Raw genomic sequence first — 124,250 nt, forward strand, 5'->3', positions numbered from 1 at the left:
ACGCGATCAAAGGCTTTCGCCTGATCTAGCGCTGCTACCATTAAAGGCAGTCCTCTATCTTCAACCCAAGCGATGGAGTCCCTGATTAACTGTAGGTTCCATCTAATAGAGCGGCCCTCTACCCCGCACGTCTGATCCTCATGAATGACGTAGGGAAGGGCTGTGCGCAACCGGTCTGCTAAAACCTTTGCAAGTAGCTTGTAATCTACGCACAGCATGGTCAACGGCCGCCAGTTGCCAAGGTCTGTTACTTCCCCCTTCTTATATAAAAGTGACAGCACACCAACAGCCATTGATCCCCCCGGGACCCCGTCTCAAGGATGGCCTTCAAGACTTCGAGGACCACTGGTCCAAGTATACCCCAAAACTTGAGATAAAACTCAGCCGGCAGCCCATCCATCCCAGGCACCTTCCCTTTTCCCATCCTCCTAAGAGCGCTCTCAACCTCATCTAGTGAAATCTGGGCCCCCATCACTTCTCTAATGTCCTCCGGCAACCGCCTGGACAAGTGTTCTAAAAACACATTTCCCTGCTCTACTTCTATTTCCCTTTCCTTAAATAAACCTTGGAAATGATCAGTTGTCACCCTGACCATATCCTCTGGTTCTCTAACTATACTACCATTTTCTTCCCTAACGCCATGCATTACCTTCCTACTCTGTCTGGCCCTAACCGACTTAAAGAACATAGCGGAACAAGTCTCATTGTGTTCTAGAAAGCCACTATGCGCACGCTCCAGGAAAGCTCGAGCCTTCCGCTCCTGCAACTCCCTGAGCTGCGCCTTTAGGGTAGCGGATCTCTCCCAGTCAAACGACCCGCCGAGGTTGCCTGCCTCGTACTCGAGTTCAATTAACCTTTGGATACGATCCACCTCCCTCCTCTCCTCCCTTTTTTTCCTCTTGCAATACCCTATTTTAAAAGCCCTAATCCTCACCTTAACTAATTCCCACCACTCTAACACCCCCTCGCACATGGACCGGAGGCCTTCAAGCCTCCAAAAGAAACCATAAAACCCGTCATCAAAAGCCTGCTCCTCCAGCACATCCCGATCTAACTTCCAGTACCCCCTACCAAAGAGGCAGACTGGCGACCCCACCTGCAGGAGCACCCAGTCTTGATCCGAAAAGAAAACAGGCAACAGCCGCCCAGACAACTTACCCAAAGACCTGGGTACAAAAATATAGTCGAGCCTCCGCTCAACCCCCCTGGAGTTGCGCCAAGTAGGACCGGCCATTTTCGGAGTAGTGTGCAGACCACCATCAACCAGACCATGGCAAGCCATTAGCCTGGTAATGGCGCCTGCACTGCTATCCCCCGCTATTCCTAAATCTGTATTAAAATCCCCCCTATCACTAATTTCCTATTTGTGACACACAGGGGCGTCAGACAGTCCACCATCTCCCTCCTGTCTGCCACCACCTGTGGCCCATACACCACCACTAATCTAAATTTACAATCCCTTATCGTGACATCCACCCCTATAACCCTCCCCTGCATTACCACAAAAGAATCCTCCACTTTTACCTCCCTGTGCCCACACAAAATCCCTACCCCCGATGAGTGCACCCCCCCAATACCCCAAACCGACTCCCCCTTGTCCCACTCCCTCTTAAACCTACTAAACATCCCCTCCATCCCTCAGGTGAACCTCCTGTAAAAAACAAAAATCAAACCCCACACCCGCCAAATAACTAAAAACCGCCCTCTTAACAAAATCCCTTAAACCCCTTACATTTAAACTAACAAAAGTAAAATTAGACCCCATGAAATAATACAATTAAAACATGTAATACACTCAATCTAAACCCAGACAGAAAAAAACAAAAACAGGAGACTCACCCGATGCTCCCCTGCTCCATATCTACCGGTGAAAACACCATCCGTACTCCCGACATCCCCCCCACTTCCTCCATCTCACCAACCCAGGATGCAGGAATAGTGTTTGGCTCCGGGGTGCCCTGCACCCTGGGTCTACCCCCACAATCCTCCCCCTCCCCAGTGGTGCAGCTGGTTTGGAAAAAAATAAAATTAAAATAAATAAAAATAAAAATAAAAAATAAAAATCGGGGAGGCTGAGTCCCCAAACAAAAAAAACTCCCCACCTCCTCCTGTACCCAGTCCTGAGTCTTGTTAGGTGTGTCCCCACCCAACAGAAGTTGAGGGCCTGGGGAAACCAGCAGCAACCCAGAGGTTTCTCCAACCCCCATCACTCTCTTGGCCAACCACTCCCTCTCACTGTCGGCCAATCGCACCCTCCTCTTCATTCTCTTCTTTGGTGATGGCGGCAGTGGAGAGATACCACCCTCCCCCCCGCCAGCTCCTCCACCATACCCCTCATCTCTTCCACCAGGGCACTTTCCCCCAGTCCACTTGCTCTTCCACCGTCTCCTTCTCCAACACTCCTCCCTCGCTTTCTTCTCTCTCATGCTCCTCCACTCGGTTGCCTTCTTCCGCCGCTTTTCCTGGTTCTCCCACTCCCGTGCCTTCCGTTTCCTTCTCTCTTCCATCCGCCGCTTCTTGCTCCTCCTCCTTCCTTGCGGCCTTCCCCTCTGGACCTGTACTCTGGTCATGAGGCGTGCTTCCTTCCCCTCCTCTTCTTCCCCCATCCCCCGCTCCTGCTCTCCCCCCATCCGCAGACACATATGACCTCTGACGAGCCGGGCACCCCCGCCACAGGTGTGCTGACGATCCACACCCGTGGCACGCCTTAGGCTTGTCACAATCCCTCGCCTCGTGTTCCTCAGATCCACAAAATCTGCATTTTCTTGTGCTGCACGAGGCGAAAATGTGGCCGTAGGCCATACAGCGCCTGCAAAATGGGGGCTGACGTGCATAAAACAACGTCCCCCTGTCAGCCCCTAGGGAGAACATAGCAGGAGGATGGAGGTAGCCACCATGTCCCTTTGGGTCCTCCCTGAGGAGGGCCTGGAAGCCTCTCCTCCCATTCCAAAACCCAAGGGAGTCTTTGAGGTGCCTTGCTGAGGAGACGTTATCCATGTATCTCCCCAGAAAGGCCCTCACCTCTTCGTCCTTAACGTATGGGTTGTAAATGTTGACAGTTACAACCCTAAAGTTGTTCTTCACCAGGCTTGTTATTTCATAGTGGCTCATCGGCCTCTCACCTCCCACTGCTCTTGCCCTTCTCAGGATATCATCGTGTTTCTCCTCTGTATATAGTGCCACGTCGTATGCTCCCTCCAACGAGTTGCCTTGGAAACAAAACACGTCCTTCACCGTCAGCTTTAGAATCCCCATAAATATTATCCTTCCAAAAGTTTCCCGTCCTAAAGGCTTCAACTCCTTTTCCTTCCAAGCAAACCGAATCGTGTTGGCCAGCCCAATCCCAGGGACCGACCGTGTTGGTGGCTTTTGCACCATCTCCACAAGGAGAATGGCGCACCCGGCTCACGTTCTCTTCTCTTCCAAAACAAGGAAAAAAGAAAAACCAAAGTGACTGAGCCTATCTTTTTTTTTATTTTATTTTTTATAAAAAATAATTTATTATCTTCAATACCATTCATTCTTTACAACTCATAATTTTCATACATACTCAAATAATGGTATTTTAATTTAACTAATTTAACTAAACATAAACCCCAAACAAAACCTCAGGGGAGCATCTTCCCTCCCGTCACCCTACAAAATACCTTTCCCTATCTCCCCATCCCTAATCTATCCCCTTACAAATCTAAATGACACCCAGCCCTAAACCCCCCTTCCACCTCTCCCGAGCAGCATGCTGCCCCCACTTCCTCTCCTCCCTCTTCATCCTCCCCCTCAAATCTCCTTCCACCCTCCTCACTATCCCTTCCACCCCCCAATCTCTCCCTGTCTTCACCATGTTCTGCCTGGCTTCCCACAGCCCCCTTTTAAAGAGACTCATGAGAAGCCAGAGCAGAAACCTGTCCCTATCCGTCCCTCTCGCTCTCCCTACACCTCTCTCTAACCTGGCCCACGTCAATACAAAATCCCCCCTTACCAAACCTAACAACACCCGTGCCCTAGACCATACTACTCCGGCAAAGGCACAGTCCCAAAAGACATGGCGCACAGTCTCCTCCCTGCCACAAGAGGATCTTGGACAGGTGGGGGATTGCACCAAACTATACCGGTACATGATGGAACGTACCGGCAAGCACCTATGGAGGCTCAACCAATTCAGGTCCTTGAGCCTGTTGTCCAGACCCCGCGTCTGCACTCCCTCCCAGACCACTTCCGAGATGCCCACTACAGGCACCGGACTCCCTGCCTTTCTGGCCTCCTCGTACAGGTGCCTGTGATTTAAACCTACTCGGGCAACTTCAACCTCAGGGTGCGCACGCAGCCACTTGGCCGCATGACCAAAGTGCCACGGCAGCTGTTCTGCCCGAGGACCCGTGTTAGACCACACCATTATGCTTCTCGCCTGATATGAGAAGAACACCCGCAGGAGGTAACCGGATGGGTGTATCACTGGATGAGCAAGCTCCGTTAACAAGAAAGAAACAAAAATTGTGTCCAGCTTGAGGGGGAAAATGTGGTACCCCCCTACCTCCCTCCCCGATGGGACAGATCATGCGCGCCCTGGCGACCCACTCGCACCTGCCACTCCACATGAACTGAAACACAAGCCTCACTAGAGGCCTCCTCAGACAAGCCGGCAATGGGTAGATGTACGCCAAATACAAAAGAGACGGCAACACATCCACCTTTAGGACCAGGACTTTGCCCATAAAAGACAAATACCTAGCCTTCCACATTGCTAGCTTCCTCTGTACCACTGCGATACGCATGTTCCAGTTCAGCGTCGCTGAGCCGGAGGTCTCAAAATGGACCCCGAGAATCCTCAGGGCCCCCTCACAGAGAGATAACCCCCCGGGCACATCCGTTCTACCGCGCCATCTACCGAAAAACTTGACGGAAGACTTTGCATGGTTCAGAACCGCTCCCGACGCTCGGGTGAAATCCCCAAAGATGGCAAGGGACCTTGTCAGGCACGAGTCCTTGCACAGCAGCAAGGAAGTGTCGTCGGCGTACTGCGTCATCTTAACACGCAGCCCACCACTTCCAGGGATCAACAAGCCTTCCACCCCTGTGTCTGCCCTAATGGCAGCCCCCAGAGGCTCCATGTACAGAACGAAGAGGAGAGCCGAGAGTGGGCACCCCTGCCTGACCCCAGACGAGAGGTCAAAAACGTCACCCAAGTGACTATTTACACTAACTCGGCACCCCGCTCCGACATATAATGTACGAATCCATCCTATGAACTTCTCCCCAAATCCTAATCGACCTAACACTCTGAATAAAAAGGATCTATTCACGCTATCAAAGGCTTTCGCCTGATCTAGCGCTGCTACCATTAAAGGCAGTCCTCTATCTTCAACCCAAGCGATGGAGTCCCTGATTAACTGTAGGTTCCATCTAATAGAGCGGCCCTCTACCCCGCACGTCTGATCCTCATGAACGACGTAGGGAAGGGCTGTGCGCAACCGGTCTGCTAAAACCTTTGCAAGTAGCTTGTAATCTACGCACAGCATGGTCAATGGCCGCCAGTTGCCAAGGTCTGTTACTTCCCCCTTCTTATATAAAAGTGACAGCACACCAACAGCCATTGATCCCCCCGGGACCCCCGTCTCAAGGATGGCCTTCAAGACTTCGAGGACCACTGGTCCAAGTATACCCCAAAACTTGAGATAAAACTCAGCCGGCAGCCCATCCATCCCAGGCACCTTCCCTTTTCCCATCCTCCTAAGAGCACTCTCAACCTCTTCTAGTGAAATCTGGGCCTCCATCACTTCTCTAATGTCCTCCGGCAACCGCCTGGACAAGTGTTCTAAAAACACATTTCCCTGCTCTACATCTATTTCCCTTTCCTTAAATAAACCTTGGAAATGATCAGTTGTCACCCTGACCATATCCTCTGGTTCTCTAACTATACTACCATTTTCTTCCCTAATGCCATGCATTACCTTCCTACTCTGTCTGGCCCTAACCGACTTAAAGAACATAGCGGAACAAGTCTCATTGTGTTCTAGAAAGCCACTATGCGCACGCTCCAGGAAAGCTCGAGCCTTCCGCTCCTGCAACTCCCTGAGCTGCGCCTTTAGGGTAGCTGATCTCTCCCAGTCAAACGACCCGCCGAGGTTGCCTGCCTCATACTCGAGTTCAATTAACCTTTGGATACGATCCACCTCCCTCCTCTCCTCCCTTTTTTTCCTCTTGCAATACCCTATTATAAAAGCCCTAATCCTCACCGTAACTAATTCCCACCACTCTAACACCCCCTCGCACATGGACCGGAGGCCTTCAAGCCTCCAAAAGAAATCATAAAACCTGTCAACAAAAGCCTGCTCCTCCAGCACATCCCGATCTAACTTCCAGTACCCCCTACCAAAGAGGCAGACTGGAGACCCCACCTGCAGGAGCACCCCGTCGTGATCCGAAAAGAAAACAGGCAACAGCCGCCCAGACAACTTACCCAAAGACCTGGGTACAAAAATATAGTCGAGCCTCCGCTCAACCCCCCTGGAGTTGCGCCATGTAGGACCGGCCATTTTCGGAGTAGTGTGCAGACCACCATCAACCAGACCATGGCAAGCCATTAGCCTGGTAATGGCGCCTGCACTGCTATCCCCCCCTATTCCTAAATCTGTATTAAAATCCCCCCCTATCACTAATTTCCTATTTGTGACACACAGGGGCGTCAGACAGTCCACCATCTCCCTCCTGTCTGCCACCACCTGTGGCCCATACACCACCACTAATCTAAATTTACAATCCCTTATCGTGACATCCACCCCTATAACCCTCCCCTGCATTACCACAAAAGAATCCTCCACTTTTACCTCCCTGTGCCCACACAAAATCCCTACCCCCGATGAGTGCACCCCCCCAATACCCCAAACCGACTCCCCCTTGTCCCACTCCCTCTTAAACCTACTAACATCCCCTCCATCCCTCAGGTGAACCTCCTGTAAAAAACAAAAATCAAACCCCACACCCTCCAAATAACTAAAAACCGCCCTCCTCTTAACAAAATCCCTTAAACCCCTTACATTTAAAGTAACAAAAGTAAAATTAGACCCCATGAAAGAATCAAATAAAATCATGTAATACACTCAAATTCTAAACCCAGACAGAAAAAAACAAAAACAGGAGACTCACCCGATGCTCCCCTGCTCCATATCTACCGGTGCTCCCCTGCTCCATATCTACCGGTGAAAACACCATCCGTACTCCCGACATCCCCCCCACTTCCTCCATCTCACCAACCCAGGATGCAGGAATAGTGTTTGGCTCCGGGGTGCCCTGCACCCTGGGTCTACCCCCACAATCCTCCCCCTCCCCAGTGCTGCAGCTGGATTGGAAAAAAATCGGGGAGGCTGAGTCCCCAAACAAAAAACTCCCCACCTCCTCCTGTACCCAGTCCTGAGTCTTGTTAGGTGTGTCCCCACCCAACAGAAGTTGAGGGCCTGGGGAAACCAGCAGCAACCCAGAGGTTTCTCCCACCCCCATCACTCTCTTGGCCATCCCCTCCCTCTCACTGTCGGCCAATCGCACCCTCCTCTTCATTCTCTTCTTTGGTGATGGCGGTAGTGGAGAGATACCACCCTCCCCCCCCACCAGCTCCTCCACCATACCCCTCATCTCTTCCACCAGGGCACTTTCCCCCCAGTCCACTTGCTCTTCCACCGTCTCCTTCTCCAACACTCCTCCCTCGCTTTCTTCTCTCTCATGCTCCTCCACTCGGTTGCCTTCTTCTGCCGCTTTTCCTGGTTCTCCTACTCCCGTGCCTTCCGTTTCCTTCTCTCTTCCATCCGCCGCTTCTTGCTCCTCCTCCTTCCTTGCGGCCTTCCCCTCTGGACCTGTACTCTGGTCATGAGGCTTGCTTCCTTCCCCCCCTCTTCTTCCCCCATCCCCCGCTCCTGCTCCCCCCCCAGCCGCAGACGCATATGACCTCTGACGAGCCGGGCACCCCCGCCACAGGTGTGCTGACGAGCCACACCCGTGGCACGCCTTAGGCTTGTCACAATCCTTCGCCTCGTGTTCCTCAGATCCACAAAATCTGCATTTTCTTGTGCTGCACGAGGCGAATATGTGGCCGTAGGCCATACAGCGCCTGCAAAATGGGGGCTGACGTGTATAAAACAACGTCCCCCTGTCAGCCCCTAGGGAGAACATAGCAGGAGGATGGAGGTAGCCACCATGTCCCTTTGGGTCCTCTCTGAGGAGGGCCTGGAAGCCTCTCCTCCCATTCCAAAACCCAAGGGAGTCTTTGAGGTGCCTTGCTGAGGAGACGTTATCCATGTATCTCCCCAGAAAGGCCCTCACCTCTTCATCCTTAACGTATGGGTTGTAAATGTTGACAGTTACAACCCTAAAGTTATTCTTCGCCAGGCTTGTTATTTCATAGTGGCTCATCGGCCTCTCGCCTCCCACTGCTCTTGCCCTTCTCAGGATATCATCGTGTTTCTCCTCTGTATATAGTGCCACATCGTATGCTCCCTCCAACGAGTTGCCTTGGAAACAAAACACGTCCTTCACCGTCAGCTTTAGAATCCCCATCAATATTATCCTTCCAAAAGTTTCCCGTCCTAAAGGCTCCAACTCCTTTTCCTTCCAAGCAAAACGAATCGTGTTGGCCAGCCCAATCCCAGGGACCGACCGTGTTGATGTATTTAGCACCATCTCCGCAAGGAGAATGGCGCTCGTTCTCTTCTCTTCCAAAACAATGAAAAAAGAAAATCCAAAGTGACTGAGCCTAATCTGGTGCAAACAAACACAAAGACAGGAACAATCACCCACGAAACACTCAAAGAATATGGCTGCCTAAATATGGTTCCCAATCAGAGACAACGATAAACACCTGCCTTTGATTGAGAACCACTTCAGGCAACCATAGACTTTTCTAGATAACCCCACTATACCACAATCCCAATACCTACAAAAAAAACAAGACAAAACACACCACATAATTAACCCATGTCACACCCTGGCCTGACCAAAATTATAAAGAAAACACAAAAATACTAAGACCAGGGCGTGACAATAACCAAGAATTTACAACTTTCAGATGAGACTGAATTAAGATGACGATTAATATTGACGTAAAATATGACTAGGACTTTAAGAGTTTAAGAGTATGACTAGGACATGAAAACCTGTTGTTGAGAGTCAGGAATCTTTGACAACACTATTGTCTGCCTCAAAACACTCGAGTACATGCCCGAAGCACATGACACACTGCACAGTCATGCTTGAGGTTGAGGAATTGGTTTCTTTGTAAAGTCTTCATGCAGCAACCTCTCAATGAAGGACACCATAATATTTGCACACAAGCTTGTTTTCAAGTACCCATTGCTGCGACGATAGGACAGTTCACTGAACTCACTGCTCCAAAGGGGAACTCTAAGCTGCAGATAATGACCTTGAGAAAAATTTACTTAAAACATGATATTTCCATGACCATTTCAAGGACAGCTTTTTTCCATCTACGTAACATTGCAAAAATCAGAAACTTTCTATCCAAAAATGATGCAGAAAAATTAATCCATGCTTTTGTCACTTCTAGGTTAGACTACTGCAATGCTCTACTTTCCGGCTACCCGGATAAAGCACTAAATAAACTTCAGTTGGTGCTAAATACGGCTGCTAGAATCCTGACTAGAACCAAAAAATTTGATCATATTACTCCAGTGCTAGCCTCTCTACACTGGCTTCTTGTCAAAGCAAGGGCTGATTTCAAGGTTTTACTGCTAACCTACAAAGCATTACATGGGCTTGCTCCTACCTATCTCTCTGATTTGGTCCTGCCGTACATACCTACACGTACGCTACGGTCACAAGACGCAGGCCTCCTAATTGTCCCTAGAATTTCTAAGCAAACAGCTGGAGGCAGGGCTTTCTCCTATAGAGCTCCATTTTTATGGAACGGTCTGCCTACCCATGTCAGAGACGCAAACTCGGTCTCAACCTTTAAGTCTTTACTGAAGACTCATCTCTTCAGTGGGTCATATGATTGAGTGTAGTCTGGCCCAGGAGTGGGAAGGTGAACGGAAAGGCTCTGGAGCAACGAACCGCCCTTGCTGTCTCTGCCTGGCCGGTTCCCCTCTTTCCACTGGGATTCTCTGCCTCTAACCCTATTACAGGGGCTGAGTCACTGGCTTACTGGGGCTCTCTCATGCCGTCCCTGGAAGGGGTGCGTCACCTGAGTGGGTTGATTCACTGATGTGGTCATCCTGTCTGGGTTGGCGCCCCCCCTTGGGTTGTGCCATGGCGGAGATCTTTGTGGGCTATACTCGGCCCTGTCTCAGGATGGTAAGTTGGTGGTTGAAGATATCCCTCTAGTGGTGTGGGGGCTGTGCTTTGGCAAAGTGGGTGGGGTTATATCCTTCCTGTTTGGCCCTGTCCAGGGGGTGTCCTCGGATGGGTCCACAGTGTCTCCTGACCCCTCCTGTCTCAGCCTCCAGTATTTATGCTGCAGTAGTTTATGTGTCGGGGGGCTAGGGTCAGTTTGTTATATCTGGAGTACCACTCCTGTCCTATTCGGTGTCCTGTGTGAATCTAAGTGTGCGTTCTCTATTTCTCTCCTTCTCTCTTTCTCTCTCTCGGAGGACCTGAGCCCTAGGACCATGCCCCAGGATTACCTGACATGATGACTCCTTGCTGTCCCCAGTCCACCTGGCCGTGCTGCTGCTCCAGTTTCAACTGTTCTGCCTTATTATTAATCGAACATGCTGATCATTTATGAACATTTGAACATCTTGGCCATGTTCTGTTATAATCTCCACCCGGCACAGCCAGAAGAGGACTGGCCACCCCACACAGCCTGTTTCCTCTCTAGGTTTCTTCCTAGGTTTTGGCCTTTCTAGGGAGTTTTTCCTAGCCACCGTGCTTCTACACCTGCATTGCTTGCTGTTTGGGGTTTTAGGCTGGATTTCTGTACAGCACTTTGAGATATCAGCTGATGTACGAAGGGCTATATAAATACATTTGATTTGATTTGATGATATAACAGAGGGATATTATAATCATATCCTATTGTATTATTTTTTAACTCACATCACATTTTTATAATTGTTACTTTAGGCTTTGAATAGATCATCTCAGACCTGTGAGCAGAGGATTTTCCCCCACATGACACAGCAAGAAAGTAGCAGAGGAGAATTAAACACAGAATACTAATTGTTCTAATTACCAAATAAAACCAGAAATCTGTCTCATAAATCTTTATCATGAAACATGAACTTCAGATAAGAGTTTGGTAGAGTTAAAGCTGTTATTAAACATGAAAGGAAACAGTCACATTTGGTTAAACTGTTCTTCTATCAATCTACTGCATTCCAAACACTGTAAGATAAAACGTGTAGTCCACAATAGCCTAATAAAAGAACACTGCAGTTCACACACAGCCAACAACCAAACTAACTTAGGCTGTCTGGTCTATTTCCCTCTCTACAGTGTAGCCTACTCTAGCTAGTCTGTCAGCAGTTTAATAGTGTCAGTTTGACTGTCAGTAGAGTGTAGGTTTATGTTATTGCTACTTTCTCAGGTCACTGCCACACAAGTAAGAAGAGATAGTACCAGTGTCTGAGTTTGTGTCAAAGAAAGTGCACAATTAAGTGGCAACATATAGACTAGGCCATTACTGCTGTCAGAACACGGACATAGTAATAAAGTTGATCAACAACTGACCAGTAACTAAAAGCTGAGGAAATGCAAATCCCGCGAGAATAGGCTGTCTCAGCTTTCTGTAAGTGAAGAATTTGATTGATGTTATCAATCGCGGAAAATGAATATCACAGTTTCTAAACCCAGACACACAACATCGCGAGACTCCCGAGAAAATTACCACGCAGACTAGGCCGGAGTTTGAGAAGTCAATGAGAGAACTGAAACGTTCTTCCTTATTTGTTAATTTTCTAAATCTAAAGGCACAACCTAGATTCGAGTCAATATCTTAAGTAGTTTAACATATTATTACCTGAACTTCGTGAAAGTGTCGAACTGACACATTTACATTTTCGTCAAAAACAGCTTTATATCCAAGGTGTGCCTTTGAATTTACGGCATGCACATGCGCAGTTTGGCGCGAGAAGAGCGTTAGACCCGATTTCTGCGCATGAGTTTAGCTAGCAAATGTCGCCATGACATCCCTACCAGCGTGATCGGTATTTCTGTTGGAGAAGTAGTTTCTGCCAATCTTCCAACTGTAGGTTACTGTCTTTTTGGGGGATATGCCACACTCATCCTAATCGGTACTAGGAAACTCGGAAATGTCCGACTTGCTGATTCGTTGAACGCAACACGTCTATAACTACAACTACATTGAACAAAAATATGAATGCAACATTTAAAGTGTTGGTCCCATGTTTAATTAGCTGAAATAAAAAAATACCAGAAAACGTCAAGGCCGGATCGGTAGGATAGTCAGTTTTACGAGGGTATGTTTAGCAGCATGAGTGAAGGATGCTTTGTTGCGAAATAGGAAGCCAATTCTAGATTTAATTTTGGTTTGGAGATGCTTAATGTGAGTATGGAAAGAGCGTTTACAGTCTAACCAGACACCTAGGTATTTGTAGTTGTCCACGTATTCTAAGTCAGAACCGTCCAGAGTAGTGATGCTAGACGGGCAGGCAGGTGCGGGTAGCGATCGGTTGAGGAGCATGCATTTAGTTTTACTTGCATTTAAGAGCAGTTGGAGGCCATGGAAGAAGTGTTGTATGGCATTGAAGCTCGTCTGGAGGTTTGTTAACACAGTGTCCAAAGAAGGGCCAGAAGTATACCGAATGGTGTCGTCTGCGTATAGGTGGATCAGAGAATCACCAGCAGCAAGAGCGACATCATTGATGTATACAGAGAAAAGAGTTGGCCTTAGAATTGAACCCTGTGGCACCCCCATAGAGACTGCCAGAGGTCCGGACAACAGGCCCTCCGATTTGACACACTGAACTCTATCTGAGAAGTAGTTGGTGAACCAGGCGAGGCAGTCATTTGAGAAACCAAGGCTGTTGAGTCTGCCGATAAGAATGCTGTGATTGACAGAGTCAAAGGCCGTGGCCATGTCGATGAAGACGGCTGCACAGTATTGTCTGTGTCTTTAGTTCAGATTATTTGTTTTAAAAAGCCGATGTGATCTATAGGCTTAGAGAGCTTCATAAGCCATTTACAACATTGGTGAGAATCACAACATAGGGTACAACATCAATTCTAGCTCTTAAATGCATATTTCGGTATTTTGGCAGAGTCAAATGAACTCGTGGATACCATTTTTATGCCTCTGTGTTCAGAATAAAGGAAGTTAAGAGGTAGTTTCGCACGCCAATGCTAACTAGCGTAACTAGTGTAAATCTATGGGTATCTGCTAACATGCAGTAGCCTATATTTGATGTACAATTTTCAATTGCAGTACTATTTAGTCTGCAGTTATTATTGTGTTACCAATAATATTTAGATGTTAATAGTGTCTTCTGTTACAATTATTGTGTCTCATCTTTGAACTTTTTTTTTATGATTTATTTTTTGACTGTCTTTTTTTGTTGCCATTTATGAATGTGTAATTCAAGTTGTTTCTATGGACAAAAGTAGTAAAGGCCAAATTCAATATCAAAATCTTAATCAACTAGCAAAATGATCCATGGTATCAGCGGCTTAGACTTTAAGAAATAAAGCACAGGCCTAATGATTTTGAACAATGATTTGACAAGCAATGTATTCTACTGCTGGAGTTCAATGACACTGCCCCCTAACAATATTTTTAATGAAGCGCACAGGGGAAAAAACAGGCCTGTCAGAGCCTGAAGACCCACTGTGTAAAATGATATAGAGCTACAGATAACTGCCAAAATAAAGGAAACACCGCCAACATAAAGTGTCTTAATAGGGCTTTGGGGCACCACGAGCCAGAACAGCTTCAATGCACCCTGACATAGATTCTACAAGTGTCTGGAACTCTATTGGAGTGATGCAACCAATTCTTCCACGAGAAAGTCGATAATTTGGAGTTTTGTTGATGATGGTAGAAAATGCTGTCTCATGCGTCACTCCATAATCTCCCATAAGTGTTCAATTGGGTTGAGATCTATTGACTGTGACAGCCATGGCATATGGTTTACATAGTTTTCATGCTCATCAAACCGTTCAGTGACCACTCGTGCCCTGTGGATAGGGGCATTGTCATCCTGTGGGGTCATAGCTATGGTAGACAAAATAATGACGTGCCCAACATTTTTATTCATGACCCTAAGCAGGTTGAAAGTGTTAAGTTCCTCTGCGTACACATCACAGACAAGCTCAAATGGTCCACCCACACAGACAGTGTGGTGAAGAAGGCACAACAGCGCCTCTTCAACCTCAGGAGGCTGAAAAAATTGGACTTGTCACCAAAAACCCTGACACACCTTTACAGGTGCACAATCGAGAGCATCCTGTCAGGCTGTATCACCGCCTGGTACGGCAACTGCACCACCCTCAACCGCAAGGCTCTCCAGAGGGTGGTGCGGTCTGCAAAACGCATCACAGAGGGCAAACTACCTGCCCTCCAAGACATCTATAGTACCCAATGTCACAGGAAGGCCAAAAAGATAATCTAGGACAACAACCACCCAAGCCACTGCCTGTTCACCGCTACCATCCAGAAGGCGAGGTCAGTACAGGTGCATCAAAGCTGGGACCGAGAGACAGCTAAACAGCAATCACTAACTTATTGAGGCTGCTGCATACATACAGACTCATATCACTGGCCACATTAGTAAATGGATCACTAGTCACTTTAAACGATGCCACTTTAATAATGTTTACTTATCTTACATTACTCATCTCATATGTACATACTGTACCTTATACCATCTACTGCACCATGCCTGTGCCGCTCATCCATATATTTATATGTACATATTCTTATTCCTCTCTTTAGATTTGTGTGTATTAGGTAGTTGTTGGGGAATTGTTAGATATTACTGCACTGTCAGAACCAGAAGCACAAGCATTTCGCTACACTCGCATTAACATCTGCTAACCATGTGTATGTGACCAATATGATTTGATTTGATTTGATGGTGCAATGTTAAATGCTTAATTAACTCCGGTACCACACCTATGTGGAAGTACCTGCTTTCAATATACTTTAAATACTTAATTTACTCAAATATTTCCATTATTTTGGTAGTTGCCTGTACATTCTGTTTATAATCTCCCTATAATGTACTGTACATGGGCAGAAACATGATCTATCAATCCTAGGAATTATACAGAAGAAGGAAGGGATGAGAGTGTGCCTTGATAATGGGCAGGAGAATTGGAGAGGGTGAAGCAGGCTGTGTTTTGCTGTCTATCCTTTAGGCAGCAGAATTGGAGAGGGTGGAGCAGGCTGTGTTTTGCTGTCTATCCTTTAGACAGGAATGACACACAACTTTACTGTATTGTTTGTGTTAGCCTCCTGCAAGTGCACACACACACATTTGATTTATTTGACCTTTATTTAACTAGACAAGTCAGTTAAGAACAAATTCTTATTTACAATGACGGCCTCCACCGGCCAAACCCGGACGACGCTGGGCCAATTGTGTGCCCCCCTATGGGACTCCCAATCACGGCCGGTTGTGATACATCCTGGAATCGAACCAGGGTCTGTAATGACGCCTCTAGCACTGAGATGCAGTGCCTTAGACCGCTACGCCACTCAGGAGCCCCGAAAAAAAACACACACACACACACACACACAGTGTGGTCTCATACTGCTAATTTGAGTGGGACATTATTATTTTATAACAACCATATTGAAGGCTTTAACTGCTGGTGTGGCGCCTTTGTAATTTGAACAATACATATACTATATTTATTCACTCCCATAATCAAACTGTCAAGCTGTCTGCCAGCTTGAGCTGGACTGGTGAGAACATCAGATATGGACTGACCCTGCGGCCATGTTTGGTGATGACATCATCCTTGTAATACACAGTGTTCTTATCCTGAGGTGACAGGTCAAACAGTGCTGCATATGGAGAACACAGAACACATATTTGCTATGTCTTTTGATCTGGCAATAACAACACAATAGAAAACACCAATGGAATGATTTTGAAATCCTGTGTTTATTGAGGATGTCAAGAAACAAAAGAACCCCAAATAGGTATTCATGTCACACTCAGACAAACAGGTTCCCTTTTGGTCCTCCATTCTATAGACATTCTATAGAGTTTGGCTCTAATTCTACTTCACAGCATCTTGAATGGCATTGCCTGAATAGAGTTCTGATGCATTATCATACTAACACAAAAGCCTTACTGGCATGAGTCATGTTTCTACATCAGCAGTCTAAGTCTGTCCTTTGCGCAGATTCTCTTTCTGAAATTCAAGACTTCCTCCAGCTATATAAAATACTTCATCATTTTTAACAGCTGACTGACTCCTATGGTTGCAGGATGGCAACCACTCTAATGATGTGGCTGTGCACCACCATCACAAACACCCTACCTCCCTCCTCCACTATCAAACATTTCATGACAAGAAAACAGATTACGTTATATCACGATAGTAAAATATGCCAAGCATGTTGAGAGTTGTACAGGTATGTCTAAAAAAAAGGTGTTTAGGATTGAGGAATAGAGGAATTTTGGACGCTTCTGTATGGATACGTATATCTCCTGTATGCCTAGTCTGATGGTAAAGTTACACAACTGCAGTTTAGAAACTACTGCAGTCCACTGATGGGTAAACACAACTCTACAGTATGATATGCACCGAGGCAGTCCCAGGCGCCTCACAAGATGATAGATATTTTCATTTGTAGGCCTACTAATGTAGCTGCAAGACTACATATGTTAATAATGAGCTTACATGACTGACAATTACATGCCAAACATTGATGGCGATCATGAATGGTGTCACCTGTTTTAGCAACTACTTTACTTTATTACATTTACTTTTACAGGGACAGTGGACATTAATCAACATTACTACTGTATAAATGTGCCAGTTTTAGCCAGCCGGCTCATTTTCAACTGCAGTCCCTGGGCCAAGTACCATGTAACAACAGACTGTAATACAACATGATGTCATACACTTTGATTGTAGCTGTTGATTGTTTAACCTCTCAGAATAATGTTACGGTCAATGTCACTATTCGTACATTATTTACGTACATTATTTAAGGGCATGTCATGTCATAATGGTTTATATGTTTGGTATTACTTCAAAATATGGTGCGTCTCTAAGCAACATTTGATTGATGGGTTATAATGGTGCGTAATGATGAGAGGTACAGTATGTGAGGTAAGGTTAGTTATAGGAGCGAGATATGACAACCCCAGCTTGGGGACAGAGCTACAGATTCAGAGATCAGATTCTGTCAGTTCATCTACAGCCCACTCCCACTACCCTCCACATCATCCACAACGACCGAGCGTTTCCGCATCACAATGTTGCCGTTGCTCCTCCGCGCCTGCAGGGGCAGTGTGACAGACTTGGTCTTGGGCTGCTTGTGGCAGGGGGCACGGTACTGAGGCAAGCCACTCTTGGTGGTGTCCAGCTCCTCTGGGTCTTCCTCCAGGACCCTGAGGGCAGAGATCACCTCCCTGTCCGAGGGGCTGAGGGTCAGGCATCCACAGGGACGTCCACCATTACCATTGCTAATACCCTCACCCCCCTCCCGTTCCTCCTCCTCATCCTCCACCGTCATGAAGGCGTCCCCCCACAGGCTCTCACACAGGTCCCGGCCATGCTGGTACATCTGTGGTAGCAAAGAGGAAATCATTGGAGGTGTAGTTTGACATTAGATTCAATATGACCCTTATCTTCTCTGTGTGTTGCAAATTATACCTCTGATTAAGGCACTCATTTTAATTGGGACTATTGATTACACAAAGATGTACCTTTTCTGAAAAAACAAAGCATTTGCCAGGCAGCAGCTGCCACTCCCATCTCTCTCTCACCCATCCATTGGTGCCCTCATCATACAGAGAAAGGCTTTTGGAGACATGGGGGACCAGCACACAAGGTCATGCTTCTTCTGTCATCTAAAAGCCAGCTGATTGAGGGAAATAAATATGTTTTCCCCTTCACTTTAATCCAAATTCAGGTTTTAGGGCCAAAAAAAACAACATAATGAAGTCTAAGCCTACATTTCTCAGAAAAGCTTGATATTGGAAAAGCTTATTAGTAGAATGGTAGACACCGTGGGCCTACACATTTACAGATGTAGGATCTTAATTTGATCACTCTTTTTTTGCTGAGAATTTTCTTGCACCGCAAGCGGTGGGGGCTGTGCTTTGGCAGAGTGGGTGTTTTTTTTCTCCTTCCTGTTTGGCCCTGTCTGGGGGTATCATCGGATGGGGCCACAGTGTCTCCTGACCCCTCCTGTCTCAGCCTCCAGTATTTATGCTGCAGTAGTTTATGTGTCGGGGGGCTAGGGTCAGTTTGTTATATCTGGAGTACTTCTCCTGTCTTATCCGGTGTCCTGTGTGAATTTAAGTATGCTCTCTCTAATTCTCTCTCTCTGAGGATCTGAGCCCTCGGACCATGCCTCAGGACTACCTGGCATGTTGACTCCTTGCTGTCCCCAGTCCACCTGGCCGTGCTGCTGCTCCAGTTTCAACTGTTCTGCCTGCGGCTATGGAACCCTGACCTGTTCACCGGACGTGCTACCTGTCCCAGACCTGCTGTGTTCAACTCTCTGGAGACAGCAGGAGCGGTAGAGATACTCTTAATGATCGGCTATGAAAAGCAAACTGACATTTACTCCTGAGGTGCTGACTTGCTGCACCCTCGACAACTACTGTGATTATAGACCTGCTGTTTTCAACTCTCTGGAGACAGCAGGAGCGGTAGAGATACTCTTAATGATCGGCTATGAAAAGCAATCTGACATTTACTCCTGAGGTGCTGACTTGCTGCACCCTCGACAACTACTGTGAACATTTCAACATCTTGGCCATGTTCTATTATAATCTCCACCCGGCACAGCCAGAAGAGGACTGGCCACCCCTTATAGCCTGGTTCCTCTCTAGGTTTCTTCCTAGGTTTTGGCCTTTCTAGGGAGTTTTTCCTAGCCACTGTGCTTCTACACCTGCATTGCTTGCTGTTTGGGGTTTTAGGCTGGGTTTCTGTACAACACTTTGAGATATCAGCTGATGTAAGAAGGGCTATATAAATAAATTGGATTTGATTTGAATGCAGATGAGCTTTCTTATTTAAATGAACTGATAACCCAATCTAACACACAATTATATTAACAGTATTACACTTTTCATGTAGCCTACTTTTGGCCAGATCATAGCTTAACCACAGCTCCAGCTACATTATGGACTAGGCATTTAAATTATTTTGCTGAATGTTTATTTTGCTGTGACATTATAGGTCAAATTAAGATCCTATATCTGTAAGCTCTGATTCTCTGGAGAGTGAGTCATCACCACTTTGTAAGAAGTGCTACCGTTACAACTTTCCTTGCTCCTCCCTCCCCCCTCTCCTCTCTCCTCCCCCTCTCCTCCCTCCTCTCTCCTCTCTCCTCCCTCCCCCTCTCCTCTCCCCCTCTCTCCTCCTTCCCCCCTCTTCTCTCTCCTCTCTCCTCCCTCCCCCCTCTCCTCTCTCCTCTCCCCCTCTCTCCTCTCTCCTCCCTCCCCCTCTCCTCTCTCCTCCCTCCCCCATATCCTCTCCCCCTCTCTCCTCTCTCCTCCCTCCCCCTCTCTCCTCCCTCCCCATCTCCTCTGCCCCTCTCTCTCTCCTCCCTCCCTCCCTCCCTCCCTCCCTCCCTCCCTCCCTCCCTCCCTCCCTCCCTCCCTCCCTCCCTCCCTCCCTCCCTCCCTCCCTCCCTCCCTCCCTCCCTCCCTCCCTCCCCCTATCCTATCTCCTCCCTCCCTCCCTCCTCTCCTCTCACCCCTCTCCTCTCCCCCTCTCTCCTCCCTCCCCTCTCTCATTCTGTCTGTCTGAGGGATAAGGAGTGAATGAGTCACTCAGAACATTTAGGAAGCACTGCTATATTGACTGTGTTAGAAGGACAGCGCTGTTGCTGTGCAGCAGATAGCTAGCTGGTCTTATTACTAGCCTCCTCTCCTGGAGTGGCCATGGTCATGTGCCCAACCCTAGTGCCCAACCCTAGTGCCTAACCCTAGTGCCTAACCCTAACCTTACATTTGTTTTCATGAAGTTTTACAATATATACAATATTTTTACTTTGCTGTTGGCTGGATCTAGAGGAAATCGCTCAGTTCTGCCTTAAGGAGAAGATTCATGTCAATAAACATCAACCTGCTGTTATCGCAACACAGGCTTGCCAGTCTGTGTGCATGTTAGTGCAGAGTCACTGCCCACTTCAGAACCAGTGTTTGAGTGGAGAGCGTGAAGAGAGTGTTGGTTTCCTTGTTGATGATGTTAAGAAGCCACAGAACATTGCTGTGGCCAGTGAGGCGATGGAGAGGAGCCAGCAGAGCTTACAGACGTTGAGGGAGAAAGCCAGAGAGGATCCTGGGAGAAGGGCCAGGGGGACGTTTTGATGGTTTGTACGTGTGTGTGCAGTATTGTGTGTGCATGTACAAATGTTTTTGTGTGTGTCTAGCTTATGTGTGAATGCAGTATGTGCATGTGTTTGTGTGTGTGTGTAGCCTATATGTGAGTGCAGTAGCCAACATGCAAGTGTGTGTGTTTCCGTGTATTTATTTGCATCCTGCCTGTGCTGTGTACAGTGGCCCTGAGGCAGACTGAAGCATTGTCAGCTCGATTAGAGAGGACATGTGAATGGGTGAGGTGCAGTTATATTCCCAATTCCTTTGTCTGATGAGGAACCAAACTGAACATTCCAGTCTAACCTACAAACTGTTTACCTCAAACCTGTTTACTATCTTTGTTAAAATAATTGTTTTTTGAACAGCTCAAGATCATTAAAAGAGCCGTCATTAAAATGCCTGGACACAAATTGCTTCCAACCTCATTTGAGTTCCATTCAGTCAGTTGCTCTTAAGCAAAGAGTCAAACTAATGAATAGCATAAATCTGTGAAAATATTGTTATTGTGTAAACAATATTTCTATTAGATGTGAGTTGTTTTGTTCAAACATTCTGACTCCTCCTTTTGGGGTCTTTTGGAGGTCTCCGTATAGCAGGACCCTCATATTCAGAACAGATTAACTTTAATTGAATGGCCTCACAATAATTATGTTTTTATTTGGTATATTTGTGGTTCCCTGACCTGCCTCTTCCACATAAACATACACACACTCCTGTCACCTCTCATCATCACATCCAACCACTGATTATGTGTGTGTGTGTGTGTGTGTGTGTGTGTCAGAGGGGGATGGTGTGTGGAGCTTAAGGAGGACGGGCTCAGTGTAATGACTGGAATGGAATCAATGAAACCATTATTTTTTTGTGTGTTTGATGTGTTTGGTACCATTCCATTCATTCCAATACAGCCATTACAATGAGCACGTCCCCTTACATCTCCTCCCATCAGCCTCTGGTGTGCGTGCATGTTTGTGTGTGACTGGGAGGTTCACAGTTGGTCCCAGCTGTACACAAGCCCTGGGTCACTCTGCCTCTTTTTATATCCTCCTCTGTTCAGTGGAGCAGTACAGAGCAGAGCCCAGGGGCGGACTGTCCATCTGGCATTCTGAACAAATGCCAGATTGGCTGGATCATTTTTTATCACATTGGGCCTGTCTAACTTGATTTTTTTGCGCAAAATAATCATTATCTGGCTAATAATGGGGGCCTTGAGGAAAGAAATGGGCTGGTGTGGGGGCCTCAATTTTTTTTTTAAATGGGCCCGTGTGGGGCCCTCAAGGAAAGAAATTGGCAGGTTTGTTAGAAATGCCAGGGCCAATTTCTGGTCCCAGTCCGCCCCTGGCAGAGCCCCTCCTTTATTCCACTGAGCCAGGCTTTGTGTCCTTAACCCCTCACTGACCACTGAGACCAGCAGTACCAGTACAACTAACACTGACTCAGCTATACTACCATGATTCTTTGCTATGCCAGGTGTCCCTGAATGCCATGTTTCTCTATCTTCCTACAGCTCTATCATAAGAGACACAGCTGGAGAAAGAGACTAGGACGGTTCTTAACTTCCTCAAAGAAACGAATCGTTGAGTCTAAATATCTCTTTTTGAATACAAAATACATATATATTTATAGCAAGGTTAAAACACAGCTCAACACAGCATTACAGCCAACTCAACATGGCTCCCTCCCATGATACTGGCTGCTGCCCATCCAATCAACAGCCTACCTGTTGATACGGCACACAGTTCCCAGTGCAGTTCTGTCCTCTTGGGTCTCTGGCCCAGTTACGAGCACATGTCATGTCCATCCTGCAGGCCTCATACCTGAAGAAAAATGTTTTGTTACAATGACCAGATGACAGATCAACATTTGATACTGCTGGATGATGTGACTAGCGCAGAGCCTTCAGTACAGTTTACATTGGGGACCCTAGATTATTGTAGTGAGCTCACCAGTCACGGCAGAAGCTGTGGCACAGTGGCACGGCCTGCATGGAGGACTGGAGGTGAGAGTGTGGCCAGCGGGCTGCATCAGGGGAACAACGGTAGAAACAGGTCACACGCTTCAGGAAGTCCTCACACCTGGTCATAGAGATGGATGAGAGAGAGAGAGAGAGAGAGAGAGAGAGAGAGAGAGAGAGAGAGAGGGGGTAGACCACAGCACATAACTCTCTCTTTGCTCCAGCAGTGCAATGGTGTTGTCTTTGTTGGCTATTGGCTTTGATGTGATAGATTGAAAATATTGGTTATATCAGCTAGTCATGATCAAAGGCCGCTGTAAATTGCAGACTTACTTCGGGCTCAGTTTCCCACACTTGTCCCAGGGGCTGTTCTTCTCACTGGTCATGGGATTAAGATCCTGGATGTCATCCTCTGAACAACATGCATCTGATGAGAGAACAGATATGGATAGGATATGACCATGGGGAGACACCTCATCTCATAGGAGGATTGAGGATTTAGACTTCCAACAGCAGTTTTCTCTCTTTATCATGGTTTGACGATGCATGTTGTTGTCTTTAAAAAGCACAGTGCTCTCACTCACTCTCAGCATAGATTGTGCACTCTTTCAGGTGAGGTTCCTGGCTGGGCGTGGTCTTCTGTCTACCGTCCTGTAGACACGCCCCCTCCAAACACAAAATGCGACCAATCAGGGTAGCCGCTAAATATGCACAGACCAATGGCAGGGAGTTTGACGTGATAGCCATTTCTTCAACCTGCGATACGTTCAGCTAGCCGGCTATAATCAGGACCTTGGACAGCGGAGCGGGAGACAAGCGGGTTCAGTGAACCATATAATATGAAGACCAGTTTTTAAAATAATGTGACATTTGAATGTTTCCCTATTGCCTATAGCACTAAAGAGAATGTTTCCCTAAAAAAGGAGTAAGATCAACCACCACTGATCAAAGACTGTCTAGTCTGTCCATAACATAGTTTGAATTCAATGACGTGCCGTGGAGCATCTAGCCTAATTAAGGAGGTTCAAGGATTGGTGTGATGTATGACACAGCCTGTGAAATATTAAGCTATAGCCTATCTAGCCATTGGATAACGCTAGGCATGCATAACAAAACCTGATTAAATCCTAAATATAGTATTTTCTTATGAACTTCCATTTAACTATTTTATAGAACATGAGTTACAGACATGTTTATCACATTTCAGAGTTTACAAATCGCGTTGTTAGATGTATAACAATGTAGGCTACTTATTGTAGGTCGTCTGTATGTAGGCTATCAGCTACAAACCTACAAATGACTGACTTTCTTTCAGTAAAACGATGACCATACCTGACAAACTCAACTATCAACTAATAATTTCACAACAAAATAATTAAGATTTGAACAAATGCAAAGATAGGCTACTGTAAAACCATGTTTGATTAGCTTTAAACAAATTAACGGGAATGGCAAGATTTAACACCACAACATCCCAACTGCGTAGTTTGCAATCTGTGTCCATTTGTTTATTTTCCACTATCGACAAAAATACTTTACGCCTCGCCTGCCTTAGCCTACCTGTCGGTGGGAGAAACCGTTTTCCTTTTAATTCTGCTTGGTCTTGTGCGACGTGTCTCCTCAGCTTTGGAATCGTCGTCGAATCAGCACCACTCTACGCAGCTCTTCCTCCGGGCTGAATGCTTGTTATGATCACTTCTTCACAGGGGCAGCACGACAGTTTCTCACTGGTTTAACTGAAGGATATCTAAGCCCCTGGCCACCTCCCCCACCTCCTCCTCCTCTGACCTCCCGCTTGCTGGTAATCCATATCACACACACACACACACACACACACACACACACACACACACACACACACACACACACACACACACACACACACACACACACACACACACACACACACACACACACACACACTAATTTCTATCATATACATTAGAAAGATATGTGTGGAGGTATTCCCATCCAGTATTGTACCATGTAATATGATTTGTCCTGAGCATATCATGTCCAGATAGTGTCATTCTGTATCAAACGTACTGTCATTCTGTATCAAGCACCAGTTACTGAAAAACACCAGGATATGGTTGTCATTGGATTCATCAAATTGATTGGTTCCTATATGAACATGTTGGCTCGGCGTTGTCCTTGGTATAAGTGCATCCTCCACAAGTGCTGAGTCACCTGTCCTCCCCTCCTCCCACAAACCCAGAGCTCAGGGCTTTGTGTGAAGGGGAGGTGAAGGATGAGATTTGATACTGTATGATATGCTGAGAGCATTGGAATACATCTCCCTTCTGACAACCATTGCCCCACAAATAACTTCAATCTGCCACTTGCAGCAAAATCCGCACTCCATTTATTTTTGCAATGAGGCATACATTTGTTTCAATGTTTTGATGTTTGGGCCTGTGTGACCTACTGTATGTTGGTGAAAATAAAGATCCGAACAGACACTTTGCCCAGTCTCATCCTGTCCTGTACTCTTGTCCTGTAATCTCTCACCCCCTCAGACCCGGGGTGCCAACTAATCCCTGCCCCAGACTCCCTGTGTCGTCACTAGCCTTTTGGCCTCTTCACAGCAGATGGAGTTCCTTGTGGCCTAGATACGATTGCCTAAAACCAAGACCCTGAAATGATGTAACAATAAGATATGACAATGAGATATGACAATAAGATATGGGAGTAAGATAATGACATTCTGATCCATTGACATTATTGGGTTTGGTAGCATTGGTGTGCAATACCTTGAGTCTTATATAAGTCCATTGTACAGTATTGAGTTCAAGTGTATTCATAGAAGAAAAGGATGGAGCTTAATGGAGCAATAACACATAGTAGACCTATAGAATGCCTAGATTCATATCATCCTATAGGAGGAGGATTCTACACATTTGCCTCACATGGGCCCAAATTCACCAGACAGTTTCATAATCAGGGGATGAGGTGGCGAGAGGCAGACAGAAACCATTTCCATTTGGCTATTAGAAGGCGAATAATGATATCCTTTGTGTGGGAGCTATTCAGGGACCAATGAAATGGGGGACAGAGATTTGCATTGCTGTGAACTGTTGTTTTTAATTAACCGCGAGGTTGCCGGGAACCAGTCCTAGAGTTGGCAAACAGTGTAGTGATCCTTGTTGTCTCGCTAATTGCAAGACATTCTTTGCTTTGATCCACTGACCCATTTCTTAGGCTTTTGTTTTCTGATCGGTTTAAGAGTGGTGGACAAGTAAAGGGGAAGACAACTCAAAATACTAATCTCATAGTCCCCCTTTTGAATTTCCAAACAAATAAAAAATATTAGTGTAGTCTGTGTTGCTTTGCAGAGGCTGTGTAGTGTGATTATGTAAGCTAAGAGAGGCTACACACAACCTGACCTCTCACGCAATGACAAGTGAAATACAGACGGATTGGAATTCCAGGCCAACAGAATGTGGCCTGAGTATTACTTCCTCAAGACTGGACCCTAGAAATAATCTGAAAAATATTCTGTGAAATTACAGAATATTGATAGCGTTACATACTTTATATGATAAAAAAAAGAAACTCTTTATATACAGTGCCTTCGGAAAGTATTCAGACTCCTTGACTTTCTACACATTTTTGTAGGTTACAGCCTTATTAAAAATAATATGTAGTTGGTTTTTTTACTCTTCAATCTACACACAATACCCCATAATGACAAGACAACAACAGGTATAAAACGGAAATCAAATTTACATAAGTATTCAGACCCTTCACTCAGTCTTCTTGGGTATGACGCTTCTTGGGTATGACGCTTGGCACACCTGTATTTGGCTGAGTTTCTCCCATTCTCCTCTGCAGATCCTCTCAAGCTCTGTCAGGTTGGATGGGGAGCGTTGCTGCACAGCTATTTTCAGTTCCCTCCAGAGATGTTCAATTGGGTTCAAGTCCGGGCTCTGGCTGGGCCACTCAAGGACATTCAGAGACTTGTCCCGAAGCAACTCTTGGCGTGTGCTTAGGGTCAATGTCCTGTTGAAAGTTGAAGCTTTGCCCCAGTCTGTGGTCTTGAGTGCTCTGGTGCAGGTTTTCATCAAGGATCTCTCTGTACTTTGCTCCGTTCATCTTTGCCTCGATCCTGACTAGTCTCCCAGTCCCTGCCGCTGAAAAACATCCCCACAGCTGCCACCATCATGCTTCACCGTAGGGATGGTGCCAGGTTTCCTCCAGAAGTGACACTTGGCATTCAGGCCAAAGAGTTCAATCTTGGTTTTGCCAAACTCCAAGCGGGCTGTCATGTGCCTTTTACTGAGGAGTGGCTTCCATATGGCCATTCTACCACAAAGGCCTGATTGGTGGAGTGCTGCAGAGATGGTTGTCCTTCTGAAAGGTTCTCCCATCTCCACAGACGAACTCTAGAGCTCTATCAGAGTGACCATCGGGTTCTTTGACACCTTCCTGACTAAGGCTCTTTTCCCCCGATTACTCAGTTTGGCCAGGCAGCCAGCTCTAGGCAGAGTCTTGGTGTTTCCAAACTTCTTTCATTTAAGAATGATGGAGGCCACTGTGTTCTTGGGGACCTTCAATGCTGCAGAAATGTTCTGGAACCCTTCCTCAGATCTGTGCCTCAACATAATCCTGTCCCGGAGCTCTACGGACAATTCCTTCGACCTCATGGCTTGGTTTTTGCGTTGACATGCACAGTAATCTGTGGGACCTTATATAGACAGGTGTGTGCCTTTCCAAATCATGTCCAATCAATTGAATTTACAACAGGTGAACCTCCAATCAAGTTGTAGAAATGTCTCAAGGATGATCAATGGAAACAGGATGCACCTAAGCTCAATTTGGAGTCTCATAGTAAAGGGTCTGAATAGTTCTGTAAATACGTTTTTTCCCCCGTCTTTATAATACATTTGCAAAAAAAATGAAAACTTGTTTTCGCTTTGTCATGATTGTGTATTGTGTGTAGATTGTGGAGGATTTAAAAATATATATATCATTTAGGCTGTAAATAAAGGTCACAACAACCTGGGTGCTTTAATGTCACCATGTTTCATTAAGGTGTGTTGGGTGTGATGAAAATAAAGAGTATGTGTGTGTGTCCGTTTGTAGAGCATGGCGCATTGGTTTGAAGCACAACTGAAGCATAATCTAATGGCAAGACTCCCACCCTGTGGTTGTACTATGTTATTACACTTTGTAGGGTTATTCTCAGCCCGATGACCTCAAAAACACCTGAGGTCCATCAGGGGGGGTTCAGTATAACGTTGAAATGCATTGCTGTGTTAGTGCTCCCCACTAATTGGGAAGAGGCGCCCCGGGGTGCAATGCTCCATCCCCTCCTCTGGAAGTGGGTGTCGGAGGCAACGACGGATTGTGAGATGTTATCAATGTCTGCTCTCGGTAGTGGCTGAAATTTTGTGGAGTGTCTGGACTGAAACGCTTTCTTAGAGGCTTACCAGAAACGCTTTCTTAGAGGCCTACCGGATTAGTAGCTCACCTGGCTGTCTTGTAGACAGACACCTGTTCAGGACGGATGTGCTTCTAATGCGGCGTTAACGTCATGTCGGACTGATCGGAGAAATTACTTCAAATTCGGAGGACCGACTTGGAGCGTTGACGTGCTCGAGGCTCGGAAGGTACGCAAGAACCATTCTCACGATTGACAGCAGAAATCGTGTTGACAGCAGACACCATGTTTGTTGCCATTTTCAGTGGTGCATGATGTTGGAAAGATCGCAGTCCAGACATCATACCATCATGTACGTGCATTTTTCCCAGTAGGAAGGATATATTTAGAGTCCCCGACATGATTTGAACGCGCATTATTTTATGTCAGATGGCGTCACTCCTATGCAACGCTTGCCCCTCAACCGATATCCTGCTGCGTTCAAGACAACTCAGAACTCGGAAACTTAGAAATGTCCGACTTGGAAACACGTTGTGGAAAGATGAGCTCAGAGTTTCCCAATTGGAAAGTATCAGAAAAAAATCTACCAATATCAAGCTCTGCGCAAAAAAACAGACCCACATTTTAATTCAGAAGTTCAGAGTTTCCGGGTTGTCTTGAAAGTACCATTTGTGCAGGTGAACTCAACACTCTATCTGATGTAAGACTATGCTTCTAACCTTCTTGTCGTATTCAAGACAAGTTGCCTCGGAACTTGGAAACTCCCTACATTTCTGACTTGGAAACTCGTAGAAAGGTGAGGTTCGAGTTTCCCTATTGGAAAGTGTCCGAATCAACCAATAGGAAGTGCAACACAAAAAAAATGTACTCATATTATAAATATGAGTTTCTGAGTTGTCCTGAACTTGGCATCTGTTTCAGTGCTCTAATATATGCAGTGTTTTGTTTACATGTCATGATATGTAAAATCTTCCAAATTAGCTAAGCACCCTGACCTGCTGCGTTGACAGGATTGGTGACAGATAAGCCCATGTCTGGACATGTACAATTGCCATCGGCTCCTTAGCAAAGGATCGAAAGGTTGTAACTGCATTAGAGAGTCCTGCCAAAGAGGTGCTATCCATTCATCTATTTTCTGAACAAAAGTCCCACCCAACATTATACTGCCTCTACTCCAGTACCTAAATCAGGAACCGTAGACAGCACCACAGCCTTCCGAAAGAGCCTGTGACCTAACAACAACAGGTCAGGCCAACCTAGCTCTGTTTACCCCCCCCACTCCATGGGGCCAAGGCCTATACTAACTTACCTCCCATTCTTTTCTTAATGGGATTGCCTATATACTGTGTCTCTAAACAACCAACAGGGATATTATTGGACTCTGTCTACAACAGAGCATATCATATGGTTACATGGATGAAGTTTGTTTTCAATAAAACAATGTATCTGTACAAATGAGAGTGGGGGAGCAAGGCTTTTTCATTGTCTTTTTCATCTTCTTTTGGCATCCATCCAGCCTATGACTTGGCCGGAGGAGGCGGTAGACATTTTACGCTTTCCAAGAGTATCTTTTTTCATTTCCTTTCCGTGACAGACAGGCTCAGAGAAAGAGGGAGTGATGAACAGAGAGAAATAATCAATGAGTAATAATCAGATCTGATTTCGACAGAAGTGCACTGACACACACACACACACACACACACACACACACACACACACACACACACACACACACACACACACACACTCTCTCTCTCTCTCTCTCTCTCTCTCTCTCTCTTTATTTTCATCACTCCCAACACACCTTAATGCCTACAGAATCTTGGTAACATTTATGCACCCACAGGGTTGTGACTGTTATTTGAGAGTATAGCTCCAGAGTGTCTGTCTGTGTGTACACACAGGGAAGATACACTGAGTGTACAAAACATTAGGAACACCTGCTCTTTCCATGATATAGACTGACCAGGTGAATCCAAGTGAAAGCTATGATCATTTATTTATGTCACCACTTCAATCATTGTAGATGAAGGGGAGGAGACAGGTTAAATAATATTTTTTGGAGCCAATTGAGACATGGATTGTGTATGTGTGCTATTCAGAGGGTAAAGAGTCAAGACAAAATATTTAAGTGGCTTTGAACGGGGTATGGTAGTAGGTGCCAGGCGCAACGGTTTGAGTGTGTCAAGAACTGCAAAGCTGCTGGGTTTTTCACGCTCAACAGTTTGACGTGTATCAAGAATGGTCCACCACCCAAAGGACATCCAGCCATCTTGTCACAATTGTGGGAAGCATTGGAGTCAACATGAGCCAGCATCCCTGTGTAATGTTTTCGACACCTTGTAGAGTCCATGCCCCAACAAATTCAGGCTGTGGGGGTGTAACTCAACATTTGGAAGGTGTTCCTAATGTTTTGTACACTCAACGTAGCTTGCATGAGACAGTATGCAGACAGATTCATGTTTGTATTACGAGCAGTCTCTGCACTCAATCTCGTCTCCTGTAGATGGATTGGAGGGGAGCGTCCTCTCGTAAGGCCCTGTTTGTCCCATAACTCTACCTTTACATTGAAACCTCAGAGAGAACAGATCAATACGCCACACTGACCTCCCCCTCTCTGCCATCTCTGGAGTGCGACCAGCCGTATGCATGCTGATCACACTTTGTTTTGGCATTCATCATCATTCACTGTTGTAGACGAGGGGCAGGCTGTAACCACTGTTAATGAAATGAGTGGAACCGGAAAAAAACTGAGAAAGACTTGTTTGGATGGAACACCCCTGTGACCTATGTTCAGTGGGTCAGTGGGGCATTATCACTTCTAAGCCTGTTACTGCAGCAGGGTACTGTTTTTCTCACGCCGTCACACGCTCTCAAACAGATTCACACACTGACCCTCTGCTTCTATTTAATAGGCTTAGTTGGACAGGAACAGAGTGTGAGTGTAAAGTCTGCATGTATGTGTGTGAGTGTGACAGCAGGTGTCCAGGGAGACCATAACTCCAGCTGTCTCTGTGGTCATCAAATCAACAGGGAAGTAGTACATCCTATATACATGCTGTGTATGACATCTATTCTGATCGCCATGTTTCACTCACAGTGCCTGCAGAGCCACTTGGCAACAGTGCTAAACATTGTTTTCTACTCCACAGTGACACACACACACTCACACACAAACATTGCACTAAGACTTTAATCTATCTCAGTTTGCTCTCTGAAAACACTTTCTTCTAATGATGTTTGCTGTGTCTGTCTTTGTTGTTGCCTGTTATCTCTGGTATATTGTGTACTGCCTTCTGCCTGAGCTAAGTAACTATGAATTATACATGAAAAGGAGGTTCTCTTTAGAAGTTGGCTTAAAAGAGTGACAGAAAAACCTCTCTCATAAGGAAAGTTGTTTCTTTTTTTAACCAGAATGTCCCATAAATAAAGATTGTAAGACCCCAACGTGACCAGGGCAAATCCTGCCTTGAAATCCCCTGTCAGTCAGGAACAAGGACTAATTTACCTGGATCTCTAATACAGTTATCTGGCACATATGGGTTTACGGTTACCGTCTGCAGTTATCTCTGTTACAGTAAAAAGAGTCTGATCCAGGAGAATACCTAGCTACCCAAAAGAAAGGAGCCATGGTCATTAGGCCAGGCAGGCTGTTCCCTCAGTCCCTGGCTGGTTGGTTGTGAGCCATTTGAGATGTGTGTGTGTGCGCCTGTGTCTGTGTGTGTGTGTTTGACCAATCATCTTAGAGTGGCTGCCCCTAACAGTGGGTGATGACTGTGGTGCTGATCAGAGCTTACAGTAATGGCATCCTGCTGGGCTCATCCATTGGTTTAGCAGAGGGGACTCACCTCCTGACTCAGACACAGACACGCTGACCACACGGATTACCCACCATGCCTTCTGTCATCATCTAGTAATGACATCATCTGGTTAGTGCTTGGGTGGGGGATCTTCTTAATGCTTGGGTGGGGGGGACATGTGCGTGAGAGAGAGAGAAAGAGAGAGAAAGATAGAGAAAGAAAGAGAAAGAGAGAAAGACAGACAGACAGACAGAGAATAGATAGGATACTTTTTACTGTGACTTTGATTTGTTAGTGACTCTATGATGGGGCAGTGTGTCACCTGCAATTGTATGATACAAAGCAGGCCAATCCAGATCTGACTGTACCACCATGAACAATAACTGAAAGACTGCCTGAAGACTGGTTTACATTAAACTGCTTGATCCTTTTATTGCCTCATGGATTTCCTATGCAAAATATATTGTCAGTCACTTCTCACTGGGAGAAGGCCAGCATGGGTCCACTCAGTGCTGTTAAAATAGGTGCGACAACTTTGCTGCACTGTCACATGTCACCACTTGGTGGCAGTGGCACAGTTGGGTTTTATTACAGTGAAGCTGGTCTTGTTTACCAGACTCATGTCCCTCCACAGCGGCTGTGGTATGAAACTATAGTTCACCCCCTCTTCAAAATGTAATAAAATGAAACTACTCATTAGGAATACTCGGATTGAGTATAGAACAGTCTGGTCTAAGGTTACAGTGGTTTGGGAAAAGCAAGGAAAAGAGAAACAAGGAAACTGATGTTCCTATGGGAATGTCAATGGATGGTTCAGAGAGGAAGAGGGAAAAATAACTGCCAACATCAGTTGTGTTTTTATCTCTGTCTATTCTCCTCTCCTCCCTCTCATCCCCTCGTTTATGTGATGTTTACACTCCTCATGCCTTGGCATTGGAACAAGCCCCCTGTGTGGCTGAATGTGTTCTCTGAAGTCCAGAGCCACGTCTGTTGCCTCTTAATGATGATCCTCTGGGGATTCTTTCCACGCAGGCGGTGTGTGTGTATGTGTGTGTGTGTGTGTATGTGTGTGTGGAAACTGTGACCCACTTCTTTGGCATCCGTCTGCTCACTCTGCCATAAAGGCCTGATTGGTGGAGTGCTTCAGAGATGGTTGTCCTTCTGAAAAGTTCTCCCATCTCCACGGGGGAAGTCTGGAGCTCTATCAGAGTGACCATCGGGTTCTTGGTCACTCCCCTGACCAAGGCCCTTGACCAGGTGGCCAGCGCTAGAAAGAGTCTTGGTGGTTCCAAACATCTTCCATTTAAGAATGATGGAGGCCAATGTGTTCATGGGCCCTTCTGTACTGCCAAAATATGTTGGTACCCTTCACCAGATCTGTGCCTCGACACAATCCTGTCTTGGAGCTCTACAGAGACTAATTTGGCTTGGTTTTTGCTCTGACATGCACTGTCAACTGTGGGACCTTATATAGACAGGTTGGTGCCTTTCCAAATCATGACCAATCAATTGAATTTACCACAGGTGGACTCCAATCAAGTTGTAGAAACGTCTCAAGGATGATCAATGGAAACAGGATGCACCTGAGCTTAATTTCAATTCTCACAGCAAAGGGTCTGAATACTTAAGTAAATAAGGTATTTCTGTTTTTCTAAAAAACAGTTTTTGTCATTACGGGTTATTGTGTGTAGATTGATGAAGTAAAATGTGTATTTAATCCATTTTAGAATAAGGCTGTAATGTTACAAAATGTGGAAAAAGTCAAAGCGTCTGAATACTTTCTGAATGTACTGTATGCCCACCAGACTTTTACCTGCCGTGCAGGGCATCTTGCAGGGTCTATCGGTCAGACGAGTTAAAGCAACAAGGAGCAATAATCAATACAGTACCTGCAGTATGTCTGAAGGCACCACAGCAGTAGAGATGCCTGAGGATTTCACTGAGTGGAGTGGATGAGGTGCTACAGGGTTTGGGTGAGGGAATGGCTTCCTGATAATGGCTTACCTGATTGTGTTGTGAGTGTTTGTCTCTGTTAGGTGGATGTTGGCTGGATAGAATTGGAACATAAAGAGCAGCCATCAGCATTAGGAAAGCGTGCCAGCCAGCCAGAAAGCCCTGATGGTTGCTATTTAATCAAATGAATCAAAGCCTGCTTACCACAGCCTTTCTCCATGATTTTGCATTATGAGCACAATGTACTAATTCAAGTGGCATCACAATTCTATGTGGAGAAGTAATCTGTTGAATACATTTAAATTGATTACAGTATATTTGTTTGGACGGGATGGTCTAGCTGGACTGTGTGTGTGTGTGTGTGTGGTGCAGTGTTGCTCTGTGGGCTGGCTATGTCTGGGCTGAGGGTGAGGTCATCATTGCGTGGGCCATACACTCGGACCGACCATATGTTACATGAAAACAGCGTGAAAGTCCTAATCCTTGATCGCAAAGCATTACGCAACCTCTCTCTGCCAAAGGGCAACCCATCTGTCCCTCATCATCATCCCAGGCAAACAAATATGATGGGAGGAACTCATTATAGTAGATCTGTAGATCTATCCAATGGCCAACTGTCCAAGGGCAAACATTGGCCATTGTTTGTGCTCCTTCTTTTCACTCAGGTCATGCACTGTCTGACTGTCTGTTTCAGTTTGTTCACAAATGTTGAGGGCACCAAACCACGAGTAAAACATTCTCTCCACTCAAGCATTTTTCTGATGGAGAGAGACATTCAAAAGTTTCAGCTCCCAGCCCTCTAGTCGTTCATTCTAATTCATTCAAAAAGTGGATGAGAAATGTTTGAGATCTAACCTGTTTGCTGCACATAGGCCGATTGATCAATAACCAGGACCTAACGATATTGGAAATGGGCCAGGAATGATCAGTCGTACCTAGGGGGGTTAAATCCTGGGTATGCCATGCATGATAAAGATGATCCATGCTTGATCAACAGCGGGTCAGTAGACTTACTGGATTCCATTCGCATGGTCTCCTGATTTGAGCTTTTGAGACCAACATACACCATGAACAGATATTGCGAAAGGATAAATATATACAGTACCAGTCAAACGTTTGGACACACCTACTCTTTCCAGGGTTTTTCTTTATTTTTTAAACTATTTTCTACATTGTAGAATAATAGTGAAGACATCAAAACTATGAATTAACACATATGGAATCATGTAGTAACCTAAAATATATTTTATATTTGAAATTCTTCTCCACCCTTTGCCTTGATGACAGCTTTGCACACTCTTGGCATTCTCTCAACCAGCTTCATGAGGTAGTCACCTGGAATGCATTTACAGTGCCTTGCGAAAGTATTCGGCCCCCTTGAACTTTACGACCTTTTGCCACATTTCAGGCTTCAAACATAAAGATATAAAACTGTATTTTTTTGTGAAGAATGAACAACAAGTGGGACACAATCATGAAGTGGAACGACATTTATTGGATATTTCAAACTTTTTTAATAAATCAAAAACTGCAAAATTGGGCGTGCAAAATTATTCAGCCCCTTTACTTTCAGTGCAGCAAACTCTCTCCAGAAGTTCAGTGAGGATCTCTGAATGATCCAATGTTGACCTACATGACTAATGATGATAAATACAATCCACCTGTGTGTAATCAAGTCTCCGTATAAATGCACTTGCACTGTGATAGTCTCAGAGGTCCGTTAAAAGCGCAGAGAGCATCATGAAGAACAAGGAACACACCAGGCAGGTCCGAGATACTGTTGTGAAGAAGTTTAAAGCAGGATTTGGATACAAAAAGATTTCCCAAGCTTTAAACATCCCAAGGAGCACTGTGCAAGCGATAATATTGAAATGGAAGGAGTATCAGACCACTGCAAATCTACCAAGACCTGGCCGTCCCTCTAAACTTTCAGCTCATACAAGGAGAAGACTGATCAGAGATGCAGCCAAGAGGCCCATGATCACTCTGGATGAACTGCAGAGATCTACAGCTGAGGTGGGAGACTCTGTCCATAGGACAACAATCAGTCATATATTGCACAAATCTGGCCTTTATGGAAGAGTGGCAAGAAGAAAGCCATTTCTTAAAGATATCCATAAAAAGTGTCATTTAAAGTTTGCCACAAGCCACCTGGGAGACACACCAAACATGTGGAAGAAGGTGCTCTGGTCAGATGAAACCAAAATTGAACCTTTTGGCAACAATGCAAAACGTTATGTTTGGCGTAAAAGCAACACAGCTCATCACCCTGAACACATCATCCCCACTGTCAAACATGGTGGTGGCAGCATCATGGTTTGGGCCTGCTTTTCTTCAGCAGGGACAGGGAAGATGGTTAAAATTGATGGGAAGATGGATGGAGCCAAATACAGGACCTTTCTGGAAGAAAACCTGATGGAGTCTGCAAAAGACCTGAGACTGGGACAGAGATTTGTCTTCCAACAAGACAATGATCCAAAACATAAAGCAAAATCTACAATGGAATGGTTCAAAAATAAACATATCCAGGTGTTAGAATGGCCAAGTCAAAGTCCAGACCTGAATCCAATCGAGAATCTGTGGAAAGAACTGAAAACTACTGTTCACAAATGCTCTCCATCCAACCTCACTGAGCTCGAGCTGTTTTGCAAGGAGGAATGGGGAAAAATGTCAGTCTCTCGATGTGCAAAACTGATAGAGACATACCCCAAGCGACTTACAGCTGTAATCGCAGCAAAAGGTGGCGCTACAAAGTATTAACTTAAGGGGGCTGAATAATTTTGCACGCCCAATTTTTCAGTTTTTGATTTGTTAAAAAAGTTTGAAATATCCAATAAATGTCATTCCACTTCATGATTGTGTCCCACTTGTTGTTGATTCTTCACAAAAAAATACAGTTTTATATCTTTATGTTTGAAGCCTGAAATGTGGCAAAAGGCCGCAAAATTCAAGGGGGGCGAATACTTTCGCATGGCACTGTATATAAACAGGTGTGCCTTGTTAAAAGTTCATTTTTGGAATTTCGTTCCTTCTTAATGCGTTTTAACTAATCAGTTGTGTTGTGACAATGTAGGGGTGGTATACAGAAGATAGCCCTATTTGGTAAAATACCAAGTCCATATTATGGCAAGAACAGCTCAAATAAGCAAAAAGACATGACAGTCAATCAATCGAGAAAATGTTAAGAACTTTGAAAGTTTCTACACGTGCAGTCGCAAAACCACTAAGTGCTATTATGAAACTGGCTCTAATGAGGACCGCCACAGGAAGGAGACCCAAAGTTACCTCTGCTGCAGAGGATTAGTTCATTAGTTACCAGCCTCAGAAATTGCAGTCAAAATAAATGCTTCACAGAGTTCAAGTAACAGACACATCTCAACATCAACTTTTCAGAGGAGACTACGTGAATCAGACCTTCATGGTCGAATTGCTGCAAAGAAACCACTACTAAAGGACACCAATAATAAGAAGAAACTTGCTTGGGCCAAGAAACACGAGCGGTGGAAATCTGTCCTTTGGTCTGATGAATCCAAATTTGAGATTTTTGGTTCCAACCGCTGTATCTTTGTGAGACGCAGAGTAGGTGAACAGATGATCTTTGCACGTGTTGTTCCCAAGGCGAACCATGGAGGAGGAGGTGTGGTGGTGCTTTGCTGGTGACACTGTGACTTATTTAGAATTCAAGGCACACCTAACCAACATGGCTACCACAGCATTCTGCAGCAATACGCCATCCCATCTGGTTTGTGCTTAGTGGGACTATCATTTATTTTTCAACAGGACAATGACCCAACACACCTCCAGGTTGTGTTAGGGCTATTTTACCAAGAAGGAGAGTGATGTAGTGCTGCATCAGATGACCTGGCCTTCACAATCACCTGACCTCAACCCAATTGAGATGATTTGGAATGAGTTGGACCGCAGAGTGAAGGAAAAACAGCCAACAAGTGCTCAGCATATATGGGAACTCCTTCAAGACTGTTGAAAAAGCATTCCAGGTGAAGCTGGTTGAGAGAATGCCAAGACTGTGCAAAGCTGTCATCAAGGCAAAGGGTGGCTACTTTGAAAAGTCTCAAATCTAAAATATATTTTGTTTTGTTTAACACTTTTTTGGTTACTACATGATTCCATTTGTGTTATTTCATAGTTTCAATGGTTTCTCTATTATTCTACAATGTAGAAAATAGTACAAATAAAGAAAAACCCTTGAATGAGTAGGTGTGTCCAAACTTTTGAGTGGTACTGTATATCGTATACAATGTACAACATTTTGATTGTAAAGCTGGTAAAACAATTATGACAATGCAATGGCTCACAGTAAAACTATCTAAACGCTAAGGCACTCATTCGTAGGCTACGTGGCGCTGTCCATGGTCCTAAATGACCAGTATGGCCGTTCACAAGCATGCGGTTCTCATCGTTGCCCAACAATGAAGTAGTTCACCCCATATTATCCTTTTTATTCTCCCCATTTACCTGTGGCGAGAAGAGAGGTATGTTAAATTCATCACACTGGCCCGGTTGCGGATTGCGCGTGGAGGAGGGGCGTGAGGGAATCCCGGGCACGGAAGGGTTACAGATATCGCGCTATTGTCGTCCGTTATCAAAGGAAGTGAAGGTGGAATAATGAATGGACCACGATATGCAGCCAGGGAGAAGAACATTCTCTCGAATTTTTAAAGGTTGAGCGGAAAGACGATGTGTTTTGTTATGTCATGGACTGTTGCCTTGGGAGTCCAAAGAAGTGGATGGATTCCTGGGCGAATCAGCGACAATGTCAACGGGACTAACTGAGCTCGAGGAAGCATCTTTGCACGTCACGCACCGTTGTTCAAGCAGCATCAACCGCGAAATGAACATTCTGGTGTATTGTGAACATTTAATGCTGTAGGTGTAACTTATTTTAGACACCGCCAAAGAATTGGTGCAGTAGACTATATTGCAAGTGAAGTCTCTAAAGACATTGTTGGTGGTGCACAAAGATGCTCTAAAAACAACCGGAAGAAGTGAAGGTGACAGTCGACTATCAACATGGGGATTTACTTAATCATTTAATTAACCTATAGGCTACAGCGGAATAACTTTATTTTAGAGACGTAAAAGCCCGAAGACCCTGCTCGTTTCAGATGCTACGGGACATCCTGGCATTTGGTGGTTTTCAAGCGGTTCCTCAACGTGACACTACACGCGCACTGTGAGCTTTGGCTCGAAGTGAGCAACGCCGCCGTCTCGGCTGTGTTATTTGAGTGAGAACCGGACAGCCAGTGGATGCCGCAGAGTTGTTTGGGTCGAAACCGAAACAAGTGAAGGGTCAGGGGGCTGTTTTGGGGAATTCCCCATCCGACTGCGCCTTATTACAACATGGATGACTCGGGGATAATTCGGCGTCGGAGGCTGCAGGTGAGGTCCGGGTGTAATGTGTTTGATAGTCTCTAATTGACAGTTAGTTCCATGTAGGCTACACTCATGTCAATAGAAATCGTACAGAATGTGCCATTGAATTGAGATTATGTTCAATACAATTTTTAGGCTAATATGTTAATAACCAATTACCCACACATAACATCCTTTTTAGAGCATGTGTTATAACAACTGTGTTATGCATTTATGACTTCATATGCTCAGCCACAGAAATCTTGATTTAATGTATCTCAGCAGAGGTCATATTCATAAGATACTTGGCGACTCTATGTCTATAATGCCATTCAAGGTAATATCTCCATAATGAAAATGTACCGCCATGCATATTGATATGACATGTACATATTACTAAAGCCGACGTGTTCATCCATTATGAAGTAGCCTGGTTAAGTACGGGTCACCCCCTCCCCCTTGGAACGTGATTCAGTCAAGTGAACTGAGCTGAGCGGTCAGCCAGGCGGGCAGGCAGGCAGGCAGAGTGCCTTAGGGCCTGATTAGGGCTGGGCAGTATAGTGATGAAGAGGAGGGAGGATAGAGAGCTGGGAATGGAGAGACTGGGGTTGACCATTACTCAGTTTCTTTATTGTGCTGGGAAAATCCACCTCATGGCATCGTCAACTCTTTCAATTCCATCATGTGTGGTGGGGTCTATGTCAGTGCACATATGCTTGACTTCACAGTATTTTATTTTTTATTTTACCTTTATTTTACCAGGCAATTCAATTAAGAACAAATCATTAATTACAATGATGGCCTGGCAAATGGCAATGTAACACAAAATGGACAACACAGACAGAAGACACTGGCAACAGCACAAACACAACAGCAAACAAACAGTGGATGTGTGTGTGAAGTAAAACATAGGGCAAAGCAAACTAGTGACATCGGGTGACAACTAGAAACATCTACATGTCTCAACAACAAGCATGAGTCATGAATGTGCATAAGGAAGATGTGTGTGTATGCCAGTGTGCTTCTCTCTGTGTGTTTATGAGGATGGATAGTGTCTGGATGACCATCCTTCAGATTCATCCAACAGCTCATCTCCCTGGAGTCTCATCATCCCAGCCACTCTCACAACCGTTAGTGTCTGTTTAAAATTCCCCTTCTGGCGCATCTCTCATCTCTCTGCGCCATATGGTGACACACCCCACTCCCACAGAGGGCAGGTCAAAGGCCAGCCCCATAATGCACTGCTTCAACATGACTAACATGAAACAAACATCTTTGTATCTGCTCCACACTATCCCTCCAGCCTCCACACACACACACACACACACACACACACACACACACACACACACACACACACACACACACACACACACACACACACACACACACACACACACACACACACACACACACACACACACAGTATGTACAGTAGCATACAGGGGAAGGACCGACCTGAATAATGTGTGGGTTATTGAGGATTGTGTGCCAGCCAGTGGGGATGACATGACACTTCCATACTACAGTATCACCCTCCTCCCCAGCCACTTTCCATCTGTCAGACATGGTACGGTAAGCCAATCACTGACACTGACTGAGGTGATGAGTAGGCCCCTGTCTAGGTTCTGATCAGCCCCTCAGACTCACTTACTCACCATTGTCCTTCGTGTGTCCACGAAATGATGGGGCCAGCGGTGGTGTAGCTGTGGGCAGGGAGTCCAGCCGGTACTGTTTCATTACAGCCGGGAACATTTCTCTTCCGGCTCAGACAGGAGGAGCTGAAGGGCATGACGTCAGACGACCATTTATAGTGCTGCTGTTTCATCTATCTCGGGAAGCATGGCAGGGTCCGTCAGCAGCATTACTCTCAACCTGCCTCTGTCTGATCCTCATGGCTGGCTGGTGTCTTAGCCAGCCCATCTCATTATCAGAGAGCTTCACAGAGATTACTGCCAGGAAGTGGTCTGGGGGAAGATAATTGAAGTAGCACCATATTGCTGAAATTGAGGTGTTGTACAAAAGCTGAAGAACATACGTTCATCCAGGTACTTTTTGCAGGTGCTGGAGTTCTAGGTGAATTTATGTTTAATAGAAAGGAAAACACTGCACACTGCTGCTCATGCTCCCAGGGGATCTTATTACAATAACGTTTTGACCATTAGGTCTTCATCAGCATCCATATCCCAGCTGGGGGTGGAAGGTTCTATATACAGGGCTTTCAGAATGCATTCAGACCCCTTGACTTTTTCCACATTTAAATCGTTTTTTCCCCTTATCAATCTACACACAATACCCCATAATGGCAAAGCAAAAACTGGTTTTTTGAAATGGTTGCTAATTTATTAAAAATGAAAAACAGAAATATCATATTTACACAAGTATTCAGTACTTTGTTGAATCACTTTTGGCAGTGATCACAACCTAAAGTTTTCTTGGGTATGACGCTACAATCTTGGCACACCTGTATTTGGTGTGCTCTGTCAGGTTGGATGGAGAACGTTGCTGCACTGCTATTTTCAGGTCTCTCCAGAGATGTTAGATCGGGTTCAAGTCCGGGCTCTGGCTGGGCCACTCAAGGACATTCAAAGACTTGTTCCAAAGTTATACTTTTTTTTTCAAATGTATGTTAAAAAACCCAGAAATACCTTATTTACATAAGTCTTCAGACCCTTTGCTTTGAGTCTCAAAATTGAGCTCAGGTGCATCCTGTTTCCATTGGTCATCCTTGAGATGTTTCTACAACTTGATTGGAGTCAAGCTGTGGTAAATTCAATTGATTGGACATGATTTGGAAAGGCACATACCTGCATATATAAGGTCCCACAGATGACAGTGAATGTCAGAGAAGAAATCAAGCCATGAGTTCAAAGGAATTGTACGTAGAGCTCCGAGACAGGATTGTGTTGAGGCACAGATCTGGGGAAGGGTACCAAAACATTTCTGCAGCATTGAAGGTCCCCAAGAACACAGTGGCCTCCATCATTCTTAAATGGAAGAAGTTTGGAACCACCAAGACTTCCTAGAGCTGGCCACCTGGCCAAACTGAGCAATCGAGGGAGAAGGGCCTTGGTCAGGGAGGTGACCAAGAACCCGATGGTCACTCTGACAGAGCTCCAGCGTTCCTCTGTGGAGATGGGAGAACCTTCCAGAAGGACAACCATCTCTGCAGTACTTCCCCAATCAGGCCATCATGGTAGAGTGACCATACGGAAGCCACTCCTTTGTGAAAGGCATATGGCAGCCCTCTTGAAGTTTGCCAAAAGGCACCTAAAGGCTTTCAGACCATGAGAAACAAGATTTTCTGGTCTGATGAAACCAAGCTGGAACTCTTTGGCCTGAGTGCCATGGGTCATGTCGAGCAAACCTGTCCCCATCCCTATGGTGAAGCAGGGTGGTGGCTGCATCATGCTGTGGTGATGTTTTTCAGCGGCTGGGACTGGGAGACTAGTCAGGATCGACGGAAAGATCCACGGAGCAAAGTACAGAGAGATCCTTGATGAAAACCTGCACCAGAGCGCTCAGGAACTCAGACTGGGGTGGAGGTTCACCTTCCAACAGGACAACGACCCTAAGCAAACAGCCAAGTCAATGCAGGAGTGGCTTTGGGACAAGTCTCTGAATGCCCTTGGGTGACCCAGCCAGAGCCCGGACGTGAACCCGATCGAACATCTCTGGAGAGACCTGAAAATAGCTGTGCAGCGACACTCCCCATCCAACCTGACAGAGCTTGAGAGGATCTGCATAGAAGAATGGGAGAAATTCCCCAAATACAGGGTTGCCAAGCTTGTAGCGTCACACCCAAGTGGACTTGAGGCTGTAATTGCTGCCAAAGGTGCTTCAACAAAATACTGAGTAAAGGGTCTGAATTCTTATGTATATGTAATATTTCCATTTTTTTATGACATTTGCATACATTTCTAAAAACCTGTTTTTGCTTTGTCATTAAGGGGTATTATGTGTAGGTTGATGAACAAACAATTTAATCAATTTTAGAATAAGGCTGTAACAAAACAAAATGTGGAAAAAGTCAAGGGGTCTGTCACTGTCACGTTCTGACCATCGTTCGTATGTGTTTTCCTTGTTTTAGTGTTGGTCAGGACGTGAGCTGGGTGGGCATTCTATGTTGTGTGTCTGGTTTGTCTATTTCTATGTTTGGCCTGATATGGTTCTCAATCAGAGGCAGGTGTTAGTCATTGTCTCTGATTGGGAACCATATTTAGGTAGCCTGTTTTGTGTTGGGTTTTGTGGGTGATTGTTCCTGTCTCTGTGTTTGCACCAGATAGGACTGTTTAGGTTTTCACATTTCATTATTTTGTAGTTTATTCATGTTTAGTTTCCTTTATTAAACAAACATGAATCATCACAACGCTGCATTTTGGTCCGCCTCTCTTTCACCAAAAGAAAACCGTTACAGTCACGCCCTGACCTTAGAGATCATTTTTATGTCTCTATTTTGGTTTGGTCAGGGCGTGAGTTGGGGTGGGCATTCTATGATTTTGTGTTCTATGTTTTCTATTTCTGTGTGTTTGGCCGGGTGTGGTTCTCAATCAGAGGCAGCTGTCTATCGTTGTCTCTGATTGAGAACCATACTTAGGTAGCCTTTTCCCACCTGTGTCTTGTGGGTAGTAGTTTTGTGTTTCTGCACCTGACAGGACTGTTTTGTTTTCGTTCATTCTTTGTTATTTGGTTTTGTGTTCAGTTTAAATAAAAATAACATGAACATTTACCACGCTGTGCTTTGCTCTGATGATTCCTCTTCTTCCGACGATGAATGTTGTTACAGGGTCTGAATAGTTTCCGAATGCACTGTACATCACAATCACTTTTATTCTATAAATTAGGATTTCTTATTGAAAGGATAAAACTCCTTGAGATGCACCATCCCGTGTTGAAACGGTCACCAGCGCACCACGTTCTGCTCTGGGCTGAATAAACAAGTATATTGTGGTGCATCCGGTGGAACAGTGACTTATAACTGAGAGTTCAAACTCCTGAACTGTATTTGTAATGCTGCCAAGCACAGCAATCACAGGACAATACAGTCTATTTGAATATATTCATAGACATTTGACGTATGTTTCGTCATTTGTGTCACAAACATCCCAATGTGGTTGCGACTCAGAAGGACCATTTAGACTCCTCAATCCACAGTGCAGAACCTTCTGGAAGAGCAGTCATCCTCGTCACAGAGAGGGGGTAAATATAGAGCATCATTGTTTTGCTTTCAAATCTGTGATCAGTCAGTGGGCACAGTACGGTTGTGACAGAGCTCCATCTGTCGTCATTCCGCTCCAGATCCATCAGATTCAGAGCACCAATCTCTACCGTCAGCCAGTCGCTGTGCTTTTAGTGTGTTTAACATTCAGAGAGCGGAAACTCAATTACAATCTCTTTCATTAGTCTCAGCTTCCTGGATTGACTAAGTCAATGACACAATGGCTGGCCATCGATAAAGTCTATATTTCAGTGTGACATGAGACTCTCCCCATATGGCCTGACAAAGTGAGAGAGCATTAAAATATTGGTTCAACAATGAAAATCATGTTGTTTGTCAGGCAGTTTGAGGGGGTGACCTTTATTCATTGCATATTTTTTTATTCGAAAACATGACATTATAACTTACATTATCTGACATTCTCATGCAAATCTAAAGCAAATTAATATTCAGGAGGGGAGGCACCTTTTGTCAGACCACTCTCCAGACCAGATGTTATTCCATCATATATGAGCTGATTGGATACATTGGCTCTCAAGCAGCTAATCTCCTCTCCTGAACTCATTAGTTTTTTTTGAACCTATACGCTTTCCTGAATCCCTTTACTATATCCCTCTTCCATATCCCACTCCTGAGTTGGCTCTGTGGAGTGACCTCCTCCTAAGTATCCCCGGTCCAGGGTCCAGTTTCTTTCCTCCATGGTAGGGCCCTGTCCATTGTACTGATTCCTTCTTACAAGGTAGGGCCCTGTCCATGGTGCTGATTCCTTCTTCCAAGGTAGGGCCCTGTCCATGGTGCTGATTCCAATGCAGGACATTTAAAACTTGTAGTGTATTTTACGTTGTAAGAGGCTTCTGAAGTTTCCAATTGTCATGCTGGTATAAAGGATTTTGGAGACAGGCGCAATAGTTTTTTTTAATACACCCAAAACAAACACGTATACAAAAACACTGGGCTGTACCCAAACAAAAGAGCGATGGTAAACCTCGTTGACCGACACAGGACAATACCCATAATACACAATATATATAGCACGCAGCATAACTGCTGCACCAACGCATAGGCACTCACACCACCAACGGACATGGGAACAATAACCGACCCCCCCATGGAAACCAAAGGACACATATATACAAATACTAATCAGTGGGAATAGGGGACAGGTGTGCTTGAAGTTTTGGAGGGATCCGTAAAATGTATCAACCCCGACAAACATTTCCATTCATTATAATCAACATAATAATTCACATTTCCTGTTGCTGCTGGATTATTTTCCTGATGTCCAAATTAAATTTAAATTAATTTTCGAAATTAAGATCCTACACCTGTAGGGCCCTGTCCATGGTTCTGATTCCTTCCTCCCAGACAAATAGAAGGTCGCATTCTCTTTGATGCACCACATTGTTCTCTTTGTTGTCTAGACATGCCTCAGACAGGCCACAGCAGTAAAGGGCCCTACTGAGGACATCAGACAATGAGCAGACTCATTTTGATTAAATGCTGTAGTCGGCTTAGTGCATCCTGCTTTGTTCCTTTGGTTTCATACCTCTATATTCGGAAGGTTTTCTCTTCATTCTTTCTTACTCTAACTAGTCTGCACTTGTAGCATAAAAAGATTCCCGCTCTTTGTGTGTCAAAGCAAACTAGATAATCATGTTATGAGAGGTTACATGACCTGGATGAAAAATTATGCGCAATGGAGAGTATCTATTGAAAGTGCATTTCAGTACAGGCATAGACTCAATATGGATCTATGCCACAGCTCTTAAAGTGGCAATTATAAAGTGATTCACTGGTATGTGCAGTATGACGGGTACGAGCCAGATATCTTTATGATGTTGTGTCTGAGATATGTTCATACACCTTCCACATTGCTAGTCTCTCTCTGCACTGTCTTCCGACCATCCACACTTTCAAGTAATGTACAGAGCTCTGATGACTCAGGATCAATTAGTCTGACCATTGGAGGAGTGAGGAGGAATCAATAGGTTGAATATTCGGTCATCCTTGTAAAGAGGAAGTTGTTTCTATTAACACGTAAACCCATGGGAGGAGCTTAACATACACCAACAACTATCGATGACCTTCGGCTTGTGCTGGGTGTAAAACTTACAATGGTGAGGTTACTTCTCTTTTGATCCAAAATTATTTATTTCATCTGTAGAGTGTTCCATTTGACACTTCAAGGTAACTGAGTGTTGAATGTATTCTGCTACGTGGGAGGTTTGTCCCTGGGATACAAAGACATTCTACTTGACAAGCACACACTGTGGAGAGGGTTTCTCTAGTTGTTCCAGAGGGAGAACCTTATGAAGAGGATCACACACACACATTATTCAGTCTATTTCCTATAGGGATGGGGAAAAAATGGATACAGTTACATATCACAAACATTATTTTTGGATGATATTAATTATTAATTTGTAATAATAAAAAAGAATACAAATAATTGTAGGTAGAGATAGTCGGCTGTAGCTGTGCCAAAACTCGGGTATTTTTCATCCTATAGCTTGTTCTCCACCTTCCTTTTAAATAGTGAGCCAACATTATTTCAGCAGTTTTATTTCCCATACAGATCAAAACTCATTTTCTCATGCTCTCTCGTCTCTCTGCAGCAGACATATAGTGAGCAATATGTTCGCAACATCAAGTCGCAATATAGAATCATGAGCTCCTAATATTGTGATGATATCGTATTGTGAAGTCCCTGGGAATTCCAAGCCCTAACAGCTTATAGTATACATGTAAGCACACACACACACACACACACACACACACACACACACACACACACACACACACACACACACACACACACACACACACACACACACACACACACACACACACACAAACAAACATGTACACTTTAGCTCAAGATTAACCTAATATTGTTATGTCTTTGTGCGGAATTGTTTATTGTAAGTGCATGTGCACGTTTTCTCTGGTGCGCGACGGGTTTTGTACCCATTTGTTTGTTGTTCTGGTTTCCGGTGATTTTATGATTAAGACTGCTCCGTTGATTACCCAGTTTTGCTCTCCTGCGCCTGACTTCCCTGCCACCAGTTACGCACTCCCTTACAGAGGGAGCGGTAGAGAGAGTGTTGGTCCACTTCAAAGCACTGGTCCACATTGCTGAAGTACACACTCACATATACAAGCACATAATGCACTTATCCATCCTCTCTGTTCTGCTGTTTCGTTCCCCCAACGGAATTCACAAACAAAGACACACAGAATACCATGTACTGTGTATATTAATGTCCTGTATATGTGAGTCTTTATAGTAGAGGCGAGGTCCAAGTGGACCAAGAGACTGAAGGGAGGTGTCAAGTCATAACATTCCATTGCTTACCTTATGGTCAAATGTGGTGAGGTGACGTACAGGGGTTTAGTTGATGTCTGTTTCTCTGCTTCTAACCACCTCGTAACCTGTGAATCCCTCTAATGTTACCAGTACCTGATCTCTGTTGTCCTCTCTTTTTCTGCCTTTCTTCCAGAAGGATCTGCCACTGCCCCGCAAGAACAGCAGGTTAGTACATCTTCCCTCCCTCCTGGCCAACTGGGCACTCCCTATGAAACACCCCCCGAGCCTGGGGAAGTGTGTGTTTGGAAACAACAACTCTTTTATCAGCCGAGGGCTCTACTGTCCTGGTTGGAAGATTTCATCCCTGTTGAATCCCTGTTAAGACATGATTAGCATTTCAACACCCTATTGTGGGTTTGAGGATACTTGAGAGGTGCTTAGAGGGGAATTAGAATGAATGGAGGAGGCAATCCTGCTGTCTGTCTGGGTAGACAGCGCTCTGCGTCTGATTGCTTTCCATGGTGCTGAAACACTTCCTCCTCTTTCTTTGTCTGTCTCTCGCTCTGCCTCTCTCACTCTGTCTCTCGCTCTGCCTCTCTCGCTCTGTCTCTCTCGCTCTGTCTCTCACTCTGCCTCTCTCGCTCTGTCTCTCGCTCTGCCTCTCTCGCTCTGTCTCTCGCTCTGCCTCTCTCGCTCTGTCTCTCGCTCTGCCTCTCTCGCTCTGTCTCTCTCGCTCTGTCTCTCACTCTGCCTCTCTCGCTCTGTCTCTCGCTCTGCCTCTCTCGCTCTGTCTCTCGCTCTGCCTCTCTCGCTCTGTCTCTCGCTCTGCCTCTCTCGCTCTGTCTCTCGCTCTCTCTCGCTCTGCCTCTCTCGCTCTGTCTCTCACTCTGCCTCTCTTGCTCTGTCTCTCGCTCTGTCTCTCGCTCTCTCTCTCTCCCCCTCCTTCTCATACCCTAGCTTGTGTGTGGTAGGGAAACAGCTCCAGTGTGTTATTGTCTGTGTCAGCAAGACAAAGATATGGCTGAAATGATTTATTGTGTTAATTAAATGTTATAATAAGTTAATAATGTGGTAGATGAAGCTTTTATCATTCTATCATTGTGTGTGTGTGTGTGTATGTGCACACTTGTGTGTGTTTATAATCACAGCATACAGAACAGAGACACAAGCACTCTCTCTGTGTAGTCTCTGTCCCTACTTCCATCCGGTCCCTCTCTCTGCCTTTCTCTGTAACCCGTCTCTTCCCCCTGCCCATATCACCCACACCATACCCCTGGGAAATAAACCAGGAAATGAACCTGGGGACTGTGCTGACCTCTGACCTCAGTGACCACTGGTCATCTCCTCTATCTTTCCCTCACAGTGGTATTCAGCTTTCATTTTGTCCCCCATTTAGTCATCAACTCTATGCTCTCCTCCAGAGATGTACCATCTGGCTTCATTCTGTCTCAGTCTGGTTCCCATTCTAGGCCTCCCTCCCCTTAGACCAGTATCATCCATATCATCCATTATAGATGAGCTCACTGGAGTAGGCCTCACATTCATCTACTGCCTTGATCTATTCATCTGGATGTGGTGTCTCCTCTATTGTTCTCAGTAGGCTTGTATTTATCAGCACATTTGTGGTTTTACATTTGCTTGGATGAATTATGGAATGGATGTGCACATATCTAATTTAAAATATCTGTTTTTTGTTATGCACAACACGTCCACTTGTATACACACATATTGCAGATAAACACACACACCTCTACCACCTTCTAGCATCAGCTTCAATTAACAAGCTCTGGACTTCTTTGAGAGTATTCTCCTCCTCCCTGGGATAATGAATTCATCATCCCTTCCCTTGCCATGGCCTTTACCCTTGAGACACGATCCACAATTCCCTGTCTGCTTTTTTGTTCCTATTTAAAATCAAAGACAGCCTCCCTCCCTCCCTCCCTCCCTCCCTCCCTCCCTCCCTCCCTCCCTCCCTCCCTCCCTCCCTCCCTCCCTCCCTCCCTCCCTCCCTCCCTCCCTCCCTCCCTCCCTCCCTCCCTCCCTCCCTCCCTCCCTCCCTCCCTCCCTCCCTTCCTTCCTTCCCTCCCTCCCTCCCTCCCTCCCTCCATCCCTCCCCTCCCTCCCTCCCCCCCCTCCCTCCCTCCCTCCCTCCCTCCCTCTCCTTTACTGTCGTTTGTCTACCGCCACATCACTCAGACACCGGTGCACATCTAAAGGTTGAGGGAGCGTTTGCGATGACATTTTCAAGGGACCCTGCTGCTTCCTGACTCTCACTTCTCAACTGCTCTCGTTGCTTAGCATTACGCTAAGCTACCCTCACTACGCAAGCAACATGTTCCGACGCACCAAAAGGTACAATATAAAACAAAGGGCACTGTTAAATAGGTCAGTGTGTCTTGAGGGGTGGGGGATTCTGTCTTTGTAATACGTGATGTTGTTCCCTGTCCTCCCTTTTGTTTGTATCCTTCTCTTATCCCTCCCTATCTCCATCACCTCATCTATCTGTGTTTCTCTCCCTCTCTGTGTTTGTGTATCAGCTAAGTGTACATTAGGAGGTGGTTAGCATTGACAGTGCGACTGATGTGTTTGTGCTTATAAGGTCACCGAGTGTGTGTGTGTCTGTGTCTGTGTGTGTGTCTGTGTGTGTGTGTGTGTGTGTGTGTGTGTGTGTGTGTGTGTGTGTGTGTGTGTGTGTGTGTGTGTGTGTGTGTGTGTGTGTGTGTGTGTGTGTGTGTGTGTGTGTGTGTGTGTGTGAGAGAGAGTGTCCATCTGGTTTTGTATTTCTGCCCAGTACTGCTGAGTGAGGCTGTCGAGTGGCTTAGAGTAGTGTTTATAAAGATTGCTGTGTCAGGGGTTCTACGGACATCCTCTATACATCCTCTATGTACCAGCTAAGATAGGACTGTATATATTATTTTACTAATCAGTGACTCAAAAAATGAAAGTTGACTGTTTGATTATATCCATGGCTCTGTTTGAATCAGGTTGACTCAGTAATGCTGAGATCAACTCTTTGTTGAGCGATGACTGTAAGGGAATATGGACAGTTGAAGTCGGAAGCTAACATACACATAAACTACTCCACAATTTTCTTGTTAACAAACTATAGTTTTGCCAAGTCGGTTAGGACATCTACTTTGTGCATGTCACAATACATTCTTCCAACAATTGTTTACAGACAGATTATTTCACTTATAATTCACTATCACAATTCCAGTGGGTCAGAAGTTTACATACACTAAGTTGACTGTGCCTTTAAACAGCTTGGAAAATTCCAGAAAATTATGTCATGGATTTAGAAGCTTCTGATAGGCCAATTGACATAATTTGAGTCAATTTGAGGTGTACCTGTGGATGTATTTCAAGGCCTACCTTCAAACTCAGTGCCTCTTTGCTTGACATCATGGGAAAATCAAAATAAATCAACCAAGACCTCAGGAATTTTTTTTGTAAACCTCCACAAGTCTGGTTCATCCTTGGGAGCAATTTCCAAACAGCTGAAGGTACCACGTTCATCTGTACAAACAATAGAATATAAGTATAAACACCATGAGACCACGCAGCCGGCACATCGCTCAGGAAGGAGACGCATTCTGTCTCTTAGAGATGAATGTACTTTGGCGCGAAAAGTGCAAATCAATCCCAGAACAACAACAAAGGACCTTGTGAAGATGCTGGAGGAAACAGGTACAAAAGTATCTATATCCACAGTAAAATGAGTCCTATATCGACATAACCTGATTGGCGCTCAGCAAGGAAGAAGCCACTGCTCCAAAACCACCATAAAAAAGACAGACTACAGTTTGCAACTGCACATGGGGACAAAGATCATACTTTTTGGAGAAATTTCCTATGGTCTGATGAAACAAAAATATAACTGTTTGGCCATAATGACCATCGTTATGTTTGGAGGAAAAAGGGGTAGGCTTGCAAGCCGAAGAACACAGCATCATGTTGTGGGGTGTTTTGCTGCAGGAGGGACTGGTGCACTTCACAAAATAGATGGTATCATGAGGATGGAAAATGATGTGGATATATTGAAGCAACATCTCAAGACATCAGTCAGGAAGTTAAGCTTGGTCGTAAATGGGTCTTCTACATGGACAATGACCCCAAGCATACTTCCAAAGTTGTGGCAAAATGGCTTAAGGACAACAAAGTCAAGGTATTGGAGTGGCCATCACAAAGCCCTGACCTCAATCCTATAGAAAATTTGTGGGCAGAACTGAAAAAGCGTGTGCGGGCATGGAGGCCTACAAACCCGACTCATTTACACCAGCTCTGTCAAGAGGAATGGGACAAAATTTACCCAACTTATTGTGGGAAGCTTGTGGAAGGCTACCCGAAACATTTTACCCAAGTTAAACCATTTAAAGGCAATGCTACCAAATACTAATTGAGTGTATGTAAACTTCTGACCCACTGGGAATGTGATGTTTCAAAATAAAAGCTGAAATAAATTATTCTCTCTACTATTATTCTGACATTTTACATTCTTAAAATAAAGTGGTGATCCTAACTGACCTTAGGCAGGGAATTTTTACTAGGAATTGAGAAAAACTGAGTTTAAATCTATTTGGCTAAGGTGTATGTAAACTTCAGACTTCAACTGTAGCTCTCTGACACAGAATATTATAAAACAGTTAGTTCTAGCCATGATCAACATCATTTTGCTTTAATCTCAGAGAAGTACTCCTACTGTGCCCCAGTCCCTCTGACTCACAATGACTTCATTCTCTCCTGCTGATTGGCCAGGGATTATGCTGCCTCTGGCCTGTTATTACTGCAGTTTTAACACACACACCAACACACACAAACACCCACCAGACAGAAAATACTTGACTTAGTCAGCATGCTGATTAACAAGAAGTCTGTTGTGCTGATGGTAGTAGTTTCATATGAATTTGTGTGTTCAATCATCTCATAGTGCCCCTATATTATTATTTTCAAACACGTCTACATTCCCATTACACTGCAGTGTAATAGATCTATCGGCCTGTGTTACCATTTTAAGTTAGCAGCCAAATTATCAACATCATTCCCTATTTGTTTTGAATGGACATGCCATTATCACACTACATTATCTTCAAGTCACATCCTCAAGTCAAAGTGGCTTGAGCAAGTGAGGAGAGAGAGTGAGGGAGAAAGAAAGGGGTAGAGAAAATGAGAGTGGGAGAGAGAGGGAGTGAGTAAGAGCACAGGGCCCAGGGGTAATATCTCTATCTCAGCCTCCATCAAGGACCAACACACTGGGGTTATGTGAGCAGTGAAGACATGCACAGGCCTCTCTCTCTCTCTCTCTCTCTCTCTCTCTCTCTCTCTCTCTCTCTCTCTCTCTCTCTCTCTCTCTTTCTCTCTCTCTCTCTCTCTCTTTCCCTCTCCTTATTTCTTTCTGTCTGTATCCAGCTCTTTACAGTTTAAACACGAAAGAGCGGATGGCAGAGAGAAAGAGAGCTCGTGAGCGAGAGAACGTCCTGGGATGAGTATCCATTCAGCCGTAGTCAAGCACATGCGTGCACACAAGTCTCTCCTCTTTTTATGTGGGGGTGTGTGTGTTTCCGTGTGTGTGTTAGCTAAATACAGATGTAGTGGGTGGGTGTGTTTAGGATGGAAGGAGTGAGAGGTAAAGAAGATAAAGAGGGAAGGAGTGATAAAAGGAGAGATAATGAGTGTTGATAATCAGACAGTGTATGTCCCTCAGGTGCTGGGCTCAGGTGTACCTCATCACAAAAATGATCAGAGCGAAAACAACACGTCTCCATCACCAACCCCTCCCTAGAACACACACACACACACACACACACACACACACACACACACACACACACACACACACACACACACACACACACACACACACACACACACACACACACACACACACACACACACACACACACACACACACACACACACACACACACACACACACACACACACACCTACACATACCTCTCCCTCTCTAATGGCCACACCTTAACCCTTACAAACAAACAAGGCCATCAGACCCACTATTACACAGTACTTAAAGGTAGACTCAGTAATATGACGTAGATGCAGAAAGTAAAGAGTGTAGTGGGTCAATTTTCACAACAACTAAGAGCATTGAACCACAAGGCTTCTCCACTGTTTTGGTGCCCTGGCTGCAACGTTGTTCACAGTGTGAAGCGAACCCGTGCTCATACGCAGATACTGTGTGTGACTGTGAGAGTGAAGTCTCGCATCTCATTTATCTCAATATATCTTCGGTGCTGCTCGTGGCAATGTGATTTCTCTGAATCTACCTTCAACCAATACCACACATATCACACATCGAAGGAGGTAAGTGGGGTGTCGAGATACCTGGGCCAGACCAAAGAATCCGTCCTTCTGAGTGGTCTCCTGTCTCTCAGGGGATGTTTAGACTCAATAGCAGTAGCTTTGGTGGAAGTGGTAGCATTACTCCTCTCTTAGAGTAAAAATTCATTCTGTGGAGTAATGGGGCTTTTATTCTCTTTGATCTTCTTTAGTCCCGTCAGAGCCTGACTTCAGTTCCAGGAAAAGTCTACCCCCTCAATACTGAATCTGAAGAATGCCACTCTTGACACTCCTGTTTCTCTGTCAGCCTCTATGTTTCTAGACAAAATAAGGGATCTTTGTTAATCAAAGACAATAACAAGAAGCTAATGTTTTGTCTCTGAGACTGCAACGTCAAAAGCTGTTCTAGCTTTGAAGTAAGCGCCGAGACCAGTGGTATTCAAAGTTGGGGTTGTAATTAAAAAAAAAAATAATTAAGAGTGAAGATTATTGTATGGGACAATTATACAAACGTTTTTGAGAAAGATCATTTGAAAATTGTTATTGAGTAAATTTATTTATTGGTTTCTTTTTTGGGGGGGGGGGGGGGCGCGAAAAAATTGTTTGAATATCACTGCCCTAGACACTGATCTACGGTCAGTTGTGATTTCCCTTAACTGGCTATAGCCCCCACAATAGTATGGCATTGGTTGAAGCTCAATGTTAAATTCAAGTACACAACACACCTCTGGTCATGACCCATCTGGGTTGTTAGAATTAGGAAAACAATAAAATGTCTTGTCCCGACCTAGCTCAATATCTAGGAGTCAGATAAGACCAAGACTACAGAGTCCATAAAGTGATTATTAGACTTGCCACCTTTTGGACTGAATATGTTTGTAGGGGCAACAGTTTTGATTAAATGTATAATTTATCAATCTCACGTGCTCGTTTCTGTCCATTAAGAACCGATGATGTGCTACTCTTTTGTTACATTTCTGACAACGCTAACACCCAGCTAGCACAGTGGATCTGGGCTGATTCCGGCTGAGAGTCGGGCACTCGGCTGAGAGTTAGACTTGGCCGACGTCATGTGGCCCGAGTCTGGGCCGCCTTCGGCAGTATTACTTATGGCTAGGTTGTGGGGATTGAGCTCGGGACAATTTGGCCCAAATATATTACTTGGGGCTCGGGCCGATTGTGGTTACTCTCTGGCAGACGATTACACAGGCTGCTTTATATAATTAACATTTCATTATTTATTTATTTTTCCATATTTCCTCATTGTTTCTTTGATAAAAAAATAAAATTAACATTTAAATTCTTTAAGTAGTATTTTAGAATTTTGATACTTTGTGCAAGACAATTAAAACCTTTGTGGATGGGGCCTCCTGAATGGTGCAGAGGTCTAAGAAACTGCATCGTAGTGCAAATTGCATTGCTACAGATGCTGGTTCAATACCCATGCTGGCCGTGACCGGGAGACCCATGAGGCGACACACAATTGGCCTAGCGTCGTCCGGATTAGGGGAGGGTTTGGACGGCCGAGATGTCCTTGTCCCATCGCGCTGTAGCGACTACTGTGGCAGGCCAGGCGCATACACAGTCACCAGGTGTATTGTGTTTCCTCTGACACATTGGTGCGGCTAGTTTCCGGGTTAAGCATGCATTGTGTCAAGAAGCAGCGAGACTTGGCTGGGTTGTGTTTTGGAGGACGCACGGCTCTCGACCTTCGCCCTCCTGAGGTCGTATGGGAGTTGCAGCGATGGGACAAGACAATTGGATATGATGAAAAGGGGGTAATAAATCAATTCAATTATGTAAAACAATTGTGGATGGGTATAATTTGTATGTATAAAATGACTAAATCAGGTAATTTTTATACATTTATTTACAATTGCATCGAGCCGCTTCTGGAGAGATTCTGGTAAAATGCCGGCAAAGTCGGCTGAATTCCGGTAGATGGAAACATCGGGCCGATTCTGGTCAATCATTCATTTTGATTTCCGGCCGAGTCCGACACCCGATTCCGAGCTGATTCAATTAGTTATGGCCTCCCGGAAAAGGGCCGCTTCTGGGCAGATTTCTCATTCCTAGCTGGGCATCTTTTTAGCCGAATTTCAAGAGTTCTAAAACCAGACCAAAGCACTTGGATTGCTCAGCAACAGCGCTAGTAGCTAGCTTTCACCAGTCGGATGAAAGGCAAGCTACAAGCAAAGAAAGCTTGCTATATTTTGCTATGGAAGGTTTTTCACATGGCTGAAGTCATCTGTGTAAACTGTTGACCTTGAAACTTGCATGTAATCAGAGCACAAACAAATAAGCACAAATAAGATAGCGAAAGTCCTTGGGTGCTATTGCCAGTTAGCTAGCCAACTAATGTTAGTCAGTAATGTTAGCTAACTAGCTAGCTACAAGCTAACAAGGCTTTAACATTAGCTGTATGGACTGATCATGAACCGGCACAACTCAATGTTGACAATATCTCCCACATAGCACAGCTAGCTCGCTAAGTAAAGTTCATTGTCAACACCATACCTTGGGAAACTGCCACACTGGAGAGACTGGAGAGACCAACTCTAAACTCTCAAGGAATACGTTGTTGCCCTCATCCATCAAATGCACTCCATCCCTACGGGACATCCCAGGGACACACTGCTTATCAGGGTGGCGGATTGTGTTCCCTGAAATGCATACACCAGATGATTGATAGACTGCCGGGCCCTCTCTATGCACTTGTTTATCCTCTGGCCCCACTGGAACATCCAGCTCCTCCGCTGCGCGATATCAGAGAAGACCACCATTGTCCCGGGAAACATTTGGATGACCAGAAGTAGGATGTCAGGGGGAGAAGTAGGATGTCAGGGGGAGAAGTAGGATGTCAGTGGGAGAAATAGGATGTCAGGGGGAGAAGTAGGATGTTAGGGGGAGATGTAGGATGTCAGGGGGAGAAGTAGGATGTTAGGGGGAGACGTAGGATGTCAGGGGGAGAAGTAGGATGTCAGGGGGAGAAGTAGGATGTCAGGGGGAGATGTAGGATGTCAGGGGGAGACGTAGGATGTCAGGGGGAGACGTAGGATGTCAGGGGGAGCTGGCGCAGAACACAGAGCAGTTTGTGTCACTTCTTGCACTTTGTGCCTTGCTCTCCTTGAGCCACCTAATGTGACAGTCAAGAATGTATGTGAATAGTTCATTGGTAGGCTATATGTTGATTATTTGTATATTTTCCAGTAGCATGATAGATTGTCTTGTTAAATGAGATCAGGGTTATTTTTCCAGTTTACTCCATATTGGATTAAATGGGTTTTTCACTTCCCTCTGGAAAATCAGCTGTTAATATTAAATGAATACTAATAACTACATTATTTCTGTTGCCATTTGTCATTACTGTGTATTTTTACTTTACTTGTATTGCTGTGTTATGGTGCAAAAACTATCATGTCTACATACACTGAGTGTACAAAACATTAAGGACACCAAAGTTTAGAATGGGCTCCAGATTGGTGCAGCGGTCTAAGGCACTGCATCTCAGTGCTGGAGGCGTCACTACAGACACCCTGGTTTGAATCCAGGCTGTATCTCAACCAGCTGTGATTGGGAGTCCCATAGGGTGATGCACAATTGACCCAGTGTCGTCCGGGTTTGGCTGGTGTAGGCCGTAATTGTAAATATGAGTTTGGTCTTAACTGACTTGCCTAGTTAAATAAAGGATAAATAAAAAAATATATATATAAACAAAAACTTCCTAATATTGAGTTACTGTGGGTGTTTGATAAGGTTTAAATTCTAAGCAACCTGCATACACATTGTTTGAAGTACAATAGACCAATGTAGCTATTGTATTAGGTCAAAGCTGTGTGCTGAAAAACCTTGGTAGAGCATGGATGGAGTAGTAATTGTAGTGTCCATGAATATCCTTTCTTTTTCGGCTTCAGACCAATGCCTACTTCTTACTTAAAAAGTTTGTTTTTGTTTTGAACAGTTATAAGGATCTGGGGAAGGTGAGCTGATCCTAGATCTATGCCCCAGGTCATCTTGTATGAGGATCTGGAACTTGTGTCTCAACTTGTGTCTCAGCTGTAAGAGGGTCAGTAGAAGGTGACTAGGCTCTGTTTGACTTCTCTGGTGGCGGTAATGAAATTAGGCCACACAATTTGACATTTAACACGCAGCATCCTTATGTGGTCCAGTGGAGATGTGACAAGGCTGTGTTAGCCAGAGCTCTGCTTGAGGGCTGGCATGTCCATTTCAACATCCGTCAGTGTTTAAACTCTCAGGGATAATAATGCCACATCCATCATCTGTATATAAAGTGTACAGTAGGCTGGGACAAAGGTCCCCTCATATATAAAATATACTGTACATTTTCGCACCTTTATCTCTGTGTGTTTTTAGGAACTCTCAGCTCTGTATATCCATTTCAGTAGCAGTATTTCAGTAGTCGTGTAGACAGTTTTCCAGGCTGGGATGGCATCGCCTCTCCTCGGGTGTCTCTCCAGATTGGGTTGCTGTGATGTGCTGATGCTGGCGACTTTGTCCCAGCCCATGGAGGTCAGGATGAGAGGATGCTGGGAGATGGAAGGAATGTGTGATTTTGGATTGACTGAGAATATTCTTGATGGCTCTAGATGGGTATAGCTGTTGAGTGTCAGGATAGAGGACAAGACAAGGCACTCTCTTTTTCACTGTAATATTCTTCTCTCTACCCTGGTTTTCTTTGATTGGTATGTCATCGATTGTGGTCACCTAGTGTAGCCTATACAGGTCTATCACAGATATAACAGATGTTTCACCGGATGTATAAATCTGAAGCATAGGGTTGGAATTTCCACTCAAAGCCAAATATGGTGATGAGCGGAAGCCTACTGGCCGGCAGTGGGAGAAGATGTAACAAGATAGGTTTTGGCTGACATTCTGCACATTTTCTCATAGATGAAATCTGGACAAAGTTTTGTAGACTTTACCCTTTGCCAAAGTTTAGAAAAAATGTAATTGTTTAGGGAGTTGTCGAAATGTACACAATTGTTACCTGGCGGAAAATGGGGGAGGGTCATGCTTTTACAATTTCAGTCAGGGGGAGGGTTTACTATTTTTCTATTTTGTCCAGAGGAGGGTCATGTATTTGTAGTCTAAGGCACTGCGATGCTAGAGGCGTCACTACAGACCGATCCTGGGCTGTATCACAACTGGGCGTGATTGGGAGTCCCATAGGGCGGTGCACAATTGACCCAGCATCATCCGGGTTAGGGAGGGTTTGGCTGGGGTTGGCCATCATTGTAAATAAGAGTAAAGATTATTGTTCTTAACTGACTTGCCTAGTTCAATAAAAAACTAACCAAACCTATTGCAATAGATTCGGGGATGTGCCAGATATATGTTTATTATTTTCACTGCCCGAAATGATTAGCTCAGTGCTTACAGTGGCACAGAAAGGTCTAGGTTTTGATGAATAAATTCAGTGGAGTGGGTGTGTGTTACGGCTATCGTCGGAATGAGACCAAGGTGCAGCGTGGTAGGCGTATATTTTGAATTTATTAAATGAACACCAAAAAAACAAGAAAGAATAAACGACACGTAAAGTATTGTAGCGCTAAACCAGCAACTAACAAAAACAAGATCCCACAACAGAAAGTGGGAAAGGGCTGCCTAAGTATGATTCCCAATCAGAGACAATGATAGACTGGTTGGGAACCATACTCGGCCAAAAACAAAGAAATAGACAACATAGAATGCCCACCCCAAATCACACCCTGACCTCACCAAATAGAGAAATAAAATGGCTCTCTAAGGTCGCGGCGTGACAGTGTGTGGTCTCGGTTTAAGTGTCTCTTTTCCAAGCTTATAAGGATAAACATTTAACACGATGGGCCAGAAAAGGTTGAATACATTGGTCATGCTGTCAATTCAGCATGACTTCTTGTCACACCCTGGCCCTAGAGAGGCTTTTATTCCCTACTTTGGTTAGACCAGGGTGTGGCTAGGGTGGGCATTCTAGTTTCTTTATTTCTATGTTTTCTGTTTCTATGTTTTGGCCGGGTATGGTTCTCAATCAGGGACAGCTGTCTATCGTTGTCTCTGATTGGGAATTGTCGTGTCTTTGGCTATGCCGGATTAAGTGATATGACATGCTATTCTATAAAATCCTTTCTCCGTAATTAATATTACCTGATTGAGCTAATCATATAAATGTAATTAACTAGAGAGTCGGGGCACTACGAAATAATATCTATAGAGCTGTTATCTTCCGAATAAACTCTTAATTAAAGACCTAGTAATATTTTACATCAACAGCAGTCAATATTAATCGTCACCTTAATTTAGTCTCATCTGAAAGTTGTAAATTCTTGGTTATCTTCACGAACCCTGGCTAACAAGTTGAATCAGCAATACAAAATGTGGTTTAATTATTTATTTACTAAATACCTAACTAATCACACAGAATTACATATACAAAGAATGAATCATACCTTGATTACAAATTACGTCATAAAGGAAAACGTCCCTAGCGGGCGGAACAGATATGACTGCTTGTTACACAAAAGAAAAGGGGCTGGGTTTGAGTGAAAGAGCGGGAAGACTGCGGAACAAAGAAAGAAGCTGTGCTATCGTAAATACTGTATCTTATGCATTCTAAATTACCACCCATTTGGAAAAGGAAAATGCAATAAATATTTACTCTGAGCTGTGCTTCGTTAGGTTGGTGGTAGATGGAAGGCCGTGTTGCCAAACCGAGTCCTTTGTCCTTTGAAGAATGTCTCTGGTGTTCAATTGGATACGTTTTAGTAACGTTGTTGTGTGATAGACGGAATACTCTGTCTGTTCTTTCCTAGCCTGCGTTTGCAGCTGCTGTTGCTAACTCAACGGCTAGGAGATATCACTTCTGTAATGAATAAGAGTTCAAAGTTCCTACCATTCGCAACCAAAGCTCATGCTGAGGTTGGTTTAGTTCTGTAGTTGACATGTTAGTCCTTTTAACGCAGAGGCTGCAGACCTCACGTACTTGGAACCGGAGGTTATATTGTCTTCAAGGCTTTATATAGGAAGGGAGAGGAGGGCATGTTTGAAAAGTTGTATAACCCATGTCCCTTCACAGGGGCGGGCCACTGATTGAGCAGAGCCCTAACCTTATGAAAACCCAAATCTCTCATTTGGAAGCTAAAATTATATTTCATCTGTTCACCAATAATTTTATATTCAAACATTTAAATTGAACAACAATTCCATGTGAATCCGATAACTACAATGTGCAGACTTTCCACTGTAGAGTTTATGTCATCTTATCATTGATGAGAATGTCTCAGATGACAACTGAACTGGCATCATATTCATTAAGTACCACCGCATATGGTCAATTGGTCGGATGACCAGAATATAGTTCATTTCCCCCCCCACCTTCTGATGTTCCCAGAATCTCTATGTTAACCAAGGGTTTTGCAAATGTAACATCAGTAGGGTAGAGAGAGGAAAAAGCGGAGAAGAGGTATTTATGACTGTCATAAACCTACCCCCAGGCCAACGTCATGACAGAATCATACTTAGGCAGCCTGTTTTGCCACCTTAGTTGTGGGTAGTTGTCTTTGTTTGTGGCCTGTATAGCTGAAGTAAGCTTCACGGTCGTGTCCTTATTCTTTGTTTTGTTGGTGACATTTAGTAATAAAAATAAATGTACCATGCTCACCATGCTGCACCTTGATCCGGTCATTTCCACCCTGACGACGATCGTGACACTTCTGCCTTGTTCAAAACAACTGGAAACTCGGAACTGTGAAATCTCAGACTTCAGTGCGTTCAAGACAACTGGGAACTTGGAAAAAAATGAACTAGGAAAATAAGTTTTGAACAGTCATCCAACTTGGAATTCCAAGTCTGGAACTTGAACCTCTTTCTAGAGCTCCGACCTGAAGATCACTAACATCATGAATCGACTTTGGGTTTTTTTCTTTGAGTTTTCAGTTGTCTTGAAAGCACCATAAATCCGGAGAATGCCAGACTTTGATGACAAAGTTTGATGAAAAAAATTGCCCACAAAGGACCTCCTCGCCACCCTTCTGTTCAAGTGAGCACAGCACAACATGGTGAGTTCTGTCACGATCGTTATAATGAGTGGACCAAGATGCAGCGTGGTATGGTTCCATCCTTTTTATTAGGTAGTGAAACTCAAGGAAAACAAGAAAACGCAAAATGAAATGTAAAGCTCAGGTAGTGCTCGCAGGCAAATCTACATAGACAAGATCCCACAAAGCACAATGGGGAAATGGATACATAAATAGGATCTACGATCAGAGACAATGATAAACAGGTGCCTCTGATTGGGAATACCAGGCCAACCTAGATATATAATTCACCTAGATAACCCACCCTTAATCACACCCCGACCTAACCAACATAGAGAATAAAAAGCTATCTATGGTCAGGGCATGACAGTATCCCCCCCCCCCCCCCCCCCCCAAAGGTGTGAACTCCGGCCGCAAAACCTGACTCAATAGGGGAGGGTCCGGGTGGGCATCTACCGTCGGGGGCGGCTCCGGTGCGGGGCGAAGTACCCACTCCGCTCGTGGATACGTCATCGGAGGAACTGGACCGTAGATCGTCACCGGGGACTCCGGACTGACGACCGTCGCTGGAGGCTCTGGACTGGGGACCTTCGCCGGATGTTCCGGACTGCGGAACTGTCGCCGGAAACTCTGGACTGGGAACTGTCACCGGATGCTCTGGACTGGGAACTGTCGCCGGAAGCTCTGGACTGTGGAGGCGCACTGGAGGCCTGATGCATGTGGCCGGTACAGGTGGCACCGGGCTGGTGACACGCACCTCAGGGCAAGTGCGGGGAGGAGGTACAGGATGCACTGGACTGTGGAGGCTCACTGGTGGTCTGAGGCGTGGGGCCGGTACAGGTGGCACCGGGCTGGTGACACACACCTCATGGCAAGTGCGGGGAGGAGGTACAGGATGCACTGGACTGTGGAGGCTCACTGGTGGTCTGAGGCGTGGGGCCGGTACAGGTGGCACCGAGCTGGTGACACGCACCTCAGGGCGAGTGTGGGGAGAAGGCACAGGACATTATTTGTTTACACAGTCCCCAACCCATTAGTTTCTTCCTAGTTGGAATGGTGTTCATTAACTTTTATTACTCCTTGTCCGTGTCTCACAATCCCACCTTATGAACTCATATAGTTAATCAGATATAATAAAACAGAGTATAAGTTTACTTAGTTACAGTTCCATTTAAAATGATTTGTTCAGTCATTTTAATCATAATTTTACCAACATACATGCTAGGCCACGCCAATAGGATTTCGCTAGCTCGTGCCTGGCTCTGCCCACCTCCATGCTTGTTCTGCCCACTATGCTTAATTTGATTACAATGGAAACGACAGACTGTGGTCTATCTTGGGTTAGTTACAAAAATCTTTGGTACTATTGTAGCAATTTTTTACACCATTTAAAAAAAATCTTATTGCACCCACATCATACATTCATATTTTGTTCTTTCTCTCTTTCACATTATTGCTTCTCCATTATTGCTCCTGTCATTTTATTTTAATCTCACATGGTCTGTGAAATTGAATAACTGCGGAGTCGGGTGTCTCTCTCCTCTGTCTCCTCTCCTCGTCTCACTGGTCACCCTCTCTCAACTCTTATCTGTGTCTCCCCTGATGCACATTGCGTAGCAACAAGCCAACATGTGATCTGAGCCCACCGCTCAGTGCTCTTTCCTCTCCACTAACTCTCTCCTCTACCTCCTTCCCACCTCCCCTGTACCCAGTAGTCTCCTATTCTCCTTTTCTCTACCAGTCTCAGCTCTTCTCCACCCATCTCTTTCCCCCTCCTCTATCCATCTCTCCAGTGCCAGATGTAAACACCTGCTGTATCTCAATTCAACCTCAGCTTCTCTCTTTCTTGCTTTCTCTCTCTCTCTTTTCCTCCCTCCATCGCAGCTCTGTGTGTCTCTCTTTCTTGCTCTCTTCCACTTTCTTGCATTCTCTTTGTCCTTCAGAATATAGTAAGTTTCAAATGTGTCATCTCATCCATATAAATACAATATTGCACCTGCCTGTTTGTTAGCATGGAGGGAGACATGGTTTGGTTTGGCTGCATCCCTTGTTCTCAGTTTCCGCCTGAAGACATACCCTAATCTAACTGCCTGTAGCTCAGCCCCAGAGGCAAGGATATGCATATTCGTGGTGTCATTTGAATGGAAACACTCTGAAGTTTGTGGAAATGTTAATTGAATGTAGGAGAATATGACACAGTAGATCTGGTGGAAGAAAAGAGAAAGAAAGAGCATTCTCTTTCTGTTTTTTATTGTTGTAGCATCATCTTTCACATGTACTAGAATAGCCACACAGTCAGATAGGATGCTGGATATAATTTGATGGATACCACAAGAGGGCAACTGTAGGTGTGCAAAGTTTCAGACTTATAACTTCAGGAATGGGTGAGCTACATGACATTTAGCATGAAGTCACCCAGGTGTCCCACACAAGTTGCCCAAATGTACCCGAGTGGCCAAATTGGTGAAATGACATATAACTATATACAACAGTGCAAATAACTATATACAACATATCAAAAAGCTATTTTGATAATAATAATTTTGCACGCCCAATTTTTCAGTTTTTGATTTGTTAAAAAGTTTGAAATATCCAATAAATGTCGTTCCACTTCATGATTGTGTCCCACTTGTTGTTGATTCTTCACAAAAAAATACAGTATTATATCTTTATGTTTGAAGCCTGAAATGTGGCAAAAGGTCGCAAAGTTCAAGGGGGCCGAATACTTTCGCAAGGCACTGTTTATATATATATATATATATATAAACACACATACATATATACACACACACCCAAACAAACCAACCAACAAACACACACACACACAAACAAACCAACAGACACACACACACACCCAAACAAACCAACAAACAACACACACACACAGGTTATGGGTCGTACACATACATACACACACACTATAGCCAATGTGTACTTTACACATTTCATTACACATTTCATTGCAAATTGCAAAAAGAAATATATATATATACTGTATATATGCTGCAAAAATATATATATATATTTCATAAAACGGCATTAGCACCGTCCAGAAGTACGTCCTGTCCTTGCAGAAACAGCTCCTCAGCTCCTGTTTGAATCATAACACTCAAAGATTCCTCAAACAAAAAAATCAAATCTGGTGCAAATCTGTATACTTGGACCACGCTTTTCCTGATTTATTCGCCATGATGTCTTCAATGAAATCGTTGAAAAAACACTTTCCAAAATACTACTTTCCAAAATACTGCTGTGTGTAGCAAGCGTCACTGCAACTACTCTGATGGTCAAGGCGAGAATGGAGTTCGTTACGCGTGTGTTTACAAACAAGGAATGGTGGTCCAACCCATAACCATCACATACTGGCGTTTACCTTAGCTCATTGGCTATCTACCCAGCTAGATTTCAAGAAGATCAGTGGTCATTGGGCAGAAATACAGTCAATCAACAAAGCTTCGCTAAAATTATTGGTGCGCAATGAAGTCATTGCTCGTTGTCTTCAAATCAGTTAACTTCGGTCAATACTCCCCGCAAAAAAAACAATCACGTTTGGCTGTGTTGCAAACATCCAGCACTGAAACCAACCATGACTAGATAAACAATTGTTTACTGGGTGTAATTACGTCGAATGCTCCGTAAAAAGTTGATAGAGATGGAATTCGCGGGACAAACAGTTTACAAATTGTTTCGATTTAGGCTATAAAAAGGGATTTTATCAAAGAAAACGGCACTTCATTTGATCACTGGGACCCTCAGGAAGAGAAATAAGAGCAAGATATCAGAATGTAAGTCATAATTTTACCTTCAGATGTGAATGTGTAAAAATTGTCATGGCGGAAAATGTTTTTTGTTCTTGATTACTCTTCTCAAACAAAAGCATGGGATTTGTTCTCTGTAATAGCTATTTTAAATTGGAAAACGTAGTTTGATTACCAAGATTCTAATCTTTTGAAGGGTGTAAGACATTTGCATTTTCAAGAATATTTAATGTTACGACATTGTATTTTTAGTTGTCACTCTGAAATGTCCCTTGATGTTGATCCCTGTACGGGGATCGCAGCCATAAGAGGTTTTAATGAGGTCTGTTCCCTCTGCAGAGGATAAGCATAAATAAGGTGATGAGGGCTCCTATTTGTCATGCATTTTGTTCAAGCAGAAGGGCCTGTGTTTTTTGTGAATGTGTGTGTTCGCTATGTTTCCATGTGTTTAACATTATAGTGTGTCTGTGTGTGTGTGTGGGGGGGTTGTCGTGGAAATTTCCTCTATTTACCAAATCATGGGAGCAAACCACACACACACGTCAGAGTTAGTTATCAAAGTCCATCTTTAATTATATCAGCTCTATCACAATCCTGTGACTCTCAGGTAATTCAGTGTCTCTCAGTGAATTCTCTGAGAGCCCCTCCTGCATTGCAACTGCGATCCTTTAATAGCAAAGAACACACATAGTCAGACAGCATAGATATAATAAATCGTTCAGCTTTGTCTCCTTACTCAAACCCCAGAACCATAAACCAATCCTCCATATCAACAGGCATATATCAAATTGTCATTTAGATACAACCAATTCTAAATACAACCAATCCTGGACAAACTCACGGAGAGGAGAATGAGGCTATAGGTTAAGATAAAAGGGAGCATGAGAATGATTCCAGACACTGCCATCCTCCTTTTCCCCGATGGGAAAAGTAGGGAGTGACTGATACACACACAGTGGAGCAAAGTATATGTTTACACATGATGACACTTTGACCTCTCCCCTCTCTGCGGCCCATGCAACTTAGTCTTGCCATAGAACAGATAACTGCAACCCCGCCACAGTATTATACAAAAATACCATTCTGATGAGAAGTAACTTACAAACATATGATGAATATAAAACATCTTACCTATGTTACCAACAAATTCTGATTCTTCCACAACATTGTGTGTACAGCACTGTGAAAGAACTGGGTCATGTTTACCTTACACCTGTGTAACAGTGTTGCTGCCGTCCCTCTCCTCGTCCCAACCTGGACTTGAGCCAGGGACCCTCTGAACACATCGACAACCAGGAAACAACTACTTCAAGGTCTCAGAGTGAGTGACGTCAACGATTGAAACGCTACTAGCGGGCACCGCTAACTAGCTAGCCATTTCACACTGGTTACACCTGCAAGGATGATGAGCACCACTGGGAGAACATCCTCCCTTTCCCTACCTCATTTCTCTTTGTCTCTCTCTCTTTCCTCCCTCCTTTTTTTTCTCTTCCACATGATTTTATTTTCTTTATCCATCCCTTTCTTCTCTTGCCCTTGTTCTTTCCCATGTCTTCTCCCCACCTATATTTATTTCCCCATCTCTCCCTTCCTTTCCATCCCTCCTAATTTATTATCTCCCCTCAATCTCCCTCCGTCCTCTTCAGTGAGAAGCCCCAGGCAGTGAGCAGCCTGTCAGCTGGGAGGTTGTGTGGAGTCAGCCGGTTCAGTCCAGCCTTAGTCACTGGGGCTGAAACAAACAGCCACATCTCCCCACTGTCCTGTCTGCCTGTGACCCTGAATGAGCAACCAGAGAATGGGTCTGGGCCTCAAGGCCGTGGGGGACTGGTCCTAAATTATAAAGCCATTACACCAACACTAATTTCCCTTTAAATAATGAGTAAGGGGTTGTACTGATGGGGTTGAGGTCAGGGCTCTGTGCAGTTCAATCATGTTCTTCCACACCGATCTCAACAAACTATTTCTGTATAGACCTCGCTTTGTGCACGGGAGCATTGTCATGCTGAAACAGGAAAGGGCCTTCTCAAAACTGTTGCCACAAACTTGGAAACACAAAATCATCATTCAGGGCGGCAGGTAGCCTAGTGGTTAGAGCGTTGGGACAGTAACCGAAAGGTTGCTGGATCAAATCCCTGAGCTGACAGTCTGTCGTTCTACCCCTGAACAAGGCAGTTAACCCACTGTTCCACGGTAGGCCATCATTGTAAATAAGAATTTGTTCTTAATAACTGACTTGCCTGGTTAAAAAAAACCTGTACATTTAAAATGTCATTGTATGCTGTAGTGTTAAGATTTCCCTTCACCATGAAAAACAGCCTCCTCCACCACATTTTAAAATTGGCACTATGGGGCAGGTAGCATTCTCCTGGCATCCCCTAAACCCAGAGATGTCTGTCAGACTGCCAGATGGTGAAGTGTGATTCATCACTACAGAGAATGCGTTTCCACTGTTCCAGAGTCCAATGGCGGCGAGCTTTACACCACTCTGCACATGGTGATCTTAGACACTGCTCGGCCATGGAAACCCATTTCATAAAGCTCCCGATGAACAGTTCTTGTGCTGACGTTGCTTCCAGAGGCAGTTTGGAACTCATTAGTGAGTTTGCAACCAAGGACAAATGACTACACTCTTCAGCACTCAGCGGTCCCATTCTATGCACTTGTATGGCCTACCACTTCGCGGCTGAGCCGTTGTTGCTCCTAGACGTTTCCACTTCACAATAACAGCACTTACAGTTGACCGGGGCAGCTCTAGCTGGGCAGAAATTTGACGAACTGACTTGTTGGAAAGGTGGCATCCTATGACGGTGCTACGTTGAAAGTCTCTGAGCTCTTCCGAATGGACCATTCTAATGCCAATGTTTGTCTATGGAGATTGCATGGTTGTGTGCTCGATTTTATGCACCTGTCAGCAACGGATGTGGTTCAAATAGCCACATCTACTCATTTTGAGGGATGACCACACCTTTTTGGCCATGTAGTGCATCTTAAATTGCATGTGTGTACGTTTGCGTGCGTGCCTTTGTGTGCATGTGTACATATATGTGTGAACACTTAGCCATATTTATTTCCCACGGCATTGAGAGTGCATTTATCCTGCTAGTCTGAGAACCACAGAAGTAGAATCTCAGCCAGTGAGGCTCTTTGTACTCTGGGTTTCTCACTGATGCCTCTGAGCGCCCTGCACTCCTTTAAATAGCCCCAGTTGCTGAAGAAACAATTAACCACAAACGTGATGAAAGCCAAGTGAAACAGTGTTTAATGTGCTCGCCGTCGCTTTCTGGTCCCACCATCATCTGCAGTGAAATGAAACGTTAATTAATACGTCTCCAAAGCCTCTCCCTCACGTTGAATTAGGACTGAATCTGGAGAGGCCCAGTGCTGGGGATGAGGGCCACAAATTAGGATTACAGAGGCATCCATCAGTAGCAAAGACTAAAGAGTTGAGACCTTAAATGACCATAACTATAAGCTTGATGACAGATCATATTTTATAGGATAGGTAATGAAAACAAAATGAATGAACTCACTCTGGTTAGTGGTTGGGGATATTTGGGTTTAGGCTAACAGCTGGTTTTGTGATCAACTCTTTATCAACATTCTCAGTAATAACCACAAGCACAGGAGTACAATCTTCACAACTGAAACAAACAGATAGAGCAAACACAGGGGTTGATTGAACTGATTTGTTGCAGAGTCATGCTAATCATTAGCATTACCTGCAGCCTGACTAGACTGTCTGTGATTGGTTGCTAGCAGCACTCTGTTACTGTCTCCCAATGGAATAGAGGAGGTTGTCTCTGCGACTGCCTCTGTGTCTGTCCGACTGGGTGATCCTACAGTCAGCTCACGTCATGACTCAGCAATCAGCCTATTAGTCCCAGTGACTCTGCATTTATTCAGACGGAAAAACACTCCTCTGAAACAACGTCAAAGAAACTGTGTGTGTGGCGGTGGGGTGTGGTGAAAGTGGGGGGGGCTGTGTATGTGTGTGGTCAAGGAGAGTTCCTCTCACGTATCTGCCTGTGTGCTGGGAAAGGCTGAATGTATATGCCTGGTGCCCTAAATTGATGACATGTGTCGTGTAGCAATAGTTGAGTGGGGATTAGAATTATTTTCGGGTCCACTCAGAATCCGAATACCCAAGATCTGACCCGAGACATAGTTGTGTTCTGTGGGTGTCACTGTACAGTAGTCTGATACCCAATTTCATGGGTGCACACTCTATAGGCAAGGCTGTACATGTGCATATATTTATGCCACCAATCAACTGTTTTTTTACTGTTTATTGTCAAATTAATAAATTATTGTATTTATTTTTAAGTTATATAACAACATTCCAACCTTGTTTAGCATTAATATCTAGTCTAAATATGGCATTATTCCACTATCTCTATCTGTTTTGGTCAGTATTAATTGGGGACTTTAATTTTCAAGGCGAAGCAAAAATTCCACTATTGTGGCTAAACCTTATTGTGGCTAGCTTCACACAGGTGTGGGACACAACTGCTGTCTCTCTGCTACTGCCCAGTCGGAAGGAAGAAAGAGTGGGAATTGCACCTCGATGGAATTGCACCACTGTTGCACTGGTCATCAGCATCGGCTTGTCGTTGAGTAAGCAATTGGATTGTCACGGTAACAGTCAAAAACCAGACTGAATATGGATGACTATTTAAATCAAGTGTTATCAAGTGTTACTTGATGACATCATGACAACTTGGGGTCAGTGGGTTCAGAACAACAATGACAAAAACTGCATACAGAAAAATACCCAAAAGGGCACTTGAGGAGTGGGATGGCCAAGGGGACGGTCCTCTGACACAGGTAGACCCCCCCCCCCCCCCCCCCCCCATCTGTGCCATTGGTATAAAGTAGCTTCTCTGGTTCCCCACATGGAATGTAGCCTAGAGCTTTAGCTAATGGATAAATGTTTATTGGTAGGCCTATTTGGTCATCCTTTCCTCATGTTCACATTTCACGACACTATATACGGTGTCGCAATGCTGCCATCTCTAGACTACTTGCTGGCGGCAATAATGTAATTACTTGTTCAGTAATTAATGTTGGAAATTCAAACATTGCAAATTGTTAAATAACTTTTTTGATGCAATTTATCTCTTTCAATAATATATTGAAGGAGAATGAGAGACACAATTAAATATATAATTAAATATATACAATTGCTGTATTTGAAGCACCATTCCCTTCTGTCCAGTTTCCCGGATGTTGCTAGAGCAATCAAGCTGTTTTTACCAACCCTGTAACTGTCACTTCAGCAGAGAGATAGTTTTCTAAACTTAAACACATGAAGAGCTAGGCCTGCCTGAGAACCATTAGGCTCCCAGTCTGATGTGCGCTTTTGAACACGTGAGTAAGCTTCATTCATTGCTCTGGCGCCGTCGTAGCCTTGACCATGGAATTTGTTCACTGATATGCCCTTACTTTCAATCAGTTAAATGTTGTATTGTTCAAGGCTTGAGGCACTTTTTGGGAAGGAAAATCTTTCCATGCTACAGCGGGCTACACTGGTCCGCTAATAAAGGACTAGTAAAGGCCCAGTGCGTCACTTTTGTGAAGAAATATATTTTTTATTTTTTATTATTATTTATTTTATTCAGAGTTTTTATTTAGGGGGATTTTCAGCACCCTCAGCACCCCTACTTCCTGCGGCTATGGCAACAGGCATGTCTGTATAACCTCTCCCCTGTGTGACAGAGGTAGGATGTGGAAAACCAGCAGGACTCTTCTCACATTCACGTGCTATATGGAACTAGGATTATCTTTCTAACTGGTTGTAGTTATACACTTGCCGTGTCCCACGAATCAGCAAGTTGGACATTTTCGAGTTTCCTATTTCCGACCAGCATATGAACGCAGCATCTCTCCTCCTTTCCTTGACGGTAAAGCCAAGCCACACTGACTGACTGGTAGTGCATACAGTATTAAAGAGGAGGGGATGGGGCAATATGTCATAGTGCTGGTGATGGAGCTATCTGAGTGTGTTTCAAATGGATCTGAGCTGTGGGCTTTTAGAGTGCCATTAAAGAGGCCTCGTGCCATTACTGAGAATGCCTGTGTGTGACTCAGATAGAGTCATCATGTGTAGTACAACATGGAGGAGAGTGTGTGGAGTGGAGGTTCCAATTAGGATTGAGGTTCTCCCATTGATTTGAGAGGATCCTGTTGTCTTCCCTCTCTCTCTCTCGCTCTGTATCTCTCCCCCCTTCCTACTCTTCACCCTTATCTTGCATGAGAGGAGACGGCTGGGGATTGATGGCAAATGGAATGTTCTTTATCGTCTTGTTCCTCCTGCAGTGAGCCCTGCATACACACATATCCACACACACAAACACACACTTGAACACACTAAACCACAGACAAACACACACACATACTTGCAGTAACACACTCTATCTTTTATGTACCACACTAAACCTTCACAGAAGGTCTCCTACTAATACATCATTGTTCATAAAACTCCCTCTATTTGTCTTTCTCTGTGTTTCCAGTTGTCGTACCAGTAACAGGAAGAGTCTGATCCTGACCACCACCTCCCCCACTCTGCCCCACCGTCCACACTCTCCTCTGCCCCTCCCTGGACACCTCGGTACGTACTAAAGCCATCTCGGACTGGAAACATCCTACTGTAAACACGTCATTATACAGTACCTCTCCCCCTCTTTCATGCTCTGTCTGTTTCTCTATTCCCATTCCTTTATGTTTCCAGGAAGTAGCCCTCTGGACAGCCCACGCAACTTCTCTTCCAGCACCGCGGCACACTTCTCATTCGCCTCCTCCAGAAGGTAACAGCTCCCTGACACTGTGTGTATGCATGCGTGTGTATGTGTGTGAGAGAGGGAGGGAGAGTTGAATACCTGTTAGATGCAGGTCTAGCACCTCCCAGTGAGAATGATCACACCTCTCAGAGTCAGTGGTGAGAGGAAGCCAAAGAGCCTAGCCAGGAGGTAGGAATGTGTGTATGTATGTTTGAGATACACAACAACATACACATGTGAAGAGGTCCAATCCAGTCATCCCTTCTCTTCCCAGTCAGTCAGTCAGTCAGAGTTAGAGGAGCAGAGGCATGAGCAGTAATAGCTTTTTGTACTCACTGTTCGTGTTTATCAAATCTTTCTGCCAGTCTGTCACTGCAGCATGCTGCAGCCCCATAGAAACACAATGGCCATGCCACTCCACTCAATTCCCTCTCCCTTTGGATGGCTCTTATGACTAACACAATACGGTGGATCAGTTGTGTTATACAGGGTGCAGGCACCGCCTCATTCGCATATTTCCTTATTAGTTTGATTGGTGGATGCATTGAGGATGTTGGGCATAAGTCTGATGCTCTCAGGTTTATTACTGTACATTGTTTTTCTCCTCTGAAGGGCGGATGGTCGACGATGGTCCCTGGCATCTCTGCCCTCCTCTGGATATGGCACCAACACACCCAGCTCCACGGTAGCACAGATTTACCCTGCTTTATCTGACTTACTTCACTTTCTCTGTCTCCTTTCTCTTTCTAACACCATGGTACACTCTTACTGTCTCTGTCTCCTTTCTCTTTCTAACACCATGGTACACTCTTACTGTCTCTGTCTCCTTTCTCTTTCTAACACCATGGTACACTCTTACTGTCTCTGTCTCCTTTCTCTTTCTAACACCATGGTTACACTCTTACTGTCTCTGTCTCCTTTCTCTTTCTAACACCATGGTACACTCTTACTGTCTCTGTCTCCTTTCTCTTTCTAACACCATGGCACACTCTTACTGTCTCTGTCTCCTTTCCCTTTCTAACACCATGGTACACTCTTACTGTCTCTGTCTCCTTTCTCTTTCTAACACCATGGTACACTCTTACTGTCTCTGTCTCCTTTCTCTTTCTAACACCATGGCACACTCTTACTGTCTCTGTCTCCTTTCCCTTTCTAACACCATGGCACACTCTTACTGTCTCTGTCTCCTTTCTCTTTCTAACACCATGGCACACTCTTACTGTCTCTGTCTCCTTTATCTTTCTAACACCATGGTACACTCTTACTGTCTCTGTCTCCTTTCTCTTTCTAACACCATGGCACACTCTTACTGTCTCTGTCTCCTTTCACTTTCTAACACCATGGCACACTCTTACTGTCTCTGACTCCTTTCTCTTTCTAACACCATGGCACACTCTTACTGTCTCTGACTCCTTTCTCTTTCTAACACCATGGCACACTCTTACTGTCTCTGTCTCCTTTCTCTTTCTAACACCATGGTACACTCTTACTGTCTCTGTCTCCTTTCTCTTTCTAACACCATGGCACACTCTTACTGTCTCTGTCATTGCTTCAGGGTCTTCTTCAGTTTCTCTCTCTCATTCACACACTCATAGACACACACACATACCGGCACACACATCATCTCTACCCACATTTTCTCTGTCTTTGATTCTCCTCCCTCAGGTCTCTCTCTCTCTCTGTTTTCCTCACTTATGTAACACAACATCAGAGGCCTGGGGACTGCTCTCGTCTGGCCAGTGAGAGAGGGAGGAACAGACGAGGGTAGCTAGATAAGTACCAGACCGGTGGGATAAGAGAGGAGAGTAGAAAAGAGGAGAAAATAGATAGCGCAAGTACATGCTGTTCGGTGCCCAATTCACCACAGGCTCTATTTAGCTAAATACCCCCACTGGAAATAATGCGTCAACAAACAACACATATATATCTGAATAAGCCCAGACATGGAACTTAGTATGGAGCTGGCAGGGTGGCTTCAAATCAAATCAAACTTTATTTGTCACATGCGCCGAATACAACCTTATCGTGAAATGCTTACTTGCAAAACCTTAACCAACAGTTCAAGAAAGAGTTAAGAAAATATTTACCAAATAAACTAAGTGTGTATAAAGTAACACAATAAAATAACAATAACGAGGCTATATACAGGGGGTACCGGTTAGTTGAGGTAATTTGTACATGTAGGTAGGGGTAAAGTTACTATGCATAGATAATATACAGCGAGTAGCAGCAGTGTACAACACAAATGGAGGATCAATGTAAATAATCCGGTGGCCATTTCATTAGTTGTTCAGCAGTCTTATGGCTTGGGGGTAGAAGCTGTTAAGGAGCCTTTTGGCCCTAGACTTGGCGTTCCAGTACCGCTTGCCGTGCGGTAGCAGAGAAACATTTTTTGGGCTTTCCTCTGACACCGCCTAGTATATACAGTAGGTCCTGGATGGCAGGAAGCTTGGCCCCTCTGTAGCGCCTTACGGTCAGATGCCGAGCAGTTACCATACCAAGCAGTGATGCAACCGGTCAGGATGTTCTCAATGGTGCAGCTGTAGAAGCTTTTGAGGATCTTGATGCCAAATCTTTTCAGTCTCCTGAGGGGGAAAGGGTGTTATCGTGCCCTCTTCACAACTAGTACCAGTCCTACCACAGAGTCCCCTCCTCTCCCCTGGGACTGAGTCTGATCATGGCTATGGTGGAGACAGATCCATTTGGGAGTGAAAACTGTGCTTTTTCAATACCCTGGCAGACATATTGAGAAAGCAGCATCGATGAATAACAGAACATTTATAACCATGAAATGCAGTGACAGAGATAATCTACCCGTTCTTCCATCCAACCTTGTCCTGATTGTTTTAAGCAGGGATGCCAATTGGGATTGATTTGGGATTGAGCCTGTGGTTAGTGGTGAATGTCAAGTCCCATTGCTTTGACTCAGCAGGTAAATGAGTCTGTGTCTGAAAGGGACAGATTAATGTAGCAGACCCTGGTGCTGTGCTCACTTCATTAATGTCTCTCTCTGTCTCTCAGAGGTGAGACAGATGGATGAGGTTAACTGTCCCCACTTCCCAGTATAGCCACTACCAGAGCCATCAGAGTACATGATTAGCTATGGTTATGGCCAATACAAAAACTGGATTTCATGTATGAGAGAACATCAATTTTCTTCTTCTTTTGTCTTCTGTCCAACACCCCCACTCTTCCTCCCTTCTCTTTCTCCTCCTTCTCTCTTCCTTCCCCTCCAGTCCTCCAGCTCATCTCAGGAGCGGCTGCACCAGCTGCCCTTCCAGCCCACCATGGACGAGTTGCACTTCCTGTCCAAGCACTTTGGCAGCACGGAGAGCATCACCGACGATGATGGGGGCCGCTGCTCACCACACATGCGACCACGCTCCCGCAGCCTCAGTCCTGGACGCTCCCCCTCCTGCTATGACAATGAGATCGTCATGATGAACCATGTGTACAAGGAGCGCTTCCCCAAAGTAAGACATGACACACACACAGACGCACATCCACACACACACACAAAACATAATTGTCTCTCACACTTTCAAGTGCAAGTAAGGATAAGGATTGGTTATAGCACACTGGTATCAAAAGGAAGCAGGTTATGGTGTTTGCTCAGTGTGGTACTGTATGTCAGAGAAACTCTCTTCTTTGGAAGTTGAGGGGAAACGAGGCTGCCTCCTCTCTGATTTGTATGTCAGGAGTTATGTCTACTTTTAAACTGGTGGAAGTGAGAATGATGGCAATAGCACGGGTCAATGGAGCGAAACTGAACTATTTCAGTTTTGAATGTAAAATATGAAATGGGTAAAACTCTCCTAACTCTGTTTCCTGTATCTCCCTCTCCCAGGCCACGGCTCAGATGGAGGAGCATCTAGCAGAGTTCATCAATGCCTTCTCCCCTGAGAGCGTGCTGCCGCTGGCCGACGGGGTCATCAGCTTCATCCACCATCAGATAGCAGAGCTGTCCAGGGACTGCCTGTCCAAAGCTCGCGAGGGCCTCATCACCACTGTCTACTTCTTTGAGCTGCAGGAGAACCTGGAGAAGCTGCTCAATGACGTGAGTCACAGAAACTCTGCAACTATAGGCTAAGATGTCATGATAGGTGCCAGGACAGGTCAGTTCTGGGGTTATAGAGCTGCCCATAAGCCACTCTTTTGTTGCAGTGTATAACATCAGCATAGCCCTGAGTGGAATTGTTGAATGGGAGCCACATTGTCTCAATATCAGGCTCTTCTCAGGTCTGGGTGGCCTAGCTGCAGGCTGCTGAGAGGCACATTTAGTTCCTATCATCTCATTTCAAATGACAGCACTACGCCTTTCAGAAGGATAAGAATGAGTAAAGGAGTAAAATAAGGCTAATTGTGTAATAGTGTGTGTGATTTGTGTGAGCAGATAGAACCTATCACGGAACTTCCTCTGTATCCCTGGTTTGGCGGGTTGATTAAATCGGTCTGATTATTTTGGGTTGCCAGTATTCTGTTTGATTGGATTAGTTTTGCCTGGAATATGACTGTTCTCACATCCAGCGCTGCTGACAAGCTTTGATTTATTTTGTATTTTTCTGTCTGTCGCTGTCTCTCTCTCTCTCTCTACTTCTCTCTCTCCCTCAACGTTTCTCTCTCTCTCTCTTCCTCCATCTATTTCTCTCTCTCTCAGGCGTACGAGCGATCAGAGAGCTCAGAGGTGGCCTTCGTCACAGAGCTGGTGAAGAAACTCCTCATCATCATCTCTCGCCCAGCAAGGCTGCTGGAGTGCTTGGTGAGAACAGAAAACAGAACTCTCAACACAATCACAGTCATGGTAATGGTCATGAGTGTTCACAGTCACATTCACGGTCCATGGCCCCACTAATTATTTAACAGACCATATCCCTGGCCTGGACCAAAGACAAATTAATTTCCTTAAATAAATATGAGCACAAACAGTCATTAGAAACATTTAAACAGGGGGTTTATTACACAGTAGGGCAAAAATACTGAGCTCCAACTAAGCACCTTGATAAAAGGCCCAATCTGACTGGCTAGCAATCCCATTTGCATTTAGATTAAAATTCCAGTTGCCTTGCTACAGTATTACAAATACCAGCGGCCCCCTGAAGTCCTGTCTGAGTCTCACAGACCGTGACTGTGTCATTTAAAGTTTGAGCCTGTGTGTGTAGCCCAGACTGACTCAGGGTCTCTGGTAGATCAGTAGTCCTGTCCTCTGGGTGAACGCAGCCAGCAGGCCTCATAAACTTGGCTTCCATCCAACCTTTTTATGTGCGTAAAGGACATGTTGGATAAAAAAATGTCATGACAGGCCTGATGGAAACATAATTTTTTTCCGGTGAACCTTCCAAATGTCGACCAAACAAAATATGTTAGACAAGCCCTTACAAAAAAAGATTGCAATTTTGAAACTGCAGTAAAAGTGCAGTAACTGCAGTTGACTGTGGTGTTTTAGATGCAGTAATTGCAGAATAACTGTAGTGTTATACTGCACTCTAACTGCTTAATTACTGCTGTAAATAAAATAGTGGTATTTTGGACGCAGTATTTGCTGCATACTGTAGTTATACTGCACTCTGACTGCTAAATTACTGCTGTAAATAAAACTGTGGTATTTTGGACACAGTATTTGCAGCATACTGTAGTTATACTGCACTCTGACTCTTTTATGCTCAAATTTTGAAATAATAACCCATCAAATGGAAGTTAAGTTAACTTAAGAGTCTTGCAATGACATGTGTATGGTCCTCCCACTACAACTCGTCAGGGAAGCATGCAGTTTATTAGGCTAAAGATTAAATCATTTATGATGAACTTCACAGGGTGGTGAAAGTGTAAGGTCATGATCTTGATGCTCCTTTCCAATAAATATCAAGGGTCTTATTCTAGTGACATCATCATCGATGCAATAATCAATAATCTCATCAACTCAATTCTGGACCTCGAAGCCAGTTCGACTGCATTACTTTCATTGTTCCCCTCTAATTAGAGACTGATTTATACCTGGGACACCAGGTGAGTGCAATTTATTATCAGGTAGGACAGAAAACCAGCAGGCTCCTGGCCTAGTAGGTTAAGAGTTGAATACCCGTGATGTAGGCTATGCGTGTGCTCTAGCCAACAGCGTGCAGGGCGCAGAAACAATACCGTGCCAATACCAGAGTGGGCACAAATCAAATCAAATCAAAGTTTATTTGTCACGTGAGCCGAATACAACAGGTATAGTAGACCTTACAGTAAAATGCTTACTTACAGGCTCTAACCAATAGTGCGAAAAAAGGTGTGTGTGTGTGTGTAAGTAAAGAAATAAAACAACAGTAAAAAGACATTTGAAAATAACAGTAGCAAGGCTATGTACAGACACCGGTTAGTCAGGCTTATTGAGGTAGTATGTACATGTAGATATGGTTAAAGTGACTATGCATATATGATGAACAGAGAGTAGCAGTAGCGTCAAAGAGGGGTTGGCGGGTGGCGGGACACAATGCAGATAACCCGGTTAGCCAATGTGTGGGAGCAGTGGTTGATCGGCCCAATTGAGGTAGTATGTACATGAATGTATAGTTAAAGTGACTATGCATATATGATGAACAGAGAGTAGCAGCAGTGTAAAAGAGGGTGAGACTCTGATGACTCTGATGACTCACTCGCTATATAAAACATTTGGGGTGAGAAAATCATCAGTAGAGTTGAAAATGTGATGGAAACCCATTTAACTAGTATTTTATATTTGGTACATGCATAGGAAGTAGAAAAATCTGAATAATTATTTGAAAAAAATGTCTTCAAAAAAGTAGTGCACTGGGCCTTTACTAATCCAGTATTAGCGGACTGATATCGCGTCTGTAGTGCGGCAATAAAATTAGTTATATCTTGATTCGAGCAGTGTTATACCTGTGTCACACTGAATGTGGTCCCCCTGTTCCTGTCCCTCAGGAGTTTAATCCAGAGGAGTTCTACCACCTGCTGGAGGCAGCAGAGGACCACGCCAAGGAGGGACACCTGATGAAGACGGACATCCCTCGCTACATTATCAGCCAGCTGGGACTGACACGAGACCCTATAGAGGGTGAGCGAGAGAATGAGTCCGAGAGAGAGAGAGAGAGAAAGACGAAAACTTGACTTGTGTTGACTACTGTTGCTCTCTCACTCTATGTATTGCTGAAATGCAGCTCATAGGTACTGCCTCTGTATGTCCCCAGAAATGGTGAACCTGGACAGCTACGACAGTGAGGGACCTCTCACCCCAGAAACAGATGACTCAACAGAGGTGAGAACCTTGTCCCTACTCCACCTCTTCTCAGCCCACCCACCATCAACCCCCCTCTCCCTCTGTCCCTTTGGGTTAAGTCAAACTGTAGTCCAAGGTCCTGCTGACTCTTAATGAATATGCTTCCTCTACTAATTACTTGGCACAGTGGACATTACCCTATGTAATTGAGTCCATTTGCTTTGATTAGAGTCCCGAAGTCAAAGCAGGATATCCTCTAGTGCCTTGTAGCCTTGCAATCAGCCCTCCTTCAACCATCAGGACAGGTACCAAAATTCTGCTAACTGGACAAGAAGTCAGGAAGACAAGGGTAGCACTGGGGGAAAAAGAGACAACGTCACTCCTGTGGGCCTGGTGTTGGAGGTCTGGCCAGATCCAGTCTCGTCTTACCCTGCTGTCATGCTCTCTCCCTCAGGGCAAGATGAGAGCTATGAAGACGCCCGAAGAGGCTGACTTCCAGACCATAAAGCTGATCAGCAATGGAGCCTATGGGTGAGTGTGGGTGTGAGTGTAAGTGTGGGTGTGGGTGTGAGGGTGTGTTCACGCATATGAATGTTACATTAGTACATGTCTCTGAGCCATTTGTTGATGTCCATTGAATGCTTTTAGGAGAAAACACTGGATTTACTCAGTAAAATGTGTATAAAATCAGATTACTAACTGTGTGTATGCATGTGTGTGTCTCCAGGGCTGTTTACCTGGTCCGTCACCTGGAGACCCGTCAGCGTTTCGCCATGAAGAAGATCAACAAGCAGAACCTGATACTAAGGAACCAGATCCAGCAGGCCTTCGTAGAGAGAGACATCCTGACCTTCGCTGAGAACCCATTCGTGGTCTCCATGTTCTGCTCCTTTGAGACCCGCAGGCACCTCTGTATGGTCATGGAGTATGTGGAGGGTAAGTTAACACAATAATACACTGGGCACCACTTCTTGTCTGTTTAGGACAAGAGCAGCATTTAGGACATTGCTGGTGATGGGAATGTTAGCAGTCAGCCTAATCATGTGTTATCGGTTTCCAGGGGGAGACTGTGCCACCCTGCTGAAAAACATTGGGGCATTGCCTGTGGAGATGGCACGCATGTACTTTGCCGAGACCGTCCTGGCACTGGAGTACATCCACAACTATGGCATCGTGCACCGCGACCTCAAACCAGACAAGTAATTAGTAGCATTGAACAATTATCATATGGGACTCATTGGAGTGAACTCAAAGTTTGATTATATTACAAACACGAAGAGTGTTTCAGGTAACCTTTGACCTGTCTGTCCCCAGTCTTCTGATCACTTCCATGGGGCACATCAAGCTGACTGACTTCGGCCTGTCTAAGATGGGTCTGATGAGCCTCACCACTAACCTGTACGAGGGACACATTGAGAAGGACACCAGAGAGTTCCTGGACAAACAGGTGTGCACTGTATATAGAGCAGAGAAACCCACCACAGTATACACAACCTTGGCAGGCGTTCAAAATGAATTTGCAGTAATATATTTAAATTTCTACATTTTCCATAACCATTCAGAAAAAAAACTATACCTAATCCATTTTTTATGTATTTATTTCTAGACAAATTAATAAATTAAGGCTGAATTTATAAATGTGTGCATATAGTTGTCAAAGCTTGAAGAAATGAAATGATCAACATCAAACAAAATGTTGATCAAAATATGCCTTAGTTATTATAATCAACAGATGTTCAGATGTTTTGTTTTTCCCACCCTTTGAATGGTACTGCTTCAATTAAATCCCCAATTATTTAAAGCTCGGCTTTCTCACAGCAACAGATCTGTTAGCATTTGACGAATACCCATCTGCACATGAAAACACAACATCCAAAGCTTTCATGTTTCATCCTGGCATTCTCGCATTGATCCCCTCAGCTTGGCAGAAACGTGTATTGGCCACACATGTCTCCCACTCACATTTTGAGAGAGACTGGCCGTAGCATCTCACCAGTAGTGTTTTATCCATAAATATGAATACAGAGCCTCTCATAGGAGTGCTGTGGTTCTGCCCTCCATCAGGTGTGTGGCACGCCAGAGTACATCGCCCCGGAGGTGATCCTGAGACAGGGCTATGGGAAGCCAGTAGACTGGTGGGCTATGGGCATCATCCTCTATGAGTTCCTGGTGGGCTGTGTGCCGTTCTTTGGAGACACGCCTGAGGAGCTCTTTGGACAGGTCATCACAGGTGAGAGGTTGGCGGTTAGTGGGTTCATTGAGCAGCATCTTACAGCCATTTTGAAGCCATCTTTCTCACGTCTACATTGTCCAATGCAACTTATCTCTGTCTGTCTCTTGTAGATGACATAGTGTGGCCAGAAGGTGATGATGCTCTTCCTGCCGATGCCCAGTATCTGATCTCTACTCTGCTTCAGACCAACCCACTGGTCCGACTGGGCACAGGTCAGCATAAACGTGCATGTTGACAACATGCTAACATCAGATGTGTGCTGTAACAGAGATGGACTAAACTGCCTATTCATAGTGAAAATATAGATTCACTCTCTCGCTCGCCCTTTCATTCTCACTCTCCCTTTCATTCTCTCTCGCTCTCTCTCTCTCTCTCTCATTCCTTCTCTTTTGCTGCCCCAGGTGGTGCATTTGAGGTGAAGCAGCACTCGTTCTTCACTGAACTGGACTGGAACAGTCTACTGAGACAGAAGGCTGAGTTCATCCCCCACCTAGAGTCAGAGGAGGACACCAGCTACTTCGACAGTGAGTCTCTCTCTAACTGCACTGCCCCCTGGTCACATGGAGGGGAACTGTGCTGATTTGTTGCATTCTTAATGTATAGAATCACCATAAGGCAGTGGTTTTCAAACATTTTCAACGGGGACCCCATTCTCTTCTCCAGAATTTCTGGGGAACCCATTTTTTTGCAACAGTTTCTCGCGACCCCACCCCACCCCTAATCTATTGACATTAGCTATATGTTGACTTTTTACATCAACAAATAACCAGAGCCTGGGCGCGAACCCACGACGCAGTGCCCTAGACCACTGCGCCACCCGGGAGGCCCATACCAAGCCTTTTTTGATACACTAAAAGCTCCATTGTTAGATTGTTTTAACTACTCCTATAGAAATGGTAGTCTTTTAGGTACTCAGCAGAAAGGTCTGATTTCGCTATTATTAAAACAAGACCCAGATGGCAAATATAAAGACCCAGTCTATCTAAAAAACTGGAGGCCCCTTACACTTCAATATTGTGATGCAAAAATACTTGTGAAATGCATAGCACTCAGAATTAAAAGGGTTTTACCAGGTATTGTTCATCCTGATCAGACAGGTTTTTTACATGGACGATACATTGGAGATAATATACGACAACTACTAGAAATAATAGAACATCATGAAACATCTAAGAAGCCAGGCCTGGTATTTATAGCGGATTTTGAAAAGGCATTTGATAAAGTAAGACTGGATTTTATTTAGAAATGTCTGGATTTTTTCAATTTCAGTAATTCTCTTATAAAATGGATAAAACGGATGTATAGCAACCCCAGGTGTAAATAGTAAATAACGGCTACTTCTCAGAGAGTTTTGAATTGTGAAGAGGAGTTAAACAAGGGTGTCCGCTGTCACCATATCTATTCGTTATGGCCATCGAAATGTTAGCTATTAAAATCAGATCCAATAACAACACTAAAATCCAAGATGGCGTAGCAGTCAGACGTCCTTGTCCTGTCATGTCCCTTGTATATATCGGTTTACATATTTTTCGTCGCATATCCTTTAAAATATTCTGCTAAACCTCATCATCTAAATTCTCTCCTGCAACCCACCTCACCCAATGTGGCGTGGATCTGCTTTTTTTTCCTAAAGTATTTATATTTTCTTCGGATCTGGAATTCCTCAACTGAAGCTAGCCAGCTAACTACCAGATATCAGTCAGCAAACCATTGCCAGCGGTCATCAGCTAACCTTCAGTTATGTTTTATCCCCGGATTCCTACCACAAACTGAACATTTTCATCTGGATCTTCACAACTAGCTAACCACAATCCCGGATGACTACTCCTGGCTAGCGTTTCCATCCCAGAGCAAGCACCAATTTAGCTTGAAGCTAGCCCGGCCAGGGCTCCTGTGCTACCACCGAAGCATACTCCTGGGCTACAATATCGGCCTGCTAGCTACCTAGAGCTACTTGGAACCCTACTAATTCCACGACTGGTCTATCGATGTCACCGCACGAAGAGGCAAAAACAGACTTACCCCCATCGCGACGTCCCCCCCAAAAGGCTAACTTTCTAGCCCCTGCTATCTTCTTGCTTGCTAAACCGGTCTGCTAACTGCTAAACTGCCGGGCCCTGGTCTGCTAACTGCTAGCTTGCCTGCCCGGTCTGCTAACTGCTAGCCCTTGCTAACTGCTTGCTTGCTAACCCGGCCTGCTAACTGCTAGCTTGCCCTGGTCTACTAGCTGCTAGCTTGTTAGCCTGCTAACTGACTGAATCGCCGTGTCCCCAGCCAGCCCAACCACTCACTGGATCCATATGTTCACGTGGCTACGCATGCCTCTCTCTAATATCAATATGCCTTGTCCATTACTGTCCTGGTTAGTGATTACTGTCTTATTTCACTGTAGAGCCTCTAGCCCTGCTCAATATGCCTTAACCAACAATGTTGTTCCACCTCCTACATATGCGATGACATGACCTGGTTTAAACATCTCTAGATACTATATCTCTCTCTTCATGACTCAATGCCTAGGTTTACCTCCAATGTACTCACATCCTACCTTACCTTTGTCTGTACACTATGCCTTGAATCTATGCTATCGTGCCCAGAAACCTGCTCCTTTTACTCTCTGTTCTGAACATGCTAGACGGCCAGTTCGTATAGTCTTTAGCCGTACCCTTATCCTACTTCTCCTCTGTTCCTCTGGTGATGTAGAGGTTAATCCAGGTCCTGCAGTGCCTAGCTCCACTCCCACCCCCCAGGTGCTCTCATTTGTTGACTTCTGTAAACGTAAAAGCCTTGGTTTCATGCATGTTAACATTAGAAGCCTACTCCCTAAGTTTGTTTTACTCACTGCTTTAGCACACTCTGCCAACCCAGATGTCTTAGCCGTGTCTGAATCCTGGCTTAGGAAAACCACCAAAAACGCTGAAATCTCCATTGCTAACTATAACGTTTTCCGCAAAGATAGAACTGCCAAAGGGGGCGGTGTTGCAATCTACTGAAAATATAGAAAGTAATACAGAACTCTGCAGGCTAAGTCTGTACCCAAACAATTTGAGCTTCTACTTCTAAAAATTCACCTTTCCAGAAACAAGTCTCTCACTGTTGCCGCTTGCTATAGACCTCCCTCTGCCCCCAGCTGTGCCCTCGATACTATATGTGAACTGATTGCCTCTCATCTATCTTCTGAGCTCGTGCTACTAGGTGACCTAAACTGGGACATGCTTAACACCCCGGCCATCCTACAAACTAAGCTTGATGCCCTCAATCTCACACAAATTATCAATGAACCTACCAGGTACAAACCCAAATCAGTAAACACGGGCACCCTCATAGATGCCATCCTAATTAATTCACCCTCCAAATACACCTCTGCTCTTTTCAATCAAGATCTCAGCGATCACTGCCTCATTGCCTGCATCCATAATGGGTCTGCGACCAAACGACCACCCCTCATCACTGTCAAACGCTCCCTGAAACACTTCTGCGAGCCGGCCTTTCTAATCGACCTGGCCGGGGTATCCTGGAATGACATTGACCTCATCCCGTCAGTAGATGATGTCTGGCTATTCTTTAAAAGTGCTTTCCCCACCATCTTAAATAAGCATGCCCCTCTCAAAAAATGTTGAACTAGGAATAGATATACTCCTTGGTTCACGCCAGACCTGTCTGCCCTTGACCAGCACAAAAACATCCTGTGGCGTTCTGCATTAGCATCGAATAGCCCCCGTGATATGCAACTTTTCAGGGAAGTTAGGAACAAATATACACAGGCAGTTAGAAAAGCCAAGGCAAGCTTTTTCAAACAGAAATTTGCATCCTGTAGTACCAACTCAAAAAAGTTCTGGGACACTGTAAAGTCCATTGAGAATAAGTGCACCTCCTCCCAGCTGCCCACTGCTCTGAGGCTAGGAAACATTGTCACCACTGATAAATCCACTATAATTGAGAATTTCAATAAGCATTTCTCTACGGCTGGCCATGCTTTCCACATAGCTACCCCTACCCCGGTCAACTGCCCGGCACCTTCACCCATATCCAGATAGCTGATGTTCTGAAAGAGCTGCAAAATCTGGACCCCTACAAATCAGCCGGGCTAGATAATCTGGACCCTCTCTTTCCTAAATTATCTGCAGAAATTATTGCAACTCCTGTTACTAGCCTGTTCAACCTCTCTTTTGTATCTTCTGAGATTCCCAAAGATTGGAAAGCTGCCGCTGGTCATGGGTGCACCTCAGCCACGCTCAAGATTCTAAACGACATCATAACTGCCGTCGATAAGAGACATTACTGTGCAGCCGTATTCATCAACCTGGCCAAGGCTTTCGACTCTGTCAATCACAACATTCTTATTGGCAGACTCGACAGCCTTGGTTTCTCAAATGATTTCCTCGCCTAGTTTACCAACTACTTCTCTGATAGAGTTCAGTGTGTCAAAGTTTTCTGGACCTCTGGCAGTCTCTATGGGTGTGCCACAGGGTTCAATTCTTGGGCCGACTCTCTTCTCTGTATATATCAATGATGTTGCTCATGCTGCTGGTGATTCCCTGATCCACCTCTACACAGACGACACCATTCTGTATACTTCTGGCCCCTCCTTGGACACTGTGTTAACTAACCTCCAGACGAGCTTCAATGCCATACAACTCTCCTTCCGTGGCCTCCAACTGCTCTTAAACGCAAGTAAAACTAAATGCATGCTTTTCAATCGATCGCTGCCCGCACCTGCTCGCCAGTCCAGCATCACTACTCTGGACGGCTCGGACTTAGAATACGTGGAAAACTACAAATACCTGGGTGTCTGGTTAGACTGTAAACTCTCCTTCCAGACTCACATTAAGCATCTCCAATCCAAAATTAAATCTAGAATCGGCTTCCTATATCGCAACAAAGCATCCTTCACTCATGCTGCCAAACATACCCTCGTAAAACTGACCATCCTACCGATCCTCGACTTCGGTGATGTCATCTATAAAATAGCCTCCAACACTCTACTCAACAAACTGGATGCAGTCTATCACAGTGCCATCCGTTTTGTCACCAAAGCCCCATACACTACCCACCATTGAGACCTGTACGCTCTCGTTGGTTGGCCCTCGCTTCATACTCGTCGCCAACTCACTGGCTCAGGTTATCTACAAGTCTCTGCTAGCTAAAGCCCCGCCTTATCTCAGCTCACTGGTCACCATAGCAGCACCCACTCGTAGCACGCGCTCCAGCAGGTATATCTCACTGGTCACCCCCAAAGCCAATTCCTCCTTTGGTCGTCTTTCCTTCCAGTTCTCTGCTGCCCATGACTGGAACGAATTGCAAAAATCTCTGAAGCTGGAGACTCACATCTCCCTCACTAGCTTTAAGCACCAGCTGTCAGAGCAGTTTACAGATCACTGCACCTGTACTTAGCCTATCTGTAAACAGCCCATCTACCTACAGTGGGGCAAAAAAATGTTTAGTCAGCCACCAATTGTGCATTATATATAAAAGCACTAAACCTCTCTCTAAAAGCTTCACTTATTCAAAAGTTTTATTTGAACCCTAAATGGTTCTCAAGTAGATTACTAAGAAAAGCTCATCCATTGTTTAAAAATTGCCTTTTTTGATTCATTGAAAATGATACTTTCTTCGAAGTATCTCTCTTTTTCAAACAAGCATTGCAGAGCTGGCTACAATTTCAATTTCATCCCCCTGAAAAGATAGAACAAATATTTAGGCTGAACTCAAATGTGCTGGTTGATAAAACACCTGTATTTATGGGAAAGTTTGAAGTTTGAAAAGGGTATTTTGTTCTTTAATGATATTGTAAATTGGAATGGAAGAGTTATGTCCTTCATGGAGTTAACAGGATTGTACGGAAAGTCTGCTCGATCCAAGAGTACAACTAATTGATTACAGCATTACCCCTAAAATGGAGGAGGCAAGTGGCAGCGGGAGGAGGTAGGGAACTGGTCTGTCTGCCCAATATAAAGGATCAAAACTGGTGGAGGAATAAAAATGGCATAAATAGGAAAGTAGAGATTTTTGATGTACGGATTCCACTGTACAGGGTGTATGAGTTGATATATAAAACAACGCAAGATTCAAGACTTCGTGCTTTTCAGCTAAAATTATTATATAGAATTCTTGCCACCAACAAAATGTTGAATTTTTGGGGAATAAAATCATCGATGCTCTGCAGGTTTTGTTGTGAGGATACAGAATCAATAGACCATTTATTTTGGTATTGCCCTCAGGTAGCCTGTTTCTGGTCTCAGGTTCAGGAATGGCTGAAAATGCATTGCATTGATCTAAAATTGACCGTAGAAATATTACTGTCAGGAGATCTGGAGAGACCAGGTCAGTCAATTACTAATATACCAATACTCTTGGTAAAAGTATTTATCTTGAACTTGCAATCTGTGGATTCTATTCGATTAGATAGATTGAAATTGTACATTAAAGATTACATCATAGTTGAAAGATATGTGTTGCATAGAAACCCGAAGTGGGTGGCCAGCAGAGATAGATGGGATGGGCTGAGGGAAGCTGAAGGTTGGGATGTGGAACTGGAGACAAGTGGGAGTGGAGTTGCTGTGCAGGAGATAGAATGATGGTCAAAGATATATATATTTTTTTTAAAGTAAAAACATAATAAAAAGTATACTTGAATGACACTGGGGGGGTAGTGTTTTTACAACTAATGCCGGTTTGCCTGAGGTTGATGCCGTGCAGGTGTTTGTACACATGCATATACACATACTCTCATTCAAATAAACGCATACAAGAACACACACATACATGTAATAGTTCCAGACATGCACACAAACATATACAGTTGGCTTTAGTGTTATGATTTTAGTTGTCCTTAATGTCCTTTGTTTAAATGATTAGATAGATCTTTTTTTGCATTGTTTGCTGTTTTCATCTGTCTTTTCCTTTTTTCTCTTTAGTTCATTCTCTTGGTTGTTGGGAAACTGGGGAACTGTGGGGGGGATTTTGGAGGGTTCGGGTTCACATTTTTTGGCCTGGTGGGAGATCTGTCAACGTTCCCTTGAGCAGTGCATTAACCCTGGCTGCTTCTGTGTGTCGCTCTGAATGGGAATCTGTTGGATGACTGGTATGATGTAGTTGTTGAGCGGCTTCAATGCAAGTATATTGTTATTATATTGCTATTTGTCTGTTTTCATTTGTAAGTGTGTGTGTGTGTGTGTCATGTCCTCTTCCGTCCCCAGCCCGCTCAGACCGCTACCACCACGTCCACTCTTATGATGAGGACGACACCAATGATGATGAACCTGTCGAGATCCGTCGTTTCTCCTCCTGCTCCCCTCGCTTCAGCAAGGTCAAACTCTACACATACTCATCTTTAAACTTACCTTAAAACTTCAATTAAACACAGTCTCAAATAGCCGACCTGTCCATTTTAATAGCCGGCCAACGCTACACATTTCAGCTAATAAACACCTGTTTCAAATAAACACTGGGTCTAAATTAATTGTTTACAACATTACCATGAATTGTTTACAAGGTTTAATGTTTAATTTGTTCATGAAATAATTCAGTAATGTCTCGAAAAAGTGATGGCAATCATCAGTTTTTATCACCAGTAAGAAACTGCTAACCATTGGCTGCTAACAGATGAGAACTGCTAGCCATTGGCTGCTAACAGATGAGTACTGCTAGCCATTGGCTGCTAACAGATGAGAACTGCTAGCCATTGGCTGCTAACAGATGAGAACTGCTAGCTAACTGGCAAGCACAAAAACTGTCAACAACTTCATGAATACAGACCCTCCAGAAATCAGCTGTTCGCTCTAATGACGAAAGTAGGAACTGCAGAAAAAATGCACATTCAAATAATTATTTTGTCAAGGGTGGGTTTTTTTATACATTTTTATTAGAGGCAAACTAAGACAAAATAAATGTGGCACAGTGTGTAAATGATAGCACATTAGTGCAGGAAATTAAGATATTGATTAAAATACTGGAAGTGAATGCTGGAATTAAACAATGAAGTAAGCAAATGAGCAAACGCTGTGTGCATTTAAGGAAAGAGATTCAAGACTCAAATAGAAGCCTGTGTCTAATAAGCGCCAGTTGTGTTCAGTGATTCAAGCAAATAAACGCCTGGGCTATTAATTGATGTTTACGTAAAACCTATACTTCGGCCTAATTAGTTATTCTGTCTCACCTCCATTCTCCAACACTCCTTGCTGATCTAGATTAACTTGATGCCCCTCATTGTACAAGTCTAGTCCATGTAAACGTGCCTTCCCTAAAGACTGTCAGTAAATCTCATAATCCTAAATTCTCATGAGTCTTTCTTTTAAAATGGTTTCAGTAGCACAATTAGCTTTCACAGATTAGTCAAGAAGGGGAGCAGAAAGAGACATACGTCTGAGCCAAGTGACTTAACGTGACTATCACACATGGGAGACTAAGTCATGAAAGAACCTCTTTGGTAACCTTGGATTTTATTGACACACATGCCTCAGACAAATGTATCTTTCTGCTCAGATCTCCCCTTCTTGACTAATCTGTGAAAGCTAATTGTTCCACTGAACCCATTGTAAAAGAAAGAATCATGGGGAAATGTGTGATTTTTCCCTCTGTGGGTGCTGAAAGCTTATGCGTCCTCTCTCTGTTGGGAACTACAGGTATACAGCAGCATGGAGCACCTGTCCCAGCTGGAGCACAAGCCCCCGACGGTGACCCGGCGGGAGCACAAGGGCCCCCGGGAGGACCGGGCGGCCAAGAGAGAGAGCCTGGGCAGCCTGACCTTGAGAGATAAGAGCTGGAGGACAGGATCACCTGAGATGTGAGTATGACCACTACTGTACTCTGACTAGTACTAGTGCCCTCTTACCTTGCATAACAAGTAGGAAATGTGACATTGTTGGTCCTCATTATCACGGCTCGCATTATCATTACTCATGGTTTGTTTTCATAAATACAATACATTTATTCTGTGTTGTGTTGTGTGTAGGAAGCGACTGTCATGCTCAGAGTCATCCTTCACTGAGAGTGACTCCAGTCCTCCATCTGGGGCCCGGCGACGCTTTTCTGCCCTCATGGACACTCACCGCTTCGCCTCCCCACTAGAGGCCGATCCTGAGCTGCCAGTGCCCACCAGGCAGCCCCCAGTCAAGGCCAGGGGCACCTCTCTGGAGGGGGCCATGGGCACCACATCCATGGGCACCACATCCAGCCAGGGGGATTTTAGGAAGGAAAAGGAGGGCAACGGTTTGACTGCTGGAGGTGAGGGCATTTGGCATTAGATAATGGATGAATCCTGGCTTGACATACACTTTGATACCTACATGATATTATTCCTCCATCTTTCTGCTCTGCTCCAGACAAGCTTCTGAGGCCAGCTGATGTACCAATGGGAGTCATCCCCAGCCCCAACAGTACTGTGACTGCTGGGGCAACAGAGCCCCAGGGGTCCCGGGCCACCAACGAACTGGTCCTGAGGAGGGTTCGCCACAGCCAGCTCTCAGCTGAGGGAGAGAAACGCAACTCGCGACCCGTGACCAAGGTCATCAAGTCTGCTTCCACCACAGCCCTGTCTGTCATCATACCTGCAGGTGAGGAGCTGGAAGGCAAGGGAGTGTGAGAAGAACGGGGCTGCCTGTTGCTAATGACAATATTAATGTTAAACAGTAAAATGGTTAACTGGGCTTGTTATGGAAAATTGTACATTTCTTAAAGACTATCTATTGCTTTGACCTTCAATTGACTTATTCAGATGTTTTTCTCACACTTTATTCATGTGATTCTCTCCCCCCTCCTCAGTGGAGCAGCATGGTATGTCCCCCCTGGCCAGCCCCATGTCTCCTCGATCCATATCCTCCGACCTGTCGTCTCGTGACTCCTCCCCCAGCCGAGACTACTCACCCACGGTCAACGTGCTGCGTTCTCCCATCACCATCCACCGCTCTGGGAAGAAGTACGGTTTCACCCTCCGAGCCATTCGAGTCTACATGGGAGACAGTGATGTCTACAGCGTACACCACGTGGTCTGGGTGAGACAGCGATAGAGATGATATGTTCTGTGTTAATTTCTATGGAGAAAGTAGTGTTAAGTAGACATCACTCTATTGAAGAAGTTCCGTATCATAACAAAGCATCGCTACAATTGTATTGGAAAAAACAGACTTGTCCAATAGCATGATGACTTGTTTGATTGATGTTGATCTGTTTCAATCACAGCATGTGGAGGACGGAGGCCCTGCCCAGGAGGCGGGACTCTGCGCTGGTGACCTCATCACTCATGTGAACGGGGAGTCTGTCCACGGGCTGGTGCACACTGAGGTGGTGGAGCTCATTCTGAAGGTGAGAGGAAAGGAAAGAAACAACAGGTGTTTTTTTTCTACAGTATAGAATACAGGTGAAGCCTATCATACACTGTGTGCACAATTATTAGGCAAGTGAGTATTCTGATCTTATCATTATTTCTATGCACATTTTCCAACTCCAAACCATATAAACTGGAATGCTTTTTGGATTGAATAATTTTCAGGTGATATATATTTGTGTAATGAGGGAGGGTGTGGTGAAAGTGAATAACACCTTATGTCAAGGCGTGCATAATTATTAGGCAGCTTCATTACCTCAGGTAAAATGGCCAAAAAGGAGATTTAACTGACACTGAAAATTCACAAATTGTCAAACGCCTTTCAGACAGATGCAACACTCTTGAAATAGCTAAACTATTGAGGCATGACCACCGGACAATCAAATGTTTTGTTGTGAATAGTCAACTGGGTCGCAAAAAACGTATGGAGAAGAAAAGGCACAAATGAACTGCAAAAGACTTGAGAAGAATTAAACGTCAAGCTACCAGGAACCCATTACAATACACCTCTTTGAACAGCATTTGTGAGGCAGTAGTTGCTGCTTCAGCGAAAGTTGATCGTGAACAGATCAAGAAACTGACAGACTCCATGGATGGAAGGCTCATGGCAGTATTTGAAAAGGAGGGTGGCTGTATTGGTCACTGAATATTTTTGAAAGGCCAAACTTGTTATTTAATTGTCATGTTGTGTTACTTATTTGTTACACTTACTCAAAAAATTTAGAATAAAAAGTGAGTTGAGACTAATTATTTTTGTAGTTTAGTTGCCTAATAATTGTGCACACTAATAGTTGCCTAACACTTATATATTCCCCTGAGAAAGACAAACCTCACTATTCCTTTGTTAAACATTCAGGTTTGAGATGCATTAACATTTTTGATTGACTGAGAGCATTGTGTTTGTTCAACAATAAAATGAATCATGAGGAATACAATTTGCCTAATAATTCTGCAAGCAGTGCATACTATACGTTTTTTGTTTCCGTTGTTTCTCCAGAGTGGAAACAATGTGACGGTGACCACCACGCCCTTTGAAAACACCTCCATCAAGATTGGTCCTGCCCGCAAGTCCAGCTACAAGTCCAAGATGGCACGGCGCAACAAGAAGATAGGGGCTAAGGAGGGACAAGAAAGGTACAAGTGGGTTTCCCTGCACAGCAGATGCTACACTATGATTTCAGATGAGCGCTCTAGAAAATCAATGTCATTGACTCTGTTCTTCTAACTCTCTCATCCTCCCACCTCTCTCACTGGACTGGGGCCCTCTCACTTCTTATTCGCAGTAAGAAGCGCAGCTCGTTGTTCAGGAAGATCACTAAGCAGTCGAACCTGCTCCACACCAGCCGCAGCCTGTCCTCTCTGAACCGCTCTCTGTCATCAGGGGACAGCCTCCCAGGCTCCCCCACCCACAACCTCTCTGCCCGCTCCCCCACACAGAGCTACCGCTCCACCCCCGACTCCACCTACCTGGGTCAGTATGAAGGGCAATACTCTACCTACATTACTGTACAGCACTCCTCTTAGCATCTGCACTCTCACATAACAAAATAATACAGTTTGAATTATTGCTATATCTCCTCTTCATTCCTCAGGCAACTCTTCTCAGAGCAGCTCTCCAGTCTCCAGCACCCCTAACTCCCCGGCTGCCTCACAGCACATGAGACCCAGCTCCCTGCACGGCCTCTCCCCCAAGCTGCACCGCCAGTACCGCTCAGCCCGCTGCAAGTCAGCTGGCAACATCCCCCTGTCCCCCCTGGCCCACACACCCTCCCCCACTACCTCCTCTCCCCCACCCCTGTCTGGCCACACGGTGGGTAGCTCCAACACCACCCAGGCCTTCCCAGCCAAGCTCCACTCCTCTCCCCCTGTGGCCCGTCCCAGGCCCAAAAGCGCAGAGCCCCCCCGCTCACCCTTGCTACAGCGGGTTCAGTCGTCAGAGAAACTGGGTGCGACCCTCCTGCCCTCCTTTTCATCTTCGTCATCAGCTTCCTCTCCCCTTGCAGGGGGGGTGTCAATGCGTAAGCACAGCCTGGAGGTGTCACATGGGGACTACAGGAGGGAGTCTTTCCACTGCGAGCACAGCCTGCAGAGTCTGCTGGAGATGGAAGGAGAGAACGGGCCCATTCCCCCCTCTCCCTCATCTTCCTCCTCCCCCTCTCCCCCCACGGTTGGAGAGACAGGGTGCCTGAAGCCTGTGAGGAGGCTAGGGAGACAGGAGTCGCCCCTGAGCCGGGACACATTGCAGACAGGGAGGGAGAGAGCTGCCCAGACTACAGCATCTGACCCTCACACTGACAGCACACCTGTTAAAGTAGAGCCCAAGACCAGCGCTGGTGAGACAGCTAAGACATTAACCCCTTGTGAGGCTCTGAATAGAAAAGCTTCCCCAGTACCAGGTGAGGCCCAGCCTAGCCCAGCCTCAACCCTCTCCACTCCAGGGGCCAAGTCCAGCCCAGCAGACAGACCTCTAAGCTCTAGTGCTCCAAGCTCTGAAACAGCCAGTGGAGGCCCTAAACCCACTGAGAGGGCCCCAGTCCAGGCTACATCCCAGAGACCGCTCTCCCAGGAGTGTAAGCACCAGGCTGTCCAGACAGACACCACCCCAGCAAGCAGAAGCCAGGAGAAGAGTGAGGAGAAAGGGAGTGTGGGCCCAGACAAAGTCACTACACAGAGGGCGGGAGCTACAGAGTTGGCCAAGGCAAGTAAAGACACACAGATGGGAGAGAGCACTTTGAAAGGAGGGATGGGTGGCATTGACAAAGCCACTGAGACCAAGGTTAAAGGACCTGCTCCTTCAGTCCCAACCCAAGCGCCAGCCCCAACCCCGGCCACATCCCCTCTTACCATAGGCCCAGTTCCTGCTTCAACAAAATCCAGAGCAGACAAGGTTTCTGTCCCGTTGAGCAGCTACCGAGGGGCCAAGGAGGAGAGGAGTCACCTGGAGGTGGTGGAGGAGAACCCTATGTCCCCCTCCTCCACCGCTGCCTCCCCATGCTCCAGCAAGTCACGCCCCGTCTCCCCTGGTGATAAGCCAAGCTTTGTGACTCAGCTGACCAGTGTGGCCAAAAACGTGCTGGGGCCTATGAAGATGGGATCCCAGGAAGGGCCCAAGGGCGGTGAGGAGAAACGGGGAAGTTCAGCAGGAAAGTCTGAGGCTCCGTCTGGAGGTGGTCGGTGGGGGGCTCAGGGGACATCTCAAAGTCCTTCCGGCTCAGCTCAGCCTGAAAAGGCAAACACGAGGAATTCAGGTAAGCACCACTCCTGATCTGTGTGAGGGACAAACCTGGGATCTCCCAGAAAATGCCTTTTGGACCGGAATATCATGCCACCATATCAGGCACGGACAGGGCACCCTCAAAAAAGGGACAAAAACATGTACGCCTAAAGAAACACACACCAAATAGCTAGAAAATACAGACCTGTAGATAAAACAAGAATATGTGGAGGAATGTGCTTTAATGCTGTTCTCAAATGTGTGTGTATGTATGTACTGTATGTGTAATGTGTATAGTAAAAGCGTGTCTTCTTGCATGTTCCAAATTGTACATGAGAGATGAAAGAGAATATTTAAAGAGATGAGGAAAAACATCTAACAGACCTGATGGTAGTGAACACTGTGAACATCATGTCAACAGCCCCCACATGTTCCCAATGTAAACAGCATGTCAATAGGCAGGCTCCTGTCACAGTCTGTCACCATGAGGAGCATTACCCATGTCCGTCAACTTCGATGCTATCTCTTCAGTCAGTTAAAATACGAAGATAATACAAAGACCTTGTTCTTTTTGTCACACAGTACCTGGAAAAAAGATTGAGAGAAGAATTGTTGCATTGGTGTAACATGTATTGGTGTAACACATTGAGATGTGTTCCTAACTGGACTAAGATGATGACCTGCTTGCTAAATATGGAACTTGGAATTGTATTGTGTAAAGAAGAGCTGAATGAATTTGTTTGAGTGTTTTAAGGGCTGAGTCCTGGTTGGATTTAGGTGGACTATCTGAACTTGCACAGGGACACTATGCAATGGGAGTTTTAGGTATTTTCCTGTGTGTCCCCTACAATGTACCCATGAACGGATGTTAGGGAGTAAGCCAAGCAATAAGCCAAGCAGAGCAAATATATTGTTCTCCGAATTGTCTGCATTGACTCCACCCACTGGGCACACAATGGTTGAATCAATGTTATTTCCACGTCATTTCAATGAAATTACGTTGAACTAATATGGAATAGACATTGAATTGACGTCTGTGCCCAGTGGGCATTGTGAATTGTGCAATTATTTAGGTTCTGACATGAATACAGTGCTAATGAATTGAACTAAAGAAGTGGAACCCATATGTCTCTGTGTGAATTAAGTGTAGTCAGGTGATGAAATAGATACTATAGAATGGGAGTCTTCTTTGAGACTTACTCGTACTCTGGCAACGTAGGCTAGAACTCTCTCCCTTTTCAATGTATGCAAAATTAGCATTGTATAATGTAATGTGCGAATAAAAGTGCCAGTTTTAATTGAGGGATAACATGTTGTTTACAGTGATATGTAATGATATGCAAGTTCTATGTAGAATTCCTTGTGAGATCTGAGAGCCCACCGGAGACCTAGGCAGCGCTCTCCTCAGTGACGTAACTTAATATGTTCATGCCCATACCTGTATCAGACTGCCATCTTGTGGCCATCACACGATGGCAGTTGAGGTCAAAATGTAATTTACACATAATCAGTTCACAATTTAATGACATAAGATTAGATTTTATCCGAGATATTACCCTCATATCTTCATTATGTTCTATTGTAACCATTGTTCCATTCATATAGCTACTAGAAACGTGTTTGTCTCAATACAATTTGAAAACTTTTGTTGTTTGTATTATGACCGATAAAGAGAGCTGTATGATACAGATACAGAGCTCCTAGGAGAAAACAAACAGCTCTTATTTAGATGAATGCTAGTTAAAAGCGTGTGTTTGTGTATGCGGGGGTGTGTGTGGAAATTGCACTTTATTTTGTGTCACATTTATTTAGCTATTTATTACACTATTTATTGTATTTGATTATTTGTCAATTGCCCTCAAATGGTTTACTTGTGCATTGTTCTTTGAATTGTTATTTATATCTTTAAATTGTAAGTCTACAAATGAGAGAATTGACCAAATCTGTGTGGTTGTCCTATTTTGTGCAGTTATACTTCTGTCATTCCATAAGAGAGTTGCAATACACCATGGCCTCTGTCCATGTTGACTTATTTGTGAGTTTTGACTTTTTTATGACACTTCTCTCAGTTCATTGTTGTCCATGTTATTTTATTCCCTGGGCACTGTTATGGAACCAATGCAAAAAAAAAGCCTAAAGAGTAATAAAATACGTAAAGAGAATCCTTAAATTATAATGTGCCTGTTTGTGTTCTTGTTGTCAGACATAACTTTGACAGACAACTTCTAAATGGATATCAGAGGGGTCTACAGCAGGGCCACGTTCAGCAAAACTTTTCCCAACCTTGCAGATAGACGTTTCATGAATAGAGTAATACATAAATCCTTATTCTATACGTCAGAGAGGCATGTTTTTTTTACGTAGCATATATATATGAACCTTCCAAAACGTTACGTCATGCTGAACACCCCGCTGTGGACGGAGTAAATAAATGGGGGTAAATGCATAGGATAAATAAAACGTTGGTCCTTTATTGACCAATCACGATACCGATTGCCAAGTAGACAAACAGGAAGTCAGGCCGCTAGCTAATCATGGGATAACTTGTTCTTGAAAGGCATCTCCAATTCCGACGCTTATTTTGTTGACAGTAACGTTAGTTTGTAAGTGAAACATACAAGATGACAGATATGTAAATAAAGGTAAGAGGACAAATTATCGACCAACTATAAAGAGCTCAGGAGAGAACAGCTAATGTTAGCTTGTTTACAGAATATAATAAAGACATGGATGTCGTTGGCTAGCTAGTTAACCCGCTGTCAATTAGTTATTAGCTCACTCACTAGCAAGTCATTCAGCCTGCATTGAGTTCGCTTAAGATTTGAAAGCAATATACAATATTTTTGTTAGCTATATTTTTACAATGCAACGTTAGAACACATTCAGCCGGCAAGAAGCTCGCCAGTGACAAATTAATACCAACGTGCTTGCCAATGTGTTGGAAAAAATGTTAACTATTCATCTGTAATGTTGAGACATGTAGTTACCTGAACCCTAGGCATGTCACTGTAATGTTAGCTGGTTGTCAACACGAATATTATTACTTACGTTAAACAATTCAGGTGCTGACTTATCACACAACGTATTACAGATTGTTAGCTCGCTAACGTTACTGATATACAGTGTATTCGGAAGTATTTAGACCCCTTGACGTTTTCCACATATTGTTACGTTACAGCCTTATTCTAAAATGGATTAAATAAATGAGCTTCCTCATCAATCTACACGCAATACCCAATAATGACAAAGTGAAAACAGGTTTTTCGAAATAAAATTCCTTATTTACATAAATATTCAGACCCTTTACTATGAGACTCTAAATTGAGCTCAGGTGCATCCTGCTTCCATTGATCATCCTTGAGATGTTTCTTCAACTGGATTGGAGTCCACCTGTGGTAAATATCAATTTATTTAGACATAATTTGGAAAGGCACACACCTGTCTATATAAGGTCCCACAGTTGACAGTGCATGTCAGAGCAAAAACCAAGCCATGAGGTTGAAGGAGTTGTCCGTAGAGCTCCGAGACAGGATTGTGTTGAGGCACAGATCTGGGGAAGGCTACCAAAACATTTCTGTAGCATTGATGGTCCCCGAGAATACAGTGGCCTCCATCATTCTTAAATGGAAGAAGTTTGGAACCAACAAGACTCTTCCTAGAGCTGGCCGTCCGGCCAAACTGAGCAATCGGGGGAGAAGGGCCTTGGTTAGAGTGGTGACCAAGAACCCCATGGTCACTCTGACAGAACTCCAGAGTTCTTCTGTGGCAATGGGAGAATCTTCCAGATGGACAACCATCTCTGCAGCACTCCACCAATCAGGCCTTTATGGTAGAGTGGCCAAACCGGAGCCACTCCTCAGTAAAAGGTACATGATAGCCCGGTTGGAGTTTGCCAAAAGGCATCTAAAGGACTCTGACCATGAGAAACAAGATTCTCTGGTCTGATGAAACCAAGATTGAACTCTTTGGCCTGAATGCCAAGTGTCACGTCTGGAGGAAACCTGGAACCATCCCTACGGTGAAGCATAGTGGTGGCAGCATCATGCTGTGGGGGTGTTTTTCAGCGGCAGGGACTGGGAGACTAGTCAGGATCAAGGAAAGATGAACAGAGCAAAGTACAGAGAGATCCTTGATGAAAACCTGCTCCAGAGCACTCAGGCCCTCAGACTGGGGTGAAGGGTCACCTTCCAACAGGACAATGACCCTAAGCACACAGCCAAGACAATGCAGGAGTGGCTTCGAGACAAGTCTATGAATATACCTGAATGGCCCAGCCAGAGGCCGGACTTGAACCCGATTTGAACATCTCTGGAGAGACCTGTAAATAGCTGTGGAGCAATGCTCCACATCCAAGCTGACAGAGCTTGAGGGGATCCGCAGAGAAGAATGGGAGAAACTCCCCAAATACAGGGTTGCCAAGCTTGTAGTGTCACACCCAAGAAGACTTGAGGCTTTAATTTCTGCCAAAGGTGCTTCAACAAAGTACTAAGTCAAGGGAATACCTATGTAAATGGGATTGTGTGTGTGTGTGTGTGTGTGTATATATGTGTATATATGTGTGTGTGTGTGTGTACATATATTATTTGTGTGTATATATATATATATATATATATATATATATATATATATATATATATATATATATTTGCAAAAATGTCAACCTGTTTTTGGTTTGTCATTATGGGGTATTGTGTTTAGAATGATGAGGAGGGGGGGGGGGGGGGGGGATATTGAATCCAGTTTAGAATAAGGCTGTAACGTAACAATGTTGAAAAAGTCAAGGGGTCTGAATGCGCTGTAGACCAACCAGCTATAAAATCTTTCAGTGTATATTAAACAGTTGGATATTAGCTACATGTGAAGGCAGATGGAGCTCTACTGTGTGTGTAACTGCATTTTCAGTGTCTCCTGAAAAGAAAGTGCTGTATCACAATTATTTTCCAGAAGATACTGACCCTACCGTTACGATTGTTTAAACTGAGCTGTACTGGGGTCGGAACACAATCATGATTACATTAAAACACTGTGGAGCTAGCTGGAGAAATGGCTCAGAAAACATACCTCAATGCAGGGATGGGTGATGTCAAGTTTTAGCTTTATCCACATTGATGCATCGAGAAGATTGAAATACTGCTAGTTTTCCCGGAAAACTGCCCTTTTCATCCTCATGCTAGCTAGCGTATGTTAGTAATAATACATATCCCATCCCTACATTGAGATTTATATTCCGACCCATATCTCGCACTGGCTCCCCATTGTCTTAATTTAACCATGATTGCGTTTTGAGCTCAGTGTAAACAAGCCTAACGGTAGGGTCGGTATCTTCTAGCAACAAAATTCTAGTCTATCTATTTGAAAGAAACCCATGTCTGAAATTCCTACTGTCATCACAAGCTAGTCACGTGCCCTCAGTCTAACTCACTGAGGGGAATTATTAACATGTGATGCAGTTTAACATACGTTTGTATCTACTTCCTGGAGAGAAGACTTAGTATAAGCTACTACTATATTCTGTGCAGCCAATATCTCTCAGCTTACATCTGAGCTTTGTCCCTGATGGTAATTAAGGTTTCTTCTTAGCTGAATACTCAATGGTGTGTCCACTCTCAGGTTGATATGGCAATAAGGAAACGACCTCCAGACTCCAGACAGTTGGACAAGCCCAGTAGTCATGAACCCCAGTTCTCCCTGTGAGGGCCAGAGCCCTGAGGGTGACCCTCCAGATGATTGGTTCCACCTTTCCACCATGTCTCTGGGAACTCAGGGCTCTGATGGGAGCCGGGATGACCCAGAGGAACCTGAGGAGAGAGGCAGACTCAAGTCCAAGTTTGTGTCGGCATGGAACAATGTCAAATATGGTATGTGTGCCTAAAACCGTTTTGACCTAACAGTGACCAGTCACTTATTGCTTGTCATTTTATAGTTTGTTTTCCTTTGCCCATCCAGGCTGGTCGTTCAAGTCAAAGGCCCACTTCAGCAAGACCTCTCCTCTGACCATGCTTGGACAGTCTTATCTGCTCAGTCATGGAGGTGAGAGATGTTCTGTTGGTTGCGTAACTCCACCCTTTTAAAAAGTCCCACACCGAATGGTAAACTGGTATGTAACTGGATTTGAGAAAATTCTATATTCAAGGCCAGTGTCTGTCCTTTGTTTTGTCAGTGGAGAGGGAGTGCTTTCGCCAGGCCTTTGCCACTCTACTGTGGCTGACGTACAGGCGGGGCTTCCCACAGCTGGATGGTTCCTCTCTGACCACAGACAGTGGGTGGGGCTGCATGCTGCGCAGTGGACAGATGCTGCTGGCACAGGGGCTGCTGCTACACCTGCTGCCGCCAGGTAAAAGACAAAACACACTTGTGCACGTGGGAGACACACATATATACATACATACAGGTACATGTTTCCAGCAGCATCTCAAAGTATCTCCTGAGTAACACACTACTACAGTTTATCACTACTTAGCCTTGTCCCTTGTCTCTCTATTGTTGCCAGGCTGGACCTGGCTCTATGCCAACCATGTGTCTAAAGATGACATGGAGGTACAGGAGTCTCGCTCCTTGGGTCCAGAGGTGACTAAGAAGGGAAGGAGGAAGAGCATAGTGTCCTTCCTGGAGAGCCGGACTGAAGTCACTCACAGACGGGTGGTGTCCTGGTTTGGGGACCATCCCATCGCTCCGTTCGGGCTGCACCAGCTGGTGGAACAGGGCACAAGCGCAGGGAAGAAGGCAGGGGACTGGTATGGCCCCTCCATCGTAGCACACATTCTTCGGTGAGAACTTAGAAGCTAAACCTGCCCCCCCCCCCAGCCATCTGCATTCCATACAATACATCTTCCCTTAGTGATGTGGGCTGTCTGTTTTTTTTAGTAAGGCTGTTGACGCAGCATCAGCAGAGGTGTCCAATCTGACAGTGTATGTAGCACAGGACTGCACTGGTGAGTGTTCCCTTGTTATTTAATTCTCACTATTTGGCAGGGTGCCCATCAGACTATAGTAATAGGTGGTATCATTATGTGGTCCCTGTGTAGTGTACATAGATGATGTGGTGAGGCTGTGTGAGAGACCTCTATCTGAGGGCTCCACAGGACCCAGCCCAGCCTGGAAGTCTGTCATCATCCTGGTCCCTGTGCGCCTGGGAGGAGAAGTCCTCAACCCCACCTACATCAAATGTGTCAAAGTATGTGTCAAGTCAGAGTAACATGCTAGAGACATGCACACAGACACTGACAACCACAGAACACAGTGAGAGATTGGTAAACCATTCTTGTTTTTATTTCCATAGAATCTCCTGAGGTTAGAATGCTGCATTGGAATCATTGGTGGCAAACCCAAGCACTCTCTGTTCTTTGTTGGGTACCAAGGTAGGTGTATGGTCTTCCTGTTGTCATTCTGTAATTTTACCTTCCTTGTACCCTCACTCTGACCATGCTCATGTTTCCTGTGCTAGACGAACAGCTGCTGTACTTGGACCCCCACTACAGCCAGTCCACAGTAGATATCACACAGGATAACTTCCCCTTAGAGGTAATGGAAGGCGCTCTCTTTCTATTTTGGCTGTCTGTGTTGTTTGCAAACCCTATACATTATTCTATATCCACGACACTAGCCCAGGTCTTAGACCAAGATTGTATCTCGGTCTAGCAGTGTAACACTAAGCCACTTATTTACCGACCTGTCTGTGCCTGTTGGCCACGCTTTTGTGATACAATCAAGATAAAATCTCGGTCTAGAAACTGGGCTACCCTGACGCCACCATCTCTCGCCTTAATGGGGCCTTCTTCTCCTCTCCACTCCCCCTGCAGTCGTTTCACTGTAAGTGTCCCAGGAAGATCTCCTTCAGTCGCATGGATCCCAGCTGCACTATAGGCTTCTATGCCAAGAGCCAGAAGGAATTTGAGTTACTGTGTTCAACTGTTAGCACGGTATGTGGGGGGCACACACACAGGCACTATTGCTGCTACTATTTATCTACGCTATACTGTATATTATTTTTGTGTATATATTTCCAAACATAAAAATTCCAAACATAAAAATTGTTATTTTGTTACTACTTTATTACTTATTGTGTATTCTTTTTATAAATGAGTATTGCACTGTTGAGGAAAGCTTGCAAGTATGCATTTCACTGTACCGTTTACAGCTGGTATCCTGTGCATGTGACCAACTTGATTTTACTTGTGGTGTCCATGTCTGGCTATGAATTTGAACCATGGACAAGATGCTGTTGTTTACTCTTGAGATCAAATATGCATATATGAAGAGTATGCTATATAACTGGTGCAGAACATGTTTTAGTTGCAAGGAGCCAAGTACATTATTGCTTTTACAGTATGTCTGTAATACAGTCATTGGTTAAATTGAGATGAGGGGTAACTTTAGACCATGGTCTGATAAGGGGATCACTCTTCTGGAACATTGTTACGAGGAGGGAGTTCTTATGTCTTTTGATCAGCTGAAACAGAAATACCACTTGCCTAACAGGGACTTCTTTAGCTACCTACAACTACGAAACTTTATTAGGGTGACTCTCAAGGGACAATGGAACCTACCTAAGATGTCACCTATTGAACAACTCTGCCACGCAGACCAACCACTGTTCAAGACCATTTCCCGTGTTTACAATGCTCTTATGTCAGGACTAACACTGCCTGGGCTAGATAAACCCCGACTTAGATGGGAGAAAGATCTGGGTATTGATCTATGGAATGACCTATGCAGGGATGGTGTTACATCCACATTGAACTCCAGATACAGACTGATCCAGTTTAATTTCCTCCATCAGCTCTATATCACCCCATCTAGACTGCACAAGTTCAACCCAGATATCTCCTCCCTATGTTTTAGATGTGGCTCAGATGAAGGAACATTCCTCCATTCCACTTGGCAGTGTTCAAAACTACACGGTTTCTGGCAGGGGGTATGCGATACCATATCCTCAATTCACGGGGTTGCATTCCCTTTAGACCCGGAGGTCTGTCTACTGGGTAACTTTACTAACACCAATCTTAGGCAAAGCCATACTATAAAGCTAACATAAATATTGCTAGCGATTGCCAAGAAATGTATTGCCTTGAAATGGAAATTGGATTCCTCCCTGCCAGTTGCAATGTGGCTATCGGAAGTTAATAGTTGTATCCCTTTGGAGAAAATCACTTACTGCTTGAGGAATAAGTTAAAGACATTTTACAGAATTTGGCAACCTTTTATTGACTATATGGAGAATCTCCCCCCCACATCTCATTGATTGAATCTATATATAATCCTCACATAATGTTTCACACGTAATGTATAATATGTAGCCTATGGCAGGGGATCCAATGTCTCGTTATTTTTGTTTTTCTTATTGTATGTTTGTTTATATAATTATAATTTATTTTTGTTACGCTCGTCTGTCACTTTGTCCTATCGTTGTCTAATATCTTTTCACTTTTGTTTTGAATGTTCTTAATTGGAAAATGCAAAAATAAAATATATAAAAAAATATATATTTGAGATGAGGGGAAAAATAAGAGCTCTTCTAGAGATGGTTCTCTCATTCATCTCTCTTCCCCAGGCTCTCTCATCATCAACAGAAAAGTACCCCATCTTCACCATTGCAGAGGGTCAGGGACAGGAGGATGAGAGTGATGCACCCCCAAACTCTATCACCCACATCCTGACCAAGGACAAGGCGAGGCTGCGAAGGACCAATAACAGCAACAGCATGGATGAGTTTGTGTTATTGTGAATTAACGTAGCAGGTATAAAAGTTCTAAGCTAGGTTGAATTAGCTGTATCCCTGAAAACCGGAACATCCGGTTGTTGGCAACTCTGCTAAGGATGCTGTGAACAGACTGACAATGTCAGGGAACATAATTCACATACCAACTCATACACACAGTTACTGAACAGAGCTTTATCAGTAGCAGCTACTGACAGGGCACATGCTCCAGCATTCGCCTTTATCCCCAACCTCCAGGCTGGGTGAGGTGTTGCTGAATAGAACAGGCCTTAATGACACTATTCTTGTGTATTTATTAGTTTGGGCTAATTATTTGATTTAAGGGGATGTGTTTTTATGAATGTAACAATATTTTTTAAATGAAGGTTTTTGTATAATTGTTTTTAATTGTAAGGTTTTGATATCAGTATGGTTTTGAGGTTCTTACGTTAAATAACCTGCCTTCAACTTCATTGTTTATTATTCTACATGAAGTCATGGGTGACTCTATGCCTGGCTGAAAGACACTAACTGACCCTATTTCATCATTGTGTAGATAGGCTGCTCATCCCATAGTCCTCTCCACTACAACCTTTTGTTGAACTACTTTGTATTGAGTCTAATGCTGGACAATCTGGGCTCTGAGCTGCTGTTTGACATCATGTGACAGGATGTCTGCTCTGTGAATGGATTAGGAAATTGGATTCCTTAGACCTTGTGACGTGCACATGGAACCGGTGAAGGAATCAATTTGTCTTCTTAGAGATGTGTTGGTTTTATGTGGTTGAGTGGGGAGAGTATAAAATAATAATTTCAATGAAGAGGCACATTCTGAGCAATATGGGGTTGCATTTGCCCTGTTTTCGGAATGAATATTTTTTACATGGAAAATGAGTGGCACAATGCACTCAATAAAAGTTCAGTAACTCAGTCAACTTCATCAGACTGATTTTAGTTTAGGCCATACAAATTTGAATTACATGTTTAACGGATACCCTGCAGTGCTTCTACAATGTTTGTTATTTGGGGTTTTAGGCAGGGTTAATGGAAGGTGCTCTCTTTCTATTTTGGCTGTCTGTGTTGTTTGCAAACCTTATACATTATTCTATATCCACGACACTAGCCCAGGTCTTAGACCAAGATTGTATCTCGGTCTAGCAGTGTAACACTAAGCCACTTATTTAGCCACTTATTACATGTTTAACAGATACCCTGCAGTGCTTCTACATTGTTTGTTATTTGGTGTTTTAGGCAGGGTTTCTGTATAGCACTTTGTGACCTGCTGATGTAAAAAGGGCTTGATAAATACATTTGTTTGATACGCCTCTTCAGTTTTCTCCCCTCCCCAAAAAATCTGAACATTTTACTGAAAAATGTAATGATTGTAGCTAAAATAATGTCCTCAAGCTTCTAGTAGAGAGCTATGCCACTTCCTCTCAGATTATGGCTGAACTATGCCTCTTTTAGCTTCATCTCTTGGTTAGGTCTCTAGGAGTTGAATTAAGGTCGTTATAGTATTTTAACAAGATCCACATTTAAAAATACATTTGGAAAGAGACCTAACAATGTTAGTATTTCTGGTTTATTGGAAGAATGCATCAAAAGCAGAAATTCTGAGCAGTGTAGTATCTAAAAGGGAAAGTGCTGCACATTAGTCTGTAGGTATGGACCTCATGTCATGGCCATACTGCTGGAAATACAGGTGAGAGTGGTACTGTAGCTCAGGCAGCACTAGTCGCACACAGAGCCCCTCTTCCTGCAGAGTCAGGTTCCCTCGTACCTTGTATCCCAGGATGGTGACTGTGTCGGTCTGCCAGGGCCTGACCAGGTCCTCCAGCTCACCAGGGGGCACTCCTCCTCTGGCCACACACTTCTGTCTGAGTCTCTGTGTGGAGGCCCTCAGTAGGTTCACCTCCCTTTTCAGTCTCCCCAGGCCATACTGCTCAGCTTTCTCCCAGAACACCTGCAGAAATAAGTTGTAGAGCAGCACATCCAGACTGTTCCAGGCCCAGAGCCTGGCCTTGGTGTCGTCCTCTATCGGGGTGATGTCCGAAGGGGCGCGGACATTCAGGTGCACATAGGCCAGCTCCTCAGGCTCCAGCTGCAGCAGAGCCCCCAGGAGAACCAGAGACTCATCAAAGTGCTCAGCAATCATTACCAGCTGGAAGGCCTCCTCCAGCTGAGTCAGCTCCATGGGCCAGGATGCGTTCCACTCTTGGCTGCTGAGGCCCAGGTCAAAGCTCATAGGGTTCCTGGCTAGGCCATTCCCAGGTTCTGTAGGGTCCCAGTAGGACTCTGGGGCCTCCAGGAAGACTGAGAGGGCTGACTTCCTGTTAGCTGTGTCAGCTGCCTTTTTGGCTAGAGTGAAGGCAGGTACAGTGGAAGTGTAGTAGCTGAAAACGGACTCAAAGGTATGTAGAGGATCACGCAGCAGGGTGATGTAGATAGTGTTCTTGGGCATCACCTGTTTCAGCTGTCCCAGGTCCAGCCGCATGTGGCTGCAGAGCATGTCGAACTGAGAGGAACCCGGTGGCAGCTCATCTACAAAGTCTGCTCGGAACCTGGAGCCATAAGGAAGGTTAAACATGTTAAAGCAGTGAAAGTTATCTGCAGTTAATATCCACCAAATGGAGGGGCTCCAAATGTACCAGAGACCTGACAGTATATTTGATCATCTGAACATTGCAATAGAACATATCTACTCATCAGATGAATAGAGGTAACCGTATCTTACAGGAGATAGTAGTCGTGCCCATACCTATCTGGGTAGCTGAACTGGTATGCGTAATAGGGGAAGGCGAAAGTGAGGTTCTCCTTCTCCCCAAGACGGAACATCAGATTCTGGACAGTGCTGCTTCCAGTCTTGTGTGTTTTGAGGAAAGCTACAGGTGGAGGGCTCCTCCTTGTCCTCATAAAGGTGTACCCATTGGGATCTCTTTGATGCTGCAGATTGGGTGTCTGAACCTCCTTCCTCCTGTTAGGGGCAGTGTGGGATGGGACGGGGGTGTTTGGAGGAGCATTGTCGGAAAGTGCTCCCTTCTCCTCCACATTATGGCCCTTGTGCCCACCATAGTGGCTTTCGACGTAGGAAAGAGAGAGGATTTCAACACACATCTAGGTAAATAAAGTCTCAACAGAACTTATGTAGCTTAGCTGTATGCCATGACAAAGAACTCCTCATTAATCAGTTCTGTATTTTAAAGTTTTTTTAAAACTGTAATGCATTTACGCAAATATATGTAGTGTTTCTCTGGTACATTTTCACAATAACCACTGAGTTAAATCTATTAGTTTTACCACCACCTACAGCTACAGACAGTGCATAATGGTGTGGGGAGAAAGAGAGAGAGAGACTGTCCCTTACCTTGGATGCTGCAATGACTGAGTAGCCAGGAGCATGAGTAACAAGGTGACACAGAAAGCCATCAGGAGACCCATCACACGGTGTCTCCAAAGTTGGGTGGACAACCAGCGGAGGGTCATCTCCTTTCTGTGGCCCACCCGAAACACTTTCCTCTGGAACCTTCTTCCCTCCTAGCATGGAAAATAGGCTCTGGGACTTTGAAGGTGAGACTGGGTTCCGGAGCTTAAAGAAACTGAGAGACCTGACCTCACCCTCTAAGCTGGCTCAGTGAGACGTCACGCAGCCAGCCAGCAACTCTCCAGCCAAGAAGCCATGATTAAGTTTTTGACTAACATATGATTTGAGAATGTCTATTCTCAAGCTTTGCTGCTGTTGTGTAAGGTGCAACTGCAATATGACAAGGCTAATGTCCTTATTCACATGTTAAGAGCAGCAATCACTTTTTGTATATCGGGGATGCCAAATACTAAAAGCTAAATTGGACAAGAGACAAGGACATTAAGGAAAATAAATACATACAATAAATGAGATACAATTAAAATAAATAAGAACACAAAATTCCCCAACACAAATAATAGTAAAACCACCTAGGCCTAAATCAAGGTGTGCAACAATGAAAATGTATTTTAATATTAGCCTACACATCTACAAACAAGTTAATGACACCCTTGTTTTTATGGTATTTCACTATTGTCTGATATGAATGTGTGTGATATGACTGTGGCAAACACATTGACAGTGCTTTTCATTGAAAGGGACGGGTCTGATATTGGATATCCTGCGTTGCTTTCCTCATCGACCCTTAATGTGCATTATCATTCAATTGGTTAAAATGCTACATGTCAAGATACTATTGGCTCATAATAAAACCGGTGATAAACGGGTAACCCTTACCCTCCTGTGAGGAGGCCATGTTCATTACAAAAACGTTGCAGATAGAAATGCCATGACTAGAGCAGACCTGATTCTATACACTAAATATTTGTTCTACATCATACATTTCTATCTGAACGTTGGCCAAAATCTTTACTGGAACAAGCTACAACAAACACTCAAACTGGACAGTTTTATCTCAAGCTCTTCATTCAAAGACTCAATCGTGGACACTTACTGACAATTAAGGCTGCTTTGTGCTATGTGTTGTCTGTGCCCAATAATGTTTGTACCATGTTTTGTGCTGCTACCATGCTGTGTTGTCATGTGTTGCTGCGTTGTTGTCTTAGGTCTCCCTTTATGTAGTGTCGTCTCTCTTGTTGTGATGTGTGTTTTGTCCTATATTTATATTGTATTTAGTATTTTTCATCCCAGGGCCCGTCCCCGCAGGAGGCCTTTTGGTAGACCGTCATTTTAAATACGAATATGTTCTTAACTGACTTGCCTAGTTAAAGGTTCAATCAAATCAAATAATGTAAAAAGTTTTGTCTTTATGAACGCGGTTCCAGTGGTGCGCGACTTCAGGATTTTTGGAGTCGACTCCGAATCCTGTGATCGGAGTCGAAATGAGTCGCCACTTATTCGACTCTTGCTCAACTCCAAAAACACGCTGAAACGGATGCGCACACAAACATACGCACCACCTCATTATTGCAGTCCTACTAGGAAGATTATATTTGTGTTTAAGAGGACTGGCAAGAGCATGATGCCTACCAGTTGCATATTAAATTACTATTTTGTTTGAATATAGAAGGTGATGTGTAAGAAGTTACATCTATACTATTTCAGTGATATTTCTTCCGTGTGCAGCCTCCACGGACCCCATGCGATGATACTGCGCACTCGATGCTGTTAAGCATATTCTTTGACATGTTATAGCCCTATTCGGACGGGTATTACTAGAGACGATGGTTTTGTAATTATTATCCAAGTATGTGCGTTGACAAAAATATAGGTCTCCCCATAATATTTATATTGATGAAGTGTGATCATAACCATTATTTTTGCGATCCATTCATGACGTCCTTCCTAATAACAATGCCCCACATCCTGCTGATTCCAGCTGCTGAACGGTATATACACGTTTGATTGTGTATATGGGTGAGAACGTGAATTTACCATTTACATAAAGTTCAGCGGGGATGCTGCTTTGCGAACTATTGCCTAGGACAGGGCTCTCTAACCCTAATCTAGCGCATCTGATTCAATAATTAGCTGCTTGATAAACGGAATCAAGTTAGGCTACAGCTGGATCTGGAGCAAAACCCTACAGGAACTCTCCATGAACAGGGTTGGGGAGCCCTGACCTAGGTCATCAAAAGCCAGCCAGAGTTTCATTAAATAAACTATAATTTTTATAGCGCATTTAGTCCTAATTTAACTGATGCATTTGGCGATGTTCAACTTCAATTCACTGGCACTATGAAGATCAGTTTAGCCATACTCACTGACGGCTTAATATATACTTTAATATACTTTTGGTAATTTGCGAGGCATAGCTAGATACAGATTACCAAGATACAGCCTATGCGCATGGTTCTAACAGTCTTTCTGCCTGCCCATATCTTCTCTCTCCCTCGCCTGCTCCTCTTTCTCTTCGCTATGAAAAACGCTAGTGTGTACTTGGTCTTCGGTCTATTGCGTGTAGAATAGCTCAGCCTACTCATTGATAGCCCTGACCTTCGTGAATTTGCGCGAGACATTACAAGGCAAGCAATTGTGAAATACATTGCAATAGCCTACATATTTTGATTACCGATGCACAGTTCTGCCTGCTAGCGGACATGCCTGGCTGTGCCCCTCCCATCTCCCCCTCGCTCTTTCTTTGCGGTGAAAGATGCGAGTTTGTGTTCTTCTGGAAATAGTTTCCTCCATTGCAAAAATACTGAATTTTAGGAGTCGAAGCTTGACACCAAGGAAAGGGAGTCGAAAGGCAAGGAGTCGAGGAATCGATTATTTTGGAGTCGACTATCCACCACTACCCAGTTCTCTCCGTGGTTCTCTCTAGTCTCTATGCATTTAATTTCAATAACCTGTATCATCATATTTTGTTTTACTGTAAAGCGGACTGGTAATATGCCAATCTACAAAACAGCACCTTTGGCTATGGTTATTAAACGAGTCAATATTGCTTGTGTTGATAACGGTCAATGTTTTTTTGACATTGCACATTTTATTCAGATAGAAAAATGCATGTAAACAGAGCTCAATTGCTATTATTATTATTGTCAACGACTACTATCAACAATGATGCCTCATGATCTTATTTTACTACGTGTAATAATGCTGTTCTATAATAATTTGTACACCCATCCCCCACGTCGACATACTTCGAAAGGACCTACTCGCGAAGGGTGATTTCAATGTAAGTCAGATTCAGGTGTTTTATTTTCAATACTTCGTCGATGTTATCCCTGTTCAGATTAATGATACGTAATTTCACTTTCTAGTACCTTTTGGTTATCGTTGGGTTGGGAAGGAACGGTAGTCAGGACCGACATTACACGTCTGTCTCTGCAGACAGTGGCGACAGACTGAAATTAGTACATGTTTTTTTGGTAAATGTATCTAGTTAACTCGAGCCGGGGTACGGGATGCGGGTTGGATCAATCAATTGAAATATATATTTTTTTTACTTGCGGCTTCTCTCAAGTCAGCAAAACAACGTCATTCAAACCATACATTTTGTTAAGACAGCATGTTCGGCTAGCAGAGACCATACCATTAGCTCACGTTAGCTGTCTGGCAGTGTTCCAGTTTATTCGCATTTATTATGTGGAAAACAATGTTTGAAATGTAGCCCATCACATGGGTGAATGGATTCTGACCTCAAACAAATATAGCGTGCTATTATGTTGCGAACGGAGGTTGTTGTGCTGCTAGCTAGCTTTCTAGTCAAATTATGCACCACATTAGGTGCCTTACGCGCTGCAAATACTGTAGATCTCTGCGAGTTTTGAAAGTGTTATGACCGATAAGGAGTTAACAATTTTTTGGTGAGGGAAATGTTTGGGGTGATCAAATTTAAAGTGTGTGTCGCATCTGGATGCTGGGGCGAGCGGGGAATGGCGTCCTAGATTTATCAGGAGATCTATACTTGGATTACGGAGGACGAATGGAAGGAAAAATAGAGGAAGGTGAGTTTGAATTGGTCAAAAGTGGAGGAAAAGGGAGATTGTTTGTTGAAGAATGGTAGAAAGTGTGATCTGTACACTGGATCGAAGACAGGATAAATGAAAGTGAATGAGGGCGAAGTATCGGAGGTGGTAGGTGTGGTGAAGGTCTCGGAGCCCGAGGATTACACGGAGGGTTAGGATAAAGATTAGTTTGACCGTAGGAGTGAAATTACGGAAAAAGTGGACCCTTGCCTTTTGGCGGATCCATTTTTGGTTTCAGGGTGGGTGAAAATTGAGTTGGGTGGTATGGAATCGGTGAAGGAAACCCGAAGTGTTCTTGTGATTGTTTGTGTTTCTGTGTCGGGCCAGATGAAGCCTTCGATTCGCGTCAACCGTCTGGGGTCAGGATATGTGAATTGTTTTGCTCTCAAGCATAGGGCGCCATTAAAAGGAGTGATTACTGGGGTAGCGGTGAAAGTGGACAATCTGAAGCCAGGGGAAGATTCCCGTTGTTTGGGATGCTCTTCGTTTGGTGTGACGCAGACCGTGTGGCTTGAGTGGAGAAACAGAGGAGTCGTTGTGTTCTTTTGATGTTGAGTCTTTGCCCGGCAAAGTGATGTTATATCAGTTATCCCTGTGCGAGCTTTTGTACCGAATAAATTACGATGTTAACGTTACAGGTGTGTCATGCTAATGGTCATGTGGCAGCAGTGTAGGATGGAGGTTCCTATGTGTGCAGAATTACATGAAAGGTATGTGTAGCGTTGGTGAATTTTGGTGTGCAAAGCTGTCAAGGCAAAGTATGGCTACTTTGAAGAATCTCAAATATAAAATATATTCTGATTTGTTTTAACACTTTTTGGGGTTATTACATAATTCATATGTGTTAATTCATAGTTTTGATGTCTTCACTATTATTCTACCATGTAGAAAATAGTTTTAAAAAATAAAGAAAAACCCTTGAATGAGTAGGTGTGTCTAGCGTTGCACATTATGGGGAATATTCAGAGGTGGATACTTTCCTTGGGAATTAACAGGAATATATGCGAATTAATGGCAAAATGCAAATTAATATTAATACCATTTAAATATTGATGTTTTCTGCATTGGATATATTTACCATATCATATGGAGACAAACAAACCTTTTACCTGGTTGTCTTCCTCTCAGGCTTCCATGTCTTCTCCCTGGACCACCTCAATGTCCATCTCTTGATCATCAGACTCTGAGGCCTCATCTTCACTGTCACTTTCCAACCTGGTTGAGGATGGCTCATTGTCAGGCTCAAAAAGCCTCAAATTTGCCTGGATGGCCACCAATTTTTTTAACCCATGTATTGGTCAGCCTGTTGCGTGCTTTGTTGTGTGTTTCCAAACAAGGACCAGTTGCGCTCTGAGGCGGCGGCTGTTGATGGGATTTGGAGGATAATGGAGGCAACAGGGGAAAGAGCCTCAGATCCACAAAGTTCCTTCCACCAGGTGGCTAATGAGATATGTTGGCACGACTGCCATATTGCATCTCCATCCCAAAGCCCTTGCTTGGAAGTGTACTTCGCCAGACTGCCAAGAACCTTGCCATCATCCAGGCCAAGGTGGCGAGACACGGTAGTGATGACACCATAGACCTTGTTGATCTCTGCACCAGACAGGACGCTCTTGGCAGCATACATGTACGCTGCGGCGTGTATGGGCCTCAGGCAGAAGTCTTCATGCTTTTTGATGTATTTCAGAACTGCAGTTTCCACCGCTTGGAGCAACAGTGAAGTGGGCAGGGCAGTATGGATTTTTTTCTCTTACATCTGCAAGCAGAGTCTGAACATCAGACAGGATGCCATTGTCTCCCTCAAATCTCCTATATGTTTCAGGCTGCTTACCACTCTCCCAAAATATATCATCCAGGAGGATCCTCTTGATGGGGCTGTCCATATCGGCAGACTATGATATGGCCATTTCTTGGAGAGACTCCTTCCCCTCCAGGACTGTCCAACATGATGACAACACCACCCCAACGGGTGTTGCTGGGCAGCTTCAATGTGGTGCTCTTATTCTTCTCACTTTTCTTGGTGAGATAGATTTCTGCTATAACTTGATGACCCTTCACATACCTAACCATTTCCGTGTATCGATTGTTTTCAGTGCCATGATGTCCTTGAGGTGCAGATTCAATGCATGAGCAGCACAGCCAATGGGTGTGATGTGAGGGTAGGACTCCTCCACTTTAGACCTAGCAGCCTTCATGTTTGCAGCATTGTCTGTCGCCAGTGCAAATACCTTCTGTGGTCCAAGGTCATTGATGACGGCTCATCTGCAATGTAGAGACTGGTGTATCTGTTGTCTCTTGTGTCTGTGCTCTTGTATAATACTGGTTGAGGGGTGGAGATGATGTAGTTAACTATTCCTTGGCCACGAACATTCAACCACCCATCAGAGATTATTGCAATACAGTCTGCTTTCTCTATGCTTTGATTGATCTTGATTTGAACTCTGTTGAACTCTGCATCCAGCAAATTAGTAGATAAAGCATGTCTGGTTGGAGGGGTGTATGCTGGACGAAGAACATTCAGAAATCTCTTCCAATACACATTGCCTGTGAGCATCAGAGATGAACCAGTTGGCCAGATGTACTTGGCCAGATGATTCTGCATCTGTGTTGCAGTCTTCACATATGATTTGGCACAGTATTTGCAAATGTACACAACTTTTCCTTCTACGTTACCTGCAGTGAAATGTCTCCACACATCAGATGGTGCCCGTGGCATTTTCCTGTAAAGATTAGGGGGAAAAAAATAGGAAAAAAACGAATACTATTCTTTACAATGTAAAGATAAATAGTTAAGCAGTTAGATTAAATAACTCCTTTTGTAAGATACATGTTTTAAAATGAAACATGTATGGAAACAGGTGAATTAACACTCCTCAGTTAGCAGGCTCAAGCGAGCTAAATCCCACATGGTAGCAAAAACTAACTAGCAGAAATTGTTAACAAGTTAGAACTAATTTAAACACACTTTTCTGTAGGCTACAATAGGCTGTAGGCTACACCCCACCCAATATTGTCATCAAAACTTAACAGAAAGCATGTAGTCCTTAGATCAGACAGTGTAGTAGTGTGGGCTGAATAGCATTAGTGTGCAAGATCTTGAGAATCAGCTGTACATGTGATGGAAGAATGTACTGTGCATGCAGAGGGTTGCAATTCCATTGAATTGGGGATAGGTTATCCAAAATATGCCACAAGACCTAGAATTGCCATGTATCCCACAAAAAAAGGTTCACTGTTTTAAGCTAACTTCTTTGATGAATTTAAGCAAAGTTCCCCAAATTCCAGGGCTTAACTTCCCAGGAAAAAATTCTGGAAATTTACCGGAAAGTTTCCAACCCTTTGCAACCCCAGGTACAGCCAACTAATGCAATATTGTCAAAACGATACAATATATCGTCAACAGTATCCCGATATGTAATGGTATCAATCCCCCCCATCACTAGTACACATTACATTTTACTCCCCACTGCTGGGTTGGTTTGTTGTAAATAGTGGTCAGTATCGCATCTGTCATTTGTCCTCTGCAGAGTGGAGCTTGGTGCTGTCACATTCTCAGACTCACTTGAGAAATGTCCAACCCGGACCCCCCCATGGGAGGGACGCCTCGGCCGGGCCCGTCTCCAGGCCCTTCTCCAGGAGCCATGAGGGGCCCCAGCCCTTCCCCAGGCTCTGCTCATAGCATGATGGGACCCAGCCCAGGTCCCCCAGCCTCTGGACACTCCCACCCACAACAGGGGCCCTCAGTATATCCTCAGGAGAATATGCATCAGATGCACAAAGTAAGACAGAAAATGGGCATATCCATAACTCTAATGTATGTCAAATGTAATGTAATGTATGTTAAATGTCTGCTATGGTCTGTGGTACCATTTTATGAGACTTTTTTTGCATGAATCTATTCATCCTTTACTGTACATAAGAAATGTATGTGCTATCTAAGTAGGACATGCTTATGTCAATGTATTAATGTGTGTTGTCTTCTCCCAGCCTATGGAAGGCATGCATGAGAAGGGCATGTCTGATGACCCTTGCTATGGACCAATGAAGAGCATGGGCATGAGACCAGGTGGAGGCCACATTGGAATGGGACCCCCTCCTAGCCCCATGGATCAACATTCACAAGGTACCATACCATGGGGTACTGATTAGGTTGGATAGAGGAAACATTGACTCTGTTATTGAAGGAGCTTTACACAAAAGGCTAATGATCTAAATATGGTGCTTATGATTTTAGACTTAAGCACAAATGTTTTTAAAGCTGATTACCCGAAAAGAGAATGCTAACTCGTGTAGACTTGTGTGCACTTGTACTGTGAACTCAACCAGCTAGTTTCTCCTCTTTCACTTCTGTCGTTTTGTTGGGTAGCGTGAGCAGCAGAGGCATGAGGCTTCTCCTTTCAGACAATGCTGGTGGCAGCTATCTGCTACAAAACTACTCAGTCACCAAGGAGAGAGGGACAGAGGGGCTGTTGAAATACTGTAACACAGGAGAGGGTGTTTTTCTGTTTACTCTTCTATCCTGTATTGACTGGTGACAAATCAAATTGTATTCGTCACATGTGCCGAATACAACAAGTGTAGCACTTGCAGTGAAATGCTTACTTACAAGCGCTTAACCAACATGGCAGTTAAGACAATACCTTTATATAAAAGTAAGAGATAAGATTAACAAATAATAAAGAGCAACAGTAAATAAAAATAGCGGGGCTATATACAGTGGGTACCGGTACAGAGTCAATGTGCGGGGGTATTGAGGTAATATGTACAGAGCGAGAGACTCCGCTGTAATGTGTGCATGTGACGAATGCCTCTAACCCTATTACAGGGGCTGAGTCACTGGCTTACTGGTGCTCCTGAGGTGCTGACTTGTTGCACCCTCGACAACTACTGTGATTATTATTATTTGACCATGCTGGTCATTTATGAACATTTGAACATCTTGTTCTGTTATAATCTTCACCCGGCACAGCCAGAAGAGGATTGGCCACCCCTCATAGCCTGGTTCCTCTCTAGGTTACTTCCTATTTTTTGGCCTTTCTAGGGAGATTGTCCTAGCCACTGTGCTTCTACACCTGCATTGCTTACTGTTTGGGGGTTTAGGCTGGGTTTCTATACAGCACTTTAATATATCAGCTGATGTAAGAAGGGCTATATAAATACATTTTATTTGATGTCTGTTAGACTGATTTGTAAAGTGTTTGTATCGCCAGTCCAGCTCATAATCATAATACCAGTCTGGATTTGATTAACATTTCTTCTGGTCTGTTAGCATCCATTTCGCCACCATTTCATGCCCTACCATTCCCAGGGAAGATGACTTTTCTCACCTGTGCTGTTGTCTCCTCCCCAGGCTACCCCTCTCCACTGGGGAGTTCTGAGCACTCTCCCAACCCTGTGCCAGCCAACAGCCCTCCCCCCGGCCCCATGATGCCCTCTGGCCCAGGTGTCCCCATGGAGGGTGGTGACCCCCAGGCCATGGGCCAGCAGAGCCTCGGTGGTGTCCTGAGTGGTGGTTCTGTGCCAGGCGGTGTTGGGCCTGGTGGACCCACCCCCTTCAACCAAAACCTGCTGCACCAGCTCAGGGCCCAGATCATGGCCTACAAGATGCTGGCTTGCAGCCAGCCCCTGCCAGACCACCTGCAGATGGCTGTGCAGGGCAAGAGGCCCATGCCAGGGATGCAGCAGCAGCCAGGGATGCCCAACATGCCCCCTTCCTCTGGGCCTGGAGAAGGGCCTGGACAGCCACCAGCAAACTACAACAGACCACTTGGTGAGTGGGGTGGGCACATGCAAGTTTATGCTACACAGCCTGTTAATGAGGTTTGCAACCCTATGAATGACACACAAATGCACATAATTACAGTCAATCACACACAAATGCTGTCCATCTCAAACAAAGAAAATAAATCATTTGAATGCTTAACAACGACCCTTGGTGGTGAAACTACAAACACATGCTCTCGGTTCAGGCACCATTTTCTACTTTAACTAGACTTCAGTAGGCATGAATGCCCAGGTAGTGTCTGATCATATCTAATGTCATCTTGCAGGAATGGTAGGCCCAAACATGCCTCCTCCAGGACCCTCAGGTGTTCCTCCTGGTATGCAGGGCCAGCCCACCAATGTACCCCCTAAACAAGGTGAGCCTCAGCTAGACCCCTGGGCAGTGATTTACCTGTGTGTGAGAAGGCACTAGTCTGTAGTGTTTTTAGTCCATGTTCTTCTCTTTCCTGTGCTGATAATTTCACCAGACCTATCACAAGGTTAGTAAGTAAGAATTTGTTCTTAACTGACTTGCCTAGTTAAATAAAAAACTAAACAAGGAATACATGCATATTTAACAGATAATAATTGCACCAAAACACTGTGGAATCAATGGTAGAACTAATAACTTTTTCAATGCCATGTATTCTAGGGCCCATGGTGAATGCTGCTGTTCCATCCAGTGCCCCCCAGAAGCTGATTCCCCCTCAGCCCACTGGCAGACCCTCCCCTGCTCCCCCCTCCCCCCAGCCCCCACCCATGGTGCTGCACCAAAAACAGAACCGCATCACGCCCATCCAGAAGCCCCATGGCCTGGACCCAGTAGAGATCCTCCAGGAGAGAGAGTACAGGCTGCAGGCTCGAGTGCTGAGGCACGTAGCGAGTAAAAATAATCTGTCCTCCGTTCCAACACTCACTACCGAGTTTCAAACTGCCTCTGGAAGCAACGTCAGCACAAGAACTGTTCGTCGGGAGCTTCATGAAATGGGTTTCCATGGCCAAGCAGCCGCACACAAGCCTAAGATCACCATGCGCAATGCCAAGCGTCGGCTGGAGTGGTGTAAAGCTCGCCGCCATTGGACTCTGGAGCAGTGGAAACGCGTTCTCTGGAGTGATGAATCACGCTTCACCATCTGGCAGTCCGACGGACGAATCTGGCTTTGGCGGATGCCAGGAGAAAGCTACCTGACTGAATGCATAGTTCCAACTGTAAAGTTTGGCGGAGGAGGAATAATGGTCTGGGGATGTTTTTCATGGTTCGGGTTAGGCCCCTTAGTTCCAGTGAAGGGAAATCTTAACGCTACAGCATACAATGACATTCTAGACGATTCTGTGCTTCCAACTTTGTGGCAACAGTTTGGGGAAGGCCCTTTCCTGTTTCAGCATGACAATGGCCCAATGCACAAAGCGAGGTCCATACAGAAATGGTTTACCGAGATCGGTGTGGAAGAACTTGACTGGCCTGCACAGAGCCCTGACCTCAATCCCATCGAACACCTTTGGGATGAATTGGAACGCAGACTGCGAGCCAGGCCTAATCGCCCAACATCAGTGCCTGACCTCACTAATGCTCTTATGGCTGAATGGAAGCAAGTCCCCGCAGCAATGTTCCAACATCTAGTGGAAAGCCTTCCCAGAAGAGTTGAGGCTGTTATAGCAGCAAAGGGGGGACCAACTCCATATTAATGCCCATGATTTTTGGAATGATATGTTCAAAAAGCAGGTGTCCACATACTTTTGGTCATGTAGTCTACACAATTGGCAGGGGGGTTAGATCAGCTCAAATGTTGCAGATAGATTGTGGCTTCTATCAGTGTAAATATCTGCATAATTTACAATCCCACATATATTTTTTTGGCTATATATATCTATCAGTACCAGTCAAAAGTTTAGACACCTACTTGTTCGAGTTTTTAAAAAAAGGTACTATTTTCTACATTGTAGAATAATAGTATAGACTTAAACTATGAAATAACACATATGGAATCATGTAGTAACCAAAAAAGTTTTAAACAAATCAAAAAATATTTGAGATTCTTCAAAGTAGATGACAGCTTTTCATACTCTTTACATTCTCTCCACCAGCTTCATGAGGTAGTCACCTGAAATGCATTTCAATTAACAAGTGTTCCTTGATAAAGTTAATGCGCTTGAGCCAATCAGTTGTGTTGTGACAAGGTTGGGGTGGTATACAGAAGATAGCCCTATTTGGTAAAATACCAAGTCCATATTATGGTAAGAACAGCTCAAATAAGCAAAGAGAAATGATAGACCATATTTACTTTAAGACATGGTCATTCATTACAGTTACCAGCCTCAAAAATCGGCAATTAACTGCACCTCAGGTTTTTTATTTTTTTATTTTTAACCTTTATTTAACCAGGTAGGCTAGTTGAGAACAAGTTCTCATTTGCAACTGCGACCTGGCCAAGATAAAGCATAGCAGTGTGAACAGACAACAGAGTTACACATGGAGTAAACAATAAACAAGTCAATAACATAGAAGAAAAAAAGAATCTATATACATTGTGTGCAAAAGGCATGAGGTAGGCAATAAATAGGCCATAGGAGTGAATAATTACAATTTAGCAGATTAACACTGGAGTGATAAATGATCAGATGAACATGTGCAGGTAGAGATACTGGTGTGCAAAAGAGCAGAAAAGTAAATCAAATAAACAGTATGGGGATGAGGTAGGTAAATTGGGTGGGCTATTTACCGATGGACTATGTACAGCTGCAGCGATCGGTTAGCTGCTCAGATAGCAGATGTTTAAAGTTGGTGAGGGAGATAAGTCTCCAACTTCAGCGATTTAAAATATATATATTTTTTATATATATATATATATATTTATTTTTTGCAATTCGTTCCAGTCACAGGCAGCAGAGAACTGGAAGGAAAGGCGGCCAAATGAGGTTTTAGCTTTAGGGATGATCAGTGAGATACACCTGCTGGAGCGCGTGCTACGGGTGGGTGTTACCATCGTGACCAGTGAACTGAGATAAGGCGGAGCTTTACCTAGCATAGACTTGTAGATGACCTGGAGCCAGTGGGTCTGGCGACAAACATGTAGCGAGGGCCAGCTGACTAGAGCATACAGGTCGCAGTGGTGGGTGGTATAAGGTGCTTTAGTAACAAAACGGATGGCACTGTGATAAACTGCATCTAGTTTGCTGAGTAGAGTATTGGAAGCTATTTTGTAGATGACATCGCCGAAGTCAAGGATCGGTAGGATAGTCAGTTTTACTAGGGTAAGTTTTGCTGCGTGAGTGAAGGAGGCTTTGTTGCGGAATAGAAAGCCGACTCTAGATTTGATTTTGGATTGGAGATGTTTGATATGAGTCTGAAAGGAGAGTTTGCAGTCTAGCCAGACACCTAGGTACTTGCAGATGTCCACATATTCTAGGTCGGAACCATCCAGGGTGGTGATGCTAGTCTGGCGTGCGGGTGCAGGCAGCGAACGGTTGAAAAGCAGGCATTAGGTTTTACTAGCGTTTAAGAGCAGTTGGAGGCCACGGAAGGAGTGTTGTATGGCATTGAAGCTCGTTTGGAGGTTAGATAGCACAGTGTCCATATAAATGATTGCAGCTCATATAAATGCTTCACAGAGTTCAAGTAACAGACATCTCAACACTGCTGCACAGAAACCACTACTAAAAAACACCAATAAGAAGAAGCGACTTGCTTGGGCCAAGAAACACGAGCAATGGATATTAGACTTTGGAAATCTGTCCTTTGGTCTGATGAGTCCAAATTTGAGATTTGTGGTTCCAACCGCCGTGTCTTCGGGAGATGCAAAGTAGGTGAACGGATGATATCTGCATGTGTGGTTCCCACTGTGACGCATGGAGGAGGTGGTGTGATGTTGTGGGTGTGCTTTGCTGGTGACACTGATTTATTTAGAATTCAAGGCACACTTAACCAGCATGGCTACGACAGCATTCTTCAGCGATACGCCATTCCATCTGGTTTGCGCTTAGTGGGACTATCATTTGTTTTTCAACAGACAATGAACCAACACACCTTCAGGCTGTGTAAGGTCTATTTGACCAAGAAGGAGAGGGATGGAGTGCTGCATCAGATGACCTGGCCTCCACAATCACCCGACCTCAAACCAATTGAGATGGTTTGGGATGAGTTGGACTGCTGAGTGAAGATAAGCAGCCAACAAGTGTTCAGCATATGTGGGAACTTCTTAGACTGTTTGAAAGGCATTCCAGGTGACTACCTCATGAAGCTGGTTGAGAGAATGCCAAGACTGTGTAAAGCTGTCATCAAGGCAAAGGGTGGCTACTTTGAAAAATATTACATATTTTGATTTGTTTAACACTTTTGGTTACTGCATGATTTCATAGTTTTGATGTCTTCACTATTATTCTACAATGAATAGTACAAATAAAGAAAAACCCTTGAATGAGTAGGTGTGTCAACTTTTATGTATATAAACATTTGTTATACATTGTCTGTTTATTATTTTCCCATAACCCTACCACCCCTCCCCTAATTGGATTAAACTAATGGACAACACTTAGGCTTCTACTTACAGCTTATACATACTATATCCTTTACATTTTACAGACACAGTACATTTTACTTTATCTTGTTTTTTTGTTATTTTTAGTCCCAACCTTCAGCTCCTCTCAACCCCTCCCATCCATCTCTGAACACCATCCAGTTTTAATGTCTATTTGCCATATATTTTTCAACTGGACTGTGATGTTTCACAAAAGTTCAGAACCTTTCTATTCTCATAGTTTCAACAGATTGTAAATTAAATATAAACATTTTTGCTTAAGAGTATTATTGATTAACTGATTTTTCAAATGACCCATCATTGCTACTTGCAGAGTGAGATCCAGGTAAATGTCACAGGTTTTCTATGGAGCCAGATAGCTGCCAAAAGGTTTAACGTACGTATCGTTAGGATCGTAAGAAAATCTGACATACAATAATGCCTTTCAGAGTTTTGGCAGTTTCATCGCACCGTCAAAAAAAAAAACGTGCACTAAACGGCCTGTGAGGAGTGCTACACGAACAAGTATAACACAGTGATAAAATAAATTGAAGCCGGAGAAACCGGAAAGAGTTATCCTGCACGTTTTCAAGTTAAAAGTCTCTATTACTCTAGAGTTGAGTTTACTTCACATTTAGGTAGCTAATGTAATGGATTTGTTTGCCAGCGCGTGTATTATGCCTACAACGGTGTTTCAGTTAGCTAGGTGAATCAATACAGCATGGGCATATTTCTGGGTGTTGTGGACATCCCCATGCATGCACCGTATCAACATATGACTAATTAGTACTGCACCATCCCATTCTCTGTCTGCAATCACAACCAGTAGTATATACCAGGAATAATGAAACATAGATGTTTGGTGAATCTATGAATTATGTATGACCACTGGAGCCTTTGCCACTCAATATTATTTTTAGAATATTTTGACATTTATTTAATCAACTCAATCTTGCCAAAGCATATTCTGTAGGAGGGGTTAATATGAATTTAAAATCATTTTACATGATTTATATGAATCAGGTCATGAACATATGGCCTTTTAAAATGAACAAGGGAGAGATTAAACGTAGGCTAAGTCTAGTGTAACGGATGTGAAACGGCTAGCTTAGTTAGCGGTGCGCGCTAAATAGCGTTTCAATCGGTGACGTCACTTGCTCTGAGACCTTGAAGTAGTGGTTCCGCTTGCTCTGCAAGGGCCGCGGCATTTGTGGAGCGATGGGTAACGATGCTTCATGGGGTGACTGTTGTTGATGTGTGCAGAGGGTCCCTGTTTCGCGCCCGGGTATGGGCGAGGGGACGGTCTAAAGTTATACTGTTACACTAGCATGATCTATTCCCACACTTTACAATAACTCTGCAGTGGTCTTAAGTAGTCTCCTGCCCAGTTGAAGAGCTTGTGATCTCCATGCAATACCACAGCACCATGTCCCTCTGGAGGCATGCAGCCATAGTCATTATACCCTAATGTAGGCCTATTTGCCGACTAGCCAAATAAAGTACCGAGC

At 44.5% G+C, this 124,250-nt stretch overlaps 5 protein-coding genes across 7 annotated transcripts; 3 read left to right on the forward strand and 2 right to left on the reverse strand.

Annotated features, from left to right (window-relative positions):
• Window positions 1-16,049: 16,049 nt before the first annotated feature.
• LOC109883085 (riboflavin-binding protein) lies at window positions 16,050-24,231 on the reverse strand. Its single transcript, XM_031827717.1, has 6 exons — window positions 23,989-24,231; window positions 23,013-23,220; window positions 22,762-22,855; window positions 22,421-22,549; window positions 22,195-22,291; window positions 16,050-17,707 (listed from the first exon to the last, which is right to left on the reverse strand). The coding sequence occupies exons 2-6, from the start codon at window positions 23,173-23,175 to the stop codon at window positions 17,336-17,338; spliced, it is 855 nt and encodes a 284-aa protein (XP_031683577.1). The 5' UTR covers window positions 23,176-23,220; window positions 23,989-24,231; the 3' UTR covers window positions 16,050-17,335.
• A 13,923-nt stretch (window positions 24,232-38,154) lies between these two features.
• LOC109883084 (microtubule-associated serine/threonine-protein kinase 1) lies at window positions 38,155-97,475 on the forward strand. The gene is made up of 26 exons (XM_031827718.1): window positions 38,155-38,964; window positions 47,659-47,687; window positions 72,060-72,157; window positions 72,278-72,353; window positions 72,939-73,011; window positions 75,563-75,799; window positions 76,174-76,383; window positions 76,984-77,085; window positions 79,251-79,383; window positions 79,517-79,584; window positions 80,000-80,076; window positions 80,273-80,481; window positions 80,606-80,744; window positions 80,860-80,992; window positions 81,610-81,775; window positions 81,889-81,990; window positions 82,180-82,302; window positions 88,975-89,084; window positions 90,400-90,560; window positions 90,729-91,000; window positions 91,099-91,329; window positions 91,538-91,767; window positions 91,955-92,077; window positions 93,097-93,233; window positions 93,383-93,570; window positions 93,692-97,475. The coding sequence occupies exons 1-26, from the start codon at window positions 38,926-38,928 to the stop codon at window positions 95,362-95,364; spliced, it is 5,139 nt and encodes a 1,712-aa protein (XP_031683578.1). The 5' UTR covers window positions 38,155-38,925; the 3' UTR covers window positions 95,365-97,475.
• Window positions 97,476-97,690: 215 nt separating this feature from the next.
• Window positions 97,691-106,331, forward strand: LOC109883092 (cysteine protease ATG4D-like). Of its 3 annotated transcripts, XR_004210427.1 has the most exons (12): window positions 97,789-97,955; window positions 100,924-101,171; window positions 101,260-101,343; window positions 101,474-101,647; window positions 101,804-102,080; window positions 102,178-102,245; window positions 102,339-102,487; window positions 102,593-102,671; window positions 102,758-102,834; window positions 103,113-103,232; window positions 104,155-104,294; window positions 104,864-106,329. XR_004210427.1 is itself a non-coding variant. In XM_020475140.2 (11 exons), exons 2-11 carry the CDS (start codon window positions 100,985-100,987, stop codon window positions 105,035-105,037), a joined length of 1,389 nt encoding a protein of 462 aa, XP_020330729.2. In that variant the 5' UTR covers window positions 97,691-97,955; window positions 100,924-100,984; the 3' UTR covers window positions 105,038-106,331. The 3 variants fall into 3 exon arrangements, 1 of the variants encoding a protein (XP_020330729.2); XM_020475140.2 differs by lacking the exon at window positions 104,155-104,294 and having other exon boundaries at window positions 97,691-97,955; window positions 104,864-106,331; XR_004210428.1 differs by lacking the exon at window positions 104,155-104,294 and having other exon boundaries at window positions 102,152-102,245.
• LOC116374473 (galactose-3-O-sulfotransferase 2-like) lies at window positions 103,347-109,520 on the reverse strand. Its single transcript, XM_031827719.1, has 3 exons — window positions 108,375-109,520; window positions 107,769-108,086; window positions 103,347-107,571 (listed from the first exon to the last, which is right to left on the reverse strand). The coding sequence occupies exons 1-3, from the start codon at window positions 108,491-108,493 to the stop codon at window positions 106,662-106,664; spliced, it is 1,347 nt and encodes a 448-aa protein (XP_031683579.1). The 5' UTR covers window positions 108,494-109,520; the 3' UTR covers window positions 103,347-106,661.
• A 1,394-nt stretch (window positions 109,521-110,914) lies between these two features.
• Window positions 110,915-120,321, forward strand: LOC109883087 (transcription activator BRG1-like). Its single transcript, XM_031825978.1, has 7 exons — window positions 110,915-111,672; window positions 115,993-116,244; window positions 116,453-116,588; window positions 117,816-118,235; window positions 118,516-118,605; window positions 118,881-119,210; window positions 120,314-120,321. The coding sequence occupies exons 2-7, from the start codon at window positions 116,035-116,037 to the stop codon at window positions 120,319-120,321; spliced, it is 1,194 nt and encodes a 397-aa protein (XP_031681838.1). The 5' UTR covers window positions 110,915-111,672; window positions 115,993-116,034.
• The last annotated feature ends 3,929 nt before the right edge of the window (window positions 120,322-124,250 follow it).

This window comes from Oncorhynchus kisutch, linkage group LG6 (assembly GCF_002021735.2).
Source record: "Oncorhynchus kisutch isolate 150728-3 linkage group LG6, Okis_V2, whole genome shotgun sequence".
Classification (NCBI taxonomy): domain Eukaryota; kingdom Metazoa; phylum Chordata; class Actinopteri; order Salmoniformes; family Salmonidae; genus Oncorhynchus; species Oncorhynchus kisutch.

Coding starts and splice junctions, on each gene's coding strand:
- LOC109883085 (XM_031827717.1), bottom strand. CDS start 23,175: ATGGCTATCACGTCAAACTCCCTGCCATTGGTCTGTGCATATTTAGCG. Junction 22,856..23,012: donor GTGCACAATCTATGCTGAGA/GTGAGTGAGAGC, acceptor TTCTCTCATCAG/ATGCATGTTGTTCAGAGGAT. Junction 22,292..22,420: donor CACAGCTTCTGCCGTGACTG/GTGAGCTCACTA, acceptor ATTTTTCTTCAG/GTATGAGGCCTGCAGGATGG.
- LOC109883084 (XM_031827718.1), top strand. CDS start 38,926: ATGGATGACTCGGGGATAATTCGGCGTCGGAGGCTGCAG. Junction 72,354..72,938: donor TCATTCGCCTCCTCCAGAAG/GTAACAGCTCCC, acceptor TCTCCTCTGAAG/GGCGGATGGTCGACGATGGT. Junction 77,086..79,250: donor CAAGGCTGCTGGAGTGCTTG/GTGAGAACAGAA, acceptor CCTGTCCCTCAG/GAGTTTAATCCAGAGGAGTT.
- LOC109883092 (XM_020475140.2), top strand. CDS start 100,985: ATGAACCCCAGTTCTCCCTGTGAGGGCCAGAGCCCTGAGGGTGACCCT. Junction 101,344..101,473: donor TTATCTGCTCAGTCATGGAG/GTGAGAGATGTT, acceptor TTGTTTTGTCAG/TGGAGAGGGAGTGCTTTCGC. Junction 102,672..102,757: donor GTTCTTTGTTGGGTACCAAG/GTAGGTGTATGG, acceptor TTCCTGTGCTAG/ACGAACAGCTGCTGTACTTG.
- LOC116374473 (XM_031827719.1), bottom strand. CDS start 108,493: ATGACCCTCCGCTGGTTGTCCACCCAACTTTGGAGACACCGTGTGATG. Junction 108,087..108,374: donor CAGTCATTGCAGCATCCAAG/GTAAGGGACAGT, acceptor CTACGTCGAAAG/CCACTATGGTGGGCACAAGG. Junction 107,572..107,768: donor CAGTTCAGCTACCCAGATAG/GTATGGGCACGA, acceptor TTATGGCTCCAG/GTTCCGAGCAGACTTTGTAG.
- LOC109883087 (XM_031825978.1), top strand. CDS start 116,035: ATGTCCAACCCGGACCCCCCCATGGGAGGGACGCCTCGGCCGGGCCCG. Junction 116,245..116,452: donor ATATGCATCAGATGCACAAA/GTAAGACAGAAA, acceptor GTCTTCTCCCAG/CCTATGGAAGGCATGCATGA. Junction 116,589..117,815: donor CATGGATCAACATTCACAAG/GTACCATACCAT, acceptor TCTCCTCCCCAG/GCTACCCCTCTCCACTGGGG.